The sequence below is a fragment of the Podarcis vaucheri genome, assembly GCF_965113315.1.
Source record: "Podarcis vaucheri genome assembly, chromosome: 3".
NCBI classification, from domain to species: domain Eukaryota; kingdom Metazoa; phylum Chordata; class Lepidosauria; order Squamata; family Lacertidae; genus Podarcis; species Podarcis vaucheri.
In genome coordinates this window covers 63395922-63517304 of record NC_138761.1, presented here as the reverse complement: position 1 = coordinate 63517304, position 121383 = coordinate 63395922, and the positions used below count along the sequence as shown (strand labels likewise).

The following is a 121383-nucleotide window of genomic DNA, read 5'->3' as shown; positions in this document are numbered from 1 at the left end:
AATAGAATAGAAAAAGATTATCAGTGTGGCATCACAAAAAGAGAGTAAATATAAATAACATTTTAAAATACTGGAGTTTCATTATTGCATGTGTTATATTCTACTATGAGGGTGTGGGCGAGTGCTTTTCTCAGTGCAGACGCAACCGTGTCATTCTGGTCTGGTGCAAAAGTAGTGACACATAGTTGCTGAAATAAATGATGTTATTTCTGCAAGGCAATTTATGTTTGGCTGTCATCCACTGTTATTTTATTATAACAGACAAGGAGTCTGTGTCAGAGGAGCCATCACTGCCTTGATCCTGCCAGGTTTGTACCCCCCAGAGCAGAAAGTGGGCTTGTGTTGTTCCCCCTTTATTTTGCTTTAAAAAAAACACCCTCCTGTTGCTTCAGTGGGGGGGGGGGTTACTACACCAGCTCCAGGGCTGGCATAGTTTTTCTCCCTTGTCTGGGACAAGTTGAGGGAACAGGAGGCCTTTGGATCTTATAGACTATTTTGATGGGGAAGCAGAGGAAGAGTAAAACACCCTCATCCCCCATCTACATTCCCAAGAAATGGGCAGTCATCCACAGAAGGGGGGGGAGAGAAATACATCACAGATCTTCTGTCTATAGTTCATCTCTTAATGTCCCAGTGGATGCCCATGAAGACATTCAGTTAAAGGCAATATGAATTTCCATCTGCTATGTTTGATGTGTGTTCATGAGCATGCAAACCCTCACTTGTTCTAACAGCCATTTAATGATGAGCTTGTATGTATGAGTGAACTTATCTTCCAAATTGATATGTGCAAAACTTCCCTCTGTGCAAGATAACGGGGACATGCTGCAGCTCCCTGTGGTGTATGCAAGCCCGTGCGGAGCTTTGTCTGAGGCTCGTGGCAGGAGTCTTGTTCTTGGCATGACAGCGTTAAGTCTGGCAGGTCCCTGGAATTCCCCTGCCCTGGCCAGCTTAGCCCTCCAAGGCCCAGAGCAAGTCTACCCGGCTCCCCACCCTGGGCCTGGGTGTATGTGAGAGAGAGAGTAAGGAGAGGGAATGTGTGCACATCTATGTATTTGTGCATATTGTTTATTCTATAAGGTAAGGAAAAGGACCCCTGGATGGTTAAGTCCAGTCAAAGGCGACTATGGGGTGTGGCACTCATCTCGCTTTCAGGCCAAGGGAGCCGGCATTTGTCCACAGACAGCTTTCCGGGTTATGTGGCCAGCATGACTAAACCGCTTCTGGCACAACAGAACACCGTGATGGAAACCAGAGCAGACGGAAACACTGTTTACCTTCCTGCTGCCGTGGTACTTATTTATCTACTTGCAATGGTGTGCTTTGGAACTGCTAGGTTGGCAGGAGCTGGGACAGAGCAACAGGATCTCACCCCGTTGCAGGGATTCAAACCGCCGACCTTCTGATCGGCAAGCCCAAGAGGCTCAGTGGTTTAGACTAAAGCACCACCCGCGTCCCTGTTTATTCTATATCTCAGGGATGTCCAACTAGTAGATTGTGATCTACAGGTAGAATCCCTGGATGATCCTGGTTGATTGTGGGATGCTTATCGATTACAAAAAGTTACAAGGAAAAAGCTAAAAAAAAAACACTCTTTGCAATCCTCCCCAAAGAAAGCTCAACAACTCTGGGCAATCCACCCACCCCACGCATCCCTCTAATGACAATGGGTAGATCACTGCAAGTTTTTCTTTATACTGGGAGTAGATCACAGTCTCTTGGGAGCTGGACATGCCTGCTATGTCTGATTCCTTTTCAGATAATCAGCTCTTTAGCTCCTGTGTTTAGTGTAACAACAAAAAAGGCTCATTAAACATAGGAGTCAAAGAGATGATTATCTGAAAAGAACTGCTGCCTGACCTATGTTTTTCTGTAATAACAACAATGGTGTAGGACCTCAAAAGCACTCTATATCATCCAAGGACTCTGCAGATATTCATTAGGAAGTTACCTGTGAGCATTCCCAGTTTTCTTCTTCTTTTTCTTGGGTGGCTTTTGCTTTCCTTTCTCCCACACCTTGTATTTCAATGGAGAAAAATAATATAGGATAATTGTGCCTTTTGTTCAGCTATGTGAAGCCAAAAAGGGGGGAGGGATATAACTCAAAAGCTGTCTTCTCCTAAATATTTGGATTGCTACAGCTGCATATCCAATCTGCGCTGGGTATCTATGAAATATTCACATGGAAGGTAAGAATCTCCATGCATCGCCTGATATATGGAAACCATCTTGATGTGAGGACTGGATGAACGAAAAAATTCACACAGGATTATAACTGGTGTTTATCTGCTTAAGGAGATTATCAGAAGAGATCATAAAGAAAAAAAAGAAAAAATATACAAACAAGATGAGATGTGGAAACAGCAAGATAAGACTGGATAGAATGATGAACATTATTTGGACTGATTGGATATTAATGCAGTAGCAAGAAGATGATTGGAATCCCCCTTCGGAACTTGAAATATGGGTCCCCTCAACAAAAATTTAAAATTCGGCTTTGTAATTCGGAATTTATGTGATGTGATTTGATTTGATTTGATTGGTCGGTTAATAAAAATTATTTAAAAAAAAAAGAATCTCCATGCATCGCCTTTGAATCTCTAAGTGAATTAGACAGATAGCAAACAGAGAGAATAAAGGAAGGGCCAGACAAATTACAGAACATAATTTGCAAGTTGAAACAGAAATGGTTCTTTAGCAGCCAGCAGAAAGTGTTTGACAAACAGAAGCTAAGCCGAGAAACTCTACTTAACAGCAGAACTATGTGCAGAATTGCAGCTACAGCAATTCAACCATAATAAAAAATAGTGAGCCATATTGTTAACTCTACACAAACTAGCCAGACCTGATATACATGTCCCCTGACTCTCCTAGTGCATTCAAAGGATTTCACAGCTAGATGTGTGGGAAAAGGAATCATATGACTGATTCTTTATCTTGTGGCCACATCCATTCTCAACAACATTTTTTTAAAAAAAATCATGGGTGTGTTTTAAATACCACAGCCACTGGTGTCACATTCTGAAAAGCAAGCTGACTTTCAGATAGGCCAATCAGATGTTTGCTTTGCTTTGCAGGCAGCTGTAATTAACATGCTCTGAATTTGCTCCAGGTTCAGGAGGAAAGCATGCAAATCAGCTCTGCTGGGTCAGACCAAAGGCAGGTCTACTCCAGAATTCACTGGCCCATCATTGGGAATCCCACAAGCAGGCCATGAGCACAGCAGCACTCTCCTGCTAATGATCCACCTCAGAGGTATACAGTTCTTACTAAAGGGAGTATAACTTTCATGAGTAGTTGCCCCTGGTGGCCTTATTTATTTGTTGCATTCAAATCCGACCCCTTTCTCCAAGGAACTCACTGCGATGTACATGGTTCTCCCCTTCCTTATTTAATCCCCACAACAACCCTCTGAGGTAGGCTGAGAAGCAGTTACTGGCCCAAAGTAACCCAGTGAGTTTCGTGGCTAAGTGGGGTTTTGAACATGGGTCTCATTCCTAAGCATTGTAAAAAGCTTGTGGAAATAGTCCTTCTTCTTTTTTTAGATTCACATTCACAAATGCTGTGTGCCTTACATTCCTCCAAATGACAGAACTTATGGGAATGTCCCCATTCTGTAACCCAAGAGAGCCATTGCCAATCAGTGTAGACAGTACTGGGCCAGACAGACCAATGGTCTGACTCGGTATAAGGCAATTTCCTGTGCTCAGATGTCCTCTGCATTCACAGTGTACTCCGAGACCTTTGTTGTATGTAAGGCAGTCTTTCTTGTTGTATGACTTTCCTTTTGAGTGTGAAAATAAAGCTCTTTTGGTTCCGCCTGTCTTGCAGGTCCTACGGCAACACCCAGCGCCTTGCCCTGCGTGACTGTGGTGCTCATTCATCAAAGCAAAAGCATCTCTCCTTCTCAGCTCTAGATCTGTTTCATATCACTGCCAGCCAACAGCCAACCACGGTCTGTGCTGTGCGGCTAGAGGAAAGATGCTGTTTCTTTGCCACTGTCTATAAATTGCCAAACTTTCCAGCCCATCCTCCATTAAGTGAAGTGGGTTGACTCTATGCAGCCAAAAAGCTCGATCTCTCCCCACTCTGTTTTCTTACTGTTACTACAAACCAGCACAGTTTCTCTTCTTCCTCTTTTGCAATTTCCTGTTCAGTGTCATTGTGGGCATCTTTACCATATTAGCATTTCTTTGGACTCTTGTTGGCAGTTGCCTAGAGGGAAGTGGGTGGTTCTTAATAAGGTGATCTGATGGCATCTGGGAAACCATCTGCCTCCATTGCCTTTGGTGACCAGCTACAATTTAATGCTACCCTGTTTGCATCTTCAAAGCACTTTAAAGATATTATGATTCACAGTTCTTCTAGATTACAGTATACATGGTCATAATTGGCAAATGGCTGTCTCGGTTTTGTGCACGTAGAGCATATGAGGTTTCCCAGCAGCTATGCAATGCATCCCTGACGTCTTGGCCTCTTGGGTCCTTAGGTGACATTCTGAGCTCAGCAGCCTCACACCTGCCTTCTGCCTTCTCTGCGCTCCGAAAGAGCTTGTCTCAATGCATGTGGGGGCATGCCTGCAATACCATGAGTCACTGTATCATCTGCACTGGCTTCAAGATTGAGAGCTGAAGCAGGTGGACCTGTACAGTGGTACCTCGGGTTACAGACGCTTCAGGTTACAGACTCCGCTAACCCAGAAATAGTACCTCGGTTTAAGAACTTTGCTTCAGGATGAGAACAGAAATCGTGTGGCGGCAGCGGGAAGCCCCATTAGCTAAAGTGGTACCTCAGGTTAAGAACAGTTTCAGGTTAAGAACAGACCTCCGGAACAAATTAAGTTCTTAACCCGAGGTACCACTGTATTGCCATATGCAATGTGGTTTGGGCCAGTGTCCATTTGAGGTCCTATTCCTCTGCACCACACCTCTCCTAGTCATTGCACTTCTAACCAAGAGAAGGCAGGTCTTTTAAATTTCAATTGGGCTATTGTATATTAACCAAATGCATAATTTCATAATTATTTTATATTATCAAGGGAATTGCTGTAAGGATAGAATATAATCACACCCAACCCTCAAGAAGTCGTCCACCTAAGCATCTACCAGTGGCATCTGACCGCCAGGGACAAGATGGGACCGTAGGAAGCCATATGCCACCTAGATGTTGAGACAATGTTTTCTACCCCATTTGTTGTCCCTAAGGGTCAGTTGCTGGACAAGGGACATGGAGATGGAGATGGTGATTAGAACTGGGCTTTAGAGCAGAGGTAGTCAATGCTGTACCCTCAAGATGGCCCAACAACCCCTGCCTGCATGACCAATGGTCAGAGATGATGGAAGTTGTAGTCCACAACATCTGGAGAGTGTCACATTGGCCACCCCTGCTCTAGAGCAAGTACATCAGCTGTAGCAGTACTCACGAAAGAGAGCTTCTTCACAACCAATGTGCATAATGTGTTTTACTGCAGCCACACTAGTGTAATGCATGGCATTGGAAATGGGCAATGAAATGTGCCAATCAGGCATGGTGGACTCTGCAGCTGAGGTCCCTGAGTGCTTGGGGATGCCTGTCAAGTCTACCCTTCAGACTGATGTGTTTAGCACAGCAAACTACATCCTACTTCTACCCTTTCTCTTACTTGATATCCCTCCATGCCCCCCATCATATCTTGATTAAACGTAAAACAAAATTAGATAGATAGCTTGGAAAGGACATCAAGTCTCTTTATAATGCAATTCAGTTTATTAAGTTCCACAAAATGGAAGTCTTTGACTCCCTTGAAATGTTTGCAGCACGGGTTTGTCAAAACCAGTTGGGAAAGTCGGCCTGGCAAATGAAAACCAGGGCAAGAAGGTGGAGTTCCTAAACGCAATTATGAGGCTTCAAAACACCACTGCGGCTCTGCCATGGGAAATAGCTGTGTAACTTTGATTTCCAAGCTGGAATGGCTTCCCTAGCATTTGTCTAAATGCCCTCCAGGGATTTCAGGAGAACAGCTTCTTGGTACAAAGGCGATGTTTATTGAGAGTCTCATCCAGTGAGGTGTGGCTTCATCCAGCCTCCGCTCAAGGCAAAGGCGCAAAACAAGTTTCAACGGAGGTCTGAAATTGTCATGGGGAAGATTTCTGCTGATTCAGGTTTTCAGTGTTCTGAAAGCCTTTTTAAAAGAAGAAACAGAACACCCTGGCTTCCTCAAAGTCTGGAACCTTTCATAAGAAAACACTAAATTCTAAAATATGTGTGCATGTATACAAGTCAGTTGGATAGTGACACTATTTCTAATATTTGGCAACATGCTACAATACAAATGGTAGAGAACTTGGGCTAAATATTATCCATGGTGAGCTGCTCCCTTATCCTAAACACCAATCCACAAACCCTATGTTTCTCTCTCTTTTCATAACATTCCACCACCCCAACTCTTTCTATCTCTTTCGATTTTCTTTTATCATTATTTTGTTACTGATGCTACAAAGTCCAGCTTTTTAGCCATAGCCAACCAGGTCTATTTCTGATATAGGTTTGAGATGATAGAAAGTTCAGGACACGTGAGCCTGCCATATTTGTCTCCAGTGCCATCTCCCCCCCCCCCCCATACACCCTTCCACCACATTTGCTAGAAACAAATATACCGTAAGTGGAAGTTGTTAAGTTAGAAGAGGGAGAAGGAGCAGAGACCGTGGAGCCTAGGAGATGTGACAAGCCAAGAGGACAGGAGTTTCTGCATTCTCCTCATTCATATATTAGGAAACACTGGCTGATTAAAAATAATAATGAGACTGAACGTGAGTCTTTTTAGTGATGTGACAAGAAGTAAATTGATCTCATGCTATCTGTCTCCTGCTGAATACACTGAATCTTTCACAAAACAGTTAACTTGTGGTATGAGTACAGAATGCTTGTGTTTCATTTGGCTCAGGTTTTGGATGAGTAAGAGACACACCTGGGGAGTGTCTGTGGGAGAGAAGAAACACAAGTCTAGGCGTATTATCACATCATTTCCATTTCCATCTGCTCACATTAAAAACCCTATTCAAGATTGCAGCCTGGTCCCTTTTTAATTTATATTATCATCATCATCACTACCACATAGTCAAAAGGTCTACTCTTAAAAAAAAAAAAAAAAACTTCAGCTGCAGAAGCAGAACAGATTTATTCTGCCTCATGGTGCCTTTTCAGCTGCTGCCATCTTTCTTGGTTTCATAACATTTTAATTTTGCAGAAGTCCCATAAGTAAAGAACTTCCCCCTCAGGCCCAGTGTGAATTTGGACAAAGTCGCTCTGTCACACCCAAATCGGTTTCAGATATTGTTGTGAAGTTAAATGAAATAAACACAAAAAGCTGTCATAAAACTTGTGTGTGTGTTTATGGGTATGTAATGCAAGAAATGGGAACTGTATTTTATATCTGTGTCCAAGCCCAGGAATATTTAATGTGGGCGGAGGGTGCAGAGTGAGGTGCTCATCAGAGCTACTAATGGCTCTGGGACAGTCTCTCCTGACAGGTAGAGGTTACCATACCATACGGAGACAGTCACCACAGGTGATACAGGGTTGGCTCAGTTGGGCTGGCCAGTCCTGGGAGGAAACTCCCAGCCCAGCCCAGAAGCTTGTGAGTCAGAGGTGAGGTGGTTTGGACAAGGGGAGAACAAAGCACTGTGGAATCTTTTTACAAACCATTTCTCCTACCACCAATATGCTTGCAAGTAATGGGCCACACAGGTATGGAGACCCAGAATAGCTATATCTTTACCTCACACCATGGAAGTGGAGGGAAATGACCATTAGGGTGAAAAAGTGAGAGATTAAAATTATTGTTATTTGTTACATTTATCTATCATCCTTCATCCAAAGATCACAGGATGGTTTGCATCATAAATATTCCCCACTCACTGTATTACCCTGGAGACATTTGAAGGCAGGAGGAGAGAGATGCTGAGATAGGAGATATACCATTAAATTCCTTGACAGACTGAAAAGAGACGCCACATCCCCAGTCAGCCAGTTTTGGAAGGCAATATTTTAGTAAATAGTAATAGTCAGAATGCAACATTTAAAGCCTAAAAATGGGTATCTCTATTCTCTCTGATTGTTTTTCTTTGCAGGTCTAAAGGTTTTCCCAAACAATCAAACTCCAGATTCATTTTAGCCTTTGCTAGATACTCCAGAAAGCTCCATGACTGACCATGATGTCCTATCTGTGTATGATGGTGAGTGGAAATTGTCGTGCCTCTGAAGTTTCTGGCAAAATACCCTTTTGAGTTTCACGTCACCTTAGCCTAAAGGGAAACAAGGACTGATGAACTAGTCGTGAATACTGCTTCCAGTCTTTACCCACTAGTGGACAAGACAAAGATTACTGTTCCATGAACGGGACTAAATCCAGCCAAGAGACAAATCAAATACATTCCCAGCCACATACAGAGAGGTTCAAGACACTGTGATGGGGATCTACTGAGCAAAAGAACAAGTCCAAAAATTCAGCCTCCTTGGGGCCCTCCTTGAAAAAAGGTTTCCAATCCCATGCTTCTAAAACCATGCCAGACATCATCATCTTTTTGTGTTTTGTGTCCTTGTTGGGTTTAAGCACAGTGAATTAACTGTGTGTTGTTCCCTTAACTACAGCCAGCTGAAAGTCCCATCACCACTTCCTGACTTCCCTCCCATGGTAGTCAACATGGTACCCTCCAGATGTTGTTGAATTACAGCTCCCATCAGCCCCACCCCCTGCATGAAGAAGGTCAAGAATGAATGGGAGTTGTATTCCAGAAACATCTGGAGGGCATCACATTCCCCTTCCTTAGGAGAAACTTTGTGGAGCTCTGTTAGAAAGGTGCATAGAATCCTAAGATATAAAGTTCTCACCTTACCAGTACTTGTGTGCAGTCCAAATCCACTCTGCATGCAGAAACATTCCCTGAATTTTCAGCATCACTTTATCCATTCTGTGGCAAGAATGTGCAGACTTTGAAGGCTGAAGGTAATTTGTCACCTCATTACGACTAGATGTGCTTAAATTATGGTTTTGAACTATTATGTATTTGGACTAAAATAATGACGAAATGAACATTCCAGTGCTGTCACTAAAAGCATGCTGAAGGGCAAAGAAATTTGTGAGTGTTTCCTTTCATTTAAGCACAAACAAACAAACAAAACCTTCTGTACTCATAGAAAAGAGCCAAGTATTAATTTGCAAAGCCCTGAACTACTTGGATCAGAGATAACCTAGGGACCATCTGAACCCTGATATCCCAGTTTGATCACTGAAACATCTTTGGTTTTCCTCCGAGTTAGTGAAGCTATCTGGTGTCAACATGAAATTGGGGCCTTCAGTGCAGGGGCAGACTTTGGTAATCTTTGGTTATATGGTGCCCTGTGTGAGGCCAAAATGGATATTTTCAGTTATGGATCTTCTCAGTTTTGTGCCCCATCAGCTCAACACCCTGTACAGGGGAACTGCCCACAAGGCCCTGTATCTGGAGCTGCTTCAGTGCTATTGGTCCAGACTTGTGGACTGCCCTTCCAATAGAAACCCATTCAGTATTAATTTTTAAGTTTGCTGATAACATTTCTATGCTGCCAGGCTAACTTAGACAATTAGAGACTTTTTTTCTTTTATAGTTAGTAGGTGATCTGCAGGCTTGGATTATTATATCGTGTGTGTGTGTGTGTGTGTGTGTGTGTGTGTGTGTGGTGCAGTGATGTAATTTTTTAATGCTAGTGAAATGGAACCTCTCCTCTCCTTCACCTGTTCACACCTCATGCTCTCCCTAAATCTGCTCTGGAGGGTTGCAGGAACACCTAGTACAGATTTAAAGGTAAGTGGGGGAGGAAGGGGGGACTCCTGCTGTGCAAGCAGAAATCCTAATAATGAGTTACTTAGCACTACATTGGATGCAGCCTTAAGTATATATATTACAAATAAATAAGAAGCATACTATGAAGGACATCTCGACATACAAGTTCATACTATTGTTGTTTCCATGTTTCCAATTTTAGATTGTGAACCCTCAGGATAAGGACCTCCTACATCTCTTCTTTGTAAAGTGCCATGCACATTGATGAAACTATACACACCTTTTGCATGTAGGACAGGAGTTTCTGAGGTGGGGAATCAGCCCAATGTCAAAACCCCACCTGCCATTTGAAGCAAGAGAGGTTGGGTTGGGTTGTGTAATGCTTTTCATAGTGTGCTTGGCAATCCAGATACGAGATCCAGGTGGGTGCCAATGGGCTGCTAATTTTTCATGGACCTGCTGCTTCATGTTAATGGAACCGGGAGGGATAGATTCCAAACCTGCATTTCTGATCTAGCAGAACCCCAAAGCATATATTTAAATGAATGTGCCATTTCATCGGCTTCAAAGGCAACATTTCCACATGCCTAAGCTGTTGTGGGTCTCAGCCCTTAAGCATTTTCGTATCAATCCAACACATTTTTTAACCGTACAGTGGCAGACAGCAACTTTTTATTAATCGGCTTTAAATATACAATATAATCTTTAACATGCAGTTAAATTATGTCGGAACAGTGTGCTTGGGTTGGATTTCAACTATTCAAACCACGATTACAGTTGGTTTAACACTTATAACACATTATACTGTATAATATACAGAACACAGTAGTGACATAGTTCCTGCCAGTGAGGCTTACAATATCTAAGGCTACAATTCTATACATGCTTAATAAGCATAGCATTAGCCTGTAAGATGGTCAGGATAAATGATGGAGGAAAGGGAAAACAGCAGTAACAGTGCATCAACAGGTGGGTGGATTTTATTTTTTCCATCTCCCCTCCCCACCAAAAAAACGAATTCCTGCAGGCATCCATGATATAAAGGGACTAGCTATCAAACGGTCCATTCCCTGTGAGGCAGTTTCCAATTCAATACCTACTAGGCTTTTCCTCCCTGCAGCATCAGTTATATAATAAAGAGGGATTGTGCTACTTCTCACCAATTTTTGTGCAGAATTACAAATATATTACAAAATAATTACCTCAATGAAAATATCATAATAAGGACTTTTGCCACTTTCTCCCCACCCCCAAGCACTGACCACTGAGGATAGCTATGTGATTATAAAGCAAATGTATAAACAAAAAGAGATTAATACAAAAGCACGGTAGGAATATTAGCAATTAGTTACCTTGCATAGCTTTGCTTCTGTCTTATGAAAGAGCATGAGTTGACTCATGCTATTTTGACTGCAGCCATTTCTCCCATTATGGCTTGTACAATGTATTCGCAACACACAAGTAGGCAGGTGAAATTCCAGCAATGGAGATCGATGAATTTAAATAGATTTTCATGTGCTTAAAATTTCATTTCTGGTGGCATGAGTAGCAAACACCAGCAGAATTTGGATACCTCATGAGGGAATTTTTTTCCCCTGCAATATAGGAACACCTGAAGGATGTAAGGACTGTAGATGCCACAGAATCAACTGATAAAACTCATCCAGTTTCAATTAACATATTAAGCAACTAAAACAAACATTTCAGTATTTCAGCGCTAAGTACAATTCTTAGGATTTCCATTAAGTTGCCAGGTTACCTTCGCTAAATAATGCTACCACTGACAATTTCTTCTTCCACAAATTATTAAAAATCCACTGGTTAAAACAAAAGGATGTATGTGGACTGTTCTCAACCACAATGGGAACCAAATTCCCTTTCAATAGGAACAGATCAGATTCATTTAAGTATGCACAATTTAATACGTAAGTCTTCATTCACAGTTGATTAGTGAATGCTTGATTAGTCTACTCTGCCACAGAAAGGCAATTACACTGTAACCTGCCCATTAAACAGGAAAGGAAAAAAATTTCTGGTTCTTCCCAGGAACCAAAAAGGTTTATTTAAAAATCTAACTATTCTACATCAAACCAAAAAGGGAAATGGGAATAATGTATTGTTTTTACCACCTTGGCATATTTTTGATGTGTTTTTAAAAGCTGTTAAGCCCCTCTACTGCTTCAATGTTTGGCTAAGGTGGTGGTGGAGGCTGAAGGATATTTTAGTCTGCACATAACCGGCATGCAAAAGTTTAGGAAATCAATAACATGACTCTGTTGCTCTTCCTAGAAGTTATGCATAATAAGGTTTGACATTTCCCAAAATATGATCTTCATACAGGGGGAGGCAGCAAAGGAAGAATCCCATACCTATACCCATAAGACACATGGTCCACCCAAAGCCATAGGACCAGCTGAGCTCATTCCTTATACCTCCTGGGTAATTTTCACGTAAATATTTTGAGATCATTACAGCGTAGATGACAAGGCCCATGAGAGAGAATACAGCTGCGAGAAAGAAAGAAAAAACACTTTAAGTAAAAATGAGTGGTGGTGAAAACAGAAACAATATAATTCCTTCTCATCATGAATTAAGATCAGGTTAGTGCAATGCACTCTACACAAGGTTGCCCTAAAAGAGTGTTCAGAAACTGCAGCTGGTGCAAGAGACAGCATCCAATAAATTTCTGCATTTGTTCTGCATTCAGACCATATTATGCTGTTCTTATATCAACTGCACTTGCTTTCAATTCGTTTCCAGGTTCAGTCCAAGATGCTGGTTCTTCTCTATAAAGCCCTAAAAGGTTTGCAACCAGGGTATCTGAAAGGCAGTCTCCTCCCATGGGAACCTCCCGTAAGAACCTCTTCCCTGTCTAAGATTTGGTTGGTGGCAATGCAAGAAAGGGGCTTCCCTAAACGGCTTCAGCCCAATATACCTGAAGGAGCGTCTCCACCCCCATCGTTCAGCCTGGACACTGAGGTCCAGCTCCGAGGGTCTTCTTCTGGTTCCCTCACTGCCAGAAGTGAAGTTTCAGGGAACCAGGCAGAGGGCCTTCTCAGTAGTGGTGCCCGCCCTTTGGAACACCCTATCATCAAGTAAATAAACAACTATCTGACTTTTCGAAGACATCTGAAGGCAGCCCTGTTTAGGGAAGCTTTCAATATTTGATGAATTATTGTATTTTAATATTTTGCTGGAAGCCGCCCAGAGCGACTGGGGAAACCCAGCCAGATGGGTGAGGTATAAATAAGTTGTTGTTGTCGTTGTTGTTGTTACTTGTGGCAGCATCCCTCGTTTGGAATTCCCATCCGAAAGAATGCCTAGTTACGGCTCATAGGAACTGGAGTTTAAATGGAGAGTTCCAGGTTCCCAATCCCTACTCTTAAAGAAGGTAGCAGAGAGAAGATTGGGTGGTTGGAGATTATGGAGCAGACCACCCATGAGGACAGTGATGATAAAGCTATAAAGACGTAAAATGGCCTGGTTTAGGAGGCATCAATTCCTAAGGCATGATATATATATATATATATATATATATAGAGAGAGAGAGAGAGAGAGAGAGTGTGTTAGCTATTTTGTCATGTGATTCTGTAATTATTACTGGGCTGCATCTTTGTGAATTCATGCCACTCTGCACCACCACACCCACTGCAGCTATGCAAAAGGACGCTCCTGATTCATTGTGCACTTTAAGAAGGTCTGTTGCTCTTTCCCTACAGCTAAAGAAGCAACTACTCTCTCCAGACCAAAGCCAGGCATCCACCCTTTGCACTGAAAACGCAGCCTTACCCGCAACAAAACACAGGCCTCCGATGCCTCTGATGAAGTTGAAGCGAAGCGTCGGGATGGCAAATGCAATGATGGCCAGGGCAAAGCAGATCACTATGATTACAAATCCAACAAAGAAAGTGGCCGCTGCAGCCTTACCCCAGGCTGAAAAGAAAAATACAAGTTAGCTGCATTTTACTCCCTGTTATTCCAAAATAGCTGTACAAGTATATGCAGTGCCTTTTCCCCCCTAAAAATATGTTTAGGGGTACTCTCATTTTCCTACTCATATTGAAATACTACCCCTCAATAAGGCTAAATTTAGATTCACAAAATGTTTAGGGGTATGCGTACCCCTGCATACCACCAGGGGGGGGAAACACTGAGTATATGTAACAGTTAAAGATGATGTGCGTCCTCCCCTTTTTGTATGAACTGGGCTTTCAACATAAGTCTGGTGATAGATATTAGTTTTTTTCTTCCAAAATACTTTACTCTCTGTTAAGCTGGATTGCCAGGTTATGGTATTGTTTCAAAAACTTATTTGTCCAGAGGTGACTGTCAGACAAGCAAAGCTTGGCTCAAATGACTCTTGGTTGTCTTAAGAACTGTTGTATGTCTTTAGCCGTAATAATATTCTGTCACATTAACACACTGTGTGTAGAAGCTGAAGGGAATAGGGGAGGCAGGAATAACCCCAAAGTGTCAGGGAGATAGCAATCCAGAGTACACATCTGCCTCTAGTCTTTGGGTGTCAATCGGGAATGAATGAATAAATAAATATTTTAAAGAGTCGCCTTGGGATTTTCATATACCTTCATGTAGATGAAATTAATACTAAATCAGTCAGGATCTTAAAAACTTGAAACTCAATGTGTAATGTTGCAGAACATCTGCTACTGAAATGAGTATTTAAAACACACACACACTGATTTTGATTCAGGTATTTCAAGTTTTTGAGGCAAACTGTTATGCCCATTATATTATGTGACTGAGCGTATAGAATAGGTGGGTAAATAGGTACATAGAACTGCATTACTGCTGTTTAATGATCCCACTGGCTTTTTAAATTGAACAACACAGTTAACTGGAATTGACTCTCTCTGTCTCTCTCAATTTATTATACTTTCTATGGGAATTGTTGCTGTCCCAACAGGCATAATCTTACAAGAGGCATTCCCCATTCCCTAGCACTTGAGAGGGAATGTCTTTTTAAAAATGGGAGCTGCAATTTGCAGTTTTGCTAAGACACACACACAAACACAGACACAAAAGTAGAAGTATGTAAAATACACCAAACAATTGATCAGGGGCACCTTTTTAGTTGATCAAAATGGTTTTAGTCTATTAATCTAACCAATTAATTGACTAAATACTATTGAAGTCTTACTATATCGTATATGTGCATTTGCATAGCTTGATTAAAATGCTGGTGTTAATTTGGAACAAAATAATGAAAAAATAAACAATATAGAAATTATTTCTAACATATCTGGAAACTTTAGGCCTGCAAAGCATCTCAAGTTCTGCAAGGTTTTTCTCATATTGTCACCCAGCCAATGCTGGTCAATTGTTCTAAGAAGGAGAATGGGGGAAAGGCAGTCTTTTGGGGGAGAAAAGCCTAGGGAGACAAGATGCAGCCCAGAGATCTTTATCTAACTCTCCATCCATCTTTTATGGCATGGTGGGGAACCTGTGGTACTGCGTTGCTGGACTACCTCGCTCATCATGCTTGACCATTGGCCATGTTGGCTGGGGATCATGGAAGTCCAACAACATCTAACATGGCCAGAGGCTCCCCACAGATGTATAATGGCATTTGGCTCAAAGCCAAACAAAAATATGGAAGAATTTGTATCAGACTAATGTATACACTATACTTTTAAAGCACATTCAAAGCACATTCTTTCCCTCAAAGAATTCTGGGCACTGTAGTTTACCAATCACAGTTCTGCAATGCGCTGTAGTTTACCAACAACAAACTGCAGTGCCGAGAATTCCTCAGGGAAAAGAATGAATTTTAAAACAAAAATAATAATTCAAAATTTTACTTTCAGGTAAGTATGTATAGGGATTACAGCCTTAAAGTAACGTCCCCATCTTTTACCACCTAGCAGAGAGAGTTTCACATTTATTTACTATAACTGTACATGCTTAAGAATGGCTGAAACATTACATACAAACAGCAAAGGAAGACTTATAAAGCCAAATTCACATTTCTTATTTAAAGGGTGAGGAAGAAACAGAAGTATTTTGATCATTGAGTCCTAAAATCAGTTCCCAAACTTGACAGGAGAACACTAAGAATTAACATATCCACCAGGGAGGGGTGGTGCTGTGTGTCAATTGATCAAAACGGTGAGCACTTACTTTTTACTAGTAGTTTTGCATTTTTACATATTATGACCAGCTCATAAATTGACCCAGCCCACAACCCAGATTTTCACTTCCTATTTTAACATTTTTTTCATCCTGACAATTATTGCAATTGCTGATTAACCCAACATAATCTCTTGTGAATCACAAGAGGAAGCAGAAGGAAGTCATATGGATTTCAAAATTGATGTTATATAGGAAACAGGGAGTCCGTATTAAGAAGATGCTTAAGGGAGGCCTTCGTTCCAGGGCATATCTTAAGAAAGAGATGAGGAATGACATCTTAGACCAAAGTTATTCTACTGTAGATATAGATTTGCTAAACAGAAAATTACCCAAAGTGACGGTTTGGATATACATTACACCATTTGTCCAAATAGATTTCCTTCCTATTCATTAATATTATGCTTTCCCCACACAGTTCAACACAGGCTCTATCACATGATTCTTCTGAATATGCAAAGCTCAGTTCCACACAACAGTTCTTTACAGTATGCTTTCTTTTATGGATTCTCTGCCTGATGACATCGCCATGTCTACGCAAAGCTATTTCTTGTCATGGTGGAAAGTCCAGGGGAGATAAAAAGGAAGCTGTTAACCAAACTTTGCTTATATTGTCAGCACTTGTTCTACTGTCATGGATATAAAATCGCTCCTTGAAAGCCTGAGGGAAGATTACTCATTTATGTAACTGGATTTTGCCTCATTTTAGCATTTCAAGATCACTCCTTGTCATAATTGCTAAAATTCATTCTTAAAAATAATTTCTGAACATTTATATTTTGAAGAAAAGTTTAGGAGATATTGGTCAAAGTGAGCAGAAGCACTCAAGTCCAGAATAAGAAGAAAACATTACACATATTTACCAATGAAAGGTAATTACTTTCTTCTCTAAGCTCTCCTTTCAAATAGGAGTTGATAAATGAGATAGATGAGAGAGAGAGAGAGAGAGAGAGAGAGAGAGAGAGAGAGAGAGAAAGAAAGAAAGAAAGAAAGAAAGAAAGAAAGAAAGAAAGAAAGAAAGAAGGAAGGAAAGAAAGAAAGAAAGAAAGAAAGAAAGAAAGAAAGAAAGAAAGAAAGAAAGAAAGAAAGATGACAGATAGATAGATAGATATAAAGCTTGAGTAGACTAATCACGATCATTGGATCATAGTCTTTACCACTGTGATTCTTACCAAAATCCATGAGCGATATGCATTCCCATTCTTCTCGTTCAGTACATAATCTCCATAACGAGCCTTGTTGCATAAACGGTCGGGTTTCTGAGTTTACCCAGCCCCAACCAACCAGTGCAATGATACCAAAGATCATTGCTAAGCCCAGAAGAAGAGGCATGATCCATCTGCAGCGTGTATAGTCCAGACCATACTGAACCATCTTGTTTGGGTCTTCTTTAGTGGTTTGACAGATAAGCAAAAAAGTCTTCCTACTATTTGCTTCAGCAGCCTGGGAAAAATAGTAGTTTAATAAAGGTTTATGAAAAGTGTGTGTGTGTATGTGTGTGTGTGTGAAAAAGAGAAAGGAAGAAAGACAAAGACAGCGAGCAGCTTTGTGATCCAGACAGGCACTGAAGGAAAAAGCTCCACCTACATTTCACTGAACAAGTAACTGCAACAACCTGTTGAGCTGGAAAGAACATTCAGGGCTGTGCACACCTTGAAACCCGCCCTCCCTTTTCTTTTTCTTTTTGCTACTAATTAAATGATTATTGTGGCCCATTGCCATTAGCATTTTACCCTTTCCTGGCTTTAAGATTTCACAGCAAAGAGCAGTGTGATGTATTGGCGGGAAGAGAGAAAAGAAAGATGGTGAACAACAAAAGTAGCCGTTGGTTTACCTTTATGAAGGATGAACAGAAGGTCGTGCCAACACCATTTGAGGGTGATACTGATAGACTATATTATCCATACTTTCAAACAAACATTGTTTAATTTTATCTTACTGTAACAGTGAAGGCTTCCACTAAAGATACTTAGGAGTTGTTACTTTGGCGAAAAAGCTTAACATTCTCTTAGAGAAATTGTGGTTTCACAATAATCTGTCAATGAAAAGGAGGCAGTGCCAGCTATGCAGCCAGCCATATTTTGAGGCTATTTGAGGGGAGTGTGTTTGCCTGATAGCTTTCTGAAATGAATTTTGATTTGCTGAATCCAAATCTGACTTTATCAAAGTCTCCAGTTTAGCATTGACCAGACTCTCCAACATTTCTCCAATGAAAATAGGGACATCCTAAGGAAAAGTGGGACATTCCGGGATCAAATCAGAAACTGGGACAGCTTCTCTAAATCAGGGACATCCCTGGAAAATAGGCACAGTTGGAGGGTCTGCGTGGACCCTAAAACCACAGCTAGCAGTCAAGTCAGCTAATGTCAGCTCCTTACCAGCACAAACATGCTCTTGCATATTCACCATTCAACCAATTTAGATGGGGTTTTGAGGGCAACCTAATGTTAGACCTAACTCTTATCCCAAACCATTTCAGAAGCCTAAGCTGGAAATTTTAAAAATGGCGGCCAACTGGAATTTATTTTGGGCAACAACACAACATCTGCACAAAATATGTTGTGAAACCAATCTTGTAAGTTATGTAGTAGATTGAATGACAAATGATAGACTGTGAGGGCCCCTCAGGCAAGATGCCCTTAGTCAGTCCTTTTAAAATGGAAAGGGTGGGATCATAGACTCCACGCCCCAACACTGTTGCTGTGGGAGTTACATCTCCACATGATCCAAAGACAGACAGCACTTGGCTGGGGAGCAAGGAGGAGCTTCTCATTGTATCAGCAACTGTCTCATGTCCAAAACCGCAGCAGTTTTGCTGAGCTGCTGTTTGAGTAAGGATGCATTTGTAAGCAGACCACAGTAATAATCTCCCTTCTGTTGTTTATATATTTGAATGGATACCTCCCATTATTTTCCCCCTAGTGCTTAAGACTTTTGAAATGTAAGAACATGAATCTTATAATGCAATCTGCACAAACCTAGTGCCCTTCAAATGTTTTGGACTATAACTGCAAAACATTTGAAGGGCACAAGATTGGCCAAGGCTGTCGTAATGAATCTGCTTGTTGGAGAATTTAAGGCACCCTAATGTACGTTTGCATACTAAAGATGTTTTTAAAAGCTGCCGTAATGGCAAAATTGAGAAGAGAAGACTCCCTGGAAAAGACCCTAATGTTGGGAAAGATGGAGGGCACAAGGAGAAGGGGACGACAGAGGACGAGATGGTTGGATAGTGTTCGCGAAGCTACCAGCATGAGTTTGGCCAAACTGCGGGAGGCAGTGGAAGACAGAAGTGCCTGGCGTGCTCTGGTCCATGGGGTCACAAAGAGTCGGACACGACTAAACAACAACAACAATGGCAAAATAAGGAAAAAAATAAGGATGGTAATTAAGGGGCTGTTCTTCCACTTCACCATTTAGTGATCTGTAGTATCACTTGCTCTTTTCTCCAAGCTGTTAAGTTTAATCAGGAAACTGATTAAACTGGTACTTTAAGATAGGATGCATGCAATACTTTTCACATTCTGAATATGAGGAGATTAAAGGGCTACTACTGACATGTTCATGGTCATCTCCCCTGTTGGTCATTCATTTGGCTAGAGATGCACAGATAGAGGTCTTTGGTGCAAGGGGTGTGTGTGGAATGATGGCTGGCATGTATATTAGTAGTAGTGGCATTGGCAGGGGTGGTGGCAGCAGGGCCCCACCCTGCCCCTTGTGCATTGGGTGAAACAAGTTAAGGATATCCCCGACATCAGGCTCTCAAGATGTTTCTGAACTACAACTCCCATCAATCCCAGCAAGCATGTCCAATGACCAGGATGATGGTAGCTGTAGTACTGCAAGTTCTTGAGGGCCAAAACCTCCCCACACCTGCCCTATATGAATGTCAGTGATGGGACTAGGGTAAGATGTGTGACTTCTGTGACAAGTATAAAGCCCTTCTGTGGGAATGAAAGGCTAGATATATCCAGTGGCAGCAGTTTGTAAGATGTGATGAACAAGTGATCTGAAAATTGAATGGAGGATAGGTTTATCATCAACTGTTAATGTGGACTGCTACTATTTAATTACATCAACCAGCCAGGAGGCGCCATTCCATTTCCCCCATTCCCCCCTATTTCTCATTTCTCCCACCAGTCAGCATTCCTGGCTACTGGGGGTGAACTAAGAGGAGCAATGAGAGTTCTTAAGGCCAGAACTAGTCACATGAAGATTATCATCTTGATTTGGCTCTTCTGTTGCCAAACTAGAAGTGTGTAGCTGCTTTGGAAAAGACACTTGCTGGCAGTGTCTTTTGTAAGATTTGGGGTGCTGTGACTCACCTCAAAGCACATGCCTCTGTAAAAGTAGTGTATGCCATTTTGGCTTGGAATATAGCCAACCTCTGCTGGTTCCAGCATGCCACTGGGTGATTTGCAATGGCATGTGAAAATAACGTCTCCACAATTGCATCAGGCTTTACTCAGTTGTCCTGGGTGCAAACTGACTTTTGCTTGAAGTCACCACACCCTCTGTGATGGTGAGAATAGGCCATCTGTAATCCACAGCCACTGCCTGTGTTCTAATTATCTTGTCAATAACACCAACCCTCTACTTTTCCCCTCCTTACTTTTTAGGAGGGAAAAAGTGAGTCTTATAGAGCAAAAAATACGGTATTCTTTAAAAAGTCAAAAGATATTTTATTTATTTTAAATTACCGTATTTTTTGCTCTATAAGACTCGCTTTTTCCCTCCTAAAAAGTAAGGGGAAATGTGTGTCTGTCTTATAGAGCGAATGCAGGCTGCGCAGCTATCACAGAAGCCAGAACAGCAAGAGGGATTTGCTGCTTTCACTGCGCAGCAATCCCTCTTGCTGTTCTGGCTTCTGAGATTCAGAATATTTTTTTTCTTGTTTTCCTCCTCCAAAAACTAGGTGCGTCTTGTGGTCTGGTGCATCTTATAGAGCGAAAAATACGTATGTTAACCTTTCTCTGCATAACCAATGCAAGGCATGCATGTCATTTTCTAATGAAACACTCCCATTTTAATGTATTCAACTGAAGTCCGTATGATACAAAAGCCTGATCATTTAGTACAAGCAATTATTAAAAACAGACTTACTACTCTAAAACATCTGAACATAAACCATTAAGCAAAATAACAAATTATGTGTCCTAAAAATATCCCTAGTCTATACAAACCAAAATCATCCCACCCACTACAGATTTAGGACAACACTTTGTTGAATTTAAAACATTTGTTCCTACTGAGGGTAGATTGTAGGGCATGAAGACTGGGCTCCATAAAAAAACAGGACAATAACTGCTGTAGCTACTGAGGGGTACAAAAAGGAGTTATTTAAATCTTGCTATCCCATGGCAAATGGAAGGCTGACTCTACTTAATAAAAGCTACATGTCCTGTTGAGGTCTTATAATGAAAAACAATAAAAGAGTATGCAAGTGTAAGGCGTGCACGAATACTAAATTCCCTCTTCATTTCATTGATCATGTTAGGAGGTGCTCCAGATACGATTTTATCAAACAACTTCAGCACAGCTTCCAAGGCATGTGAATGTAAATCCTCTACTGAAAAGGACCGACGTTTTAAGAGCCAACTCAAAACATCCATTTAAGTATGTGCCTGAGGAGGAGAAAACCCCATGGTGTGCTTAAAGCACCATTTCAACTGGTGGCATAATGCCACTACTATGTGCATGAACACCCATGACTAATCAGCCTGGATTTATCTTTGGAGATACCTTTGCTAACCAATACTCAAGGAAATGTCGTGTTCTGGACCAATCCTCCAGATGCTCTTGGACTGTAACCCCCCTCAGCACCCGCCAGCATGGCCAAAGGTCAGGAATGATGGGAGTTGGGAGTCCACAACATCCAGAAGGCACCAGGCTGAGAAAGACTGTACCAAAAGATGGGTTTGGCCTTTGGAGGTGAAAGCACACTGCTGACTTACCATGGGCGGAAGCCGGCGGAAATTAAAAGGAGCCATTCTTTGTCATCACCTATCAAATTCCACTTTTAAGAACTGTGTAAGTTCTTAAAAGTGACAAGCAGTATCCAATGCTGCAGTTCCACTATAATATAATGGAATTTCTTCCTCTGTCTCTTCCAGAAGAGGACACTCCAGAAAAGATTTTGGAAGCACACAGGGGAAGGAGCCAGCAGAACTAAGAATGCAGAGCACTGAATACAGACTTCTGCATGAGTTACTAAAAAAAGATAGCATGAATGTTACCATTTGACTGTTCATGTAATGAGTCTTACCTTCCTTAAGCTTTCTCCCTTAAAAAAACAACACAGCCCACTCATTTTTTGTCTATTTAGATGTTTTGCAAAGTTTGACAATAAGTACAAGCATTTATTTAAAAAACAGCAAATACAGTATTTCAAACTTTTAAAGAAACTTTTGTATTCTTTGGTTGTGTGTTGTTATGTTTTATGATTTAATATATGTACTGTGAGACAGCAATCACATTTCAGAGTCATTAAAACTGTTGCATTAGTTTTTTCTTGAGAACTTGTTTTGCTTTACCAACCTTTATTAAGCAAATTATTCAACAGTGGATGGATTTGTTTGGACAATAAGAATTATAAAATACATCAAACAGTTATGTCTGAAGTTATAAATCGCAATATACAACATTTCTTCAAATACAAAAACCCCTGTAAAAAGGTATAAAACTGATATTTGATCTTCCAAACTCTTCTTAGTAATATATTTTAAATCATGATGGCTGCCATGATAAACATAGGTTTTATACATTTACAAAATATTTTACGTATATGAAAGTATACACATATTCCAATCAAGGTTTCCAGTCATAATAACCTTTTAAAAAAAATATTGTGTTCAAAATAGTACCACTTTAATCCTGTCCATCACTGCATATAGCATTTAACATCTGGACACTTTGAAAACCTTAAAATATTTGTCATCATCCAAGTTGCAGAACCCAAATTTAAACACTTTTAAGTACCACTAATTTTAGTTTGGGAACCCCAGGTTGCAATTCTATTGTCAGTAACTCAATGGGCTTACTTCAGAGTAAAGAGTTATAGGATTGCACTGCTAAGCACATGCTTAACTCTCCTAGATGTGGTCGAATATCTCACTGCTTGATAATTGCCCATCTTATCTCTTATCATGTGATTATGGCTAGCTTTGTAAATCCAGCTTTTAGACATCTCTGGGAAAGCTACAGTTCTCATTTCATGGATATGGTAACCTTGTTGTGATTTTTCTGCCCTAGGGACTTTGGAGGATAAGACTGGAAGCTGGCACACATTTTTTACTACTACTACCATTACTTCTGCTAGAGCGCGTTACTTTTTGCAATTTATTTGTATCAAAAATGGGATTTCAAAACTCATATAAAAATGTTTACAGGGAGCTCCATTTATCAAGGATAAAATTATATCAGATATTGGGGGTTGGAATAGAAATGCAGCTCTAAAGCTTTTTTCCACCCTCAATTCACAACTGAGAAATGTAAAACATACAAAATATTTTCCAGTGCTTGGAGATTGATTGACATGGGGCGGGAGGAGATTTATGTAATTAATTTGAAAACCTACAGAATGCCAGTATGCATTATACTTGTGCATACAAAATGTTGCAATCCTTGCACTTGAATTTACTGTGGAGTAAGTAGTAACTATTTGAGCTCAGTAGTCATACTGGCTGCAACTCTTAAGCACTCTTCTGGCGCAAGCCTCACTGAAACTTTGCTTAGCTTAAAAGATTGCATGCTAAATGTATAAATATTTATTCTGCACTTTTCCAAAGCATTCTCATAGACACTATCTTTCTGTAACTGCTTTTAGTTTTTTCTAAAATTCACATCAGACTGACATTAGTAGATAAGGATCCTGCAAACCTAGACTCTAAGGGTTGTGCTGGTCTTAAAATGTAAAAGGAATTTACTCAGTAAAATATCAAAACATAGAAATAAGCCACGCAGAGACACATCTTACTTTCTTATGAGGATATTACAAGGAAACTTGTATTAGCCATCAAAATACAATTTATTCTGTCTTCCTTGTAAAAACAGCAGCTGCCAGATCTGAAAATGGATACAAGACTAAAAACGAACTGTGAAATTTGGCTTAGTTATTAGAACAAAGCTAGGAATTCTATGTCAAATGAAAACAGGGCAATATAAGCATGCTCTTTCCCACAAGCCAGAAACGATATAGTTTTCTTTACTGAAAGTGATCTTTTCTATTAACTCCATATCAAACACGTTCGCCACTGCTGTAGATGGGGTAGGGTTTGATGTTGCCCAGGACTTCATCTTCCCAGTTGGGGAGGCAACAGAAAAAGAAGGCACAGCCTATCGCAATCACAGTGCTTGCCCAACCAAAGCCATAAGCCCAGCTGAACATGTTGCTTCCTGTCAATGGAATGTCCTCCACAAACATCACTGGATAGATGACCAGGCCTATAATTTGGAAAGCAGCTGAATGGGGAAAAAGCGAAGAAAAACAAATTAGGAGTGAAATTAATAACCTTTTGTCCTGAGAAACTTATTTGGAGCTAACTGTATTCTTGTTAAATGTTTCATCAGTTACTACAATTACAGACTAGTTGCAGCACCCTTACGCTGGGCGTTCCAGAATCATTAACTATGTGTTATTTCTGAGCAGATGAAATAAAGAATGTGCAACTCAGTACTTGCCTTGCAAACTGGACACACTTAGCTTATCAACACCACAGACTCAAAGTGGTTTTAACAGTCATTCCCCCTTCCAAGAGAAGCTGGGAATTTTTTGGGGTTCTGTAACAGAGCATTCTTAGCACCTCAATACTACAGTTCCCAGGATTCTTTCTAGGATACTAGGAACTGGTATGGGTTTGCAGTGTCAATAAGTTTCCACAGGAGTGCCTGAAGATCCTAGCAGTCGTGGAAATTCTTCACATAACTGGGAATTTATCCACACACAAAAACCCTGTATGTTGCAGTATAAAAAGGAAGAAGGAATGATGGGGGTGTACAAAATCAGGAAAATGTGTCAGCTGCCTCCACTTGAGGGTGCTGCATCTCAAGCAATGTCATGTAATGTACATGCATTTCCTGCTTTAGGAACACAATGCATTCCCTGAAAATTGTTTGTTAGGCGAGCATTCATATAATGTGTCCATGATTTCCATTTGCATAGCGAGTCAACAATGTCCATTGATTACTATGGGGAAATTTCTAATACACTGACCCTAGGAATCTTGCACATAGCAAGGTTTGGGTACTAATTCCTGGTGTTCAGATAAGTGAATTTCACATAGCGAGCATTCCTAAAGTAGGACCTGTGTTTAAGGACGCTAGCAGCGGCTTCAGCCTGGCATGCAAGTCATCCTGTGAACACGCATGTCTTGAATCACCTCAACACTAATACCTGAAACACATATAAGACGTATCTGTCACTGAAAATCAAGATAATTTAGTTCCTAGAAACAACAACATTTGACTGCTAAAGTACATAATAGTCTAGTTTGGCTGTAACAGTAAGCAATGGTTTATTAACACATGCATGAGCCTGGGGTTTATCTATTCACCCTCCTGCTTGCTCCTCCAGGCCAAAGATCAGAAACTTTTACTTTCAGTTTCAAGTAAGCACAGTGAAACATTTGCATCCAAGCCATTTAGTTAAAGCAGCCACTATGTTTTTCAGGCAGATGCCTTTTCTGCAACTAGTCCTAGGCAGCGTGTGAATCTGCAGTGAAAACAAGTTACAAAAATTATCTCTGCTGCTACTTCTGCAATTAAAGAAATCACAGAAACTGTAGCATTATGTACCTATGTAGCAGTTGTTCACAGTCTTTATTGGCGGTTGGTCAAGATGGATTTGGTGCAGGGGGAAGTAGTCCCTATTTCCCCCAACATGGAAAATGGCTCTCATACAGAGGAGCTCTATAGGTCAGAATCTGAGACTAACAGAGGTTGGAAGTCAAAATTAACATAAATGTTGGTGGGAGTTCGGTGCCTTAAAACTCTGTGTGTGTGTGTGTGTATGTGCGTGTGTGTGTGCGCGCGCGCGCTGTTACAAATCTCAGATGTGCATCCCTAAATATTACAACCTTGATTACTTCTGGACTAACACAAGCATAGTCACTACTGATTAGTTTTTGAAATGAAAACAAAGTTTTCTCTAGGATCAAGAAGATTCTGGAAAATAAATCTAAGGAAAGTCACATTGTATTCAGTGTAAGCCCATTGTTTAAAAACAGTTTCTCTTGGCTGCAGTCTTACCAACGACGAAGAGCAAACCTCCAATGCCTCGAACAAAGTTGAACCGTAGAATATCAATGGAAAAGGCTATGACTGCCAGGCAGAAACAGATGCAGAGGATGACAAAGCCAACAAGGTATGTAGCAGCAGAAGCTCTTCCCCAACCTATGATTTAAAATAAAGAAGGGGAGAAAAAGAGAGGATATTATACACACACACACACATATGAATTTAGAGCTTAGTGATGCATCTAGAGCACATATTTCACATTTTGCAAAATTTGAATGCAGATCCAAGGTAACACAACTGTGAATAGAACGCACATGTTTTTTTAGAGAAGGAGGACACGAATTCTGTTGGATTTATATACAAGCAGCAACCATTTTGTGTGGGGGTTCCATTCTTGACCCCCATGTGCATCGGCAGCGAATGCAAAAGCCTGCCCCACCCCATTTTCAGGCCACTTCTGGGTCAGCAGCAATAAGCATATGCATGACCACACGTCAATCAGACACCTGTAAAATGGTTGTTGCCTGTCTATACTGATATATAGCCTAGAATCCTGTTTCTTCACAGTGACCAACCTATGGAAAAGCCACAAGCAGGACATAATGGCAACAGCCCTCTTGCACCATCGCCCTCCTGCAGCAACTGGTATTCAGATTCACTTTGATCACACTGCCTCCGATCAAAGAGATAGCATGCAGTCATCATTACTCATAGCCTTATCCTCCATCAGCATCATATCATTATTGTACATTATGTTGCTTCTCTGGGCCCTGCTCAACTATCTAGGTGCATCCAGTGTTGTCTAAGACAACCAGATATTAAGAAAAAGGGTGGCTTAGCTGTGCTTTAAGCTGGTAATGTGAACACAGCCTAAGAGTGTGAGACAATGGATTTACATGACACTGGAGGCCAGTGGTAATAACATATTCTATCATTTTATCAAAAGGTATTAAGAGAAGGAATGTATGGATTCAGTAATAATGTGGTAGCCAAAAAACCCTTAACTGCATTGAAAGTCCCAGATTGAAGCTGTTCAGTTTTAATGAGACAGAAAATGCACACGTCAAGAAATGAGACTAGATCCAGCAGTTTGCTTAAATTAGAGCTGCAAGCTTTAACACAGGCCTTCATGTGCACTGAAGAGTACAATTCTGTGCCCATGTATTGAGAAGCAAGTTCCACAGATAAAGTTAAGTGCTGTACCAACATACCAAATATTCCTTCCAATGTAACTTGAAAGTTTCCTGCTCGTAGATTGTGTCCTTTTGTTGCTTCTTGTTGAGTTAGACACCAGAATTATTGATGACTTGTCTGTTAATTGGCCCTTGTCAGATTTTATTAAGCCAGGGGCTTTAATTACCAACCTGAAGCACTAAGTTTGCTCTTAACATTTTTATATATTGGGAAACAGCTGACAGGTTCTAGGAGCCACAGGTGAGGTTGGGGGGCAAAAGATGGACAAACTACCCCAGAAAAAGCACCCCCGCCAGAGGTATTCCTCCTCCCCTAACACCACATGCACCCTATCTAAATGCAGAGGGCACAGAAAAGGCTGTATAATGCCCAGCTTACACATAATGCTACACCACAGTTTAGCATTATGTCTGAACCCTAAAGTGTGGTTAATCTGACATGCATTTAATAAGGACAAGCCAACTTCGTAAACAACGGTTTGAAGTTGGCTTGTTTCCACTAACCATAGTTAAAATTAACTGCAGTTTGTCCAGGTTTGGATATCAGAACAAGCTGCAGTTAGCCAAAACTGGAAGTGGAAGCTTCCAAAACCCTCACAAAGGTGCGCCAGAGGAAAAAAAGGTAGTATTCAAGCCCAGTACTCACTCCTATTATGCTAAACCATGTGTATTATTACATATGGATTATTATTGTTATCTATATACTGCTTACTGCCAAAATAGGCTTCTAAGGATGGCATAGGAAAGCACACCTTAGCTTGTGTTGGGCATTTCTGTTTACACAACATCTTTAAAGGCATACCGCTTAATTGCATTTGTCCCAAATTGTCTCTAAGGATGATATAACCCTTAACCATTGTTAAATCTGGAAGGGAAAGATAGAAACTAAAAAGAGCTGGAGAGAGGAAGTGACTGATCCCACAGCTTGCCTCCAGTTTCAGTGCTTTAACCATGACCATCAGCTTGAGCAGTCGTTAAATAATCCTGCGTTCTTCCTGCTGTGTCTCAGAATTAAATCAGACGCAAGGGTTAGTAACAGGCAATTATTTAATAAATAAAAGGACAAAAGTAGGTTCAGCTATGTAGGTCTATGATGAATCCACTGATTAGAACAGTTTATAGCTATAAAGATGCTTCACACACAATAATTCAGGAAACTCTTAATTATAAAGCTTCTTTGTACCTCAAATGATTATGAATGCTGTGTCTGTAAGTTTGTGGTCCTGGGGAGATTGGAAAAGCTAATATGAAAACACCCAAGCAGTTGGGCTTGTTAAACTTTGATCCTGATCATAATTGTTACAGTGATGGTGCAACAGTAATAATAGACATAATTATTATCATTCCAGCGAGCAAGCCACTCCTAAAATCTCTATGTCTATTCAGGGCTCAGTCATTTATTTTTATATGATCACATGCCTTTGCCTCTGTACATTTTCCCTACCCTTCTTCGGCTTGAATAACCCTCTTCAGGCAGCATCATGCTTCACTGTAAACTCAATACGTCAGGCAGGAGTGGGGCTGTGCTGAACTGCCCCATGCCACATCATGTCACCTACAAACTCCCCTGCCTGTGCCTCACATACACTCGTGGTCACATAGGTGGCATGGAAGCCTCCGAGTATTCAGCTGCACATGAGAAAGCCGTCTCCCAGCAGAGATCTCCACAGAAATGACTACCTGGCACAGGGCCTTCTCAGCCCTGCTCCTCTTCATGTGCTGAGTATAATGTGCTGAGTATACATAAAAGTATAATGCCTGAATAGTCAAGTGCTAACCATGGTTAACATTATGGTTCTACTCCTTCCTAATCATGGTTTTCTAACCAAAGTAGTTAAGAGGGGATACAGTGGTACCTCGGGTTACAGACGCTTCAGGTTACAGACTCCGCTAACCCAGAAACTGTACCTCGGGTTAAGAACTTTGCTTCAGGATGAGAACAGAAATTGCGCGGCAGTGGCAGCAGGAGGCCCCATTAGCTAAAGTGGTACCTCAGGTTAAGAACAGTTTCAGGTTAAGAATGGACCTCCAGAACGAATTAAGTTCTTAACCCGAGGTACCACTGTACTCTTAAGCATTAACTGTGATTAATATTGTTGACATAATGCTTAACCACAGTTTAGAGTTGCCCTGCCCAGCTGCAAGGGAAACAATAGCTATATATATATTTTCTATTGATGGGAGTTAATTTTGAGGGGGAAATACAGCCATACAGGAGAAGAAACTTGCCCGGTTTCTTCCCCATTTCTGTACTCCATGCAAGAAGCTTCCTTGGGGTGTGTTTTCATTACAAAAAAGAAAACCTGGGGAAAGAGATTCATTATTCCAAAGTTAAGTCTAATTTGCTTCTCAGACACATCTGAATTAAGACGCTGGCAATTTAGAAATCATTACAAGCAGAAGTTCCCTCCCATCCCTTCATATGGAGGGTGTGGCTCTTTTCCATACCCTCTGCAACACTCAAAACCAGCAAGTACAAGCTTGATCATGAAGCTGCGGCCAAGGACGGTTTGTATCAACAAGTATTCTTTCTTGAAGTTAAGCTTCTTTATGCTTGGGAAGGGTGGGGAAGAAGCACCAGCAGAGAAGGAGTTCAACCAGAAATCTCTCACACCACCATCATTCTGTGCAACTGCTTCACACGGCGTCCATTGCCATATTTTAACAAAGAAAACATAATGGCAAGCAGCAGGTTTTTGTGGCAATCTTACAAACTAACTTGATTATTCTGACAAGTCAATCTTAGTGAGTAGAGAGATTTGACTCCCATCCAGTTCCAACGAATTTGAAGCACACCACCCTTATTTGGAAAGCAGTATTTCTAAAAATCTACACATGTTCTCAGTCGGTACATAACAGATATGCTGAGGGAAATGACCTGAGAATACGTACCAGTCTCTCTCAAAATCCAATCTACCTGGCTGGCACAACGCCTAACTTCTTCATTTCATAGCAGCTACCTGTCATGTTTTAAGCATCTCACTATGCATGCTGGGAACTACTCCCCACCCAATAGTTTTCCCTACCTAGAAACTGGAAGATATTTCCAGTGTATTCTAGGTTACAGTAGACTGGAAATATCTTCCAGCTCTCACCATTTACTTCCACCTTCCTGACCTGTTGAAAGGTGCCAACGCAACATAATATTTCCTATGAAAAATTATCAGATTCCAAACCACATGGGTGACCCTTGCTAGCAAGTTGTGTCTTGGGGGCTATCTACTTTAAAGAGTAAAAACTGGATCACATGCAATTCCCCTTTCAATACTCTTTGTGCCTGTAAAGGTTACACTGCTTCATTTCTAGTCAGTGCATATACTGTAACTTCTTGGTTAAATCTGGCAACTTTTTAAATCACAAATCTTCTGGTTTATTTTTGTTTCACTTTTGTTACACTATAGCCCCGCTGGATAGCAATAATGTGGTAGTTTGTGGGGACACATCACAGAACAAACTATAGTAGAACAAATCTACCAGTAATGTACTACTATCATGTCAAGAACATGTTGCAGAACACACCCACAATAAAACACCAATCTGGAGGGCTCAGGGTAAATTGGGATGGCAGGAGGAATGGGAAAATCTAGCCTGGTTGTAGCATAACAGCAGCCGGACATCTTCACACATGCCTTTAATAATGTATATGAAAAACTCTAAAAATGTCTTTCTTTAGAAAAGAAGCAAGTTAAGATGATACTTATCCAGCATCATCAAAAAAATACTTTTATTTTTAAAAAAACTTATTTAATATTCAAATTGTAAGCTCCCTATAAAAGGTTCCAACCCAGAACAGTTTTTTAAGCTGAGTGAAAAAGTGCCTCAAGATATGTTTAGGTACAGCCTGCAACTTAAAATAAACGAGGCTCTAATACAAATAAGCTGCTGCAATTAAATCTGCAGTAGTCTGCTTGAGCAGATGGGTTATGGCACACTGTAAAGGCAAAGTGCAGCTGTGACCATTTTTAACTTAGCAACAAAACAGCACAATAGGAGCGGTCTTATCTATGCTTCTCTAGCACTGATATGGTTGCTTGTCTATAACCGTCAACTGTGTACAGAGAGCCAACAAGTATATAGTTTGCACATCCCTAAGGAGAGTTCTGACCTTCATCTGAACATGTTTAGGGTGGGGCCAAGCTTGCCACTCCCCATGAGTGTCAGTAAGGAGGCAGTTGCTGTGAAAGATGATTCCAGAGTTAATTTAAAAAACAAAGTCTCTAGTCCTTCTACAACCCAAGATAAAATGAAAAACATGGAGGCGGGATTATGGCCATTATTATTATTACCACCCTGCCCATATGGCTGGGTTTTCCCGGCCACTCTAGGCGGCTTACAGAATATATAAAACATAATAAAGCATCAAGCATTAAAAATTTCCTGATACAGAGCTGCCTTCAGGTGTCTTCTAAAAGTTGTATAGTTCTTTATCTCCTTGACGTCTGAAGTGAGGGCACCCTTTCAGTGTTTTTAAGCAATGAATGAAGTCATGAAAAGGAGTTCTGTTTCCTGATGTTCATTGTTAAAGCTTTTTCTGTCTTGCCTGGTGAATATGTGCCCCTCAGACAACAATTCAGAAATCCAGGATAGCTGTGACTTGGCAGTAGTGTTCTTACACAAAAACAAATTGTGAAGACAATTCATGATCTTTCTAACTCAGCTTTCTATATAAGAGATTTCTAAAATGGGCTTTCCACTCCACACCCCATTATTGAATTTGTAAAGCATTTTAAAATGTCCACTAAAAGCAATTTAAAATGTATCTGCCAATGCAGGAAAAAGTCCATCATTATTATACCCATATTTGCAGGGAGCAATTGTATGGCTTGGAGTATGGGTCATGGCAGCCTTGTAAACCACCCCAGTGTCGTTATATCCTTTTTGTTGCTGGCGTGGGAACTTTTACCTAGTTTCCTGGCATGCTTCCCCCTTTCACACCCTTCAAGAGAAGTGCAGCAGTAACACAACTAAGGGACCATTTCTTGTTTTCACTCCATTATAAGGACTGACACCTTCCCCCTGCACTTCTCCCACAGCAGCCATTTTCAATGGGCGGAAGGTAAAATCGTGTAAGGAGCCTGTTTTAAGGGCCACACTAACTAGCAATAAGGTTTCTCTGTTCCTAAAATCCAAGTGCTCACTGTTATATTAGTTCCTGGGCACCATACAACACACACACCCCGCAACAACGTATTACAAAGACTGCAAAATCTGGATTTATTTTGTTTTAGTTCTTTTTGTTCAGTGAGAGCTGAACTTCTTGCATGACTTCTTCTATGCCCCCAATTTGAAGAATCAGAAACAGCTCTGCAGAGTCTGGCATTCAAAGAAGAAAGTCTCATAGGGCCTCCGTCAATCACACATATACTTGGATTGTGGCCTATGTATACGGCTGACATTTACTGCATTATACCCAAAGGAATAGGGACGCGGGTGGCGCTGTGGGCTAAAGCCTCAACGCCTAGGGCTTGCCGATCGAAAGGTCGGCGGTTCGAATCCCCGCGGCGGAGTGCGCTCCCGCTGCTCGGTCCCAGCGCCTGCCCACCTAGCAGTTCGAAAGCACCCCCGGGGGCAAGTAGATAAATAGGTACCGCTTACCAGCGGGAAGGTAAACGGCGTTCCGTGTGCGGCTCTGGCTCGCCAGAGCAGCGATGTCACGCTGGCCACGTGACCCGGAAGTGTCCCCGGACAGCGCTGGCCCCCGGCCAATAGATGTGAGATGGGCGCACAAACCCCACAGTCTGTCAAGACTGGCCCGTTCGGGCAGGGGTACCTTTACCTTTACCCAAAGGAATAACTGTTACCTACTATTTGTGCCTATTCTGCTGACAGAATGCAGCTTGTCTTTCTTGAATGCTAAATTTTATATTTTTCCAAGACTAATTAGCATGTTCACAGCCAACATATAAAAATTCTGAACGTTTTTACATGCTTTGAAAGAGTAATATACTACTTTGTGAGAAAGTGTTGATTTTAGCGCAGAAGTAAACCTGTATATGGAAAGTCCAAAATTATTCCAACAGGTCGAGCCACCAAGCGACTCAGAAGCTGCCATGCGAGGATCCCTGTCACACAACGGACATCTTGTGCACTTCAAACAAGCAGGCAACAATGCCGCTGGACAAGTCTTCTCAAAATTAAAGAAAATAGCATTTGATAGGGTGAAGGGTGTGGCCTCATCCAAGGCCCTTTGAAATGAAGAGAATGATCGTACAAGTCACTGGCATAATTGAATAATGTCCTCTTCTTTTGTTGAAGCCTAGTTCTCATTACACATCAAAACAGTTAACTGAGCAATCTGAGAGCATGCAAGGCGTTGCTTTTTTAATTATTATCCCTGCCTCTCCCGCAGGTCCTAGCAGTTTTTCTTAGTCTTTCCTCTCCCTGTTGCCTAATTCAATGCCAGCCCAGTCCTATTCTGCCTCCCAGGCTCACCAAGTCCCAAACTTTCTTCTACCGGGATCGGATAGTTTTAGTTTTAGTTAACAGCCACAAATATGCCAACGCTTCTCACAACTCTCACAAGGCCCAGATACGAATAGCATTTCCTTAACAGCAGGCAACGTTAGCAAAGATGACCTTTGTACAATGCATCCTGGGCCTCTTCCCGGTGCGTTTTCAGGCACCAGTTTAGCCACTTAGGCCAGAACTGATGATTTAGATTCCGCCCCCTTTCCCCCTCCCCAGTTATTTTAATGCCTGGTTGTGGATGGATGGGTCCAGTCCCTGTGAAGCCCATAACCAGCCCATGCTCCCGATTTCGGATACTCACTATAATCCATCAGGGATCTGCACTCCCAGTTCAAATCATTTTCGTTCGCTTTCATGCAGTCCGACCAGAGAGAGGCTTTGCGCACGTAAGGCTGTTCGGCGGACTCGAGCCACCCCCTGCCAGACAAGGCGATGATGCCTAGGATGATAGCTAAGCCCAAGAGAAGGGGCAGGAGCCACCGGCACCTCCAGCAGGCCAAGCCGCAGCGAACCATGTTGGGCAGAAGAGGGGGGAAAGCGGAGAGGAGGAGAAGATCCCTTGGACTGGGCCGGTGCGCGCGCGCGAGGCCGCTTTTAGGAGCTGGGCGCCTTTTAATCTCCGCGCAGGGAGGAGAGAGCCGCGCCTAGATTCCAGGCACAGAGGAGAGCAGGGGAAGCGGCGGCGGCAACCTGTTGAGCCAGAGAGAAACTTGGCTGATAAACAAACCTGGCTTCCAAGTACACTCCCAGGTTTTTAACCCTTCGCTGGCAAGCACCGCGGGGCGTGTTGGCTGAAGCGCAGCACGGCGAATGTTGTTCGAGGGGAGGAGATTCGAACTCGCTGCCAAATTGCTGGTTTTGGTTTGAGGCAGGGGACACCGCCTGGCGGATACACACGGCAGCAGGCCCATTCCGGAAGTAAGGCCCGCGGAAAGGCGCACTCTTTTCCTGGAGAAGCGCTCCGTTTGCAACCAATATTGACTTCCAGGTAAATGTCACAGAATCATAGAATAGTATCGTTGGAAAGGACCATTTAGTCCAGTGGTTCCCAACTTTTTTTTGGCCATGCCCCACCTAAAGGTAAAGGTAAAAGGACCCCTGACCATTAGGTCCAGTCGTGACCGACTCTGGGGTTGCATGCTCATCTTGCTCTATAGGCCGAGGGAGCCGACGTACAGCTTCCGGGTCATGTGGCCAGCATGACTAATCCGCTTCTGGCGAACCAGAGCAGCGCACGGAAACACCGTTTACCTTCCCGCAGGAGTGGTACCTATTTATCTACTTGCACTTTGACTTGCTTTCAAACTGCTAGGTTGGCAGGAGCAGGGACCGAACAATGGGAGCTCACCCTGTTGCGGGGATTCGAATTGCCGACCTTCTGATTGGCAAGTCCTAGGCTCTGTGGTTTAACCCACAGTGCCACCCACGTCCATTATGCCCCACCTAAGTATCTCTAAAATCTTGATGCGCCCCCCGCCCTGACATATAATTCTTATTATTCAAAAAATGATCTCCTATTCACATGGAGGAAGCCTAAAAGGCCATTAACTGTTAATAACTTATTCTCAACTTGGCCCCCCCTTAAAAATCAAATTGATCCCGCCCCACATTGGGAACCATGGATCTTGTCCAACCCACTGCAATGCAAGAATCTTTCACCCAACCCAGGGCTTGAACTCACAACCCTGAGATGCTAAGAGTTTTCTGCTGCACTGACTGAACTACAGTGATGCCTCGCAAGACGAAATTAATTCGTTCTGCAAGTCTCTTCGTCTTGCGAGTTTTTCGTCTTGCGATGCACGGTTTCCCATAGGAATGCATTGAAAATCAATTAATGCGTTCCTAGGGAAACCGCCTTCAGACCAGGTCCGGGGACAGTCTGTCCCCGGACCTCTTCTGAAGGCTGGGGGGGGGACAAGGGCTTTTCTTCCCACCCCCAGCATTTTAAAAAACCCTGGGACAGCGGAGGACTTCTCCGCTGTCCGGGCGATCTTAAAATGCTGGCGGGCGGCATTTTAAAATCGCCCCGGGACAGCGGAGGACTTCTCCGCTGTCCAGGGCGATTTAAAAGCCCCTGGGAAGGCAGGCAGGGGGGGACAAAGACTTTCGCCCCCCGCCCGCCTTCAGAAGGTGTTCCCGCCCGCCCCGCCCGGCTTTGGAGCACCGGGAGAAGCGATCTCCCCGCAGCCCCTTGCTTCAAAAGAGGTCCGGGGCAGCGGGAAGCGCTTCCCGCTGTCCCCGGACCTGGGGCTGCGGGAAGAAGATCACTTCTCCCCGCCACCCCTTGCTTCAAAAGAGAAGACCCGCTGTCCCCGGGGCAAGCTTCGTTTTGCGAAGCAAGCCCATAGGGAAATTCGTCTTGCGAGGCAACTCGAAAACGAAAAAACCTTTCGTTTTGCGAGTTTTTCGTCTCGCGAGGCGTTCGTCTTGCGGGGTACCACTGTATCCTACCTTAAGAGCAAGCTGCATACAGTCGAACCTCAGAAGTTGAACAGAATCCATTCCAGAAGTCCATTCGACTTCCAAAATGTTCGACTTCCAAAGCGCAGCTTCTGATTGGCTGCAGGAAGCTCCTGCAGTGAATCGGAAGCTACAGAAGCCCCTTCAGACATTTGGCTCCGGAAAGAACATTCCAAACCCGGAACACCCCCCGTTTTTGATCATCCAGGTGCCGAAACATTCGATTCCCAAAGCGTTCAGGAGCCAAGGTACAATTGTATAACCTTTCTCCCCATCTCCTTGTGAATCATTTCATAAATATGTGTTCCCCAAGTATACTCTTTATTTGAATATTCTTAAGCAGTATTGGACTTTTTTGGTCCTGCCTTCTGGGAGTATTGGGGTTGCTTTCATGTGCTTTCCTTGTACCATACATTTTGATATATTTATCAGAGTATGTAAGGTTGAAGGTGAACAGCCCATGGTGCAAGCTGTGCATCAGGCAGGCAGAGCAAAGGCAGCATCCCCCTTCCCCCACCATTAACAAATCTCTCAGACAGCTTTCGGTAATCTCTCCATCTTTCGTACATTCCTAACCCATGTAGTCACCTTTTCAGCCTGAACTATCCAGCCCATACTCCCTAACCTTTAAAAGGTTTTGAGTTCAGTGAGCCTAAGCCTTCCCCCAACCTGGTGCCTTTGATATGTTTTTGGATTACAACTCCAGCCACCTGGGACTGGTGGGAATTGTAGTCCCAAACATCTGGAGCGAACCAGATTTTGGAAGACTTTGCATCTAATTTGAGCTTGTCTGTTTATTGGCCATGTTTGCATGTCCAGCTAAATCCACATTTTACCATGAAGGCAACAACTAATCTTTCCCTCTGCTTCTTGCAACCAGTACTGATGCACTCCTTATAGAAGAAATTGGGAACCATCTTTCCCTTTCTAATTCCCTTCACTGCAACTTAGCATGTTGTCTGAACTGTATACTGTGCTTGATGTTAACTGGTTTGTTTAAACAAGCCGGCTTCATAACCCATGGTTTCAAATTGGATTGTTTCAAACAAGCCATAGTTAACATTAACCAGGGATTGTCAGTCCAGATAACATGACAAGCCGTGTTAAAGGAAGTGAAAGATTTTAAAGTCCTCATGGGCGTGTCAGAGGAAGAGAGGGCAAAGGAGAGCTTTGCTAGTACAGTGCTGCCCTGGCACAAGGGCACTTAGGCAAGATTTTATGTAGCTCACAAATCTAGAATTTATTTTTGATCGCATTGCAATGGTCAACTACAAATTATATTTGATAGGGCCTACACCTTAAAATGATTTCCCTTAACACCTCTTTTGTGCTTTTTGGACACCTACTGATCTGAATTTCAAGAAGAGAGAAGCATTGCATAGACCAGTACAGAATTTGAAACATTCCACAATATCAGATGCTAGCTTGCAAATGCCTGTACTAAACATGACTATATTAAATTTTCACACAATACATAAGACTTTGCATATGCTTGTTGTAGCACCTCACGTATTCCTTCTCAAATGGAGATGAACCTAAGCAGACTGTAAACAGTGACTCCACACAGAAAAATGCATCTAGAGAACTCACTCCTGTCTGGTCCCTTGTATGGTTCCCTTCATTCCTTGTTCTAAATATCTCAGTCCTACATCCAAAAAACAAAAAACTTCCCTAATTGGGTGGGGGGACGGACTTCAGTGTAATACAACTATTGAGTAGAAGCATAAGGAAAGTCAGGGAGCAATGAGCACCTAGCTTCTCCTGGGAATCAGTGCCAGATCTACAGATATTGCTGTAGGGGGCAAAAGTCTGCTAGGGGCACCTGCCCTTTCTTGCCCCCCCAGCCAACAGTCAGTAGCTCTTGACCTTTTTGTGGATTTTCCTGTCTGATGCCCCCTTCTCCTTCCTGTCTGATTACCCTCTCCCTGACAACAGCTCCAGATCACTCTGGACCATCCAACCCAACCTGCAGAGATGTGGCTGTCGCAATTCAATTTGACCGATGCCCAAATCCCTCTGAAGAGGCCCGATTTGGCCTGGGACTTGGCAGAAGACCTACTTAGCTACATTCTACTAATTCAATATTTTATTTCTTCATTCTCCTGCACCTGTAGGTTAGACCTCGGCATCTTCCAGATGTGGCTATAATCCCAAAGGAGCCTAGGGAGGATTGTCTGCTGCGGAATTTTATCAAGTGGAACCTGCAGCAAAATGTTGCCTTGTGTCTTCGCCACCCACTGATGCCACGAGGGACTTCTTTCCAAGGCTCCTCCAGCCACCAGGGAGTGTGTGCAATCTCCATTCTGAACTTGATAAGGAAGTGAAAGAAGAATTGGGCTCCCCTGAGCCTGTCATTAGGTAAGGAAAAACAAGATACACAGCTGCCTGCCATGCATTTCAGTGTGCGTCAAGTTTGGCCCTCAGGCTCTTTGCGTGCATGAGAAGCACTAACCTTCCTGTAACTGGTTTTTGATAAGCATGCTGGAGTGACACTTATTCAATTCATTATTCTGAATCAGATGCTTTTAAATTTGGTTTTGAAAACACATTTGGCTTGCGATCTTGGAGCGTTTTATCTTTACCTCTTAACACAAATGATGGCTTTGTGGCGTTAAAAATAAAACTGACCCAACTTGCTTACTGTGCAGTGGGTGGGTGCACAATCTCACTTCTGATCAGATCACAGTGGGGGAGTGAAAAGATAAGCCTCCTGTCTGTGTTTCCTTATGGACTGGGTTCCCCAGTATTTGTAATTACTGTGTTTAAGGAATAACAAGATACATAGCTGCATCTACGTAATTTGTCCCTCAGGAAACCATGAACAAAGAAATGGACCTGCACATATAATAATAATAATAATAATAATAATAATAATAATAATAATAATAATAACAACAACAACAACAACAACAACAACAACAACAACAACAACAGGGGGCTCTGGCACATCAAGCATCTAAATATCTTTGTCTTAAACCCTTTGCAATGCAAGAATCACAGCTAAAGAGTCTTGGAAAGTTGGCCATTCCAACCTCTCTTTAAAAACCTCCCCAGTTAGTCTGTTCCACTATTGAACAGCTCTTAACCATCAGCAAGTTCTTCCTCATGTTTAGTTGGAATATTTTGTCTTGTACTTTGAAAGCATTGGTTTGGGTTCTACTCTCTAGAGCAGCAGAAAACAAGCTTGCTGCAACTTCCATGTGGTAGCCCTTTAAATATTTGAAGATGGTCATCGTTGAGCAGCCTCAGGCCCAGGACAGAACCTTGAAGTATCCCACTTGTCACATTTTTTGCAGGATGGTGAGGAACCAAGCCTCATGAGGAGCAGTTGAGGCAGATGGGTATGTTTAGCCTGGAAAAGAGGAAACTGAGAGGAGATATGGTAGCCATCTTCAAAAATCTCAAGGGAAGATGGAGCAAGCTTGTTTTCTCCTGCTCTGGAGAGTAGGACTAAACATCAGGAAGAACTTTCTGACAGTAAGAGCTGTTTGGCAGTGGAACGAACTTCCTCAGGAGATTGTGGACTCTCCTTCATTGGAGGTTTTTAAGAAGAAGTTGGATGGTCATCTACAATGCATGATCTAGTTGAGATCCCTGCATTCTAGGGCATTGTACTAGATGACCTTTGTGGTCCCTTCTGACTCTACAATTCTATGATTCTAACCACCGGTGAATAATTTCATTTACCAAATTGTTTAAAAGTGGATAATTAACTAAATTATTTTAATCCATTTCCAGCCTTGATTGCTTAATATGTGCCTGTCATTAGATTTGGTTGCAAGTAGGAGAACCTCTTACTGAATTTATTTACACTGCCCTCTGCTGGAAAATGCTCTGACTATTAAACACCCTTTTTGTGTTGTCTGTAAGCCAAGCCAATGTATATGTCACACAGCACTGGGCAGGTGTTTCTTCTGATGTGCTCATCCCACTCATACACGGCATGCACAGGTGAGGATTCACTGAGAGCAAAAGTGGCTGGAACTCTCCATGCTCACGTTGCCTCCTTGTCAATCAATCCACCGGTCCTATCATTTCACACCCAAAGATGCATGACTTATATTCAGAGCCAGAAACTAAGATACAGTAAGTGCAATCAGCTAAAGACAGGTAAGGCACAGGAAGGCCAGGGGGGCTTAATACCCATCTCCCAAGTTTTTCCTTTTACTGTTGAAGCAAGGCACACCCTATTCTGAATTTTTATATGAAAAGGGCAGATACACGAATGACAGCCTTGTTGTCATGTCTGATTTGGCTACATGATACTCCTTTTTCAAGTGAATCACAATGAGACCTTTGGGATGGACTCTGCTTGCAAAGCTCTCCCACACACCCTTCATGAATCAGTGTTATTAAATGGGTGTAACTTGTTCAGGTGAAGAAATCTGTCAATAATGTCAGTGAGTCAGCCCTTTGGCTGTTGGTTAAATGGTTACAGCCAGATGCAAGCCAGCATTGAATATGATGCTGCTCTTAACAAGTAGTCCAACCCTTAAGCAAAATTAGATCCACCCTTAGTAAGTGATTTTAAATCTCCCTTTGGCTTAAGACTTAGCAAACCTTTTCTGATAAGAACCGAAGTCATCCAAACTAAACTAAACTGCTTTCAGTTTTAGAAACAGACACCACAGTTATTGAACTGAACCACTTCAGACTGCAGTTGAGAGATCACCTGTCTGATCACTCTGTCGTGTAATAAATCAATAACACCATTGCAGGTAGAAAAGTAGCTAGGCTGGAACGCCTCCCCTTGGCATGCTATATTTCTGTGCACAGTGAAGTTATTTCTGCTTTAAGTGTTGTTGTTTAAACTGGGGAAAACAAGCAAGCAATTTTCCAGTTTCAGTTTCAAGTGGTACAATCCTTGGAAGGCTATACCTATGTCATTCCAATGTGAAGATATCTCGGAGAATAAACCCTGAAAGGCCTTTTGAAGAAGATGGTCCTTTTCCTTGCATTGTTGCTTAATCAAAATAAATCTTCTACTTACATTAAACTCGAAAATCACCAGAGCAGACCTGTTGAAATTACTGGACCTAACTTAGACATGTTCATCAATTTCAGTGGCCTTACTCTGAATAAAACTTAGCTGGACACTCCCTTCTCTTTTCACTGCTGCTTCAGTTTTGTTTCATTGTTAGGATTCTTTTTAATCCTGAACAATTAGGATTTTAATTGTAAGCCGTTTTACGTTCAGAAGCTGACAGCCTAATTTCCAGCTGCAGTTCTGTACACACTTATCTAGGATTAAGTCTCACTGAACTCAATGGGACTTACAGCTCAGTAGACACATGAATATGATTGTGCTGCATGATTCCTTTCCACTTTTAGCACAGCATACTAATGCCATCCTATCCATGTTCAAACATAACTCCAATTAAGTTCAGTAGGAACATAGGAAGCTGCTTCATACTGAACCAGACCATTGGTCCCGTCTAGCTCTGTATTTTTTCACACTCTCTGGCAATGACTCTCCAGGGTTTCAGGCAGGGAACGTTCTCAGCTGTACCTGGAGATGTCAGGGATTGAACCTGGGACTTTCTGCATGCAAGGCAGATGCTCTGCCACTGAGCTGTAGCCCATCCTCAACTCATACATGATTTTCAACCAAGTAGGTGTGTACACCACTGCTGCTCAAAACAAATTTTAGCAATTTGCCCTCAAAGGGAGCTCGAGGGTCATCTAGTCCAACCCCCTGTGATTGCGCAAATCTCAACTAAAGCATCCATGACAGATGGCCATCCCACCTCGGCTTATAAGGAAAGAGAGCCCCTAAATGTTGGAGGGAGTCTGTTCCGCTGTTGAACAGCTCTTACTGTCAGAAAGTTCTTCCGGATCTCACTTTGGAACAAATGCCAAACACATCTTTGCCACTAGAGGGCAGAAGATGCAATGTTAAGGAATTCTAGGAACAAAATCCAGCTATTGGCAATTCACACCTTGGTGGCTGTGGGCACCACAGTCTTTTTTCCGAAGCCATTATTTAAATTATTTTTCTATAGTAAACAACAACAACAACAATGTTCTGAAGTCACTTACTAGATCAGGAAGTTTATCCTTTCCCAGTATATGCTCACAGCTTCTCATAGAGGCCTTCCTTGCACTTTAAGTACCTGCCTTTAGCATATAAGCATAATAAACTCTTTTAAATATATCATATGTTTGAGAGGATGTATCTATTTCCCATGATAATCATTTTGTTAAACACAGTTCTAACACTGAAAAAAAAGGGGCATTATGTATTGAGAGTCACTTATCCAAATAACCTGGGTTAGAACTGTTTACACTGTTTGGGCAACCCGAAGTTTACCAGGCTGCCCTGGTACACAGACACTGGACAACAAGCAACAGCAGAAGCAGCCCACCAGGCAGGGCAGAGTTGCTGTGTCAGCTTTCTAGCAGGTGGGTCACTGTTGCTTACTGGGAAGGGAAGGGTGAGGAGGTGTGAAGCCAATCTAGTGTACCTGACGACGTCCTGGCACCGTGCCAGCCTTTGGGCTGTCTCTCCCTTCTACCTGCCAGCAAGTTAACGTTAACAACTCCACCCCACCTACTGATCCACTTCTCTGCAAAAGTGGAACAAAGAAAAAATCCTGCTGCAACACCATGATGGTCATGTATCCCTCTTTACAGACAACTGTCCTCTGTTCAAAAGGTGGCAGAGGACAGTCCTCTATTTGAAGGGCTGTTCTGTTCAAATTCAGTTTAAAGGTACAAAGAACTCACAGAATTGTAGAGTCATAGAGTTGGAAGGGACCACGAGGGTCATCTAGTCCAACCCCCTGCAATACAGAAATATTTTGCTCAGTGTGGGGCTTGAACCCACAACCCAGCTCATTAGAAGAGTGAGCAGGGGCCTTGCACTCAGCATCTTGACAGCAAACTGGGCACACTCACAAAGGTCACTTGGTCGCAGGTGCCCCGCTGTGGAGAGCTGTATTGCATTTCCATTTAAATTGTCATAACTATTTCTCCATTTGAATCGTTGCTGATAAAATTAGCATATGCAAATATAATGGAAATCTCTGTCCTTTTAAGTTATTTTGATGCTGCATTTTTTTGGGATGATGTGGAAGTGGTCACCTTATCCAACACATTGCCAAATTCCCTTAAGATTGTTTCATTACTTTCATATATGATGTGAATGGCAGACTAAAATATACATTGAAACCTCTAACTTACTGAAATGACTGTTTTTATGTTGGAGAAAGCTCCTAGAGCTATAAATGGCCTTTTAAGGTAACAAAATGCAAAAGCAAATTTATAATCAATGACCATATACAATGCTCTTATCTGAACATGTGAACCAAAACCATGTTTGACCAAAGGGACCCTTGTTGGGATGTGGGCCTTTGGCAGGTGCCCAGGAGCTCAATTTCCCACCAGCCCCAGCCAGCATGGCCAATAGACAAGGATTATGGGAGATGTAGTAGTACAACAAATGCCTAGAAGGCCACAGCTTCCTCATCTCTATATGAAGCATGAAAAGCCTAACCCCCACCTCCCCAAAAAAGAAAGCCATTCCTTAAAGAAACAAACCAGTCCTTTCATTTGCAGGACATACCTGGTCCGTGGTAGAGGCAGTGTTGGATTTGTATGTGTTTGCAGGGTTGTTTCGTCAAGTGGCAAAGGAGGAGGGGTGGGGAGAAAGGTTTTTTTCTTTTTTATTATTATTATTATTATTATTATTATGCATTTTGTATTTTTAATTATTATTTTTAATCAAATATATCAAGTGAAAGAGAGAGAGAGATAACCCTTTGGTTTCAAAACACTTTGTTTATTCAACAAAATACGTGACCCCAGACAACAATAACCAGCATTTTTATAAATAAAAAAAACACCCAGTGCTCAGCATCCCTAAGGCGGTACCATCTCCTAGCTGTAAAAGATATTTGTAAAGCCCTTATTCCGATATCTTTGACGATTTCGCTCCAGGCAGGAGCTACGCGTCTCCTTTACGCGGGACTGAGCTCACTCACTTGCCCCTACGCAGCTCGCATAGGGGTTTTGCAGCCCGGCGGATAAAGCTTCCTTTTCCTTTTCCGCAGGCCCGATTTCCCAGGAAAAGGAAAGGAAACACAGCCCTTGGCACTCGAAATCCGTTCTCGATGCAGCCCCGCCTCTCCCCCTCTTTTTCCTATCTCTTGCTCCCGTTTCCCCCACCGCCTGGCGAGGGAGTGGTGGCCTCTGTTGTTGTTGTTGTCCCAGCTTCCTCCGGGCGAATCTGATCCGCTCCGCCCCGCCTGATAGCCAGCACCGGCGACGGAGCCCCTCCTTCCCTCCCTCCGGTTGGCGTAGCCGAGCCCGCCCAGCCGAAGCCTCCGCCGCCACCGCAGGAACCTGCTGCTGGAGGCGGAGGCAGGATGACGTGTCGCCGCCGTGGAGCTTTGCATGATTCACCGGCAGCGGCAGGCGGAGGTGGGATGCTGCGCGCTGCTCGCCCCGCTTAGAGGGCGCTGAGCGAGGAGGACCCGCGCCGCCCTTTAGCTCTGCCTGCCGCCGGCGCCTTGGCTCTCCTCTCCCGCCCCCGTTGCTGCTGCCGATCGAGGATCCCCGGAGGATCCAAGAGGCAAGATGGAAGGAATCCTGAAGAAGCTGCAGAAGGAAGCCTCGGGGAACAAATACAAGGCGATCAAGGAGAGCTGCACCTGCGCCAGCGGTAAGGAAGTGGGCGAGAGAGAGAGGGACTCTCCTCTTCCCCGGCGCCCGAGGGCAGCCTTCCCTAGTTCCCAAGCATTGCTGGGTGGGCGCTTCGGATACCTGATCCGAGAGATATGACTCTGGTGCCTAATCCCGTTAGCAGAGAAGGCATCAAAGCACCGCGCCGGTTTGGTTGTGCTTGTGTTGTTGGTTGCACGGGAGGGGGTGGTGTGTGTGTTTGCTTTCGGATGACCGGGATGGTTCTAATCCTGCATCCATCCCACTGGCCTTCGATCTGTTGGCCTTCAGACGGAGATCCCTGCAGGGCAACTGAGCCCAACTGTTTGCCAGAGCTGCTTCTAGGATGTGGTGGGGTTCTTTGGCAGCTTCCCCCCACCCCAGTACATCTTTTATGCTATAGACTATTCTAGTTGTGTGATTTCAGCGGATCTTCCAAACCTATTGCAATAAATCTCCTTTGCTTTAACGGCGCTTGTCAGTCGGCACATCAAAACACCAGCTTTCAATTCCTGGCCGGGTTTTTTTAATCCTCCGCCCCAACTAAGCAGTGTTTAAAACAAACAAACCCTAAAACCACACAAAAATGGGCTCTGGAATTGACTTCGGGTTGTGCTCTTTTATTGCAGAATGCTGAACTGAGCCAGGTTAGCTGTTTGCAAAATGGGCATAACCCTAGGTAATAGCTTTTTTTGTATTTTAAGGAAGTGTAATGACATAATGAGGGCAGCTAAATGAAGATTCAGATCTGCTGGGTAGAAAGACTTAATTGCTTCTCTCCCCTGACTGCCTAACCAGTTGCCATTTTTCAAACCAACCAACCAGATTTATTTCATCCACTTCACCAGGTTCTGTAGAAGGAGCCACATCCAGTGTTATGCTATGAGTTAAAAGGAAATTTTAGTTCCTGCTCACCTTTTTATTAGCAGCAGGTGCTTTCTTCAAATATGAATTGGCAGTCTAATGCCATTTAATTGCCCTGTGGCTATTTTCCTGTGTATTATGGGTTGATCTGGTTAATATTTTCACAGTGAATTTTTGGTAATATTCCTTTTTTATATATTCCTCTCCATCTATGTATTCAGTATGATTTACACATGGGTTATTCTAAAATAATGTCCTTCCACAAATTTGTACCAAAGACAGTGGTGGTGGTGGTGTTTTTATGTTCTGGAGTTAGCAGAAGAGAAAACAGCTTTAGTGGGCTATACGTTTGTGACTGAAGGGCATGGCCTTTTAGCTGGGGGCAAGAGAAGCTAGGGAAACTTCTTATTTTCACCAGGAATGTATAATGCCTGCTGAAGTCAATGGGAATTTTTAAAATGCTCAACTTTGGCTAGTTCATGCCATAAGCAGTTGTGATGTTGTACTGCTTCAGGTGTTGGCTGTCTTAATTTAACATGCTTGCTTAGTGAATGAGTGCACATACTTAAGAAGCTAGGCAAAGGTGCACTTCAGGCAGGTGAGCAGGAGACTCTTACCTTTAATGTAAGGGACACATGTACTGGGAAGAAATGGTGCCCCTGCATTGTAATGGTGCCCATAAAATGTGTTGCTTAGGAAAAAGTGTTTTCTCACATCTCTCCAGTGGAGTGGCAGTGAAGCAGCTCACCTGTGGGCAAACCGGCAGGTGTTTAAATGTATCTGTAAAAAACAACAACAACCCTTTAAGCAGATTTTTAATTATTGTTTAAAATGCATGGTTTATGTTAAATTTGTTGGATCTTGTGCATGATTTGTATGGATAGTTGTCTGCTATTCAAGATGGTTTGAAAAGGAAGAAATACAGTTTTGGAAGAGTGGGATAGATATGATAAGTAATAATGCAATAAGAAAGCTTAACTAAAGGAGAAAACTATAATGATGAGCACAGAAGCATCACAAATAAGGTGCAGTAGTTTCCATGTCCTTGTGTGTGGGCCACAAGCTGAGTTGTTTGTTGAAAATTATACTTTTAAATAAGGCCTTATCTGCACTGAAATTTTGTGATCTGAATTGCAACTAATTGCACATATCGACTAATGCCTCCAAGAGCAATATGTACGTCTGCATAAAAAATACAATCATGCTTGTGAATATTCACAGGCACTTCATAGACTAGGAGTTGGAAGCTTCATTGCCAAGACAACTGCCTCAAACTTCCTTTGCACATTACATTGTTAATTTGCGCTTGTAACAAAATCTAGTAAAGGAAGCAATTTTTAGATGCATTGAACTTAGGTTGTATCAGTGACAGCCAGCACCTTGAATAGTGTTCATGAGGTTATAAGAAGCCAGGGTAGAGAGCACCATGCTGGCAGCGAGCCCCCACCTCTTTAAAGAGAAAGCTTTGCAAAATGCAACAGTCTGCCTGAGGCTCCTAAACAGTCCTCAAGGCCAGCCCCATGTACTTAAACTGGGTCGTCCCCACCTTGTGCTTGCTAAGTATTGTTTCCTTCCCATGCTGCCACATTTTCCCTAGAAAAAGCAAGTTATAATAATTTAAAAGAAAATTTGTGTATAAAAGACATACCATATGTGCTGATCTGCTTTCACACTTATTCTGCCAGTTTCAGTGGGAAACAAGCAATCGGCTTTGGGCCACGAGAAGCGTACCAAGGCAGTGGAAAGAAAATAGAGTAATTCAAAAGGACATGTGAGCTAAGCCTGCACATAGTAACTCGGTGATATTGAGTGTGCCGTTCTACTTGCAAAATGGCTTTGATGCCACAGAGACACCTGCTAATCCTGATGTGGGAAATCTTTGGCCCGCCAGATATTGCTGAAATACCACTCCTATTATCCCTGTCCACTGGCCATGTTTGCTGGAGAGTTGTAGTTCAGCAACAGCTGGGAGGCCCAAGGTTCCCCACACCTGCATGCAAAGAAAGGGAGCGGATTTCCTCCACCTTCCCCTTTCCTTTGAAGCCTGCTGCACCACCTTCTTGCCCTTCTGTATAGTCTCACAGTCCTCTGGAACTGAATTTTGAGGCTGCAATGGGGAGAGAGAAATTGCTGGAAATTGTTTTCCCGATCCCTTCCATTAGTGGATTCCTCCGCTGCATTAAAAGCCATCCTGCAAGTGGAACAGTAACACTGGATTTCATCCTGTAAAGCAGGGTTGAGGAATCTGCAGCCCTCCAGGTGTTCATGGGCTCCAGAACCCATCATCCCTGAGCGCTGGTCATGGTGACTGGGGCAGATGAGAGTTGGAGCTCAATAACCCCAGGAGAGCAACAAGTTCCCTATCTCTGATTTAAACAGCGGAGACATGTAGGCAAATGCCTTTCGGTATGGATACTATGGGTTAGCTACAAGCTACACCAATACAGCTCAGTGCAAAACCTTTGTAAATATGTATACAAATGAATCAACAATATGTATATCCGCTTTAGGTTTTTTATTATTATTATTATTATTATTAGTAGTAGTAGTAGTAGTAGTAGTAGTATTTTATCATTTATACTCTGCCCATCTGGGTGGGTTTCTCCAGCCACTCTGGGTGGCTTACAGCAAATATCAAAACTTAATAAAACACCAGACATTAAAAGCTTATGTCAGATGCTACATTTTTTTCTTAACTGTTTGAGGTTCATTCAATGGTTTCCCACCCCAACTATATACTTTCAAATACATCTATCTATGCCACAGTGCTCCATGTCATGCCCTGCCATCCTGCTTTATTTAATCTGCAATAACTAACATCTCCCAGTTTTAAACTCACAAGCACTAAAGCAGAATTGCTACGTTGCTTTTAAGCATGCAGTGAAAAGGGATAGACAAGACCATGACAGGGTGTTTGAAGGCTATTTGGCTCAGGGTCATAAGTAGATATTTTTGTAGCCTTATCAAATTGCATATGCTCCACTTAAATTTTAGCAAATAAATAAATACAGTTGGATTTCTGCAATACTGTGCTTCTTAAATGTGCATAATGCCTAGGAAAATGCCTTACATTGAGTCAGTCTGTTGGTCCATCTAACACTGTATTGTCTATGCTGACTGACAGTGACACTCCAGGTTTTCCAGGCAAGCATCTTTTCCAGCCCTGCCTGAAGATGCCAAAGAACAAGAGTCCCTCTGCATACAGAACATGTGCCCTGTCACTGAACTTTACCATTCCAATAGTTTCTGCCTAACACATGAGCTTTAAGATGGTTTGAAAATTCTGTCATTCCAAATAACATGGAGGCAGGAAGGCATTTATCTCCTAGACCAGGGGTCTCCAGTGTGGCATCTAAGAGCAAAATGGTGCCCCTTGAGGTCTTTCTCTGGCACCCACAAAGCCTCTGAGCTCCACCACTCACCGCCTGCTTGGTCATAAGGTGGTGGTGGGTGGTTACCTTTTTCTCCCTTGTAAAGTACAGGCAACCCTCCATTTATGCGGTCATTGTGCCCTTGAGTGAAAGCGCATGAAGTGGGAAAAGCCTGCAAAGGCCCCATTCCACCCCTGTCCCCATTTCGCTCTTTTAGTGATGTTTCAGTGACATCTTTATCAAGTTTCCAGGTCACTTCCAGGTCTGGTGCTGTGTGCATGTGAGCAATCATACACCTGTCTTGTGATGAAGAGTGGTACATCAATCTAACAGAATAAAAGAAAAATAAATATCTGTCACATCTTAAACAGGAGTTGCCTGTGCATGGAGCTGAAGGAGGAAGTTAAAAGCCCACCATTCTTTCTCACTTCCTCCTTTAGTTCTATGTGCTTCTCAAGGCTCAGATTAATTCTGTCAAATCCTACTTTTACTCAGATCATTTGGGGGGAAACGAAGTATTTGTGTGCATACTGTCTCTCTCCATGAGGAGCAGAACTGAGGGAGAAAAATGACCAGAAAGGTGGCAACCACAACTCTCACTCAAAAATATGAATGTGCTCACAAGCACAAGAAAAGTGCTCACAAGCACAAGAATGTGCTTACAAGCACAAGAAAAGGTTGGCAACCCCTGTCCTAGACCTTGCCAAGCATTAAGCAGGTTTGTTCCCTTCATGGTCAGAAGTACAAGCTGCTTGTCTCTTGTCTTTCTCAAGAGAAACTTAAAAAAAAGTTGCTTCCTGGGCAGCTTGACCTGGCTGGTTATGTTCATAGAATCACAGAATCATAGAATCATAGAGTTGGAAGAGACCACAAGGGCCATCGAGTCCAACCCCCTGCCAAGGGTTCCTTCTACAACAATTAGTGAGCTGCATGTGAATGCTGTTTGACCATTGCATCTGTAACAATTATGTCTACACATAGTCACAACTAGATCAGCCAGTTTAAAAATTCGTACAAGAAGCAGAGCATGCAGGCAATTTATGTTGAAGTATACCAGTGCTATCAGCCCCCACATACCTCCCAAATGCCCTGGAAAAAATGAACATGTATTTTCATGCAAGATCTCAGTGGCTATTTTGGGTGCTGCACTCTTGCCCTGAAAAAAGTGCTTTCTTCAGGGCCGCAACCCAAAATCTCAGCCAACACCCAAAATTGCATGTTTTGGGGCATCGCACAAGATCTTGCCCTGAAAAAACACTTCCTGGAAGACACATGTCCCAGGTTAGGGCTTGAAAAAGTTGGACAGTATGCCTTCATTGTCCTCTATAATGATTCTTCTCCCTTCTCTATACAGAAATGTTAGAATCCCCAGAGGCTGCTACGAAGATCCCTCCATATCAGCTAAGGTAGGAAATGTATACTGCCTTGGTTATAGATGTCAACAAAGATACATGAAGCGGCTGCAGAGCTTGTGACTTGCTTTTTGTTGAAACCAGAGTAAAAACGCTATGATAGAAAACCTGCAGCATGCTGTAAGCAAGCCATACTAGGGGTGTCATCTATCATTTTCTATTTATCACTTACAAGTTATTTTTACAGATTTGTAGTGTTCAGAAAATGGTCCAGTTCCAAGAAAGCAATGTTGTCCATTTTGTTTGAAAATATGATTGTACAGGCAGTTGTCTATCAGGGTTCAATTTCTACCAGAACTATCAGCAACAAGACCTTTTCATCTTACTAAAGATACAGCTCATGCAGCTGAATGGTATTAATGCTGATAAACTTAGAGGCACTGCCAGAATTAAGGGCTCCCAGGACCAGGTGCTTTCCAAAAACACCCACCCCCAACATCAATTTTACTTTAAATACAAGGGGGATGAAAGTTGTTTTAAAAGAAGAGTCTTGAATGCCTCCCCTCCCCCTTCCTCCCTTTCCTTTTTGCACTGAGACATAGGCTCAGCTAATGTTGGCTATCTCCTCTTCTTGAAGTCAAACATGAACTGTTTCGTCTCTTGCATCTACTGGTGATGTCCAATTGAAACTGTTTCCTCTCCTCTAATATTCTACCTGGGTGCTACCAGCAGAGAAAAATGCCCAATTCTAATTGGATGCCAGCAGCAGAGAGAACTGTTCTCCTCTTTTCCAAGTCTGCTGGCCAATCAAAATAGTAGGAGGGCCTAAGGAGACATGGAGAAGAGTTAGAGAAGCTTAGACTATTCCGCCATTCCAATTTGGCCTGGAGCTCTGCCCCAGCAGGTCTCACAGACACCATGTTGGGGACCCCCATCAAAACATATCTTTCACTTGGCTTTGCTATCTATAATAATCCATCTTTCTACTGAATACCATTGGTGAGGTAACTTAGGTTAAGATTAAGTAATGATAGACTCGGATTCTCTTTAGGATTTTGCAAAACTCTTTCATAGGTTTTTGGCTCCTTTTTCCATTCTGATTATTTTCTGCCATGGGTTCAGTTCATTTTCTTCAGTCAACAGAGGAGGGAAATTCATCTGCAGTTACACTGCTTTTTACTAGTGAAATCTTGCCAAATAGTGATACACTCAGTTTGGATCATTAGTCTGTCTAAATTTTGCTGCCTAAAAAGCTTTCTGTGTTCATTTAAAACTTGTACCTCTAGACATGAACTGATTGCTTTCTAATGTTCAGTAAATGTTATTTCATCAAAAGATATTGCCTGAAAATATCCAGCGATCAAATAAAAATATGAATAATAGTTTCTGAAAGCATGTTTTGCCTTATGAAAGGAAACTACAAGACTTCTAGCTGACTGTTTTTCTGGCTTCTCTTTCTCCTTATCACTTAAGCTTGTTTTATACTATTAGTGTTTGTTTTTTTATAATGGTTCATAGTTCAGCAAACTGTTATGAAATTGTCATTTTCTTTTGGATAATACAATAAACCTATTGATGAAAGTAGAACTGAACGGAAGGAAATTTTATCCTATCCTTTGGGAGAAGTTTCATCACTACTTGATATTGCACAATGGAACTCTGGCAAACCCTGTAAAACCAGATTTTCTTAAATCTAGAACTAAGAATTGTCTTACTGAAAGTTGTCCATAAATGGTGTCATAGCGGGTAGTTCTGTTGAATTCTACAACTAAGTCATCTCTGTTTAGGAAGTTTTGAGCCCAGAGTGTAGCTTAATAACCTTCAGTACATGAGTAGTGTTGATTTCATCACTTCTTCCTTCTCCCATCTGATTTATTTTCCATCAGCTTTGTCTGGGAGTCTAAAGTAAGCAGGAAAAACTGATTTACTCCTCAGACCACCTCTCATTCACAGAGGGTTAGCTTGATAATTGCTATTGATGCCAGTGGGTTTGCTGGCCATCTGGCATTTGTTCCATTGCACATATGAAGCAGATAACATTGTGAGGTCTTGTGTCACTGCATCTGGCTTAAGACCAAAGTTTTGTATTACTTTTGTTGCGGATTATTGAGTTTGCTGACATGGTTCATTGTTGCCTCAGGGGAAAAAATGAATGTATATTGTATAAACTCTTTCACAATCAAGCACTGCATATGGTCCAGCAGCATTGGCAGATAGTAAAGGTGTGCCTTGTTTATTCTCCCTGATGTTAACGATTCTTTGCCATCCTGCACTACTTGGTGACACCATCTAGAAGTTGCTGTGTGCTGACAAGCCGTTACTGCATGGTGTTAAAGGGAATGATTAAACTGGGGTAGAACAACTGAGCCAAGTGAAGGACAGAGAATAGCATTGTACTACAGAGTTGGTTATTAGTCTGTGTTTATAAACTAACTGTATCCAACCAGTGGAAGACTTTGGGCTCTCAAATTTCAGTGGTGCTAAAATTCGGCACCCCCTGCCTCTAGAGCACTCTGTTCTACAGCATTGTTTTGACACCCCTAGCAGCACAGCGCCCAGTGCAACTGCAATGGTTGCCCTGCCCTAAAACCTCCTCTGATCCAACCCCAGTTTGCAGGCGAGATCCTTTCTGATTGGCTTATTTCCCTGCCACATTAAACAAGGCGCATTTGCTTTTTGGGTTCTAGTGAATGGAATTCTGTCCATTTTGAATACTGTTGGAATCAGCTGCATGAAATAAAATTCTTTACTTTTCCAAGACACTGGATTTCCCCACTAATGTTACTAGAATGTGTAGAAACCAAGAAAGTTTGAGTGCATCTTGTGTTGGAATCAGTAATGGATGGCCGGGCCAGGCATTGGTGCTTACCTGACCTCTGGCTGGCCACAACACTGCTCTAGCAGAAGGCAGAGGGGGAGGCAGTGGTATGGTCAGTGTGGTTCAAGTGCATTGGTGGAACTAATTTGGTGCCCTCACCAGTTGGTTAACACCTTGCTTCCTCCTTTGTCCTCCCCTTCTACTTCCCAGTAACACAGCCAACTGGTCAGGTAAGCACTGCCACCCCACCCCACCATCCGCTTCTGGTTGGAGCTAGTAAGAATATAACAATGAAACCCTAATAAATAAAGCAGTGAAGAGTGACCTGCTTTTCTGAGCACATAGATCCACCTGAGGCATGCTCCTTTTTCATTAGTTTCTTCCATGTGATGAAAGAACATGAAGGACTGATTAGTAAACCACCTGACTTTTACAAATGGTGCTGTGGTTTAAACCACTGTGCCGCTTGGACTTGCCGATCGGAAGGTTGACGGTTCGAATCCGTGTGACGGAGTGAGTTCCCGTTGCTCAGTCCCTGCTCCTGCCAGCCTAGCAGTTCAAAAGCACACAGTGCAAGTAGATAAATAGGTACCGCTCCAATGGGAAGGTAAACAGCATTTCCATGTGCTGCTCTGGCTTCGCCAGAAGTGGCTTAGTCATACTGGCCACATGACCCGGAAAAGCTGTCTGTGGAAGCAGACAGAAGTCGGCTCCCTTGGCCTGTAAAGCGAGATGAGCGCCACAACCCCAGAGTCGTTTGTGACTGGACTTAACTGTCAGGGGTCCCTTTACCTTGCATGCATAGCTCTTGATGATGTGGAGTGCTTATATACATATGCTCCTTTTTCCTGCCCTAAATCACATCCCAAGCTGTTGTAGTACCTTCAGTAGGAAATCATTGTTTGGGGGGAGGAGTGAAATGGTAAAACGTAATGTGGGAAATGGGGCTGTTCTGCCACATGTCATTGTCCCAGTCCAGATTGAGTTTCTCTGCAGCTTTTTATCAAGAATGTAAAATGGCAGGTTCTGCTTAGGTTATTGTTAATGAAATGTGTAGTTTGGCCCTGAGAATGCCTGTGGATGTCCAGGAAAAGAGCCTGAAAGAGCCAAAAGGAACTCCAGTAATTGCTGGATGCCCTAAATTGTCAGTAGCACATTTGGCCAAGCAAGCATGGAAGGAGAATTGTGAATGAAGCCCCAGCACTGATCTATAATAATGAAGTGAAATGTATCCATTTAAGAAAAGGGAAAGATAAAAAAGAGGTAAGTCAGGTTTCTTACACGCTTATAACACATCCCTAAAACTGTTGTCTATGATGAAGCCCTGTTATACAACTGCATCATCAAAAAGAGACTTGCACCTAAAACAAATTATATCAGGCTGCACCACTGACCCAAAAGAGATGGTTCCTGACTTTGTCAATCTACTGTGGACAGAAGTAGAAGAGAAAGTGACAGGCTGACACTAGTTGTCAGTTCCAGCTGCCAGGCAGTGCCCAACATTAGAGGGGCCCGTCACGTGTGCATGACATCACACGTGCAGTGCCACCCCCCAACCCAGTTAGGCCTACTTGGCCCACCCACCCACGCACCACAAGCAGCCTTACATATGTGAAAAGGATGTGAGGGGTGAAGATGCTTCACGCTTCGTGTCGCTGGCAGAGATTGCCAGTGCACCTTCCAGGAGGGTTCTCTGGCACGCGGTGAAGAGACTTCGCTGTGCCGCGTCCCCAGGGATCTTCAGAAGGACACGGCAGGGCCAAGCATCTTCATCCTGGTGCATCCTTTTGAGGATCGCCAGACTGGCCTCCTCCTTGAAAATATTGGGGTCCCTGGCCCTCTGTAGATGGCGCCTCTGCTGACAGGTAAAACCACTCAAACCTGTCATGAAGAATCTCCAGCCCATTGTGGACAAGGATATTTCCTTTTCACATTGGGGGCTGGCCTGTGTTTGCTTACAGGCAGCCCCATCTGCTCACCAAGAACAGCAGGTAATGCAACAGAGGTACAGATTTGGGGATCAGACCTGCGGCAGACCCAGGTGCCAACCATGTCTCTGTATCATACACAACGTGAGGAGTTCATTCACCTTTTCATCTACTGGAGCGGCATATCTGCCAAGAATGGCCTTCTGTGTTCTATGTAGGACAAAGAGATAGGCCTCTATGTAAAGGACACTTCGCAATTGGCTATAAAGTAGCCGTATTTTAACAAAGGAGCTTCAAAGGGATGTGAAGCAGTGGAATTTCAATACCGCAAATGGTGCAAGTGCTCTAACTTGCAGATTTAATCAGTACAATGGGTTTTTATCACACTGTGTGTGTTAATGTCAGAATGCCTGTGCTACCAACTACTGTATTTTTATGAAAGACCACTGGTGATGATGCAATTATCACTGTCTGTATTTGTCTGCATTTTGTTTCCTTCTGACATCATTGTTTATAGTTCCCCCATCATCACCATTAATGTACATACCTATATTCCTGAAGTTCAGAAACCACTTCACACATCTGACAGTAAATCTGTTTGCCTTTAAAATGCCACAAAAATGTTTGTTCTTTGTACTCCTAAACCCTTTGAGAATCACTGGGCAACAATTTTTTGCTTTTTGAATGTTGTCTAGATTTCTACAACTGATTTAGGGTATTTTTGCACTGCGGAATCAGGAAATGGCATCCGTTTCTGTCCATCAGGTCAGGTTTTTGTGCTATGTTGATTTGGAAAAAAAATCAGATCTTGTGACAAAATCGATTACATTTTTGTGGCATTATCAGCTGATTTTTGTCAATACATATCATCCTAAATATGTTTTTAAGAGAAAAAAATGTTTTTCCAACAACATATATTGATTACCTGATAGAAACATTGATTACTGTAAACTGAATGGTGGGCATTGATAAAGGTAAGTACACGTAAATTGCATGTTGCTTCACCATTTTTCAAACTTCAGGGCTTGAACTTCCGTTTCTTGGAACTCCTGGAATGCTCAGTGGCAGGGAGGTCTCTCTTCAGAGTCCAATAGTAGTCAGCCATCATGACTGCGTCCCAGCGACCCTGATACCCGGTCTCCACCTCTTTCATGTCCTGATGGAATCTCTCCCCCTGCTGATCACTCATTGAACCCAGGTTCTCAGGAAACCGGTTCATATGTGAAAATAGGTAGTGCATCTTGACACTCATGTTGCAGCCCAGGTTTCTGAAAGCAGTCAGCATGTTGTTGACAAGTTCTGCGTAGTTTCTGGCCTTATTGTTGCCAAGAAAGTTATTCACTACCAGAACAAATGCCTTCCATGCTTCCAGTTCCACTTCATTCATTGAGTTTCCGAACTCTGGATCTCTGATGAGCTGACGGATCTGAGGACCGTCAAAGATGCCAGTTTTCAACTTCTCCATGGTCAATCCTGGAAAAGTCTGGCACAAGTAAGTGAAGCAGTCACCATCCTTGTCCAGAGCCTTGGTGAACTGCTTGATTAAGCCAAGCTTGATGTGCAGCAGTGGGAAGAGTATTCTGTCTCTGTCCACCAGAGGGTCATTGATGACGTTCCTTTTTTTGCAAGGCACCAATTCCTCCTGCACAGGCCAGTCCTTCTTTGTGTAATGCTGAACATGGTCCCTACTATCCCACATGCACAGAAAACATGGGTACTTGGTGAAGCCAGACTGTTGTCCCAACAAAAAGTTCACCATCTTCAGGTCCACACAAATAAACCACTTATGCTGATCATAACCAATTTTCTCCAGCACATGCTTCACCGCTTCATAGTTCTCCTTCAGTGTAGTCGAGTGAGCCAGGGGTATAGAGGCAAACTGGTTGCCGTTGTGTAGCAGAACACATTTCAGTGATCGCTTGCTGCTGTCATGAACAGTCTCCAATCTTTGGGTTCGTACTATGGCATTCAAAGCTTTAGCAGAAGCTGCGCAATATCTGCACAGTACACCAAGTCCTCCTTTTCCGAGAAAAAACAGAGGTACTCTTGATGCCTGTTGCGGAAGAAGCTGCTGTGAGCACTGTCAGAGAGGAGGTTTTTTTTCCTTCAATCTGGATGCCAACAGTTCGGCAGAGTCCTTTGACAAGCTGAGGTCGTGAACTAGATCATTCAACTCCTTTTGGGAAAATGGATGTGGAGCACTTCTTCTTCTTCATGTCCTTCAACAACTGATCCCTTTTCAACATAATCACCCAGAACTATCGGACCTGAATACTACTTGTCATTAAAATAATCATTTTCAATCAAAACAATTATTCAACATGGCATTTTACCCCCACCAACTTCTTCTAAAATGCTCCACACAAGCGTACATGTGAACAAAAACGTAAAAAAACGACATGTGGCCATAGCTTAAAAACTTGACCTGATTGAGCAAAACCAATGTGATTTTTGGATTCAGCGCATCAGATTTGTCCTAAATCAACTGAAAAAATGCAGACAACAAATTTGTTGTTGACCAGTGTTATGTTTCAAGGCCACTTCGTCTTTCTAGCATATCCCACAACATAGCATTGTTGCTATTTTTATCCCCCCCCCCTTGTTCATCTGTTCTTGAGAAAGAACACTGTGTTTTTAACACCCATTCTTCTTGACAATGCTATGTGGATTCTGTGTTTATCTAAATGATTCCGTTGAAGAATGAAATAAAGATGGATACAATTAGTTCAACTGTAAGTGAGCAATGGTCCTTCTAAGGGAGCTATTTCCCTTAGCCTATAATAAGAATGATTTTACTTGCTTTGGGCTATGATACTTATAACTGCCTATAGTTTATTCATGTTTGCTGTCAACACAAAAGCAGTTATGCCTGTCATAGCAGCTCTGATGTAATCCCACCCTAAGGAAAAAAGTCATGATTCCCCCTACCATCGTCCTTGAGTTTTTATCTATTCTAGGTTGCTAGTAGCAACACCTGAGCAACATTTGCTGTTAGGTCTAAATATAGCCTATTAAATTCGAGGTGGAAATGATAGCAAGCTAATCACAAATATGTTTTCATGGCAAGCCCCAGGTGGTTAATATGGCATATATAAACTCCCAGGATTTGATACCACAACAAAAAATATTTTTTAAAAATTATATCAATAAGCAATTTTTGAAGGGCTTGCCGGGTGTTGACTGATACACAATTCTTAGCCAGGCCCAAATCTTGACTGCTTGCCTTACACCTCAGTGAGAAAGCAAAGGATGAACTGTGCTGTGTGGCATTTATTTGAACATAATATCTCCCTGACTACCCAAATTTTCCATTATTTCTGGAGACAAACGACAGCTGTGTCCAGGTACACACAGCACAGCCTAATTAATTTGCTGGCTTCTCCCTGAAGTAAGAGATAAGGAAGCGTGAATTCCCATGACACACATCACACACCAGGTTGTGAATGCTTTCCAGAAAAAGACTATTTATTTTCTATATAGCTTTTTAAAAATAGCTCTAGAACTTCCACAGCAACATCTGTGTTACTTCTGAATAATTCAAAGAGGTATGTTGGTCAAAACCTGAATATATCTGACCAGGTTTCAACAAACCTCCTTGCTTCGGCAAAGGTGGTACTGTAACTCTGGCAACTCTGCCGAGGTGGGGGGGGGGAGGGGTTGTCTCAGCAATTGCTCTGTGGTCCCTGCAACTTCCCCAGACTTAGGAAGAAGTCTGGGTATTATTTCTAAGTTTTGACCAAGCTGTCCAAAGAGTTTCTGCCAAGGCAGGTGAAACTGGCTTTTTACTCTTCCTGCTGTGGAGCAGAAAAGGCAGGGGTGGGGTTGTACAGTGAACACTTTCCCTCCACCTCTCTGTCGGCAAACACAAGGGGCAGAGAGGGTTGGAAGTTGCTGCCTCAGGGCGCTCAGTTCACTTTGTGGCAGCAGCTCCCAATGGTGCGCACTCCCTACTAGTTGTGGGATGAGAGACTTGACAGATGGGGCGGCTACAACTTTTGACTTGGTCAGCAGAAATGTTTTAGAGCCCTGTATTTTACTTTTCTTCGGGGTTACACTCATAGCAGTACTGCATATTCCCAGCCATATTTTGTGCCTTTGCTTTATATTTTTAGCTCCACGCGGCATGCCCCAATTGAGAATTTTCATCATATGCTTATCGGTGGGGACAATGGAACTGTCTCATGACTGTGACCTTTAATAAGATGATGATATTACTATTATTCAATGTTTAATTCTTTACAGACTGTTACTCCACCACTACTCTGCCACACAAGTAATCACGTAGACATCATTTCTTTTTAAGAAATTCTGCAAGCAAACTGGCAAGACTTCAGTTACTCCCTAGCACCAGTGTCCCACCTTTTCTATGTAAAGATGGCATGCTTGTATTTGTCTGTGCTAGAATGCCTGCCTAATCAGCTATAAAAACAAGAAAAGGTATAAATAGCAGTGCCCCCCCCCCAATTCCCTATAGAGATAGGATATGTTGCTCTTGATCTTGAAAAGGGATGGACAGGTTAAAAGCACAATGGGTTAGGATACACTAACTGTCGTGCTGTCAGTCCCTTACATCTGATGTGAAGGACCAAAAGTTACAAAGGGCATTTCCAGATCATTGGTGCTTTGTGGTGGAATTCAGTCACAAACCAACAAATGCAGGTTGCAAAATTTATCTGGAGCTCTTGCGCAACTTTCCACATCAGACCTTTTGCAGTAAGCAAAGTCATAGGGAAACACATTTGGAAATGTGGGATTATGTGTGCTAGATGCAAGAATGTCTAACCTCCCTGCAGACAAATCAGAATGAATGCTGAATAAACAGGTCATATGGAAACAACCAAAATGTGTTCGGTTGTAAACTTTCTCCATCTCTATCAGCCTTTGAGGACAATTGGGTTTGTTAACGTTCTACAGATGTTGTAAGAAAAAAAAGATTCAATTTGTGCCAATTCTCATTTCCATCTCAATTTTAATTCAGAGCTTGAATTAATGAGCCATTTCCATTCTCTTCACATTTGAAGTCTTTTACTGCCAGAATGAAGTAGTTGAACTTCTATTTTAGTATCGGCTTCTCACAGCCAGTGCCTGTGTTTCTGTGACCTTGTCTGGAGGACAACAGGTAGGGAAAGAGATGGTGGGCATTTTGCTGAAATACACAGTTGCTATACAGTAAGCCATAAAAGGCAGTGCTGGCTTTCAGTTGTACTAAAGCACTCACTGGCTCAGTTGCAATGGAATACAGTATGTCTGCTTCATCTTCTACTGAAAATGTGGAAGTCTGGCTGATTGCCAGATGACAGATAAATGGTAGTGAATGGAACATGTAGTTCTTAAGATACCATAGATGCAAATGAACCAAATTGGAGCATGCAGAAATGTTCGGAATCTGCACACAGGCACGCCTTCCCGCTTGCTGTTCCTTTTAGACTTGCCAAAGCCACCTGAAAAAATTAGAGTGGTAGCAAGGAGTAAATAACATCATATCCTTAAACGTCTGGATTCAGCTCCTGAAATCTAAAGTCTATAGGTAGACAAGCTTACCAGCTCAAGCCAACCAGCCAATAGAGCATGAGACGCTTAATATGAGGGCCATGAGTTTGAGTCCCAGGTTGGGCAAAAAGATCCCTGCATTTCAGGGGTTTGGACTAGATGACCCTCATAGTCCCTTCCAGCTCTACAATTCTATGACTCTGATATGCATTAAGTGGTGGGGAATCCAGGCTCCAGTCGCTGGTCTTCTGGTTCTTCCCTGTTTCATCAAACAGCTGATCAGTTGTTATGGTAGCCAAAGGAGTGTATGCTTTCTTTGCCCCCATTCCCTCCTTTCCCTGGAGAAAGTTAAGAAGTGAATTGTCTCCGATTTTAACCATGGTTCCCTCCTAGCCAGGACTTTCTATTTGCTTCAAATTCTGGTTTCAGATCTTTGCTAGATGCATCCCTGTTCAGGTTAGTGCTGTTGCATCTCATAAATGCAGTTAAGTGGGATGGGGGCAATTTACTCCAAAGAGAAGAGCTGTGTGGAAGGAATGTATAATCCTGCAGCCTGTTCTTGATCCTGTAACCACATCTAAGAGGCTTCTGATATTGGTCAGATCCATGTATTTGAACCACTCTTTTATTACTACTTTAACAGTCTTAGCTTCCCCTCAAAGAATCCCAGGCACTTTTGTTTGTTCGGGGGAATTTTGACTGCATGGGGGTAAACTACACTTGCCAGGATACTTTGGGGGAGACCATGACTGTTAAAGTGGTTTAAATGTGTGGTGTGGATGTAATCATTATCTACAGGCTCCTCCAGTCTGGTGTTATTTTGCAGATTTTCTTGACACAATAATAATGCTTAATTAATTGCAATGGTTCACCAATGCTATCACATTATTGCTGCCCAGAGAGACTATATCACAGCAAAAGCAAGACAAAACAAACCAACTCAATGCATTTGTGCTTTGAAAAGTTACAGGATTTCAGCTGGACGTTACAGGATATGCACAGACTGCAAATGAAGCAGTATGACCACCCCAAAACTTTTGCTGGGACAAATAGCATTGTCAAAGGGATCACATATCATGGATGTTCAATGAACAGGACACCTGGAAGGAGCCTGCAATTGCTTCTTTTATTACGTACTATGAAGAATGTTTGCATCAAAGAAGACTAAATGTAACATATGCTTCTGAATTGCTTTTCAAGAGCCAAATTCAAAAGTCACAATGTAGGCTTTCTGAATGCATAGTCCTAAACAAAGTTTATTTTTCTTTGGCCATCAGGGAGAAGTGCCTCCTTCCACTCCAGCTTGCTTTGGAAAGCAAGAACGTGAAGCTGGCCCAGCAAGCTCTAGCAGGGATGCAGGTATATGGCAATGAGGTTCTGCCGCAGTTGGATTGTTTGATGGAGGTGGATGGTGCCCTGCTGACATTTTAGTTGCTAAGGCAGGGGTGGGGAATCTCTTTCAGCTTGAAGGCCACATTCTCTCATTGGCAATCGTTTGGCGGCCACATACCAGTCGTGAGTGGGCAACAGATGGACTCAATTGTTGCTAGAATTCAACTGTGCAAAAGCCAGACGTTTCTACACATTGATCTCTAAATATCTCCTCAGGCCCATGGTAGTTATGCTGTGGGGTTCCACAGGGCACTCTTTTGTCCCCAGTGCTATTCAACACCTATATGAAGCCCCTGGAAATGATCATTAGGAGTATTAGTGCAGGATGTCATCAGTATGCTGATGGTACCCATCTCTGTTTCTCCATTACATCTGATTCAGGAGAAGTTGTGAAAGAATGGAGCCCAGGCACGGATGCAGTGGTGGACAGGATGAGGGCCTGTCAGCTGAGTCTGAACTCTGGGAAGACAGGGGCCTTATGAGTGGGTGGTTCTTGGATCTGATGGTTCTTGGTCAGTTGTTTCCCCGGGATGGGGTTGTGCTCCCTCTGAAGGAGCAGATATCTAGTTTGGGGGTACTCACTGGACCATCATTGTCACTTGAGGCACAGGTGACATCTGTGGCTAGGAGTGCCTGTTATCAGCTTTAGCTGGTACACATGTTACAGCCATTCCTGGTCAGGGTTAACCTGACTGTGGCAGTTCATGTACAGTGGTACCTCTGTTTTCGAACGTCTCCATTGAGAAATGTTTTGAAATTTGAACACCGAAAACCCAGAAGTAAATGCTTCCATTTTTTAATGTGCCTCGAAAGTTGAATGGCTTCCGCTGAGGTACCACTGTATTTTTATCAATTTTCTCTGTAAATTTGCAGACCGCCCTTTGCGCATTGGTTTTCGAACGTTTCGGAAGTCGAACGGTCTTCTGGAATGGATTACGTTTGAAAACCAAGGTTCCACTGTATTGGTAACTTCAGGACTGGATTATTGCAACGTGCTTAATGTGGGACTGCCCTTGGGTCTGGTCCAGAAGTTTCGGATAGTGCTAGCGCAGAATCCTGTGGCACGAACCGACTTCTGCCAACACATTACACAAATGTTAAAACAGCTGCACTGGCTTTCCATCTGCCACTGGGCCAAGTTCAAGGTTCTTATACTAGTGCAAGATTTCTCAAACTTGGGTCTCCAGCTGTTTTCACTACAATTCCCATCATCCCTGACCACTGGGCCTGCTAGCTAAGAATGATGGGAGCTCTAGTCCAACAACAGCTAGATAAACCCTGCACTAGTGTATAAAGCCCTGAATAACTTAGGCCCAGAATACCTTAAGGACTGCCTTACCCAGTGCACTTGAGGGGAGCACTATTGGTAGTTTCCCATAGGCCAGAAGCATGAGTTACCGTATTTTTTGCTCTATAAGACTCACTTTTTCCCTCCTAAAAAGTAAGGGGAAATGTGTGTGCATCTTATGGAGCGAATGCAGGCTGCGCGGCTATCCCAGAAGCCAGAACAGTGAGAGGGATCGCTGCGCAGTGAAATAAGCGATCCCTCTTGCTGTTCTGGCTTCTGGGATTCAAAAATTTTTTTTCTTGTTTTCCTCCTCCAAAAGCTAGGTGTGTCTTATGGTCTGGTGCGTCTTATAGAGCGAAAGATTTGATATATCAGTTAGGAGTTGTGCCTTGGCTGTTGTGGGCCCAACTCTATGGAACTGCCTCACCACAGACACCATCCCTACTGAGTCTTAAATGCCTGGTCAAAACTCACTTGATTTCAGGAGGCCTTTGGACCTTGAATGCGTAGCTGATCTTTTACATTATTTCTGACATTTTAAAATTCTGAGGATTTTTGAGATTTACTTTAAGCTTTAAATTTTGTATATTATGTATTTCATTGTTGTAAGCTGCTTTGAGAACTGCATGATGAACAATAGGGTATACATTTTTAAATATAAAAAACAGAATAAGGTATTTTTTTGGGGGGGTGATGTGATTATTATACCAGCATTATGTATCAAGCAAATCAAGAATGCCTGTGATTAAGCAGTCCAATTCTCTCTTCGCAGAAGCTACTGTCTGATGAGAGATTTGTAACCATGGAAACAGACTCTGATGACAAGCAGTTGCTTAATCAAATGCTGAATGCAGTCAGAGTGACTCCTTCCCTCAACGAAGACCTGCAGGTAGAAGTTATGAAGGTTAGTATTTTTCAGACGTCAGTACTTACGTGGCTGCAGAGGAGACTTCCTGACTGACTCAACTCTGCAGCTCTCTGGAGCCTCTCTGAATCCTTAGTAACATTTCTTACGCCATGGTATGAAACCAGCTCTCATATTTTTGTTGCAAGTTGAACTCTGCTTTACCAACTGAAGTCTGGATTCATAGGGCATCAGTGTGTCAACATGACATTTATGATAGAAGATTTAAATTGTGACCACACTGTTGAGACAGAAAATCCTTTGGGTCCCCTGGTAGCTAGAAACAATGGCATGCAAAGAGTTTTGCATTTTTATGCCTAATGTAAAGAGCAGGTGTCTTTAGCAAACAGCATTGCCAGTAGCAGAAAGCATAGTGGGGTGCCACCGTTCAGCTCACCTCCAGTCGGCTGCCACGCTGCAGCTTATCAGGGGGAGTATTGAGGTTGATGCAGTGCAAACACACCATCAGGAGCACCAGATTGGTTCTGCAAGTGTGCTTGCAGCTCACCACTTTGCTTTTTCTCTCCCATCTCCCAGTAAGCAGCAGGAACAAACTGGAGTTTGGGTGAGTGGGCCCCACCCCTACCACCCTGGCTGCTATTAAGCATTGCACTGTGTGATAAAGGAGGCCTCATATACTGTTTATGTAAGGGCTGGTGGTATAAGAGATGTGAACATGTGGGGCGGGGGGAAAGGTTAACATTGTGGGGGTTTTTTCCTGGGAAGCTTTAAAACCCATTTGTGCTCAAAATACTCTGGTGCCAGAACTGAAGTGTGAGACTTGTAAATCCTTTGTATATTTAATGCACAATGCTGTTCCTAGAACTATACACACTTTAATTGCCGAGAATGAAATCAGGAGGAGTGCTTCCTTGGCAAGCAGCCTTGTGCACAGGAGATGAGGGGATGCCATTAGATCCTTGTTCCAACTGACTTTTGTCATGTCAGTTCCTTCCTGGAAAAGATATGCCTGACTGGTGAGAGGTAGTGTGAAGATAGTTGATTTTTCAGCTTTGGGGTGTATAAGAGAAGGGTGTGTATGAAAGTGAGTGCTGAAAATGAGTATTCCTTAGCCTGTTGAAATTTTTTTCTCAGTTTTAAATCTATCACTGTTTCATCCCAGGAGTTATACAGGGGAGCTCTTTCTACACAAGGTTATAAAAAGAACCTTGCAGGGTATCAGTGTGATTCTTTTAAAATCTGTTCATTTGGAATAATATTTAACCCTTGCATATTTATATAGGGTGACAAAGTACTGTTGTTTCTTGTTTTAGTTCATACTGTTATGGTGAAAGGCATGGTGGCAGGAGCCTGAGGGAAAAGAGACATATTTCCATTATTTTAATCTATCTAGTCTTAGTAGCAGATTTGGCCAATTTAAGGATCCAATATATAATTCCCTGTAATACACAGTACCTCAGTCATCTGTTGGGAAGTAAAATGGGGCCAGCTAAAAATAAGGTAGAGGTTTTATGCGAACTCAGGTGATTCCCTGTGTTTGTGGAAGAGTGTTATTTTGTAAATGGAAAAGCAAAGGGATATTTAGAACCCAGGACCCCATTACAAGGACCCCATACGCAGGGACTGCAAGGGACTGCTGAATGCAGAAACAGAAAACAACTTTATGGCATTCTACAGTGATGTTTGGTGACAGGGGTGGGGAGACTTATACCCCAACACCCATAGCAATAACAAGCTTAAGATCATGGCCAGCAGCTAGACCCAAACCTAAATCCTTTAGCATTATTTAGCAAATTCCAGGAGGCAGAGAGAGGCTGGGAAAGGTGTCTTTTCCCCTCCTTTTTCCTTCTTTTTCTAACCCAAAACATTCTCTCCACTATGAGCCTTGAACAAGACTACTGTTCCAGGCTGCAGCCTTGGACAGGAGGATGTTTCTTAGGAAGTGGGGATACATGCATGTTCTTAGGCTGGTATATTATCTATTTAATGTATAAGGAAATCCCTAATCCTAAAGGAATGTAAACTGTCTAAAACCTAGATAACTCCTGTGGGACCTGTTATATTTTACTAAGCACCATCAGCCAGTTACAACTTCAGAATTTATCCATTTATTTTTTGAATTTATATCCCACCCTTCAATGCATGAAGGCTGAATAAGACATGAAAATGCATAGGTACACTCTATGGCTAACTTCCAGAATCCTGTTTGGAATTGCAGAGATTGAATTTCTGTTCATGATTTTTTTTTTAAGGACATATGTTAGAATTAGGATGTAGATTCTAAAAGTCTTCACTGCTATGTGTACTAAATGCTTTCAAAGTGGGTGGTGTTTGGGGTTTTGTTTTTGCATTTTTCTTTTGGTGCAAGGGGATTTTTCTGCTTTGTCCACAAGAACATGTGCCTTCTTGACAAGAACAGCACCAAATTTAGTCAGGTCAGCTATGCGTGTGCTATCTGATCTTCTGCTAAGGCCAAGCATCCTTGTTTACTAATCTGAATGATGCAACTACTATTTGTCACCTCATAGCAGACCAAACTTTGGAAATGTCTCTCTGACTTGGTTTTGTAAGATTCTAAAGCATCTATAAAGATGTCGGGAAATACCAAACACTTTCTGCACCCAATAGGCTTTTGTTGTTCACACTTTGCACTGATAAAAAGTACCTATTACATTACCCCCATCACTAATTATTGTCCAACTCCCATATAATCTACTAATAGCCTTGTACCTGGCGTTGCTCAGGAATTCTAAGAAACTATACCAAAAATAAAGTAATGCAATTTTGAAATCAGTGGTTAAAATCAGTGCAGTTTTGAAAGGTCCGGTTCACCATCTTGATTTCAAATGGCCTCCAGTTGTACCCACATTTATGTCTGTTCCTTGCTCTTTGGAACTATCGTGCAAAATTTAGTTTTGATATCCTAAGAGATGTCCAAATGCCTAGTGAACAGACAAATAAACAACTTTCCAAAATGTGTGATAGATAAGCTGTTATTTCACTAATGCACAGTCTAGATGTCATTTCCTGATCACAAACTACCATATTTTTCCGTGTATAAGACACCCCCATGTATAAGATGACCCCTCTTTTTTCGAACCCAAAATTAAGAAGCTGGGCCAGAGCCAGAGCCCAAACCAGAACCCGGGCCACCCACACCAGAGTCCAAACCCAAGCCCAGGCCACCCACACCAGAGTCAGAGCCACTGTGCATTCACAATCCATGAATAAGATGACCCCAATTTTTTTACTTGCATTTTAAAGCAGGCTTCCACAACCTCGGCCCTCCAGATGTTTTTTGGCCTACAACTCACATGATCCCTAGCTAGCAGGACAAGTGGTCAGGGATGATGGGAATTGTAGTGTCAAAATATCTGGAGGGTCGAGGTTGAGGAAGCCTGTTTTAAAGCAAAAAAAAATTTGTCTTATACACGGAAAAATACAGTACATTTAATAATGGAATCATGCACACTTAATAACTCTCCCATCCATCTCACGGATGAATTTCTCTGTTCTTCACTCAATGATTTTTACTAGAATAAGGATTACATCAGCACTGGAACGGGTGAATTTTGTGAATGACCAATAACTCAGAGATATACTAGGAAACATTGACAGTCTCCTAAATGAGGTTGTCAACATTCTCTAGTGAATGTCTGACAAATGAGGGCATAGTAATGCTGACATTAGCACAATTCATCTGGGATTCTCACTATTCAGATGTGAATGGGAACATTTACCAAATTCCTAGCATACTTTGTAACAAATATACACCTTTACTTTCATATTTCACTTTTTGTCAAAGTCTCATTTCCTTTTATTACATCATGTTGCAGTGCAGAGTTAAAGGTCTGTCATGCTGGCTGCTAAGGAAAGGAGCTGCTTCAATACCCTGAATAGTGGAAGCATGTTATAAATGGGGTTTCTGAGAGATTCTCAGTCTCCTGCATCTAATTCATTGCTTGAAATGCAATAATTTAGCTTTCTCCCTCACTTTTATCTCAATGCTGATAAAAACCACAACATTTCTGTGGTTCTGGTTGCAGACATGAGTTTTTCCAGTGGAAAAAAGTCATCCCCAAATGTAAACCCTTTAGCAGTGCAGGAGAAGATCACAGGAGGCACAGAGAGGTTACCTGCACTTTACAGGTAGATTAGAATGGAATATTGGGTGTCTGCTTTCACTGATGTAGCTAACGGCTGCATTCCTCAAACCCTAAGCTAGTGGCCTCCCAATGTTCTGGACTTCAACCTCTATCACTGCAGAGTTAAGCATTGGCTACACAGCTGGGGACTGATGGGAGTTGTAGCCCAATACATTTGCAGGGCACCCAGTAGGGGCAGACTGTCCTAGGAAATATGAAACTGCTGAGAGAGCTGCTGTGTGCAAAGAAAAGAGAGAGCTGGAAACAACTAATTAATCCCTGCTCAGCTAGTTCCCTGAACTACTGTCAGTAGTGACCTTTTCTAGTATTTATGAGGCTGTTTCCCCACTTTACTGTTAATTAAAGTGATAAAGAACACCAGGATTGGTGGTATGAATATTTCTCACAATATTAATAGACTTTGATCCTTGTTTTTCACCCTGACTCTAGAAAAACTAATCTTCATAAATTTAGCAGGTCTGTGTGGTATGTCATGCAGGAATGGAAACAAACAGAAGCCTTTTGTGTTGCTAAAAGAACACACGTAGGAAGGGATTAAAGAAGGACTGTTGATATCTGTATTGCCACCTGTTCAGTTTAGTGTTTACCCAACTGAGTGGTGGAATATACTTATTCCCAGTGAGCATTTGTTTTTGTGGTGCTTCCTTTAGGGAACCTGCCATCTCCTTTTAATGAATAGTAAATATGTAACTTACCAAGCAGGAAACTGATGCTCTAGTTGTGGTCCCCCTTCCTCAATCTTTCCATAGATTCCATTTTGTGTGTGAAATAGACCTGATCCTCCTAGGCTTGTTTAATATCAGATCATCCTGTCCATAGGGTATGACTGGTGGTAAATAGAGCAATCTATTAAAGTTAAACCTTCCTGGATTGTATCCAATGGTGCCTTTGCAGAAGCTTAATGCTACTTGCAGAAGGTGAGACACTTGGTTTTTTTTCCAATTCCTCCACCACCAATGTTTAATGTTAAGAAACAATTATAAAAGAGGCTCACAGATGGCAATCTTGTATATACTTACTTGAAAGAAAAAATCCCATTGTTTTTCTGCCTTCTATAGTTCCTACATTCCTTGTATTGTCGTAACTCTGAATGCCAAATCTACTACCAGAGCCATTAAAGAACTCTGTTAAATGATTCTCCTTGTTTCATTATGACTGCTGTTGTTGCATATCAACTGACTTTTTAGTTGGAGTTTTCTGCCTTAGCACAGCAAATTAATGAAGGCTTTATTTAGAGAATGTACAACATGTCACATACTTGGTTATTCCACTCCTAATATAAGACTTTGCCCGGACGTTTGAAGCATTAATCACTCTGAATAATAGTTTCTAGTGGCAGCAGAACCTTTTTACAGTTCCACTGATTAATGGGAAACCACTATGTTCATCATCTTCATAATTAAACATGCCATGCTTATACAACACATCCAGAATTATGAATGTGTTTGCCCTTGTTTTGTTCATGGGGCACACACAAAATCACTTGAACCAAACTATTGGGTTTTATTTCAACAATCGGAGACAACAATAACGAACTTTTATTGTCTCCCAGACTCTGGTCAATATTATTTAGGTTATTTATTTATCTGCAAAAAGCTCAATGGAAGCAGTCTATTGAGGCCTACAGAAAAAATGAAAATGGGCAGATAGCTGAAATATTCCATGTTGCACTCTAACAATGAGCAACACGTTGGCTAATAATATTCTGACAATATTTTTATAACACTATACTGTGTCAAAATACATAAACAGAAGATATACAAAATGTGCATGGAGTCACAAACTAATAAACAACAATTCAATGTTCCATGAACAGGAAAGGAAGGAGTGATAAGTCACTATTAAAGATCACTAAGATGGAGACAGAATGCCTTTCCAAAGTCAATATCCTGTAAACATGAGATGATGGGTGCTCCAAATGTAGCAATAGGGTACTCCAAGCACAGCAGCAAACAGTACAGTTCTTCCAGAATAATGAACTGTTTGAATGATAAGTCTTCATCAGCTGGCAATAATGTAAAATAAATTCCATTACGTTCAGTTGCAATACAGAAATTGTAATGACAAGCCTGCATATAAACAATAAAAAATACATACCCAATTAATTGCCCCCAAAGGTGCATCAAATGGCCATGGATCAGCAATCACTTGTAAGTGTAGTAAGCTGATACTGTTGGTGAAACCCTATACAGTGGTACCTCATGTTGCGTAACCTTCAGATTACAGAATCTTCAGGTTACGGCCACGGCAAAGCCGGAAGTGTATACTTCCAGGTTTCACCTCACACATGTGCGCAGAAGAGCACCTCCAGTTACGAAGTTTTCGGGATATGGCCGGGCCTCTTGAACAGATCTCGTTCGTAACCGGAGGTAACACTGTATTCCATGTTGCAGACAGAAGCATATATTGGCCCTGAACATATCTTGGCTCCACCTCTCCTTCAAATCAGAACTAGTGAGGGTGATGAAGGTCCTGTGTGAGTGTCTGGAGACGGTTGGTTGGTTGGTGGGTGGGTGGGTGGGTGGGTGGATGGATGGATGGTCGCTAACAGATTGAGGTTGAATCCTGATGAGACAGAAGTACTGTTCTTAGGGGATAGGGAGTGGGCAGGTGTGGGGGACTCCCTGATCCTGAACAGGGTAACCATGCCCCTGAAAGACCAGGTGTGCAGCCCAGGAGTCATTCTGGACTCACAGCTGTCCAAAGGCATATGTTACTTTCTTCAGCTTCATGTCTACATCCATTCATTATTTCTTCAGGTTCTTTCTTTTCAGGGTATTATCTATTTTATCCCAATTACTGTGGTAATCCTGCCTCTCTCTCTCTCTCTCTCTCGTTCCATAGATTTTCAGCACTGCTCATCTTCAGAGCCCTGCCTTGATTAGCTCATTCATGCCTCAGTTACTTGTCTCTTGTCTACTGCGCCTTTTCTTCAGTCAATATTTGTGTCAACCTGTCCCTCAGGTTTCTTCCCACTACCGTACTTGCTTTTGGTCTCCCTGTCACTTAGCTCTTTACAGTTTAGGACCTCTTCAGAGCCTACCTATTAATAACTTTGATTTGCATTGGTCATCTTATCTTATTCATAGCTGCCTTGAAGCTCCTATCAGAGGGGGAACCTACTGTGTTTCCTGAGCCGCTGTATTGATCATGAGCCAGAGGGCTGCAGCTAATTTTTATTTAAAGCAAATGTACATTACATACCCAGGATGTGATTTTTAATTTGTGAATGCCATATGAAGTCTTCATTGTTTAAAAACAAACAAATAAATCTGAGATTAGTGAAGCACCCATTAAATGTTCTTCCAGCCATATGTGAGCAGCTGAGGTATCTACGAGCAGATCCTATGCAGTTGGGGTTGTAGTTAATTGATCCAACCACATGGAGTGATACAAAGCTCTGCCCATGTGGTTGGGTCATTTAGACATTCTGCAAGGTATGGGGGACTCTGTTAATACATAAGTGTTTCCCCACCCAAGATAGAGAATATTTTAAAGAGCACCTGAAATGCCCAGCAAACTGTGTGTGTGGGTGTGTGTGTGTGTGTGTGTGTGTGTGTGTGTGTGTGTGTGTATACACATACAGAGAGAGAGAGAGAGAGAAACAGGACCTACGGACAGGCAGGTCCTTGTATAATGGGCAAATTTCACAACAGAATTCTAGAGCTGGCTAAAACCCCAAGGAATGTATCTCAAATTCTCCATAGCCTTAATTCTTACCTAGTTGTATGACTGTGTTGTAGATATGCTGATTATTCCTTGCTTCTACAGTAGTACCTCGGGTTAAGAACTTAATTCGTTCTGGAGGTCTGTTCTTAACCTGAAACTGTTCTTAACCTGAGGTACTACTTTAGCTAATGGGGCCTCCTGCTGCCACTGCATGATTTCTGTTCTCATCCTGAAGCAAAGTTCTTAACCCAAGGTACTATTTCTGGGTTAGCAGAGTCTGTAACCTGAAGCGTCTGTAAACTGAAGCGCCTGTAACCCGAGGTACTACTGTATATGCCTGTATTAATAACACACCATTGTTTCATGTTTGTTATACACAGGCCCTTGCCTGCATCTCTACTGGACATGGATTATTTTTTCTTGTTTTCTCTCCCTTCATTCTCAGCATATTTGATTGGAAGTGTTATTATGTTTGGTTTATGAAGCTGCCATTATACCCACCTCCCTCTTGAATGTGGGTGGTCTAGAGCACATGATTGGAGAAAAGCCCATGCAGCTCTGTACACTTGCGTAGATGTGTGCATCTGATGTGAGGGCCTGTTGCTTGCTAGCTGACTGTTTAATTTAGCAACATGGAATGCTTGTCACTTAGTGTGTAAGGGGGTAATCATGCAAATAGATGTGGAGAAAAGATGATTGGAGAATTGATGTTATAGCTGTGAAAGCTGCAAAATACCAATACACTTGTAGATTTTCAAGCAGTTATTTCTTCTATGAGATACTTGTGTGTGTGTGTGTGTGTGTGTGTGTCATGCTTCACAATAATATGTAATAAGAAGAAGAAGAAGAGTTTGGATTTGATATCCCGCCTTTCACTCCCCTTCAGGAGTCTCAAAGCGGCTAACAATCTCCTTTCCCTTCCTCCCCCACAACAAACACTCTGTGGGGTGAGTGGGGCTGAGAGACTTCACAGAAGTGTGACTGGCCCAAGGTCACCCAGCAGCTGCATGTGGAGGAGCGGAGACGCGAACCCGGTTACCCAGATTACGTGACTACCGCTCTTAACCACTACACCACACTGTTAGTCTCCCTTGCCCTTTCTGAATAATATCTCTTCTTTCCAGTGTAATGAAGGATGGACAGATTTATAGGTATACAAAATACTGTATAAAGACTTAACCTGAAATGTTTCTAAAACAACAGCCATGAGCCTTTAAGATTTGTGGGCTTAAGATTTGTGATACTTGAGAAGAGGAAGAAATAATTTAATTGGGCTTCATGTTACTTCCTTTTTGTTAGGACTAGGAATTGGGGGGCGGGTGTTGCATTCATTTTATAAAGCTGTTTTTCTGCAATCCTGCAGGCTATAAACAAAAAAAGCACAGTGGAGTCTATAGGCTATACAGAAGTACTTTAAAAGGGACACAGGTGGCACTGTGATCTAAACCACTGAACCTTTTGGGCTTGCCAATTGGAAGGTCAGCAGTTCAAATCCACACGATGGGGTGACCTCCTGTTGATCTGTCCCAGCTCCTGCCAACCTAGCAGTTCAAAAGCACATCGGTGCAAGTAGATAAATAAGTACTGCTGCGGTGGGAAGGTAAACGGCATTTCCATGCGCTCTGGCACTTGTCACAGTCCTCCGTGCACCAGAAGCGGTTTAGTCATGCTGGCCACATGACCCAGAAAGCTGTCTGTGGACAAATGCCGGCTTCCTTGGCCTGAAAGGCAAGATGAACGCTGCACCCCATAGTCGCCTTTGACTGGACTTAACCATCCAAGGATCCTTTACCTTTTACCTTTTTTAACTATAAAAGGTTGCCTAACCCAGTTCTAGGGGAAGTGGTTTCCGTTCTGATAAAAATGGCATAATCTATTGTTTCTTTTTCTTGTTGATCTGAAAAATCTCATCAGCATATTATGAGTTGTGTGGTCAAGCAACCAAGGAGCAAAGCAGTAGTTTTTTTCAAGACAGAAAGCACTCTGGCTGTAATTAAAATCCACATCCTCATTATGGATCACTCATTAATGGAAACAGCATTCATCAGGGCATTTGCAAGAGGACAATCATCCTAATATTGTTTGCCTATTCAGTTAACATTACTACACATAGCAGGCTTTCTCTTTTTAATAGGCAAAATTTCTGTTTCATGCTCTTCTTTCCATTTTGTCGAGCAATTTTGGTGCCCTCCTTAAACTGCTCTGAGTTAGAGACCTTACTCCGGGTATATTGTCTTTTTGAAAAGCAATATTTGTATTACGCACAATATGGCTTTTTTTAGTTGGCACTAGTAATCTGAAATGGGATCCCTAAGGTGATCCTGCAGACAACTTTCTTATTGTGATTTAGCTGCACATTTTAAACCTTTATTATTCTGAGTTTATTAACTTTCTACTGGCTCAGTTTCTATTTTTTTAGGCCTTCTCAGGCTTTCTTAAACCATTCAGTTTGTGTTAAGAGAGAGCAGAGAAATAATACCAACAGAGGCCACTGAAATCCTGTTTTATAACAGGGAGGATTCTATTCTAGTCCTCTCTTCTCCAGATAATGGTTGGGTAGAATCCTTAAATTTCTGCTTGCCATTTTGCAGATACTTTCTTTAAATTTGCATATTACCACAGTTGAATAATATTTTAAAGCTTATGAAAAGACATTTACAGTATTTTGTGCACTGTTACAGTTTGTACGCGTTTTAATTGCTGGTCAATAATAGCTAGCATTTTTCCTGGTAACCACAAATTTCCTGTTTCTCGCAACCCAAGGATTGTTAAAGTGTGTTAAAAGACATGTATGACCTGGTTTACTTTCAGGCTAACCTTCGCAGGGGCCACTGTAAAATCATCCTTCCACAAATCAGAGGCTAGATGGAGATGACCACAACCCCAACATTCTGCGCCATCTCAGCTATGATTTGGCTGTCCCTAAGCTTGCTGGGAACTGTTGTAAAGCAGAATTCATACGATGAGTTTTGACTGATTTTTGGGTCATTGGGTTTGATACCAAAATAGACAGTTTCGTGTGACATTGAACTTGTCTTTCTTATTACTCATGAATGAATGGAACCCAAGTCACTACATGTGATGATGGGTGGATATCCTTCAGAATATAAAGAGCTGGACATGATTTTTCCACCAGGTCAGACTGAGTAGTGACCCCCAGAGGGCACTCCTTCTTTATTCCTATACTCTCTTCTGGGCTACATGAATTAATCTGTGGGGTCCTGCCTTGAGGAGAGGTTTGATTTGCCCCTCTGGTCTGTTTCTGCCTTGTGATTCTGTGATTAGCAAACGTAGGACATCTGGTGGACTTGCTTCTCGGTGAACTTCATAGCCTTGATCAGGGTTTCAGGGCACCTTCCTACTAAAGCTCTTGCCCTCTGTTGTTCCTTTGATTGCAGGTCCTGCTCTGTATAACATACACTCCAACATTTGAGCTGAATGGGAGTTCAGTACTTAAGATTGCTGAGGTGAGTGCTCTTTCTTCACTGGAAGCCAAACTTGGACTATATTAATAAAATAACCTAGCAGTCTGCCACTAGAAGGTGCCTTTAGCAGCTGGGTTAGAGATAAATTACTCAAATGACAAGAGGACCAACTTAATTTGGACTTGTGTGTGAATTGAACCTAACTATCGATTGAATTTACACATTCTATTATTATTTTTCAATGCTTTTTCAGTTCAGATTTAAATATGTAAAGATGATTCCAATTCGTAAGGCCAAATAATAAAAGAGGATTGGTGGGTAATTTTTAAAGCTGCTGTTAAACTAGGGGTTAGTTCCTACTAAAGTGTTAAGTCTGTGTTAGGGTCTGCGCAGCGATGCCTCTTGCTGTTCTGGCTTCTGGGATAGCTGCGCAGCCTGCATTTTCTCTATAAGATGCACAAACATTTCCCCTTACTTTTTAGGAGGGAAAAAGTGTGTCTTATAGAGCAAAAAATACGCTATATTAAAACTATCAGGTAACCATTCAGACTGGAGCCCTAGTAGTTTTCTTACTTGGAGAAATATTTTGGTATAAATGATACTATTTAGACTTGGGTGATTCAGAATTTAGACTGTCGTCAGAAATAGTTCTATGTCATTTAACTTTCATTTTTATTTATTAAATTTGTATACCACCCTTCATCTGAAGATCACAGGGTGGTTCACAACATAAAACAAAAAGCAAAAAAAGATGAAATACATAATAAAATGAAAACAAAACAAACCAACAACTGCCCTCCTACTTCTACCAATTATAATTATGTTGGTAGTCTTATTTTATTACATCTATAATTACATTGCTTCTGCTGTTCCTTTCTCCCTTCCCAACCAGGTGTGCATTGAAACCTATGTCTCCAGTTACCATCAGCGGAGTATTAATACAGCTGTGCGGGCAACTCTCAGCCAGATGTTGAGTGATTTGACTTTACAGTTACGGCAAAAACAAGAGAATCCAGTGAGTTCTATAGCAACAACAATGGGTTGTGATTTCCTCACAATGCTACTTACGGCTTCATTCAGACAGCGCTTTATTCCCTTTTCCCGATGTTTTCTTGCCTGATAATTTCCGTGTTTTCTATTATCTTTCATACAGTGTAAAAGCCACTTCTGGAAAACTAGCATCCAGCAAAAGTTTATTGCTACTTTCCATGTTATGGAAATTGCTTCAATGTTAGCAGCCAGAAACAAACTGTTTGCAACCCCATTAACTTGGAAAATCATAGGAGTTTTACATTGCAATTTTATGTGATGAAAATCAGGGCAATATTCCAGCATATAGTCATTTCCTGCCATTTAAAATTTAACTTGATATGGCACTAAATAAATAAATAAGCCACAGTTCCATACCACAATACATAAACTCCATAATTCTCCTCTGGATCGGGTTAGAGTCTTGTCTCAGGAGTGGCTTCCTTGATTGCTCATATGTCTAGAAATAGAAAAGTGAAAAGTTGTTCTTCAGTAAACTGTTGGCTATTTGCAGATTAGTTGCGCTCAAGAAAGCGTGCTGGGGACCACACATTACAAGGAACGCAAAAATAACTTTTGCTAGGTTTTAATAACAAAAACAAAAACTCCATTTACAATATATCAATAAGCATGACCCATCCACCAGGGTACTGAGAGAGCTAGGTGCTGCTCTTTATATACAATACCCAACAGCTTAATTAACATAACTTAACAGCACCTGCTATACTGCTTCACAACTGTAAAACTAGGTCACATTATTTGCTCTGGCCCTTAAAGAAATACACATCTTGTGGAACAATAATGAACCTTCAAATTTAAAGAGACCATTCAACACTTTCCCATACCTGTGCTAATGACAATATATTTCTTTCCTGAATAGATAGCTGAAAGCCAAGGAGTCCTTCAGGGGTGCAAGAGCCCAGGTATGAGTTCATAACTACTCAGAAACTGGTTTATTTCTCCCCTTCAACTTTCTCTCCCCCTCCCCCACATCATGCCTGTGCGAAATTATTGTGAATTTTGTTACAAGCCACCTCAGTCTCTGCCAAGCGGTAGCAAGGTTCCAGGGGTCTTGGCCCTTAACCAGAGTTTGTGTTCCTTTGGAATGAGACACGACAGAGGTGGCAGTGTCTCTAAGAAATGTGGTTTATTCATGCATATTTACATCTGAGTATTATGGAGATAGAGTTCATAGCATGTACACCTCAAGAGCAGCTTGTCCTTCCAGCAGCGCTGCATTGGATCCAGAGGCATCCTAAGCCCCATCCCTGTGTCTCTCTGTCTTTCATGCAGTTGTCCTTCAAGCCATGCATGGAGTTCTGCTCATTTCCTCCTTCCCAGCAACACTTGCAAGAAACTGCTCCTCCCCTTCCGTTTCCAGCATTCCCTTCCCCCGACAGTTGGTCGAATCGTTTTCCTCAGTAGATGTTTCATTCCATATTTTGCGCCAGAGCATTGAATTAGGGGCAGAGGAGAGTCCCGTCCACATATGCCCAGATAAAGCTTCTCTTTCAACGCCATATCCCATGTCTTCCTCATCATGTTCTGTGCAAAGTTTGAAGTCACTGAAGTTGGAGCTGTTTCTGCAGGTGTCAAACTTTGGTGTAGTTAGGTGTACACATGACTGCTGCTAATATGTGTCCTTTGCCCCTTTTGGAGATTCTACCACAGAGTCCCTTTGTGACGATGTTGTCTCTGTCTTCACGGTTCTCTGTGAAAAACTTCAGGCAGTTATCAGGTGAGTAATAGTTTCTGAATTTAAACTAAGCGTTTAGGTAGAATCACTCTATGGTATAGAATCAACTTAAACATTGAAGCATCTATTTCAGACTTCTGGTACTTCTTGCCTTTTTAAAGAAAAATGCTGTTCTGCACGTACAGAACAGCTAGAAAAATATATAGAGATAATGTCACAGAAAAATGCATTTTCCCCATTCCTCCACTCCCTCACTGGGCTACTTAATCCCATGTAGTGCTCTGCTGTTTCCATCAGCAATACAAAAATGGAAAATGGAAAAATTTTAATGCAATTTTTCTGTTGCAGAAACTCAGTAGCTTCAGACCTATGAATAAGGCCATTAGTAGGGATTAGTGACACACCTTTCTAGACTTGCTGATATTAGTTTTGAATTTATTACTCCATTATGGAGTTTTATTTTTTGTCTGTTGTCTACTTGTGTCCACCTGATGATTGACTTCAAAGACAGTAGGGAACAACAATTAGCTATCTTTCAAAAAAAATAATTGTTCCATTAAGCAGTTAACAGCAACTTAATCTTTTCATTTTGTGATAAGACAATGGTAATCCACCTTGAGTATTGCATGCCAGCGTGTAATTAGCACACATTTAAGTTAATTAGTCCTTGATGTGCTAGGCTGCGATATATGAACAGAATCATGGAAAAAATATTTGAGAAGTGAATTGGGTAACAATAGAGTAAGTCTGATCTATACTGCAAAAGTAGGCATTTCCCATTTCCCAGTAATTATCAGTACTAATGTGTCCTATATTAAGTTTAAGTAATTACTCGTACATCCAAATAACTGTAATTATTTGCATGTAGGATCTGTCTACTTTGTAATTGCAAGCAGTTTATTAGCAGTAGCTTTATTTATATCTATTGCATTTTGTGCTAATGGCACACATTCTTAATTACTGCAACAATCCTGTCAGTGAAGTAATTGTTAATACTGAACAGCAGTATGCGTTATATATTCTTATTATACTTGCGAAGTGCCCGTTATTATACTGATCAGTGAACCCTTCTACATTAAATATGTTTTGGAGTTTTTACTAAAATATTTTAATTTATTGCTTCAGTATTTTTTACCATGCTCATGTGATTATTATTTTTAAGAATTCTGCTTGATCATTGTGGGAAGTGATATATACATTTAATGTTTTCAACAGCCCTGAACATTTTCATGAGAAATTGAGATTTCTACTTAGGAGAAATTGATTCTGGATAATTGCATTCAGCTGCTTTCATGTCCGTTTTCTTTGCAGAGAATGTTTCTTTTGTAAATTTCCATGAAATAGGAAGAAAAAGTATTTGCTTTTTTATTTGCATTATTGCATCTAGTTGAAAAGAACAATAAACTGTATGACACTTTGCTTCCATTTGTCAGTGAGAATCAGCAGTTGCAACTTCTCTTCCTGGAATGCATTCTCTCGATGCTGAATAGTTCCTCTCCTAATATGCACCATCATAAAGGATTCACTGACCTCATATGGTAAGTAAATCTGCTTGGAACTTTTGGAGTGCAATTCTGTTCATGTAGTCCTGACTGGGTTCATGGCTTACTCCCTGTTAAAGGAAGATTACATTCTTCGAAACAAACTGGAGTTTCAGTCTTACATAAATGTGCTTAACCATACTGGAGCAAATATGAAATAGTTTTATGTCCAATCAGGACTGTAAGTCATTCAGAGTTGTAAACCCTTCAAGGACCCTCAAGTAGAAGAGGCTCTTCATGCGATACTACTGACCTTAAACTTATGGATGACTCTAAACTTGGATAAACGTGATGCACCAGAGAGGACGGTACTTTGTAGCACATAACTGCTTCTCCTCAATTATTGTTTAAATTCAAGAAGACTAAGCCCCCAAAGAGGGCTTTGGTAAATGAGAAATTGTCATGAGTATGTCATTCTCCATGATAAAAGTAACCTCCGGACCTCTTTGCCAGAGAGGCCCTTTCAAGCCTTTCCAATAATAATACTGTCTCCATTCCCAAGGGAATAGGTGCCCTCATTCATTCAACAGATGCTCATAATACTGCCTCTATATTAAAATTGTGTGTGTAGAATATAGACCGGGGTCATATGACACAGTAAGCTAAATGATTATTTGCTCCTCTGCTTTATTCAGTTGCACAGCGCTGAGCTAAGTCAAGGTTTGTGTGTCATACAAACCAGGATGTGTGGTTAAGCTCTCATCACACTAGCCATGAGCTACAGCTCTGTTTTAGATAAAACACTTAGCCAAACCTTGGCTTAGCTCATTGCTGAGTCAACATGTACACCTGGTCCTGCTAAGTTATAGTTTGGCCTACAGTGCCGTGCCCAATGTGCTCCCCTCCAGATGTTGTTTGACTCAAACCCCCATCAGCCCCAGCCAGCATTGCCTATAGTCAAGAATGATAGCCGTTCTAGTTCAGCAATAGTGGAGGGCACCATTTTGGCTACTCCTGATATTGTGAAGTTTGACTTCAAAAAGGTGTGCCGGTAAATATATAGTAGCTACATTTATATCTGTATACATATTATAATTCTATTTACATATGCCTCTTCCGTGGCGGCAGTGGTGGTGGTTCAATTTCTGTAGGCATTTTATGGGTGCTGAGTCCTTTACAATGATCTCATTTCTAAATATAACTGAGGTTTGTTGTCCAATGTGAGTACAGTGGTACCTCGGTTTAAGAACAGCCTTGTTTACGAACTATTCAGTATACAAACCCCGCAAAAGCGGAAGTTGTGTTCCGGTTAGTGAACTTTACTGTCAGGGGACTGCCATCGCAACGGGGCGGGGGAGGCAGGGGGATACAAAGAGAATCCTATGCTTCTGAGGAGCAGCCCCTCTTCGAGTGGTGGGAAAAGCCACACCTCCAGTGGAGCAGGAGAGGAAGGGGAAAGCCGAGCGAGGGCTCAAAGATGCTACTGAGAGCCGAAGCGCCTCACCTTTCCCGGCCGACCAGGAAACAGGCACGCCGTTTCCGTCACCCAGTTTGCGCAGAGGGGTGAAACTTAAGGAGGGGAGGCAGAGATTTGGGGTGTCTAAGTTCTTATGCTGGGGGGGGGACTGGAAGGGGCCACTCCCGGAATCTGCAAGTGACTAAGACGGACATGAACTTTGTGGTTCTGCACTGTAAATAGTTTGCACAAAATAAAAACCTGCAAAAGACAGGTCAGAGTCCTGCCTGCTTACTAATGAGTAACCACCTCACCACCTGACATTACCTTGGTGTACAAATGGAAGCTGAATGGTGGAAGGACACCGGTAGCGGGAGGCCTAATTAGGGAAAGTGTGCCTCGGTTTAAGAATGGTTTTGGTTTAAGAATAGACTTTGGGAATGGATTAAGTACCCTAAACCGAGGTACCACTATAGTGTGTTGATTCCTCCCCTTTTGCCACCTATTTGTTTGTCTGTTTCGCTCCCACGCTGCTTTTCTTTTTCAGGAAGCAGCTGTGCCCGGCTCTTGTAGTAATCTTGGGAAATCCAGTCCATGACAAAACCATCACCTCTGCTCACAGCAACATCTTCCACGAAGCTGATTCTCCTTCCTCAGGGGTCTCCGATCATGGCAGAGGGTCAGGTTGCTCTTCCAATGCGCCTGCCCTTAGCAGTCCTGCTGCCCGGACAATCTATTACATTGCAGCAGAACTTGTCCGATTGATGGGATCGGTGGAGTCCATGAAGCCGGTCCTGCAGTCTCTTTATCACCGAATGCTTCTGTACCCTCCACCTCAGCACAGAGTGGAGGCTATCAAGATCATGAAAGAGGTGAGCTAACTGCAAATACCATTTTGTTTGTACCCATCTCCACCCCATGGATTTCCTTTATTGACCCATCCACCCCCAGTTTCCTTTATTGACTGCAAAGAGTTCATATTCAAAAGCAATTCTGTATGTAGATTGTTTTCGTATGAATCAATAAATGCCGTGATAAAAGAAGCAGGGGAGGGACACAAACCCAACCGTGACATTTCAAAGTAAAACACAAGTAGTTAAAAAGTCTTCATTCTATGGACTCAAAAACTGACAGAATATGTGGAGTTAGATAGCTTATCAGAAAAAATAAAGATATTTTAGTGTTTTTTGGTTTCTGTGGAAGCCGCCCAGAGTGGCTGGGGAAACCCAGCCAGATGGGCGGGGTATAAATGATAAATTATTATTATTATTATTATTATTAAACCAAAGCAGGAATTTGTCTCAAAATGGGAAGTCTTTAAAATATATTTGAAAGATAACTACAGCAGTTTAAACTCTGTCACAGCATTTGAATCATTTCAGTAGTAGCTTCAAGAAAGATATGAGACCTAAGTTAAATTAATAATTAGTTATATCATAACAAAAGTGTGTATTGGCAACAAGTAATATACAGTTGAAGTAAGGAACAGATGGGAGGTCGGGTCTACAGTCAGAAGACCAATTTTTGCCTTATTGTTTTGTAAATAATATTTTGCTCATTATTATTTTCTTTTTCTGTTTTTCTTTTCTTTTCTTGGTGTATCAACAAAAAAATCAAATAAAAATTATATATAAAAAAGTCTTCATTCTAGAGCTGAATTCAGACAGTGAAGAACGGTAATCTGAGAGGACTCTCGGAGCAATTAGCTCCAAATTCCGGCACCAAAGTCTCTGGCCATCTGACCCCTGCCCCTCCCTCCAGTTTTGCAACATGTGAAGAAGAGATGCCAAGCAGGGCTACTCCAAACTGATCTCGAGGAATGGAGGTGTAGGGATGCTTTAGAGAGGTAGGCCAGGGCTGCTCTGTAACATTTAGGCCGTCAGTGTTGGCAAGCTAACACAGGTTTTATCTGCTTTCTGAAACCAACTTATGTTAATAAATTGATGGGTACATCCTGCATCCTTGAATTAATAAGCTCAATGCATCCTGGGGCAGATCAGCTTACTGAAGAAATAAGGTTTGTTCCAGCACCGTGCATTTGATCTGTGAAGAGTTTTTTATATTTCATACAAATTTAGATACTTGGCAGTCCTCGGCGGCTCTGCGATTTGGCAGGCCCCTGCTCTACTGAACCAGAATGCAGGAAAAGGTCGATTTCGAAAAGGAAGTCCCACCTGGATCTTCTCAAACTGTATGTTCTATTAGGTTTCCTTAAGCCAATAATCCTTTTTTTAAAATGCACGCTTTTCCAATTAAGAAAAAAAGAGAGAGTAAAGTGTGTATTGTTTTTATTTATTGTAGTATCTTGGACGGGATGAGTGAAGCTTGCGCGAAAGGTGGGATTGAAGCCTGCTATGCTTCAGTGTCCTGTGTCTGTGCCCTCCTTGGCACCCTGGATGATCTCAGTCAAGGGAAAGGCCTCGACGAGGAGCAGGTCCATCTGCTTCTCCGACGTATGGACGAGTTAAAGGACGGGGGCGAGACAAGCAGAGATTCCATGGAGATAAACGATGCCGATTTTAGGTGGCAAAGGCGCATCCTGTCATCAGAGCATACCCATACCCCCTGGGAAACTGGCAATGAAAAGAGTCCTGACATTAGTATTAGTGTCACCACAGATACTGGTCAGACAACCTTGGAAGGGGAAATGGGACAGACCACTCCAGAAGATCGTTCTGAAATTCGTAAAAATTCTCTCCAGTCACCGGCTGGACAAATGGGTAAAGAAATTCATTATAAAGACCCAGAATCAGAAACCATTGACCAGCCAGATGTTGTTCAACGGAGCCATACAGTTGTTTATCCAGATATAACTAATTTTCTTTCAGTTGACTGCAGGGCACGTTCTTGTGGATCCAGGTACAGTGAGAGCAATTTCAGTGTTGATGACCAAGATCTTTCTAGGACTGAATTTGATTCATGTGACCAATATTCCATGGCAGCAGAGAAAGATTCCGGAAGGTCAGATGTTTCAGACATAGGCTCAGACAATTGCTCGTTGGCTGATGAAGAGCAGACCCCAAGAGACTGTCCAGGTCACAAATCCTTACGAACTGCTGCCCTTTCCTTGAAACTGCTGAAGAACCAGGAAGCAGATCAGCACAGTGCCAGATTATTCGTCCAGTCCCTTGAAGCTCTTCTCCCTCGACTTATCGCTCTTTCTAAAGTGGAAGATGTTGATTTGGCCCTCCAGAACTTCGCTTCAACTTTTTGTTCAGGTTGGTGATCATTTTCTTCACAGCCAGTATTAAATGAACAATGCAGAGCATTGCTGATTTAGGGTCTTTGATATGTCAAATACTATTTTCATGTATGTTTGAGAGAATCTGCATTCTAATCCATTTGCAGCCCTGTGAATTAATTCTGGAGTTGATGCAAGGCACATCTGTGTGGCCTGGCTCCAATGTAACTATTTTTTTTCCTACAAAAGAATGAAAACGTATTTATTTAATTTATTCATTTCATAAGATTTTTGCACTGCTTGATTGTAGAAACTCTCAAAGTGGTTTACCCGAAAGATAAGGCAATTAAAGCAGGAAAAAATTACAACCTTATTTAAAATATACATAAGTTAAAATACTAAAACAGGTTAAAATCACCTCAGCTTTCTAAACATTTGGGTAGGCTTGTCTAAACAAGAATGTTTTTAGCAAATGTTGAAAAAAGTTCAGTAAAGGTGCCTACTTGATCTCAATAGGCAGCATGAAAAAGTTAAATATCAGAATCTGAACCCTTGTGGACTTCTTAGGAAAGATCTACAAACAAGGTACAAAATTCCAGTCTGCTGCTCATGGATTTTTCCAGCAAAATCCTTGTGGAATTTTCATTCTGACAGCAGTTTCCATTTGTATTCCTGCATTTTTGACAAATCAGCCTATTATAACCTGTTGTATTATATTACATGAAACTGTTCAGCAAGCACAGTTTTAACATAACATTTCAGTCACACCACATTATCCTGGTGTCAAGTTTATAAGCTGTGTATATGATGTACATAACAACAGGGTTACAGTAGTATATGGGGACTCTTTAATGCTAATCAATTTCCTGAGCAAATTATCCCGTAAGCCAGAGGTTCAAATGTTTTAGTACACTTGATTACTGGATGTTCATGTTTAGTTTTATTTAAGAAGCAAGCTGTTCTCCACATTACTAATAAGCTGCGCCCACTAATATGGTAAACTGCTTTTGTATGTAAAAGTGTGCCTTTATGATGTTTTGTGACCCTTCTTCCAATATATTCTGTAAAGGTTCTGTGCAAAGCAAGGTTCTATGTATAAAGGTTCTATGTACTGAAACCCAAACAAAATCCAATGCTTTATTTACTACACCAGTCTGTTTTAATGCATTGCTGACAGTGGCATCTACTTTCTTCATGGGAGTGGGTGGCACTGTGGTCTAAACCACTGAGCCCTTTGAGCTTGCCAATCTGAAGGTCAGCAGTTCGAATCCGTGTGATGGGGTGAACTCCTGCTGCTCTGTCCCTGCTTCTGCTAACCTAGCAGTTCGAAAGTATATCAGTGCAAGTAGATAAATGAGTACCGCTGCGGTGGGAAGGTAAATTGCATTTCCGTGCGCTCTGGCTTCTGTCACGGGGTTTCATTAACCAGAAGCAGTTTAGTCATGCTGACCATATGACCCGGAAAGCTGTCTGTGGACAAACGCCAGCTCCCTTGGCCTGAAAGCGAGGTGAGCACCGCAACCCCGTAGTCGCCTTTGACTGGACTTAACCATCTAGGGATCCTTTACCTTTACTTTGTTCAAAATAGGGCAGTCTCCACTGGGGCTGTGGAAGGCACCTTGGCTAGTGCAATAAAAGTTTCTGATCATGTAGTTACAGAAATGTGAGTTATAGGGCAGTAACTGGTAAATCGCCATATAAAAAGGAAGTGGCCTTGAATCTCTAAAGCAAGATTTCTCTTACAAGGCACTTGCTATAGCTCTCTGTTTTTTTGGTAGGTATGATGCACTCTCCAGGATTTGAAGGGAATGTTGCCTATAGCTTCCAGACACTGATGAATGCAGATAGTCTCTATATGGTCTCTCATTATACTCTCCTGCTCAACCTGAAGCTGTCGAATGCAGATTACTACCGAAAGAAGCCTGGCCAGTCCCCCGTGATCATGGTGAGTGGAATGCAGTGCTGGGTATGGTGAAGAACAACACACATTTGCATCTACCCTGACTTCTTATAGCTTGTTGGTCCGCAGCTCAGTGAATAAATATGAAGTACTCAGATTTGATGCAGGTTGAACCCAGGGGAGCATTAAATTGGAGCAACTGGGTCCAAAATCAGTTTTTGTCTGTTTTGTGGGTTTAAAGGGTAGGAGACTTCAGAAAGTAGAGAGGACAATATTTTACAAAAGTCATTCTTAAAAAAACACTGTGGGAAGGAAAAATGAAAATGTATAGTAACATTTGCCACCAGACTCAAGGGGAGTTTTGTCCCGTGGTTCTTTCACCATAGGGAGAAAAGTGCTTCCTGAACCTCATCATTCTCCACTTTGCACAAACTATAGTTTGCTGTGTTTGGACAAGAAGCTATGGTTTGCTAAGAACCAAAAGGAAGTTAGGGAAACATGGCGGGTGGGGGTGGGGAGAGAAGCCACCCCGAGGCTCATTTTTGCACATGTATATGACATCATGGTTTGGTGTCACATCTGAACTGCTGCATCAGAGAGAAAGACGGGTGGTTATTATGTGTGCCGATAGATGCATAATTTTATCTATGCTTGTCACCTTGGTTTTATGCTCCTGATCATATCTGTATGTTTCTAGAAGTCTCTGAGGAAAAGCAACATGCCCAGTAATGCAGTGGTAGCTGAATTGTGCTGTTCCATTCTGCAGAAGGAGTTTATGAAGCAGGTCCAATCCAGTGGAGTTTTGATGGTATTTTCTCAGGCTTGGGTCGAAGAGCTTTACCATCAAGTGCTGGAGAGAAATCTTCTTGGAGAGGCAGGATATTGGGGGAGCCCTGAAGAGCACAGCCTCCCACTCATCACCATGCTGACTGGTCAGTATGATTTGAATACCAGGGCAATATAGAATTAAATACACATCTTTGGCTAAATGCATTGAGTGTCCAGAATACCCCAGTCCCAGTCAGCATGGCCAGTAGTCAGGGTTTTGTATTATTATGATGGGAATTGTTGTATTATCATAATGATGCCAGGTGACTGACCAATGGGTTGTTCTGCCCACCTGTCTGTTAACCAACCAGTAGGGGTGGGGACTTAGAAAGATCTGACCCACCAGGCCAAAAAGGATACCCACACCTGATTTTTATAATGCCATTTATGGCTGCAATAACTTACATTTTGCAGTTGCTTTGTTTTAGTAGCTCAGTCTGACGTTACGGAGGCACCTCCATCCCTCACAACATGAAATAACTAGCATGTGTGAACAATACCACAGCCAGAGCTTTCTTATATCACTTGTAAAATGGCCTGTATCCAGTGGCAACAGCAAAGCTTCTGTCAGTGGAACAGGCTTGAAGGTAATTTTCCTTCTCACCTGTAGCCCGCCCCCCCCCCCTCTGCCCCATATCCTTCTTAAATCTGCTGTGGAGAGTTCCCACAATTCTCTGGAGCAGATTTAGAGTGGGGGAGGGGACCTCAGGAGGAAAGAAGAGCCGCTGAAAATGACTTCCCTTCCACTGTTAAAGGCTTTACTGTCAGTTGAGCAACACTGTTGGATCAATCTCATACTAGTGGAGACGTATCACACATTCCTCTGCAACTCACTTGAGGGAATTCATTGTCCCTTAGGTGTTTCCCCCCTTTATCCCATTGTAATTTCTTGTTGTTTTTCTTTGCAGACATTGATGGTTTGGGGAGCAGCACAATAGGTGGGCAGCTGATGGCCTCTGCATCCTCGCAGTCTCCTCTCACCCACACCCGGAAGCCAGATGATGCTGTTCTTGCAGGTAAAGGATCTGCATCAAGGGAACCATGAGCCACATTTGTAGTATTTCAGATACACCCCACCCCCCAATCACTTAACCTTCATATTTTTATGCTGGATGTGAGTTAGGCAAAGCTTCCTTCTCGGTTTCTGTATCTCTCATGCCTACGCACATGAACATATGCTGACCCAGGAACTGTGTTTTAAATAAATTATTATTTATTAATTTCATTTGACGCTTTTTACAAAAATAGCTGAAAGTGACTTACATAAAGTTAAAATGCAAAGATTCTATCACACACACACGCACACGCGCGCGCACACACACACACACACACACACACACACACATATTGGTGGTTTTTAAGCAAAAGTTGGATGGCCATCTATAATGGATGCTTTAGTTGAGATTCCTGCATAGCAGGTGCCAGGACTAGATTAGCCTCAGGATCACTTCCAGCTGTACAGTTCACTGATTCTGTGATCCAAAACCACCAAAGGATTCCTTTTCATATATCACATACTGGGAAGCAGGGCTCATTTGGGAGTGGAGCCCCACTCCTGTTTCAACTTAGGAGAGAATGATGGATTTTAAACTTTCGACCCAGCTCTCTCCAGTCATGATGAAAAGCATGTGTCTCCATACCACCTGTTAATTAAGGTGGGGGGGGGACCTGACATACTTCGTATTCTTATTATTTTAATTGATTACCCACCCTTCGCTCCAGGTCCCAGTGCAGGTCACAACTATTTAAAAACCATTTAAAACCTTACAGCTGTAACAAAAATTGCAACCACAAAATTGCAATTTTGTCCTGAAAGGTGTCAAAGGCTGGGATAAAGAGGTGCATAATGATGCTGTTTGCGTCATGTCGGTCTTGGCTCTGACTGATGCTTGTATTTCCCAAGACGCCCAATCAACCATTTGTTTCTCCTTTCTGCTGCTTCAGGTACTGCTTTTGCCCGATACCTGCTAATTGGTTGCTGGAAGAATTTGATTGACACTTTATCCACGCCTCTAACCGGCCGCATGGCAGGCAGCTCCAAAGGGTTAGCCTTCATTCTAGGAGCCGAAGGAGTCAAGGAGCAGAACCAGAAGGAGAAGGATGCCATCTGCATGAGTCTGGATGGACTGAGAAAGGCAGCTCGCCTTAGCTGTGCTTTAGGTATAATGCACTCATCAGCATAGGCCCCATTTCTAATTGAATTTGGGCAGGTAGATGTCATCCTTGCAACACCCAAATGTGGCAGCTTGAAAAACAGAAGCAAGCAGTCAGCTGGGTTCACTTCCCCCTATATATTTCTCCTTATATTGCCAGTGTTTCAGCTGGTATATATTTATACCCCGCCCATCTGGTTGGGTTTCCCCAGCCACTCTGGGCTGCTCCCAACAGAATATTAAAAACACTATAAAGCATCAAACATTAAAAACTTCCCTGAACAGGGCTGCCTACAGATGTCTTAAAGTCAGGTAGTTGTTTATTTCTTTGACATCTCATAGGAGGGTGTTCCACAGGGCAGGCGCCACTACTGAGAAGCCCCTCTGCCTGGTTCCATAACCTCACTTCTCACAGTGAGGGAACAGCCAGAAGGCCCTCGGAGCTGAACCTCAGTGCATAGCTGTCAACGTTTCCCATTTTTTAAGGGAAATTCCCTTATTCCGAATAGGATTCCTCGCAAGAAAAGGGAAAAGTTGACAGCTATGCCTCAGTGTCTGGGCTGAACGGTGGGGGTGGAGACGCTCCTTCAGGTATACTGGGCTGAGGCTGTTTAAGGCTTTAAAGGTCAGTGCCCACACTTTGAATTGTGCTCAGAAATGTGCTGGGAGCCAATGTAGGTCTTTCAGGACCAGTGTTATATGGTCTTGGCGGCCACTCCCAGTCACCAGTCTAGCTGCCACATATATGGCTAGTGGGAGGCACAGAAATTCAATAGACCTGTTTCTTGCTGCAGGGGTTGCTGCTAATTGTGCATCTGCCCTTGCTCAGATGGCCGCAGCTTCATGTGTTCAAGAGGAGAAAGAGGAAAAAGAGGTGCAAGAACCTAGTGACACCATAGCTCAAGGTACGACTCATCAAGGGGAACAATGGTTATCATTAGTGATGATATGTATTAAGATCATATGTAGTTGGAAGCCTTGTCAAATGTAATTTTCCTGGGCCTGCCTATAATAGGGGTGTCTCCCTTTAGGTCTACTGTAAAGATCAGCAATGGCTGCCTGACTGCCTGCAGAGAGGCAGAGCCTACCTAGATCTGAAAGTGGTTGGGTGGGGTGAAGAATCTCACTGCAGTTCTTGTTTATTGCTCGGTATTACCTGCTTTTCCTGAGCATAAGCAGCATAGATATCAATGGGGCTTATTCCCAGATAAATTTGTTTTGTATGGCAGCAAAGAACATCCTCAGGGTATCTTCCAGTTCTATGATTCAACATGGTTCTATGATTTAAATAAAGTAAGGCGCTAGTAGCTGCATAGGATGTGCAGAAATCAGTTTCAACTATAGTGAACTCTCAAGCCCTTTCTACACTTTTGTTAAACACTGCCTGAAGAGAGGAGGAGTCAGGATTGGACCCACTCATCCTGCCCAGCCTCTGCGCATTCAGCAAGAGGTGTGAAGCAGGCTCTCTACGCACAGTTCCCTCTGTGTAGACTCCTCCATGCAATCTGGAAACTTACCCAGTATTGGTTTCCAGTCATACATAACTCTTTCCTTTATACAGCTCCTTTCACACTTCCCACTGAACACGTGCAAGTTTGTTCCAGGGAGCACGATCCATTTTCTTACTCCCATGTATTTAGTGAAGGTAAGAAAAAATACTAGGGCCTGCATGCAAACCTTGACAGAAGCTGAAAATGAGTTTGTTTGCTTTTTAAAAGGAAAAAAACCCCTCTACAATAATAGTTCTCTCCTATACAGAAGCCTTTCTTGTGTTAGACGTAACAAGAGATTCTTTATTTCTAACATTTATATTTGTAATGGCACAGTGAAACAGAAGGTGGAGCAAAGACTGGAACAGATGGGGAAAGTACAAGGGGTCTGCCTCCACACAGCCCACGTTTTGTGCATGGATGCCATTCTTAATGTGGGGCTGGAGATGGGAAGCCACAATCAAGACTGCTGGCCACATGTATTTAGGTATGGAATTGGAAACTATATTCCATCTTCAGTTTGCGGCAGTTTAGGCTAGACTCCAACACAACATTTCTTTGAAACTGACAATACACGTTGATTGGCAGGTACCTAGTTTGCTGTTCAGTGTGTTTGGTGTACTTTTTTCGATTCCAGTGTGCTTCTACTGCAAAAAGAAAATGAAACAGTACTTTCCCCCATTCAATGGGCAATAACTATTTAGGTAGGAGCTCAATACACATTTGATAGTTTACCGCATACAGGACCAACTCAAAGTATGGCTTAGTATGCATGCGCAAGTGTGTAATTTTCCAGAGCAAAGATCATAGTACTTTGCTCCCTCCTGGTCTCTAGTTTATCTTCTGGTCTATAGTCATCAGTTATGGTGACTTTTAGATAATCCAGACAATAATCCTTGTATTATTATGTATCTTATTTCTATATATTCGAGCATTGAAAATTCACTCTCTGTTATGCAACAGCTGCATCTAAAATGTAAATGTAACTTAAAATGTTTTTAAAAGTCAGTAATGTTGTAAGGAAAGTTTAAGTTTATGACTAGCTAGTCCAGTGACACCTTGCTTCCAAAAGAGCTTTTCATTTCAGGAGGCTTAAGACTACTGTAGATCATCCTCAAAGAGTAAATGTTGTATGCAGTGGAAAAGACCAGTAAGGCCCTCTGTCCTTGTGCTTTGTTTTTTCCAGAGTTTGTGAGTACATAAGCACACTGGAACATGCTCATTTCAGTGATGGGACATCTCAGCCACCGGTAACTATTACCCAGGGCCAGCAGGCCACAGACGGGCTTCAGGGAGATGTTCAGTCTACAGACGGCACCCAGGAACTGACACTAGATCAAGAGACTGCACTGAGGAATAATCCTGTAATCCAGCCGGTTTCCATTCAGGAGCTTATCAAAGAAAGCAGCAAGGGAAGAGCGTTTGATTTCCGTGGGGGCAGCCTGATGACTGGAAGCAACGCTGCCAAAGCTATCCTTACCCTCTCCACCCAGGCAGACAGGTATGGTTGGCATCACATTTGACAGTTGCTACATATTCTGAGTTTCTTCAAGAAAACATCATGGATGTGTTACTGTGAATATCTAAAATTTTCAAATGGTGACATTCTAGTGCAATGCTGCCAATACCAGAAAAACGTCAATGAATGTTGTAAAATATATACAGCCCCACTAATGGGCATGCAGTTTTTTACTTCCCCCAGGTACTTGTGCTGGTTTACTTCCTTTCCCCCTACTTCCACCCCGGGCGCGTTTGTTTGTATATTTTAAAAGTCAGACTTCATGTCCCCCTAGCGATGCAGCAATAAAACTGCTAGCACATTTGCAAAGCTAAGCAGGTTCCCATTTGGTTTCAAATTGGATGGGGACCGTGTGTCGAGATTCCTGCATTGCTGGGCTAGATGACTCTTGGGGCCCTTCCAACTCTACAATTCTATGATTTGGTCAGATCAAGTGATATATTCTGCCTTTTTGCCTGAAGGCTATTTGAAGATGCTGTTGACAAGTTGAATCTGATGGCATTGGTGGGTTTCCTGTATCAGCTGAAGAAAGCCTCTCAGTCCCAGCTCTTCCACTCAGTTACAGACACTGTTGATTACTCCTTGGCAATGCCAGGTAAGCCTCTTAAGACCCAAAGCATAGCATCCTGTGTGTGTGTGTGTGTGTGTGTGTGTGTGTGTTATACCATGTATTCAATTTCTATTATCAATTACTCTGCACTGTCTTTTTTGCCCTGGTAGGTGAAGTAAAATCTACCCAAGACAGGAGAAGTGCACTCCACTTGTTCCGTCTTGGAGGGGCCATGCTCCGAATTGTAAGGAGTAAATGCCGCCCTCTTCTTCATCTTATGCGCTGCTGGAACGTGGTGGCACCTCACCTAGTGGAGGTGAGAGAATTACAAAGGCTTCTTCCCCGCCCCTGCCCATGCAATTTCTCTGTGTATTGTAAAAATTGCAAAGGGCAGTCACAATGTTAGTTAATGTACTTGAAAAAGAGAATGTACAGGTGAATGAAGCACTAAGAAAGATTATACTCTGGAAATTTGCAGATTATAGCCATCAGCCTAGCACAGTTCTTAGACAGATCCTCATAAAAACAGCTTTATTCATTTCTTCATGATAGGTTGGCCGTTTGTATGTTTGTTTGGTTGATTTATGTCTCCCCCTCTATCTCATGGGCTCAGAACGACATACAGCCATTTTTCTAAGGGGTCACAGTCTAAGGAAATCAAATAGCTAGGGGAGATAAAAAAGGCAAAATAAAATTAAAATGGCATTGTAAGATGAAATCTAGCTCAAACAGATTTCCTCATTGTACTTACTGTAGACATTTTTAATGCTAGGCCTCACCCTCCTCCTAAGTAACAGTCCTTGCCAGTTCTTGTCGAAAAGGCATTTTTTGCTTGACTGAAATCCTGCTTTTTACTCCTCTTGTTGCTGCAGGCTGCCTGCCATAAAGAAAGGCATGTTTCTCGGAAGGCTGTCTCTTTCATCCATGACATCCTAACTGAGGTTCTGACAGACTGGAATGAGCCCCCTCATTTTCACTTGAATGAGACCCTCTTCCGCCCCTTTGAGCGTATCATGCAGCTGGAACTCTGCGATGAGGATGTCCAGGACCAGGCAAGCTAAACCTCGTTTACAATGGCAACAGCCTACCTTCAACTGCAAGACCACTTTGATTCCTATTATATGCCTAGCAATCACAATCCTTTCAGTTGCTTCCTGGGAATGGGAAATGGCAAGAGAAGATTCTGTGCAGGGCTTGTTTGTATTTTATACTAGAAAGGATTTAGCAGTGGGAGAATTTCATTTGAAATGTCCATCTTTCAAGTTTCTGAAGCAGGTGTTGCTGGATTCCAATTCCCATCAGCCCCAGCTAGCATGTCCAATGGTCAGGGGTGATGGGAGGAAAGCCACAGTCTCCTCACCTCTCTTTTAAAGAGTATGAGCAATAGCTAGCAACATCACCAAAGTCAGGAATGGTTTTTAGTTGGATTTCCAGAGCCGGAACGTCAAATTATCATGAGCATCTGAAAAAGAAACAAAATGCTCTGCTTAATATGCATAGGATGTTGGCCTCGCAATTCAGTGCTTATTTGTGTTGCCATAGTGCGGGTTATTTTTTAAAATTATAATTAGAAAAATGTTATCAACAATTGTATTGCTTTCTACTCAAGTCATGTAGGTCTCCTATAAAAAAATAAATAACCTGGTAGCATTATTCGGTTGCGTATATAAAATCAGAAGAGGCTCACCAGGGGTGGCAGATTCCGCTTTCCAGCAGGTGGGCCACTGTTGCTTACCAGGAGTGGCAGGGCAGTGGAGAGGTTGACACACTGCAAAGAACACCCATAGGAGCACCGGAATGGCCTCACCAGTGCATTTACCCGGCTGCAACCTCCCCCAGCTCCTGATAAGCCACAGAGACCCTGCTCCTGGGAAGCTGCTGTGGTATCCCCACCCCACCTGCTGATCTGCTTCTGCATTTCTCACACAGTATATTCTCTGTGCTGGATTATTTACTTCTGCAATGCTTTGTGTGCTCTGATTGTGCCAGGTGATCACATCCATAGGCGAGCTGGTGGAGGTGTGCTCAACTCGGATCCAGTCAGGGTGGAGGCCATTGTTCAGCGCACTAGAAACTGTGCGCAGCAGCAGCAAGTCGGAGGTTAAGGAATACCTTGTTGGAGAATATTCAATGGGTAAGACTTTTCTACAGTTTTCTAGATACCACTGTTTAGGCACTGGGTTTTTAAAGAGTCAGTGTTTGAAAGGCAATACAATCCATATAGCAGACTATCCAAAAACATACTGAATAAATGAGTAGATCTGAGCTACTGTGAAGTTTTTGCATCACAACAGAGTTCTGGAAGTACTTTATGGTGAGTATAACACTTTCCCCACATGTTTAAAAATCATGTCAATATAATTTTTTTCTGTTCATTGTAGAAAATGGATGAGCCCCTTTGAACTCACTGGGACTTCCTTCTATGCACATACGATTGTGCTGTCAGTCACTAACCAACATAATTTGATTCTATGCTTGTCTCAGCAGCTGCATTTAGTAACATGAATGTTTTTATGTTGTAAACCACTTTTGAGATTTTAATAGTAAGCAGTATAAAAGCATCTTCAATAAATTTTCAAAAATACATATACTAGGTTTGTCTGTATCAACTGTGAGTGAGCACTGAATGCAAGATTTGGTTCAAACTGTTTTGGAGGCTGCTCACTTCATTTCAGGTCTGAATCAGGATCTCACTTTAGGAAAACCACAGCTTGGTTCTCAATGATTTAATACGGATACATACACAGACCCAATTGCTACATCTGTGCAGTTAGATGAAGGCCAGTGTCTCCAGTTGTACAGAAGACTTGTAAAGTGCCTTGTAAACCCCAAAATCTGGAAGAGCCATTTTGACTCTGAAAATTTATTCCCATTTTCCTTGTAGTAAAGCCACTGAATAATGTGGGGCTTGCTTCCAAGCAAATATAGAATTGCATTGCACATTAATTTGAAGCAAGTTAAAAAATCACGGGCTTTTCCAGGTAATGTGCATCTGTATCAGCTAAACAATTATTCTTGCTCCCTTAGGAAAATGCCAGGCACCTGTGTTTGATGTCTTTGAAGCATTTTTAAATACAGACAACATCCAGGTCTTTGCAAATGCAGCCACCAGTTATATCATGTGCCTTATGAAGTTTGTCAAAGGATTGGGTAAGGAACCTTTTAAATACGGTATATCCATCTGTATCTTTACTTTAGGGTTTGATGTTTGTGGAGACAGATGCAAATAGTTTACTGACTGTCAACAAAGGCTATGAATGCATTTTAGAGGTATGAAGTCCTGGGATTTTTGTATGATTTTTGTAGGTATTCTTCCTTTTTTTTTAACTGCATTGGCATTTGCCAGGCTTCCTCACAGTTGTGAAAGAGATTCTGTCTACAAAAAGTTAACTGCTCTTTCCTGGTGATGAGGGTGGAGTGGGGAACAGTGTCAAGGAGACCTTCATACAATAATAATAATGAAAAGCTTAAAGAAGTCTCACAAAGGGCAGGACAGGAGTGATGTCCTGGCGACATTTCTTCCTTATGTTTCTAAGCTAGAAAAGATACTGTGGGGTTTGCCCCGTCTTGCACAGTGTAGTTGTTAATGTTATTATTATGAACCAAAGCATTCTCTGCATAGGAGGTCCTCCCACGCCTTGTGTTAAAGCAGTTGGCAACCACTCCTCCTTGTTGCACATTAAGAGAACAAAACTGCACCCTGGGGTGCAGGGTCGCTGGGTGCTTCAATGGAAATGAGGCACAAAAGGGCCAACTTTGACGTGATCATTCTGGCCATCTGTATAGAGCATGGAAATATATGACAGGAGGAGTGGGATGGCCCTACAGTAGAATCCCTCTGTGCAGGCAGGACTGAACATACTATGTCTAACATTTTCACCAAGACATTTCTTCATCCTCCTTCGCAAGTTATTCCTCATAACTGCTGTGTGCACTTTGTGAATCCCTCTGGATTCCATAATCACCATACAGGGTCATAGTAATTAAGAGCATTCAGAGCAGCATTATGTTCTGCTTAGATGTTTTCTTTCTTTCATCCCAGGGGAGGCAGATTGCAAGGAGGTTGGGGATTGTGTGCCAGGATCAGGATCCATGTCTACAGACTTGTGCCTTCCTGCTCTTGATTACCTCAGGCGGTGTTCTCAGGTGAGTGCAAGGATGCTAAAAGCTGCTTGAAATGGCATCCACAAGGGGGTAGAGGCTCCCTGTAGCGGCTCTTTCTTGTGTAAACAGGTTGGTCACTGCAGCATGCAGAAAAGCCCTGAGCCTCTTACAATTTCTCTGGCTGACACACAGCAAATCTTTGAGGTTTCCCGCATTCTGGCAGTGTTGTCTATTTCTATCTCTTGCCACAGGGAGCACAGATGATGCAGTTACCAATTTCTGTGCTCTTTCTTCTGCCAGATCAGAAGCCGTGCAAGTGTTCAAACACAGTGGCAACAGCTTTTCCCATCACTCCTCTTACTGAGGAAACATAGCAAAGTGGTTGGGCTATCAACGGCTGCTGGCTTCTCTCTTTTTTGGAAGAAAGAGAGAGAGATCACATGATGGTTGCCTAACACTTGCCTAGAGGCAACTGTTACTCACCGAAGGTGTTAAGGAAAGTGCTTGCTTACAGAGTTGCCAAGACCGGGTTTGTAAATACAAGGCCAGGAATCTTAGGCTACTTCCATCCTCAGGTCCTGTGTACAGTAAATCAACATGACCAGCAAATGACAGACACCCTGCATGATAGATATGTGGTGTCTCATGCCCATATGGGAGTGGCTTGATTATATTATCTTTAGCAACCACACACCACGTTATCCTTCTGTTTCCTGGGGTTACTCCCACATTTCTGAGTGTAGCATTGAAGCCTGAAAGCAGAAGCCCAGACAAAATCCCTGGGCACACGCACCCTTTCCTGTTAGAATATCAAACTATTTTAGCCAAATCGTTTTCTGTGTGAATGTTCTACAACATGTAGCTCTGAAACTGTCATGCCAGCACATACTGTGGAGTAGTCTCATCATTTCTCTCCCTTCTTAGTTGCTTGCCAAAATCTACAAAATGCCCCTGAAGCCTATTTTTCTCAGTGGGAAACTTGCCAACTTACCCCAAAGAATACAAGAACGATCCGCAAGCAGTGAAGATGGCATTGAGTGTGTCCTTTCTGATTTTGATGATGACACAGGTAAGCAAAATTACTGTTGTGATCCTAAAGAGGAACGTCCTTAAATAGCACTTCCCAAATGGGGCTTGTCCCCATTCACCTGGGGCTCTGGGGGAGCAGCTTTTGCTACAGCCGCAGCCCAGGCCCAGGGGCTGACTTCTTCCTGCACGGCCTGGTATCTTCCCTTCTAGCTTCCTAGGAAGGCCTGCCAAACAGGCAGAACCCAGGGGCAGGGGGCTGAACTAGGCCCACCCCTGCTGTATTTAAGAGGACAGCCTCAGGTAGTCACCACCTTGGGAGATTGTCACAGGATTCACCACCCACCCACCCAGGCTGTAAGTGGCCTGCCAGAAGATGAGCGGGCAGGCGAGAGTGAGGACCTTGCTATGCTTTATCCAGTTGGTCCAGGGAGTGTCTCTGTTTGGGAGTCCACACAGGGCCAATGGACCATAACACCCCTCCCAATGGCAGCCTGAGTGGGATCGTAGCTCCTAATCCATGTCAGGAGTGACCCCCCCCCAGACCAAGTTCTGGGTAAGCCCCATCATGTTCATCAAACAGTTGACAGGTTGCTTAATACTACAGTGGTGCCTCGCAAGACGAAAAGAATCTGTTCTGTGATTCTCTTCGTCTAGCGGTTTTTTCATCTTGCGAAGCAAGCCCATTGACGGATTAGCGGATTAGCACAATTAGCGGCTTTTAGCGGCTTATCGGCTTATCGGATCAGCTGATAAGCGGCTTAGCGGTTTAGAAAAAGAGGGGGAAAGGGAAAAAACCCGCAGGAACTCGCAAGACATTTTCGTCTTGCGAAGCAAGCCCATAGGAGATTCGTTTTGCGAAGCACCTCCGAAACGGAAAACTCTTTCGTCTACCGAGTTTTCCGTCTTGCGAGGCATTCGTCTTGCGGGGCACCACTGTAGATGCATACCCAATGCCTTGGGACAAAACCTACTTGCATCTGTAATGAATGAAAGTTGTGGCCTATTTCAACCCAATACAAATCTCCTGTGTTTACTTCTATGGTTTGCCTCTTCCCCACGGGAATAATGCACCTGTGACAGCGATGATGTGTGATTTTACATCTTCACCATTCTGTATGCTGTGATCGTACCCTGTTCTGGGAGAGTCAATTCACAGATAGTTCTACCTCAAGAATGCAGTCTTCAACAAGACCCTCCCCCCAAAAAAGGGTGCAGCCCCCTCACCTACATTCTGTACATTTACGCATTTCTATATCTAAATAATTTATAATCCTCCCACCATTCAAAAATATTGTTGCCATGTACGAAGAGAGAAGTGAAATGAAATGCAAGGCTAGAACAGTGTTTCCCAACCTTTTTTGGGCAAAGGCACACTTGTTTCATGAAAAAAATCTCGAGGCACACCACCATTACAGCCCCGTGACGTCAGCGCGCAGCGTCACGCCGGGAGGGACATGAATTGCTAGCAAATTACATAATCACCTCCTTGAGGGCTGGCTCATCTTCTCCGAAGGCAGAACCCCATTAATTAACAGCACAGACTCACACCATAGCCAAGACGAGGGGGGAAAACCTCAGTCATGCACAATCATGCACATGTGGGGGCTAAATGAGGACGAAGACCGGGCAGAGAGCAGGGTTCAAATCACCCCACCTGGCCAGGACAATCCCTGGGTGCTCCCTTGGGCCACTTGCCTGAGCCACCTCGCAGGGCTGTTGTTGCGAGGATAACATGGGGAGAACCACGCGCGCCCCCGGGAGCTCCTTGGAGGAGAAAGTGGGCGATGAATGCAATGCACGAAATATATGAGAGGCGACCAGGTTTTGCAGGTGAGGGGCCCCCGCCAGCCTCCGCTTCCAACACCCGGCGCAACGACGCCGAAGTTTCCCCCCCGGGCTCGGCTCGGGGAGCAGCGCTGCTCCCCCCGGCTCCCCTTCGCCCTCCCGGCTCTCTCTGCCGCCCACTGGGGACCCCCCTCACCTGCCAAGTCCGGAGCGCCGGTGGAAGTTGCATGCATGCATGCAGGGCGCCGCGTTGCCATTGCATTGCACTGCACTCCATGCAACGCCTGCACGCATGCATTGCCTTGCACGCCCGCCAAGGGGTCTCCCCGCGGTCCGATGCGTCCCCTCTGGCGCGGATGCAGCATTGCAAAAATACCCCCCCCCCCGAGGCAGCCCTACCTCGGGGGCAGCCTCCGCCTCCGCCGCTCCGCCTCCACAGGGATCCCCGGGCTCCATCCTGCCGCCCGATCTCCGCGGGGGCGCAGGCAGGCTGCGCGGGGTCTGCGCGGAAGAGCCCCTGCCCGCCCGGCCGCCGCCGCTGCGCTCATTCCATGGCCGGGAGAAGAGCGCTTCAAACAAAACGCCCGGCCCGCCAGGCCACACTGGGAAACGTAGTTCTCGCACCCCGCGCGGGCGCGGAGCTCAAGGGCGAGGGGACTACGGATCCCGGCAGCCCCCGCGCCGGGGACGGAGGGGGAGAGGCCAGGTGCAGGGATGGAGGGACGGGTGGGCGAGCGAGTGAGTGAGTGGCAGCCGCCAAGCCTTGGCCGAGAGCCAGGAAGGGCCTCCCCGGAGGAGGAGGAGGAGGAGGAGGGAGGCACAGGGAGGGAGGGAGGGAACCCCAGGGGTCATCTAGTGACGGCGCCCCAATCGAAAATTTGACTTTTTTTAAAAAAAATCTTTCAATTTTTTTAATTTTTCCCGCGGCACACCAGGCAACATCTCGCGGCACACTAGTGTGCCACGGAACAGTGGTTGGGAAACACTGGGCTAGAACAATAGGAATACATTAAAACCATCAGTAAAATCTGACAGGAAGATTGAACCAAGTGATCAGCATCTCTCAAGCACTTATAAAAGAAAAACGGAAGAGAAATGGGGCAGGAACTGGGAACCTAGCAAAATTAATTCCACAACCTATGCTACACACAGCTTCTCACATGCGGTTTTGTTTTGTTTTCCTAGGCCTTATTAATGTCTGGATCATTCTGCTTGAAGAGTTGACTACTGCCATATCCAACTGCCCCCGTCAGCATCAGCCTCCCACCCTGGATTTGCTCTTTGAACTATTGAGAGATGTTACCAAAACACCTGGTAATTGGTTTGAATTTACTGACTACTACTAAAGTGTAGGATTCCTACCCCTGGGTCAGAGCAGGGATGGGTGGGCTCATTAAAGTCCATCCCATCCCATCTCCAGGCAGATTTTGAATAGAGAATCCACTTGAACTGCCTGGAAACACACAGTTAAAAGTACTACCTGCAAAGTGCTCTGAGGATTGCGCCCTGCCTCTGCTCCCCCGGAATACAAGTTTTTTTCTTTAAACCTTTCAAAATGGCACTCACCTGCCTACAGCATGCCCATCTATTGCATGGGGTTCCTTATCGCCACACACCTTGGACGAACTTTGTGCAAGTTCCCCTGGGCGCAGCAGAGCTCGGTGGCATTCCGTCACTCCCGGGGGAATTATACAGGGAAAAACATGGCTGCCTCCATGACCACTTGATGGCTGTAACATAAGTTGAGTAAACAGACTCTCAAAGCTCTGATAGCACTTTTGTATCACCCCAAACACATCTACTTGATTTATTGCTGTTAACATTTTAGAATGGTTATATTTTTTTGCATTGTAACAAAGACACAGGGAGCTAGGCAATTTCATTTGTGGGGGCAATTTGAGAATGAGTTATTAACAGTTAATGGTCTTTTAGACTTCCTCAACATGAATAAGAGTTCACTTTTTGAATAATAAGAATTATAGGTCACCGGGGGCGGGGGGAGCCATGCCTGCTATTTTATTTATAGATCTGTTAATAAAGTAGCAAACCCACAGGTAGGGAAATACACAAGTGTATCATAGAGATGCCACCTGAGTGTTGACTTCCATGTTAAATGTGCAGGCATTATACATGGGGCTTTTTTAAAAGGGGAAATTGTAATATGAGAAGGTGCCAGTAAATTACTGGCATGCCAATTATGAAAGAAGCTATGCAAATGGCAGGTGAAGTTCCATATACAGTAAGTGCACAGTTGTCAGTGAAACCCTCCTTGCAGTGCATCTTTGCTCTCTGGTCAGTCTCAAGGAAGGGAATCCACTATGGGTATATAGGATGCATTGTCCTGAGTTAGCCCTAAGCATCTGTCTGAAGGCCCAACATATTTATCTGTCTTGTGTTTTTATTCTCTAGGCCCTGGGTTTGGTATTTATGCAGTTGTTCACCTTCTGCTCCCTACAATGTCCCTTTGGCTTCATCGCAGCCACGGCGACCATTCTTACTGGGATGTGGCATCTGCTAATTTCAAGCATGCAATTGGCCTTTCTTGTGAACTAGTAGTGGAGCACATTCAGAGTTTCATACATTCAGGTAATTTTATGTAGTCTTATATGTTGCAACCCATTCTAACCATACTCTTGTAGACAAACTTTAGTTTTGGCATTAACTATTACAGTGTGATCAAGACCTTTGAAACATGGATGAACTGCTATTGGAAGAGAGAAAAGATTATGGTAGAGTAAAAAAAAGGTGTAAGCTTTGCATATATACACTGGAATGTTTATTTCTCCAGTGAAAAGTGAAACGACTCAGCTGTCCTTGCTCTGTTTATATCAGGCTTCCTCAAGCTCAGCCCTCCAGGTGTTTTTGAGACTACAATTCCCATTATCCCTGACCACTGGTCCTGCTAGCTAGGGATCATGGGAGTTGTAGGCCAAAAGCATCTGGTTGAGGAAGCCTGGTTTATATGAAAATTTCAAACACCCATTCACAGTGCATTTAAGAATGGGATTTGATTCCCAAATTAGATTTTGAGCCTCCAGTGCCAACCAAACATTCTCTCTGACCCCAAACCATCTGTGACTATAAGGTACTCAGCACCATGGGTATCTGCATGGCAAGGAATGCATTGACTAAAGCACAGGCAGATGAGTCAAGGCAGTGATCCAAACACTACTCTGAAGAGGAAACATGTAACTAACCATCCTAACTGAACTGGGGCAAAGGTTTTCCCCCAGTACTAAATGTCACAGCATTATAGTAAACTGCTTTGAGGGTTGTTGTTGTTGTTTTTTTACAATCTAGCGATATATGAATTTTATTAAACAAGATAAATAAGAAAAAATAATACTGTGAAACTGTTAACGGATCTGAACATCATTGGTATTATCCCACTGCACAAAGCTAGATCCCGGCCAAGCGAGTAGCTCTAATTATACTGACTAGAGTATTAGCAATATCCCAGTTTATAGTCAGGTCAGAGGGCAGCATGCATGAAGAAGATGCCGTGTGCATTTATTTCTAAAAATGCAGTAGTTCCTCTGTGTTGTAATTCTATTACATTATGGTTAATATCAAACCAACAGCCTAATTTCCTCTTTAGATATTGGCTATGAGAATATGATCAACACAATGCTCAGAGACCTCTTCAAATTACTAGTAGCTTGTGTCGCAGAACCCACAGAATCCATCTCTAGAGTTGGGTGCTCCTGTATCAGGTAATATGGCTTTCATTTCTATATTCATTTTACACATAGGCCCAGTTTGCACTTAACACTAAACCTCACAGGTCCTTTTTTTTGGGGGGGGCACACAATTAGACATGAAATACTAATGTGAAAGTTAAAATTACCTCTAGTTAAAGAAGGTATGGGTTCTAAAGGCTTCTGCAGCAAATGTCAGAAAATTATTCTTTGCCAACTCAAAGTTCAGACTTTGAAAGCACCTGTCCACCCAGTAACTCTGCGGCTTTGAAAGCAGTTTGCGTCACATCCCTTCATACTTGAAGTATTGGGAGAAATACATTGGTTACTCCTTCAAACCTTACACAGGAAGTGCAAACAGAGCACGTTCAAGTGATGTTCCAAGGTGCCTTGATCTAAGCTTATATATTGGGCTTCACTTGGCTCTTCATAGATCTACATCAATAAGAAAAGCCGTTTTGGCTTTTGAGCTAATCCCAGTTTTTCAATCATGTTGTGAAATGGTTATTGGCTGGTTATCGGCTTCATGGTATTTTCCCTTATCTATAGATATGTTCTAGTGACAGCTGGTCCTGTTTTTACAGAAGAAATGTGGAGGCTGGCATGCTGTGCGCTGCAGGATGCCTTCTCAGCAACTCTTGAACCAGTGAAGGTATCCCTTGCATTTAACCGGGTGCCGCAAGCATCTCTGCTAATATGCGGCTACTATTTTCTTAGACTGTTGCTCTCATCTATGATTACGTAGATAGCACCTTGGAGGGTGGGGAGCGTTGGTTGGTTGCTTGAACTAGCATCTCTGTGTGGATGATGTATAAGCAGCCAGCAAGATTTCTGCAATGACAGCACTTTGGGAAAGCGGCTCAACCATCACAGATGGTTTGATGGCTTATGGTCTCTACTCATATGGAAAAAAACAACATCTCTGCATAAGCTCAGGCAGGAGCTTGAAGTTAGCTCCACACACACTTAAGGCGATCAAATAAATGGGGTACAACCTGTGCACAATCCATTCTAGTGGGCACTTCCAGACTGTCACTAGTGAGCTCTTTAGAAAAATAACACACTAGTGAGCTTTTTTAAAAAAATAAGTTGAAAGAACATGATGATGAAAGTACATCAGGTTCATCAATTAGGTGTGTGTGTGTGTGAGAGAGAGAGAGAGAGAGAGAGAGAGAGAGAGAGAGAAGCTGATGTCAGCCAGGGGTCAGCAAACTTTTTCAGCAGGGGGCCAGTCCACTGTCCTTCAGACCTTGTGGGGGGCCGGACTATATTTTGGGGGGGGGCAATGAATTAATGCCTATGCCCCACAAATAACCCAGAGATGCATTTTAGATAAAAGGACACATTCTACTCATGTAAAAACACGCTGATTCCTGGACCATTCACGGGCCGGATTTAGAAGGCGATTGGGCCGGATCAGGCCCCCAGGCCTTAGTTTGCCTACCCATGGCTTAATACAACCTAGCACAATCTTTTATTTAAATCAACCCTATTGGCTGCTTAGCATTCAGAATACACACTGAACATCTGGTGCTGTTTCTCTGCAGAATCTGTTGGGCTATTTCCACAGCGGCTCTGAAAACTTCAGTGGGGATGCCTGTGAGGTGAAAGTGGCAGCCCCTTCTCTCTCTCCTAGTGCTGAAGCCGAATATTGGAGAATACGGGCCATGGCTCAACAGGTGAAGACTTTGAGAGATATAATGAGCAAAATGCATATTAAGTTAAACCTAGGCACTGGTGCAGGCTTCACACTTCTACAGTAATCAGCTGGATTTGCATGCTTAACTGTGACTGGATTGTTTCCTGTGGGCTTTGCTTTTACAAACAGTTCATGGTGAGATTTCTTAATTGTTTTAAGCTGTCTTTTTTATACAATTTCAATTAAGGAACAGTCAGGTATTGATGCCAACATTAATTAAGCATTTTAAGATGGCTAGGCCTGATGCACCTCTGTTTAGTGAATGCTTCTTCTATTGCAGAGTTGATAATCTTTGGATGGGCTGCACCATGAAACTTTTTTGTAATGAAACCTAATCTTCCTTTTTTTCTTTCCTCACATGAAACTAACTATTTAACTCAGCCGTGGGTTTATCTGGGCAGAGAGCATCACTTGCTGTGCTGGGTGTTGCCACTTTTAGAATTCCATTTACAGTCCTGGGTTAAGGATATATAAAGAACTGCCTTCTACCAAATGAGGCCTTCAACCCATCTAACCCCCTACTGCCTGCTCTGTGTTGTGAATGGATGCAGTTTATGAGCTCCTCAACCTTTTACACAGTTCTGCTGTGGGAAATCCAGAGTCTGGCGCATCTACATGTGCAAATTGTGTGCTCTGCTGCTATGTTACGTCCCCTTCCTGAATTGGCCCAGGGCTTTAGCAAGTTGGTATTATTTGTTTTTATAGGTGTTCATGTTAGACACACAGTGCTCCCCCAAAACGCCAAACAACAAAGAAGGGTTTGAGCATGCTCAGTCCTGTGTGCTTATCATCGAGTTGCCTCCTGACAAGAAGCCCAATGGTCATACGCAGAAAAGGTAAGGTGACTTGTTTATTACAAGATCCAGAGGGCAAAGCAAGACATGAGACAGGTGCAGGGAATAAAGGGAAAGTCTGCACATCTATTTAAATCTGGGCAGGTTTGTTTCTCATGGCAAAGCATGAAAGGCAAGCCATGCTGACCCTCAAGGGGCACTTTTTCTCATCCTGTCATCCCAGTTTTGAATCAAGCTAAACACTTGCCATGATTGGCCATGTTGAACATTTACCTTGGTCCCAGTAGCTTGCATTAGATGCAGGCCTTCATTGTAGATCTTAGACTCCCATCTGTAATGCAGAATACAAACCAGTCACTGTATATGGGGAAAGTGAAGGATATTTAGGAAAACATGGCTTCACAAGCAGTTATTGCAGAAAGCCACCAGCTCTTAAATCTGAATTGCTATAATTATTATTAAAGGCATTTTGTAACAACAGTGGGCAACATTTTAGGAATAGATATAAGCATTCTCTTTCTGGATCAGACCTAGCCCCAGCACTCTGTTTTGTAGCCAGATGCCTTACCAAATGATGTTGAATTGATGCTTGCCTCTGTTGCATGTCTGGCAATCAGTTGCACTGCCTCTGTTCATTCAGCTACCATGGTTAATAATTGTTGTTAGGTCTCTCTTTGACGGCTGGGAGATGGTCAAGAATAGGGGTGAAGGGAAAACATACCGCCTCTTCTACAGCTGTGCAAACTGTCTCCCTCCCTGCCCCCCAGTCCTTCCAGAGGGCTTGCCGTGACTGATTTTGGAAGTTCTTTAGAGTTACTTCTGCCTCCCCTCCCCCCTTAACTGCAGTAGCAAAGCAAGTGTCTGCTACAAGGTTTGCAGCACATAGTGTGGAAGATGAGGAACACAGGAAGAAGGTGCCTCATATTGAGTCAGAGCATTGTTCCATCAACACTGAATGGCATTGGCTCTCCACATTTCCAGGGGCTTTTCCCATCCTAACCTGGGATTGAACAGGGGACTGAACCAAGCACCTTCTGCGTGTAAAGCGTGTGCTGTAGCACTGAGCTACAATTGTTCCCCTGGGGTTTTCCCGCTATAACAATTTTATAGCCTAATCAGTCACTCTTGAGCCAGAGAAAATAATGTTCATGCTGCCCATGTTGTGCCTACACAGAAAACACCATGATAAAAAATAGATGATGTATGAAGGGGACCTTACTGCCTAATTTGTTTTAGCAGCTTGTTCCATAGTAAAGTATGGCTGCTCCCTGTTGATAAGGCTTGCTGCAACAGTGAGTTGGTTGTTTGCTTGCTTGCTTGCGCCTGTTTTGCATGCACAGCTCTGTAACCGTGCTGGCTTTTTGTAGAGTTCCTCTTTTCCTATCTGATTTTCTTTCCTTTCTTTTTTTTGAATGCCGCCCATCAATGCACAGGAAGCTTGGGTAAGGGAGCATTTCAGCCTAATGCAAAAGGCAAAATAAAAGTCCTTGATTTAATATCTATTCTCTTCCACAGAAAATGCCGTTTTAGCTAGTCAGTCCTAGCAATAAAAGAAACTGCTGTTTGCCAACCGCCTAGGTTGAAAGGTTACATATTCCGCCCCCACCCAATTCTCAGGCTGGTTTTTGCCAAGAATTGAGCCAGTGCAGCTGTAGCTGCAACCGCTTGATGTGCTGGACCCTCTGTCTGAAATGTTCTTGGAATGGGAGGTTTCACTCCCACAAGAAAGTTTCTTGTATATAGTCCCCTCACCACAGTGTTGTGTGAGTGCACGAAATATGGGGGACTCTCCCGCCCCCATGCACAATGCTGGCACTTTTCAGTATGTCCCTGTATGATTTGCATGCACTTTAAAAGGGAAGCACAGCCCCAGAGCCCCTTGCACCACTGAGCTGAAGTCCGCATGCAGCTGGGGCACAACACTTTGGACAGACATCCGTTTCTGCCTCGAGAATTTCTATAGTGGGTCACTTTTGATGAGGCCCATGAAATGAATGCCAGAGTGCAACCACTAGAGAGTGTCACAGCACAAGAGAAGGATTGTATTTTTCAAGGACATGGGCAGAAATGGAAGGCCTGGGGGCTGGAGGAAGAGATTCAAACTCAGAAAGCAAATTTCAAGGTAGCTACATTTCCATGAGGCTGACGGGATGCAGAACAAACCGATTTGTTTGTTTTCATTCATGCTCAAATAATATATTCTCCACCTGAAAATGCTAGCTTTGTGTTCCTAATTACAGCTGCAATCCTATGCATTGTTATTTGGAAGTAACTCATTGGTACTTATTCCCAGGTAATTGAGTTTATGACTGCAGCCAGAGACTTAACCTTTTATTTTCTTTATGCACACAAAATAGAGAATAGCACACTGTCCAGACCCTCATCTGACCCATATCTATAAACTTATTCATGGTGGTAAATAGGCCAAATATCCACTGTGGCTTGAATGTTTGGCCTTTCATTTGTATTCTTTGGTGCAATACCAAGGTATACATACATCCAGTTTTTTCCTGATAAATTCCCTTATAAAAACCCTGGGGTGTTGTTCACTTTCCTCCATTTTCAAATAATGTTTTGTTTCATGTTACATTGCTATAATAATGAATTATCCATGCTACAAAACACATTATATGAATGTATAAATGTTGAGGATTTTACATGATAACTCTTTAAAGCAAATATGGGGAACCTATTGCCCTTCGGCTGTTGCTGGACTGCAACTCCCATCATCCCTGAGTGTCGGCTCTCTGAGCCAGGACTGTTGGGACTTGAGAGTCCAGTGGCGTGTGGAGGGACACAGGTTTCCCAATCTCTAATGTCAAAGAATATGTCTCCTTGGAGGAAACGTGGCATATTAATATAATAAATAAAAAGATTTTAATTTGCAGGGAGTGTGAAATTCAGTTTGGGTCAAAATTGTAGGAGAACGCAGCGAAAAAATGGATTGTGCATGTTGCCTGGACAATATTTATCCAGAGCAGCCTTTCCCAATTTGGTACCCTCCAGGTGTTCTGGACTACAGTCCACATCAGCCCCAGTCAACATTGCCAATAGCAATTATAGGAATTATAATCCAAAATATCTGGAACAGTACCTGGTTAAGGAAGGTTGGCACAGAGATAGTGTTTTGAGGAATTTTTTTGTAAGTAGCTATCATAATGATTGTGATATAGTTATAAATTCACCAGCTGTAGTTCCTTGGAGGAGCAGTAGGATATAAATTCAAGTGATTTAAAAATAGTATTGAGATACTCAGTGTGTTTGTCATTCCTTCCCCAACCCCTTCCACCTTTTGGCTGCGTGAAGTATCCCTTTCAGAACAATTGTAGTGAGCCTGCTGTCCCACCAAGTGCTGCTGCAGAATTTGTACGATATTTTGCTGGAAGAGTTTGTGAAAGGGCCCTCGCACTCTGAAGAGAAGGCTGCGCACCAACCACCGGAAACTAAACTGGCAGGCTTCCTCAGGTACATTTCTATGCAGAACTTGGCTGTCATCTTTGACTTGCTGCTGGATTCCTACCGGACAGCCAGAGAGTTTGATACGAGGACTGGGCTGAAGTGCCTGCTCAAAAAGGTCTCTGGCATTGGTGGAGCTGCCAACTTGTACCGCCAATCGGCGATGAGCTTCAACATTTACTTCCATGCCTTGATCTGCGCTATCATGACCAACCAGGAAAACATCACTGCAGAGCAGGTGAAGAAAATCCTCTTTGAAGATGACGAAAGAAGCACCGATTCATCCCAACAGTGCTCTTCGGAAGACGAAGACATTTTTGAAGAGACGGCCCAAGTAAGCCCACCAAGGGGGAAGGAGAAGAGGCAGTGGAGAGCCAGGCTGCCATCTCTGAGTGTCCAGCCTGTCAGCAGTGCAGACTGGGCTTGGTTAATCAAAAGGCTTCATAAGCTCTGCATGGAGTTATGCAACAACTATATTCAAATGCATCTGGATTTGGAAAGCAGCGCCGATGAGCTCCCGGTCTTCCGAGGAGACCCCTTCTTCATCCTTCCGTCCTTCCAATCTGAAACATCCACCCCATCTACCGGAGGGCTCTCTGGGAAGGACACCCCTTCGGAAGATGACAAGAGCCAAATTAGGGATTCCCTGACGGAGAATGTCACTCCCAAAGGAGGGAGTGGAGATATACTGCTGCTTCCGCCCTTGAGCCCCAAAACAGAGAGGAAAGACCAAGGCAGGAGAAAAGAGTGGTGGGAGAGCGCTGGCAACAAAATCTACACCATCGCCACAGACAAAACTATATCAAAGCTCATGACAGAATATAAGAAAAGGAAACAGCAGCATAACCTGGCCACTTTTGCCAAAGAGATGAAAGTCGACAAGAAAGGGGACCCGCTAAGCACGAGAGGGCCAGATTCCCCCCTCCCACAAAGGCCTCAAAATCTGGTTGATCAGGGCCAAATGAGGCACTCCTTCAGTGCAGGGCCAGAGATTTTGAGACAGGAGAAGAGGTCACGCTCTGGGTCAACGGTTAGTTCACTCAACATATCCATCCGGGATGGTGAGGCACAAATACAGGTAAGAAAACAGGCCGACTGAGAAACTTAAAATGGAAGAAAATATGCCTTTTCAATTGCAGTAGTTGTTTTCCTCGTGTGGCATTAAGCAGAAAGCAGGTCTTCCGGAAATATGCATTCATTATTGTAGACTATAACACACACTTGTGCTTGCAGGGGCAGCCTTAAGCATTGGGCACTTGGGGTAAAATATTATGGTGTCCCATACAGCCACACCCACCTGCCCACTGACCCTTGGAACCTCTGGGCCAGAGCAGCCCATTATACCCCATGTTCTATCAAACCTCAGGTTCTTTGTGAGTTTCTTATGGTAACTTCCAGCCTCAACCGGAGGTTTGTGACACTTCCTACAATAACTTGGCTTATCCAGTACTTTCCATTGCTGTCCCTTGCCTTTCTTTTAGTTTTTCATTTTAGTGTGTTTGCCACACCCGCTACTCTTTCATGCATCTCGGCCTTACCAAAATGAATCATCTGCATGGTGAACCAAGATGGCTTGGGGTGGAAAAGTTAATTATAGGACCAGCCCTCGGTGTCAGGATGTGTTTTGAACCCTAAAGACTTTTTCATTGGGCAACTTAAGTTTGATGCTGACATTTTTCAGAAATTACTTCGTATTTACATTATGAGCTATATTTTTCATGATGTTTTTACACAGCTATATAGTTACAGATTTCTTCTCTCCCTGTATCATTTTAGGCATGGACCAACATGGTATTGACAGTTCTTAACCAGATTCAGGCCCTTCCAGACCAGATCTTCACAGCTCTCCAGCCAGCTGTGTTCCCTTGCATCAGTCAGCTGACTTGTCATGTGACTGACATTCGAGTTCGCCAGGCTGTGAGAGAATGGTTGGGCAGAGTGGGCAGAGTGTATGACATTATTGTGTAGTAGACACTGGATGCAGTACCCACTAGAGAATGAATTGAAGGCATACAAATATAACGTGCAGTTACTGAAATGTTATCTTTTGAAAGTGATGAGGTAACTGTCTATTTGCTGGTAATTAGAAACTGGCAACATCTGTCCCATGCCGTTAACTGCTTAAGAGCACAGTTCAGTCTTGCTCATGCCTACAAGAGCATGTGGTAACCACAGTGTGCTTATACATCAAGTATCCCAAAATAATACTGTATATTAAATCTGAAAATGCTGTTTTAAGTCAGGCTGATATATGAAAACTCAGTATATTGATGTTGCATATTTTTCAAAGAGTGAAGTATTTCTCCACAGGGAAATGGCAGTGGAATGAAGGTGGCACAAAATGGACACCTTCACAAAAGTAGGCTAGACACAAAACAACCAAAGTGAGAGCCTGCTTTCACAAACCTTCAGTGTGGCATCAACATCTTCCCACTCCAGTGCAATTTTGACTTAAGTACATTCTGAATGCAAGCTCTTTGATTTTCTGAAGAGTGCAGCAGATGCATAGGTGTCTTTAGTATAGAACCTTTTTGTGCCCCCAAAACTGGCAGACTGACATTTGAAAGTATCTCAATTAAAAAAACAAAAAACAAATTGATGGAACTCAATAAGCTGTTTCAATAAATTGTTCATGTAAAACGTGACATGAAAAACAGATGACTCAAATTCAAAAACTGATACATTTTCAAAAATCACAGTGCACATTTCATTTTCTATCACATACCAGGGTTGTGGTGAGAATCAGCCGTGCACTGGCTTCTGAGCCACTTTTAATGTGATTTTGTGACATCCTAGATGTGGATGCAGTATGGTGTGATATGGCAAGAGCAGCTTGCCTAGTAGAGCATCGGTATTGCTGACCAAGAGGAGGGACGAGCAACTGTGTAGTTGGGGCTGTGCTGTCACACAGCCCTTATCACACCTTTCCTCTTCATCCCAGAAGTGATAGCAACACTCCTACCAGAAGGCTGTTCCTGCAGTTCTGCCCCACTGGGGGAAGGACTGTTATGCTATGGTGCTGGAAGCTGTCTAGGGAGGAAATAGTTAATCCTGTATAGGATAACACATGCCAAAAGCCATAGACTTCTAAGAGGTTTCGCCTCCTTTGATGTCAAGCCAAAGGTCTTTAAGTAAGGGAAAAGATCATAAATATGACTACAGAAAACGAAACATAAAGCTGCAACTTGCCTGTTTTCTACAACAGCTGCCTTGTCCCATTCCTACATTGTAGGTGAACATGTCGGATGCTTGACTACTGCCCCAGAATTCCCTCTGTTGCCACCTCAATTTGTTTTACCTTTCTTCTCCATGAAAAGAAATAAAATAATTATGTAGGTTTGGAAGGTGGCACCCATTTTATGCTCTCATCTGTCCTGTGAGGCTGCTTAGTTTGAGAAAAGGGTAAAGCAGCCTTCATATCGGAACAGGGATTTGAACGGAGACCTTTCACCCTGGTCCTCTTAAATCTACTTCCTTTATCCAAGCTGTCTAGCATACACAGTTAAATATATAGTCCATTAATTAGAAAAGGGCCTATAAAATATGGGTGTGGCCACCTTTATTTATATGCCACAATTATATGTTGCCTATCTCCAACTGCATTCAGGGTGGTCCGTAATTTTGAAAAATTGCTTGCATTTTAATTGGTATGATGCAGAAGCGAACGGGGACACAGAAAGCAGAGAAAAATAATTGCATTCAAGTACTCTGCGGGACAGTTCTGTGCAAGGACAAACCAAGTGGTAACTGTTCCTAGCCTAGCTGAAAGAGTAGAACTTGCTGTCTCAGCTCTGCCTCTGGTGCAGAATGGTGACTGATGAGAGCAGCTCCCGTAGGGGAGGAGCCAACTGGGTTTGGCCCTAGATAAGCATATGGAGAGAGGACTTGCTGCCAACCCACCCAAGTGATAGCTGGCCTCATCCAACATAGGAGGCCTCATGTCTTAATTATTTCTAAAACACAACAGCTAACCCTCAAATCCGTTCGGCACATGGGCCCATACACATGTCCATCACATAACCGGGGGATCAGACTAAGTCTTGTCAATGATGACCTCAAAAACAGGGTGCACAGATTGCAAGGCTGATGCAACTATACAGGTAACCCTTGCAAGAGCAGGTGTTTTTTTAAAGACCCCAACAAATTAATGTGTGATCTCAGGGGTCACTTGCAATGTCAAAGAAGGTGATGCTGAGGACAACTTTTGGATGGCACATCACAGCCTCTCATGCCAGCCCTGAATATTGGTCTCATTAATTGAACTGAAAAGGTGTGAGTCTTCATCAGCCTGATTTATGATGCATTGCAGTTTGCCTTGGACAAAAATTCCCTTACTCCTCGCTCTTTGTTTGTATGTTAAATGAATGGGAGACTATGAATGTACACAATCTCACAGCTGCTGAATCCTTGTAACTATATTATGGAATTCTTTGTCAAAGAAGCTGCTACTGTGCCCGAATTTGATTGTTTTGTTCTTTTTTTCCATTTTCCATTTAAATATGCAGTGTTTCTATGGCTCTTTGTGAAGTTGGAATTTTTTAGGGGAACATTTTCAAGTGATGCACGCCTACATTGTTTGTTAGTTGGATTTTATATGCAATTCTAGCTTGTCCCCTGTAAGCGTCTATTTAACGGAGTCATTAAATAGAGAGAGAGAGATATACAACACTCAGGATTTCTGCATCTGTTCTACTGAATGCCAAAAAATAGTAATTCCTGGATTGCTAACAGAGGGGTGCCCCCCCCCGGTACAATGAAGTATATATTACATGTGAACCAATATTGTGAATTGCACACGTTGAGAAGATAAGTGTGGCATGACAAGATTTTTATGGCCATTATTACAGGAAAGACAAAAGTGGACTATTGTTACTTAAGGAGCTGAAGCAGTACAGCCACCAACTGCAGAAGCCACCTTAATCCATTCCTGATTGCAGCTGCCCAGCTGATCAGGATGTTTACCCCACATTGCATCCATCCTCTCTCTTTGGATGCCAGAAGCAAAGCAAACCATATAAGCTGGCCTTCAACATAAAGGTATGGGAAGTTTTGGCTGGTGAGCGGGGTAGAACAGGATAGAAGCACCCCATAGAGTGGGATTATCAAGGGATTATGTACTAGGCAGAACAAATGGAAATTCATTTTGGTGACTTAACAGAACACAGTAGCATTGTTAGGAGTGGAAGTAGTCTGCACTTTTCGGCTGACCTTGAAAAACTGCTACAGCCTTAGGTGATAATGAAATAAATTGCACAGACTCAGAAGGCAAATGTCAAATCAGCCATGAACCACAAAGGCAAGATTTATGGGTGTGGCAGTGTCCCTTTTGAGCTCCCTTCTCTGCCAGCAAAAGGCTTCCCAGTCACGTTCAGTGGAAGGAGACACTTAATAAGCTCACTGGCACCTTCTGCTGCTATGAACTAGAAAGTTCTTATGAGCAAAGAGTTGCATATGCATGGCTGATCTTGCAAGGCATCCATGCATCTGAGGACTGACTCCTCTAGTGGACATGGCAAGGCATAGGAACTCATCGAACCTTTGCTTTCTCCCACCCAATCTCAAAACAGGGGATCTTGGGCAATGCCACACACAGCATTATGTGCATTAAAGCCTGCACCATTTCACAATGAAAAGCTCCTGTGATTATATAACATGGCACACATTATTATTATTATTATTATTATTATTATTATTATTATTATTATTATTTTATTAAATGTATTAGTTGCCCTCCACCAGCAAGTCCCAGAGCACGTTACAACAATTTAAAAGTCAGAATTAAAAACTGTTAAAAGAAATTAAAAGCCAAAGGAGTAGGGTGGGTCCTGAAAACAAATATCTCAGGTGTCAAAGGCCAGGGGGCAGAGGATGGCACTTGTACATTACAAAAATCAGAGCGGCAGCCCTGTGTCAGGCTCCATTCTGTGTAGTGCAACTTCTCTCATGTCCAGTGATCTCTGCTGTATAAGTATTTTTCTGCTAAGACCTGGGGGCAAAACTGAGAAAATGCTGTGAGCAGCAAGATAAGGGCAGGGTATAATACAAGTCAGAGGGAGAAGACTTAGCACAGGGCCATCATATTGGATCTTGCTTGTTCGTCTAAATATAGTTCTGCCCACAGAGAACACTCCATCTTAACTAAAATGGAAAAGATGCTGTACTACAGAACTGCAACGTCATTCTTAGAGCAACAAAGCTGCTTATTTATATGGCAAGAATCTCTTCCAGCAATGGTTACTGTCTGCCATTTGGGATACAGTGCCAAGCTAAATGGATAGAAACCACTTTTCTATTTATTGCTAAGAAGTGAAAGTCCCAAAGGACTGTTCGTTCTCTTATGCCAAAGATACAACTCGCTCAAAAGTGAATATAACAACAACAAAATTGACTTGGCTTTCATTATGGAGCCTTGCTCCATTTCACATATAGGTAGAAAATCACAGGAATTCAAAATGTATTGAATGCTACAAATGGGTAAACCCAACCCTTTTGCCCTATAAGATGGTTGTAGCCTTTTGCAAGCATAGTTCGTAAAGCACTGAAGGCCTGCAATTTGGGAGGAGGTTGGTAGGTAAGAATGACCAGGAAAGATGCAGTAGAGCAATGTATGTTCCCCTTGGTTCAATGTCGGTGCGCTCTGTATAAACAGAGTGGCCATATAGAGTCAGCATATGCCTACATAACTATGAATATATGTTATTAAACTTTCCTTGAATCCTGCCCCATCTTTCCTTGTGATGTTAAATTAAAATGACTTCCCTAGTCCCCTTTCCTCTTTTCTTGTAAAACAGATTTGTTCCATCCCCCCCCCCGTGTCTATGTTGAACAGTTCGTTGTAAACCACTTTACAAAATGTATTTTGTGTATATTTTGTTCAAAGGGAATTCTTAAAGGAAGATATTTTAAAACAAATAAACTATTTATGTTGCTCGTGTTGTAGAATAAAGTAAATCCAAAATGCAACTACTTGGAGGTGTGTGTTGTTTTTGCCGTATCAGCGACGGGGAACATATTATGCGGCAGATGTTTATATGTATAAAAAGTTGACGCAAGGAACTTATTCTCCGTCTCTGGCACACGCTGAAGCAGATGAACACTCAGAAAGATGACCACCACCGAAAAAACCCATGGTTCTCGTTGTTTGTGAACACCCACAGAAAGAATGCATTGGCTTTGGGCTGATTGACAAGGAGGACTGTCAGTACCTCCACCTCATCTCATTATAATCTTTAGTGTGCTTTTTTCCTCTCTATGGCTTCTTGCAGAGGAAAAGCAAGTGGGGAGATGACAATCCACCCTACTGAAGCCCTTTCTATGGCAGAGAGTTACTAGAGACCTGCTGGGAGGGATTATTTTGATAAACAGGAAGATGGGCAAAAGCATTTAGGAAGCTTCTCTGTGGAAACGTATTAATAACTGCATGAGATTATGGCTCTGGAAGTTTTGGGGTCTCAATCTTGGGAAGGCTGCACCCCACGCTTCTTAAGCAAACTTGGCCCTCTAGCTGTTTTTGGACCACAACTCCCATGGTCCAGTGGTCAGGGATGATGGGAATTGTAGTCCCAAAACAGCTGGAGTTTGGCCATGCCTGACCTAAAGCTTGTGTTGTATATCGCCATCATCTTTATCTATAGATTTCTCATCTGAGTGAGTTTGATTTTCTTTCTCTCCACCTACGGACAGCTTGACTTATGCAACTGCGCTGTTCATTCTCTGTTCAGAAGAGCACTGCCCACTTTTCTTTACAGAAGAGAGGACCATACTGAATGAAGTGCAAGAATATTTTTCAGACAGGAAACACATACAAATGGAGGTCAGCGGAAGACGATGGGGTTGGCTGTTGACATTAAAGGGGGTGCATCGCTTAACTTGTTTCCCCTTTCCCACCTATATACAGTAGTTCCCTTTTTAAAAAATAAAAGGCATGTCAAGGTTAAAGTGATTACTAATGTGGCCCTTATGAGGTACTATTCTGTAGAGGGGGCCTCTGAAAACAATTGGAGATGTCAAAGACTCCCATAACAGAAGCAAAAAAGTTTCATCTCTGAGAAATCATTTGCATGGCTGAATACCCACAGCAGCCAACAAGACTACACAGCATTTGATTTTCTTCTGGCTCATTCCCCGAGTGATTGCTAACCTTCCTGACATTTCATTTTGCAGCTTCTTCATATATTTTTCAGAGGCCCAGTGTAATTACGATAATCTAGTCTCCTGCCTTATATTACAAAATCAATACAGTTTTACCCACTTGTCCCCTCTCAAAGTCCATGGCACCTCATTGTGGCTGCTCTCAGGCCTCGTGGGTGTGTCAGCAACTGCAGTGGACTGTCAAGAGCCGTGGTCTGTGAAGTGGATCACTCCCACGAAATGGAAGGTATTTGTATCAGGTTTCCTTTCTAGTTACACAAAGAACATTTGCGCTTCCTGCATCTGTTGGCTTGAGGTCAGAAAGTTTGTCATGGAAATAGCACTGATTAAAAATTTAGTAGTTCCAATCCCTTTTTTTAAAAAAAAAAAAACAATCTCAAGGTTTAGGTCTCCTTCAGCAGGATCAGTGAGCTCATTAAACAAGAAGAAATGGGCTTGGAATAAAAAATAATAATTCACTGCTGTAACTTTCATTAATTAACAAAGGAACAAAACTTCCCATTATCTAAAATTAATGAGACCACTTTGCCGAACCTTTTCAATCAATCCATATGTTTTGTTTTATTTAATAATAATAATAATAATAAATAATAAATTTTATTTATATCCCGCCCTCCCCAGCCAAAGCCGGGCTCAGGGCGGCTAACAACAATCAAATAATCAGTCAAATAATCACACAATCTAAAATATTTCATTATAAAATTAATTAAATCAAATTGATGGCAACCAATTATGCAGAATTATGTGCAGGTTGCCAGAGGAGGGAGTCAGGCTGCGCCCTGACCAAAGGCCTGGCGGAACAACTCTGTCTTGCAGGCCCTGCGGAAAGATGTCAGGTCCCGCAGGGCCCTAGTCTCTTTTGACAGAGCATTCCACCAGATTGGAGCCGCAGCCGAGAAGGCCCTGGCTCTAGTTGAGGCCAGCCTAACCTCTCTGAGGCCTGGGACCTTGAGGATGTTATTATTTGCAGACCGTAGGTTTCTCTGTGGGGCATACCAGGAGAGGCGGTCCCGTAGGTACGAGGGTCCTAGGCCGTATAGGGCTTTAAAGGTTAAAGCCAGCACCTTAAACCTGATCCTGTACTCCACCGGGAGCCAGTGCAGCTGGTATAATACCGGATGAATGTGCTCTCGCAGCGAAGACCCCATAAGGAGTCTCGCCGCGGCATTCTGCACCCGCTGGAGTTTCTGGGTCAGTCTCAAGGGCAGCCCCACGTAGAGCGAGTTACAATAGTCCAGTCTGGAGGTGACCGTCGCATGGATCACAGTGGCTAGGTCAGGACGAGAGAGATAAGGGGCCAACTGCTTAGCTTGGCGGAGATGAAAAAATGCCGCCTTTGTTATAGCTGTAATCTGCGACTCCATAGAGAGGGAGGTATCGAAGATTACACCCAAACTCTTAACGGACGGTGCTGGCACTAATTGCACCCCCGCAAGAGATGGGAGTTGCCCCCCTGATCCCATATCTTCCCGCCCCAGCCAGAGGACCTCTGTCTTCGAAGGATTTAACTTCAACCGGCTCCCACGTAACCATCCAGCCACAGCTTCCAGACATCTGGTCAGTGTGTCTGGGGCCGAGTCAGGATGGCCATCCATCAACAGATAGAGTTGGGTGTCATCAGCATACTGATGGCAACCCAGCCCAAAACTCCGGACAAGCTGGGCGAGGGGGCGCATAAAGATGTTAAAAAGCATCAGGGAGAGAATTGCACCCTGAGGCACTCCACACACCAAGGAGTGGCGTGATGACAATTCCCCCCCAAGCGCCACCCTCTGTCCCCGACCAGAGAGAAACGAGCGCAGCCATTGAAGGACTGTGCCCTGGATCCCCACATCGGCAAGGCGGTGGTCCAGGAGTTCGTGATCGACCATGTCAAAGGCTGCTGACAGATCTAGAAGAATCAGCAGCCCTGACCCGCCTCGATCCAGCTGCCTGCGGAGATCATCTGTTAGGGCGACCAGAGCCGTCTCGGTCCCATGACCAGCGCGGAAGCCGGACTGGAATGGGTCCAGAGCAGATGTTTCATCCAGAAACCTACCAAGCTGTTCAGCAACCGCTCTCTCAATCACCTTACCCAGGAATGGAAGATTCGAGACCGGGCGGTAATTGGATAGATCTGAGGGATCTAATGATGTTTTCTTTAAGAGCGGACGCACCACCGCCTCCTTCAGTTCCCCTGGGAATATCCCGGTGCCAAGGGACAAATTGATGATATCCCCCAGGGGGCCCCGCACCTCGTCTGGACACGCTCTAATCAGCCATGACGGGCACGGGTCAAGAGGACAGGTGGTGGGCTTTCCAGCTTGGAGGAATCTGTCCACATCAGCTGGAGATATCTGGTCAAAGTGGTCCAATACTGGACCCGAGGACAGTCGAGGGGCCTCCAGTTCCTTTATTGTATCCAAATTGGCAGAGAGGTCATGGCGGAGCAACAGGACCTTCTCCGCAAAAAAGCTCGCAAATGCCTCACAGCTGTGTGTCAGATTGTTATTTAAATTTGGCTGTCCTTCAAGGGACGTTAAAGACCGAATTATACTAAATAATTGCGCCGGGCGAGAGCTAGCGGATGCAATGGAGGCCGAGAAGTAAGACTTCTTAGCAGCCTTCACTGCCATCTCATAGGTTTTCATAAAAACCCTATAAGATGTTCTTGAGGCTCCGTCACGGGCACCCCGCCATACTCGCTCTAGCCGTCTGAGGTCCCGCTTCATTTTCCGAAGCTCCTCGGTAAACCAGGGAGCCCGGTTTCTGCGGGGTCGCAGAGGGCGCTTAGGTGCGATCTCATCGATGGCTGCCAGGAGCTGGGTATTCCAGCCCTCAACAAGCTCAGTCAATGAGTCGCCAGGGGGAGCAAGGTCCCGCAAGGCTTGACGGAATCTATCCGGGTCCATCAGCCTCCGCGGGCGAGCCCAAATCGGCTCGCCACCTAAGCAGGGTGGGGGTGGAAAGTCAATCCTGGCTTTCAGAGCGTAGTGATCAGACCATGGCACCTTCATCGAAGGAGACATGATCACATCTATACCGGCGCCAAAGATCAAATCCAGCGTGTGGCCTGCTTGATGTGTGGGGCCCGAAACAAACTGGGAGAGCCCTAGTGTCGCCATGGAAGACACCAGGTCCAGAGCCTGTGAGGAGGGAGTGGCATCAGCGTGGAAGTTGAAGTCTCCCAATACCAATAGGTTAGGGAACTCCAAGGCCCAGCCGGCCACCGCCTCCAGCAGGCCTGACAGGGTGGCTGCTGGTGCGCTAGGTGGCCGGTACACCAGCCAGACAGCCAAGCTCTCCTCGGAGCCCCACACTAGGCCAACACATTCAATGCCGGGGATCGATGGCGATGGTAGAGCCCTGAAAGAACAATCTTCCCGGATTAATACTGCCACCCCTCCCCCCCGGCCCACAGTCCGTGACTGGTGGAGGACGGAGAAACCCGGGGGCGCCATCTCTCGTAAGGTAACAGTTACCCCTTCGCGCACCCAGGTCTCCGTCACACAAGCCAGGTCAACTCCCTGCGAGATAAAGAAATCTCGCAGGGTAGCAGTTTTGTTGCCTATAGACCTGGCATTGCACAACACCAGTGAAGGAGGTGAGTAATCCTTGCTCACCCTACCCTCGTCTCTCGGGATGGGGCGTAGATTGGAAGGGGTACGAGCATATCCATATAACTTCCTTGTTATTGTCATGAAGTCAGTGCTAGAGTTGTCATATTAAGCACCTACCCCAGCATCTGCAGAACACCCACTCCACAAAATTTGAACCCAAAAACCTTATCATTTCAGCAGCCAGATCAAAATAGA

The 121383-nt window shown here is 43.0% G+C and overlaps 3 protein-coding genes across 5 annotated transcripts; 1 reads left to right on the top strand and 2 right to left on the bottom strand.

Moving 5' to 3' along the window:
• Positions 1-10455: 10455 nt before the first annotated feature.
• On the bottom strand, positions 10456-17569 carry LOC309528507 (p53 apoptosis effector related to PMP-22-like). The gene is made up of 3 exons (XM_082216006.1): positions 17120-17569; positions 13590-13733; positions 10456-12307 (listed from the first exon to the last, which is right to left on the bottom strand). The coding sequence occupies exons 1-3, from the start codon at positions 17319-17321 to the stop codon at positions 12093-12095; spliced, it is 561 nt and encodes a 186-aa protein (XP_082072132.1). The 5' UTR covers positions 17322-17569; the 3' UTR covers positions 10456-12092.
• Positions 17570-22447: 4878 nt separating this feature from the next.
• PERP (p53 apoptosis effector related to PMP22) lies at positions 22448-34414 on the bottom strand. 2 transcript variants are annotated; one of them, XR_014217766.1, is made up of 4 exons: positions 34143-34414; positions 26193-26336; positions 23231-24407; positions 22448-23194 (listed from the first exon to the last, which is right to left on the bottom strand). XR_014217766.1 is itself a non-coding variant. In XM_082216005.1 (3 exons), the coding sequence occupies exons 1-3, from the start codon at positions 34354-34356 to the stop codon at positions 24184-24186; spliced, it is 582 nt and encodes a 193-aa protein (XP_082072131.1). In that variant the 5' UTR covers positions 34357-34414; the 3' UTR covers positions 22448-24183. The 2 variants fall into 2 exon arrangements, 1 of the variants encoding a protein (XP_082072131.1); XM_082216005.1 differs by having other exon boundaries at positions 22448-24407.
• Positions 34415-44071: 9657 nt separating this feature from the next.
• Positions 44072-116401, top strand: ARFGEF3 (ARFGEF family member 3). Of its 2 annotated transcripts, none has more exons than XM_082215870.1 (34): positions 44072-44963; positions 50552-50603; positions 62063-62144; positions 64238-64369; positions 75564-75632; positions 76483-76605; positions 77500-77542; positions 78279-78357; positions 79749-79853; positions 81800-82124; positions 83331-83443; positions 83554-84470; positions 86212-86378; positions 87100-87265; positions 88070-88177; positions 89106-89321; positions 90109-90219; positions 91141-91291; positions 91991-92305; positions 92785-92918; positions 93044-93189; positions 93746-93925; positions 94863-95007; positions 95901-96023; positions 96916-97019; positions 97902-98046; positions 100977-101105; positions 102201-102377; positions 103390-103504; positions 104039-104141; positions 105037-105168; positions 105894-106024; positions 109289-110516; positions 111215-116401. In XM_082215870.1, the coding sequence occupies exons 1-34, from the start codon at positions 44879-44881 to the stop codon at positions 111404-111406; spliced, it is 6543 nt and encodes a 2180-aa protein (XP_082071996.1). In that variant the 5' UTR covers positions 44072-44878; the 3' UTR covers positions 111407-116401. The 2 variants fall into 2 exon arrangements, with proteins under 2 accessions (XP_082071996.1, XP_082071995.1); XM_082215869.1 differs by having other exon boundaries at positions 87031-87265.
• Positions 116402-121383: the final 4982 nt, after the last annotated feature.

Excerpts from the sequence above, each read along its gene's own strand:
- PERP (XM_082216005.1), bottom strand. The coding sequence starts at position 34,356 with ATGGTTCGCTGCGGCTTGGCCTGCTGGAGGTGCCGGTGGCTCCTGCCC. Across the intron at positions 26,337-34,142 it reads CAGATCCCTGATGGATTATA|GTTGGGGAAGAGCTTCTGCT; the intron begins GTGAGTATCCGA and ends TTTAAATCATAG. Across the intron at positions 24,408-26,192 it reads AGGTTTGCTCTTCGTCGTTG|CTGCTTTCCAAATTATAGGC; the intron begins GTAAGACTGCAG and ends TTCCCCATTCAG.
- LOC309528507 (XM_082216006.1), bottom strand. The coding sequence starts at position 17,321 with ATGGTTCAGTATGGTCTGGACTATACACGCTGCAGATGGATCATGCCT. Across the intron at positions 13,734-17,119 it reads CATATCGCTCATGGATTTTG|CCTGGGGTAAGGCTGCAGCG; the intron begins GTAAGAATCACA and ends TTTTCTTTTCAG. Across the intron at positions 12,308-13,589 it reads AGGCCTGTGTTTTGTTGCGG|CTGTATTCTCTCTCATGGGC; the intron begins GTAAGGCTGCGT and ends TCTTTCTCGCAG.
- ARFGEF3 (XM_082215869.1), top strand. The coding sequence starts at position 44,879 with ATGGAAGGAATCCTGAAGAAGCTGCAGAAGGAAGCCTCGGGGAACAAA. Across the intron at positions 77,543-78,278 it reads TCAGGGGTGCAAGAGCCCAG|ATTCTACCACAGAGTCCCTT; the intron begins GTATGAGTTCAT and ends CCCCTTTTGGAG. Across the intron at positions 84,471-86,211 it reads CGCTTCAACTTTTTGTTCAG|GTATGATGCACTCTCCAGGA; the intron begins GTTGGTGATCAT and ends TTTTTTTGGTAG.